The following is a 144179-nucleotide window of genomic DNA, read 5'->3' on the forward strand; positions in this document are numbered from 1 at the left end:
CTAAGGTAATTGAACAATGCACTATCTCATTTTCAATTGGTAAAAATTATAAGGATCAAATATTTTGTGACGTAGTTAACATGAAAGCTTGTCATATGCTACTCGTCGACCCTGACAGTCGGACCATGATACGACCCATCAGGGACGAGATAATGTCTACATATTTGTCAATGATAGTTGAAAAATAATCCTTGCCCCTATGGCATCAGAGAACCACCCTTAAGCCTCTAAAGTGGAGGGGAGTTCCCTCTTGACTATTCAGGATTTCATGGAGGAATCCAAGAAAACCAGCGAGGTATATGTCATAGTAGTGAAAGGTGAGGAAGAGGAACCCTCAAATGTAAGACGCGTATCCTAGTCCGTACTGTTCCGTCGAATCCCGCGATCCTTCCTGTCGAATTTCGGCAACCTGTGACTTATAATCGACGTTGCGATCGACCTTAAGCCTTATGCTGTAGATTTGAGTCGGCTTAAATCAAGACTTGTACCATTGCGACCGCACCGTCGCCGCGTCTCTCACACTGATCCGATACCCTGGCAGGAAGATGTGAGCCGGCGTTTATTTCGAAGAAAATGCCGCGCGTTTGCAATCCCAAGAGAATCTCTACAATATGTTAAATCAATCCCATCCATCACCTCATGTCAAGTACAAGCAACCCATGCTTTCTCTCTCCAAAGTCAACCCTTTCTCACCCTCTCTCTTACACACCCATGCTAGTCAAGTACACATCACCTCACCCATCACTCACATCCATCACTCTCTCCCTTTACATCCCATCTCTCCCTCTCTCTCTCTCTCATTTTCTCAACTCTATCCCAAGCAACAAGAGAGCTCACATCCAAGCTCTCTTCCATGTGAGAGAGTGCATGTGTGTGTCCCACCTTCCCATCCCAAATCCTCCATCCTAGCCTTTCACTTCTCATCTTCCACCATCAAAGTGAAGCTTAAGGAGGCCGGCATTTCAACGAACCGAGAAGATCAATGGTGGGTGCTTTTATAGGCTAGATTTTCATGTTCTTAGGATGGGCCAAGTGAGGCCTACCGATCAATGGTATGGATCTCACTTTGGACCCTTGATGTGGCCAATGGCCCACCTTGATACTTAAGATCATTCCATGACGAGGCCATTCTCCATGGACCCCATCATGATGTTTATTTTCTTGCATGAATAGGGTCATCTAGACCTTCTATTTTGGTGGAGAAAGGATCTCCACCATTGATTTTTAATTTGGTGGGCCCATATGCAATGGGACCCACTTGATGTATGTTTGAATGCAAGGAGGGCCCATAGTGTCGGGGTCCCTCCATCACACGTGTGTCCCACTTTTTCTCTCTCTCCCTCTCTTTTTATTTATTTATCTGTGTGTGATGATATGGCTGTATGGCCCACTTGGATGGACCCCGCCATGAAGCATGTATTGGATCCGAGTCATTTGTAGGTGAGGCCCACTTTCTATGTGTTGCTCCACATCACCTAGCCATGTGGTGGCCCACTGGGGCAGGGCCCACCCTATAACATTCTATACGCCGGAACGTCCAGTGTCCAGGGGACGCTGGACGTGAAACACAAATATCAGCTTGGTTAACAAGCCTTTTTGGTGGCCCACTTGTTTAGGCACCACCTTGATGAATGGATTCAATCCACGCCGTCCATCCTATTAACCATCTCATTTTAGGCGTTGGGCCAGAAGATGAAACTGATCCAAGCTTCTGGCGGGCCATACCTTTCAAAACAGTGATCTCCACCGTTTAAAATTTTTTGAATTTTTCTACACACTGAAACAGGCCCAATATTGGGCTTGATAAACTTATTATGGACTATGAAGTTAGAGTGGATTACCTTGAAGCGGGTCCCACACGTGAAAAACCATAGAAATACAGTTTTTTTTTTTTTAAAAAAAAAGGAAAAGAAGGGGCAGCGTCTGCTGCCACTGACACAGCAGTAGCACGCTGCTACGTTTGACGGACGGCCAGCAGGGATCCACGGCTCCAGCCGTGGGCCCCACCTTGATGCTTATCTGTCATCCAAGCCGTTCATATGGTGGGCCCTTAGGGCAGCGGGCCACCCTCCAAATTTCAGTCTCATCTAAGACTCAGGTGGCCCACATCATGGGAAACAATGGGATTGAACATTTGCCTTTGAAAACTCTTTCTGGGCCACAAAAGTTTCGGATCAATCTGAAATTTATTTTTACCCTTCATCCAGGTCCATGCGACCTTATCAACGGTCTGGATGGAAAATAAATATTATGGTGGGCCCCATGTGAGACCCACACTGATTTATGGGTTTACTTCCACCGTCTAGTGGACGATGGAGCCCAACGTGATGTAAGTGTTTCATTTCCACCGTCCAGCAGATGGTGGGGCGCACCATGACTTATGTGTTTATCCACACTGTCCGCTGTCTGGACAGTGGACCCCGCTATGATGCTTGTGTTGCACCCCAACCGTCGATCCATTTTGCAAGCTCATTTTAAGGCATGAGCTAAAGAATGAGTCAGATATGTGGTTCAAGTGGGTCCTACCACTATTATTTGAAGTGAGGATCAATTGATCCTTTGGCATGATTTATATATATATATATATATGTATGTATTTGTGGCCATTTTTAAGGCCCACCTTGGCATTTATAAGGCCCGTGTTATGAGGCCCATTTGATATACATATGGGGCCCATTTGGTGTGGCCCATTTGAGATACATAAAGCCCATGTGATTAGGCCCATTCTGATATATTCTAAGGCCCATGGGTTATAGCCCATTGCAATGTACATAAGGCCTGTTGGTGAGGCCCATTAATGCGACTCATTTGATGAATGTAAAGCCCATGTGACTAGGCCCATTTTGATGTACCTAAGGCCCACAGGTCGAGGCCCAATGGGTTGTCCTTAAGGTCCATTGCAATGCGTGATTTCTCCATGGTTTGTGGCAGGCCATGCCTTGGGGAGCATTGTTGGTTTGACGTCCACATTGCAAGTATAATGTTGGTTAAATGTCCGCATTACGACTCTCCCTAAGGCCCATTGTTAGGTTGTACTTGTGGTGTGTAGGCCTTCTAGGCCCATCTGCATTGTAGGGATAATTCATCACTTTTTAACATGCTTAGTATAGCTCCATGATACATGTCCATACGCATCATATGTGTGCTTGATATGAGAAATGTTTGATCATAGCATAAGTCATTGGGCTATGACATTTACGGGACTCCTTATGAGACGGAGTGCCCCCACATGAGTGCGTGGTACGCACAGGATTACTGCATGATTTGACGATGTGACTCATGCATTCCGCATATGTGTGACTTGATCACTGCATGCCCTAGCGACATCAGGGCCGTGGCCTCCACAGGCACATCGTGGATGGTCGTATCGGATACCAAAAATATTGGCTCTAGCATTGTGGGCACTTAGGATGTCCTTGGGTGAAAGTCTCAGAACCTTTTTGGTACCAGGAGATGCTCCAATGTCTAGACCGAGTGGATACATGAGCGCCCGAGTACCGAATACCAGTAGGCCGCGTCTCCCACTGTGTCGTGGTTGGTTGGAAGGGGGTGTGACCTTATCCGCCCGAGTGAGGGGGCTATAAGCTAAGCTGAGTTTAACCAGCTCGTAAATGAGTCCGCTATCGACGAGCCGGGTAGGTATTGGCAGACTACTGGTCAGGCGGATAGTGAGGTCTATTCCACTTGCTCGACTGTGCAGCTAGGGAGGAAGCAGTCTATGTGGAGTGTATTAGACCCCGGTGATATCCAGAGAGGAACTGTACTGATATGTGTGCTTGATGAGGACTGACATGCTTGCTTCGCATCTCGCATATGACATTTGGCTACATAGGCCTCGCATTGCATGGCCTTGGTATGGCCGATAGCATTCATGTCTTGCATCATATAGCTTTGGTACAACTGATAGTATTCATGGACTTACCGCATATTTTCGCATTACTCTGATACTGTACACTTGGCGCTGGCCTTGCACACACACTTACACCACCCTTTAAGCTTTTGTAAGCTTATGCACGACCGTTGCGTGCAGGTAGCGTTGGTCAGCAGCAGCGCTGAGGCAGGAATGCGCATCAGTTTATTTTGAAGCTTTTTTATCACCCTGTATTTCCCTTTCTGCATTGTACTTAAAAGTTTTTGATATAGTGGATATGTGGTGATGTTGTTTTGTGACTTGGTTATGCTTATGGTTATGCTCCATTACAAAAAAAAATTCATATTGAAAATCCTCCTTGTAGGATCCCAGGATCGGAATCTGGCATGAGAGTGCCGGAATCCGAGAATGGGGCACTACGGAGGCTGTTGGCACCGGATTCAGCGATCGAAAATTTTGTGTGCCTGTTTTCTGAGTTTGGGGGGTGATAGAAGTTGGTATCAGAGCATAACTTGGGAATACCTGAGGATCACATCACATATCTGCTATGAACTTAGAATGAATAGGTTCCAAGCTCGAATAACTTCACGATTTTTTTTTGACTTAGACCCTTAACGTTTATGCCTTCGAGAATTCTCAAGGCTGATAGGCCCTTGTTCCTTCCTGTAGGACATAATGGCTAGAAGATCGACCCGAGCGAATCCCCCTCCGCCACCTGCGACTCCCGCTCCTCCACCAGCTGCTGCTCCCGCCCTACCACCGGCGACTCCCGTTCCGCCACCAGATATTCCTGATTTTCAGCCCGAGGATGCCACTCCTTTACCTGAGACCGGTGCGGATCCGACCGTACCCGTGAGTGCCACCCAGGTGCAGCAGATGCTTCAGGCGATGACCGCTATTCTTCAGGGGCAGAGTAGGCGTCCCACTGTTACACCAGCGTGCGAGCGCCCTTCTCAAGGACTTCCGACAGCACGATCCTCCGCGTTTCCGAGGCGAGCCTGACCCTACTGCAGCAGAGATATGGTGCTCCGAGGTGGAGAAGATATTTGACACCATGAGATGTACGACCCAGCAGCGTGTCCCATTAGCTGTATTCCTTCTCCAGGGTGAGGCTCAGCATTGGTGGGCATCTGTCGCCCGATCGGTAGCGGCTGATTTTGAGTGGACTTGGGAGGACTTTGTGGATCGGTTTGACCAGAAGTTCTTTCCCGAGCATGTGCGTCAACAGCGTACACTAGAGTTTGAGACTCTGGTCCAGGGGGACATGACTGTGTCCCAGTATGAGGCTCGTTTCGTCGCACTATCGAGATTTGCGACGTATCTTGTTGATGATGAGGGGCGAAAGGCCTGCCGTTTTGAGAACGGTTTGCGTCCTGCCCTAAGGAGTCGTGTGATCGGACACATGCTTTCGACTTTTGAGCAGATTGGGCCAGTTTGCAGAGAGCCCGTGACCAAAGGGGGGATCAGAAAAGGAAGGTGCCCTCTAGTAGTTCCCATAAGTAGCAGCATCGTTCACAGCAGCGACGCACGACCCGCCCAGCGATCTGAGCACCGACAGTACCCCCAGCACCACCATCAGGACCATTTACAGGTACTTGCTTTGGGTGCGGTAGGACGGGACATCGCGTGCAGGACTGTCCCCATCCGCAGCGGCAGCAGCTTAGGACACCGCATCAGCTTCCACGACAGCCACCACAGCAGCAGCAGCGACCACAGCACCAACCTCCAGGGCCTCCCCCACAGCAGCAGAGGCAGCAGATCAGACCGCCACAGCGGCAGCAGCATCAGCAGAGACCTCAGAGGGGACTTGCACCTCCCCAGCAGGCTCAGGGCAGATTTTATGCCACAAAGCAGGACCCTCAGTTATCAGGAAGGGTCTTCGAGGGTACTCTCCCTGTTTCTGCATGCATTGCACGTGTATTATTTGACTCTGGTGCATCTCATTCCTTTGTGGCCGCTGATTTCTGTCGATTGACCGGTTTGCCGATGGAGTCTGCCCGTGAGGGTTTATCAGTATCGACGCCCTTAGGGAAGACTGCAGTATTAGACCGATTTTGCGCATCTTGCCCCGTTCTGATTAGGGATATCTTTTTACCTGCGGACCTATTCGTATTGTCGATGTCCGATTTTGATGTTATCCTGGGCATGGATTGGCTTGCCGAGTATCATGCCATATTGGACTGCTTCCCGAGGACAATCACGTTCTATATACCCGGTGTGCCAGAGTTCCAGTTTGTTGCCGAGCCTAGAGGAGAGCTTCTTTCTTGTCTGTTATCGTGTGACGTTGAGGAACCAGCTGCTTTGAGTATCAAACAACTACCGATTGTTTGTGGTTTTCCCGATGTATTCCAGGAGATTCCAGGGTTACCACCTCGTCGGCACACTGAGTTTTAGATTGATCTTGTGCCTGGTACCGTGCCTATTTTGAAGGCCCCGTATCGTATGGTACCGTTGGAGTTACGGAAACTGCAGAAGTAGTTGGACGAGTTACGCGAGTTAGGCTTTATCCGTCCAAGCAGTTCACCGTGGGGAGCGCCGGTACTCTTCGTGAAGAAGAAGGATGGCTCATTGAGGCTTTCCGTAGATTACCGCGAGCTCAACAAAGTCACAATCAAGAACAAGTACCCGCTCCCGAGGATCGATGATTTGTTTGATCAGCTGCAGGAGGCACAGTTCTTTTCGAAGATAGACTTGCGGTCCAGTTATCATCAGGTTCGGGTTCGAGATGAGGATATCCCGAAGACAGCCTTCAGGACTCGCTATGGTCATTTTGAGTTCCAGGTCATGTCCTTCGGACTGACCAATGCGCCCGCAGTGTTCATGCAGTTGATGAACGAGGTCTTCCGTCCGTATCTCGACCAGTTTGTTGTGGTGTTCATCGACGACATTCTGATCTATTCGAGGACCCGTGAGGAGCATGAGCGGCATCTGGAGATCACATTGCAGACCCTCCGTGCACACCAGCTTTACGCGAAGCTGGAGAAGTGCGAGTTCTGGCAGGAGGAGGTGAAGTTCCTCGGTCATGTGGTGACGAGGCAGGGTGTCGCAGTGGACCCCTCGAAGATTGATGCCGTGCGTCAGTGGGGCCAGCCCACGAACGCATCCGAGATCCGCAGTTTTCTTGGTTTGGCGGGCTACTACCGACGTTTTATTGAGGGATTCTCTCGCATTGCAGCCCCGTTGACCAGGTTGACCCGGAAGGGTGCCGAGTTCGTGTGGAGCGACGCTTGTGAGCAGGCATTTATGGAGCTGAAGGACCATCTCACGTCTGCTCCTATCCTCACTCTTCCCTCTGGGAGTGATGGATTTGTTGTATTTACAGATGTCTCGCGAGTTGGTTTGGATGCTGTCCTGATGCAGCACGGGAAATCGGTGGCTTATGCGTCTCGTCAGCTCAAGGTCCATGAGCTGAACTACCCTACGCATGATTTGGAGCTGGCAGCAGTAGTCTTCGCACTGAAGGTGTGGAGACACTATCTTTATGGGGTGAGGTTCGATCTCTTCTCCGACCACAAGAGCTTGAAGTATTTGTTCTCTCAGTCTGAGCTAAACATGAGGCAGAGGCGTTGGATGGAGCTCCTGAAGGACTATGATTTTGATCTCCAGTACCACCCAGGCAAGGTGAACGTGGTGGCGGATGCCCTCAGCCGTCAGCCACGAGGCCTAGTGGCGCACATGATGATTCAGGAGTGGAGGATGCTCGAGGATATAGCAGAGTACGACTTCGAGTTTGGTCTGCAGTCTTCTATCGTTCAGCTATCGAGCCTGTCGATTCAACCATCTCTTGTCGCAAGGGTGATCGAGGCTCAGCAGACAGATGAGTAGTTATAGGATTACCGAGCAGAGGCAGCATCTGAGAGTCAGACAGATTGGCTGATTGGTTCTGATGGTGGACTTTGTTTCAGAGGCCGATTATGTGTCCCGGATATTCCTGAGTTACGCCGAGATCTTATGACCGAGGCACATCGATCGCGATTTTCTATCCACCTTGGCTCGACGAAGATGTATCGCGATATGAGGCGTCAGTATTTTTGGGCGGGGATGAAGCGCCAGATAGCAAGTTTTGTGGTCGAGTGTGACACATGCCAGCGTATCAAGGCCGATCATCAGAGACCCCCTGGTCTATTGCAGCCGTTGAGCGTCCCGATGTGGAAGTGGGAGCACATATCTACCGATTTTGTCATGGGTTTGCCGAGGACTCAGCGCGGTCATGACGCTATCTGGGTTGTCGTGGACCGTCTGACGAAGTCGGCACACTTTCTTGCGATTCGTGAGACTTGGCATACGGACCGGCTCACCAAGATGTTTGTTGATGAGATCGTGAGACTACACGGTGTTCCTGTCTCGATCGTTTCAGACCGAGACCCGAGGTTCACATCTCAATTTTGGAGGAGCTTTCAGAGAGCAATGGGGACTGATTTGCAGCTCAGCACCGCGTATCATCCACAGACCGATGGCCAGACCGAGAGGGTCAACCAGATCCTTGAGGATATGCTTCGGCCCTGCGCGATTGATTTCTCGGGTAGTTGGGACGATCACCTGCGATTGGCTGAGTTCGCGTACAACAACAGCTATCAAGCGACCATTGGCATGGCTCCTTTTGAGGCATTATATGACAGACCGTGTAGATCTCCGAGTTGTTGGACCGAGGTTGGAGAGCAGTGTCTCTTAGGTCCTGAGCTTGTGTTGCAGACATCAGAGGTTATCGACATCATTAGGCAGAGGATGCGCACAGCTCAGAGCCGGCAGAAGAGATTTGCTGACCGTCGGCGTCGTCCCTTGGAGTTTGCCGTTGGGGACCATGTGTATCTCAAGGTCTCACCCATGAAGGGTGTGGTTCGTTTTGGAGCGAAGGGCAAGCTTGCCCCGAGATTTATAGGAGCTTTCGAGATCACCGGGCGCGTCGGCGCTGTGGCCTATCGGCTTGCCTTGCCATCTCAGTTGTCTGGCGTCCACGACGTTTTCTACGTCTCTATGTCGAGGAAGTGTGGGTCAGACATCGTGCCTGTTATTGATTGGCAGCCGTTGGAGGTTTGTGAGGACGCTTCTTACATTGAGCAGCTAGTTCGTATCCTCGATCGAAAGGAGCAGGTCCTGCCGACCAAGGTCATTCCCTTGGTGAAGGTGTAGTGGGGCCATCATAGTGTGGATGAGGCATCTTGGGAGCGCGAGGCGGAGATTCGAGAGCGTTATCCCCATCTTTTCGATATTTGATTGTATGATGTATGTGTTTGGATTATATATGATATTATATTTCTTATTCCCTTAAGAGTTATGTTGAGTTATGATGGTAGTGCAAATTTCGAGGACGAAATTTCTTATTAAGTGGGGAGAGCTGTAAGACCCGTATCCTAGTCCGTACTGTTCCGTCGAATCTCGCGATCATTCCTGTCGAATTTCGGTAACCTGTGACGTATAATCGACGTTGCGATCGACCCTAAGCCTTATGCTGTATATTTGAGTCGGCTTAAAACAAGACTTGTACCATTGCGACCGCACCGTCGCCGCGGTTCCGACGCCGCGTCTCTTGCATTGATCAATCCCAAGAGTTTATTTTGAAGATGTGAGCCGAGTTTATTTCGAAGAAAACGCCGCGCGTTTGCAATCCCAAGAGAATCTCTACAATATGTCAAATCAATCCCATCAATCAATCCCATCCATCACCTCATGTCAAGTACAAGCAACCCATGCTTTTTCTCTCCAAAGTCAACCCTTTCTCACCCTCTCTTTTACACACCCATGCTAGTCAAGTACACATCACCTCACCCATCACTCACATCCATCACTCTCTCTCTTTACATCCCATCTCTCCCTCTCTCTCTCTCTCTCATTTTCTCAACTCTATCCCAAGCAACAAGAGAGCTCACATCTAAGCTCTCTTCCATGTGAGAGAGTGCATGTGTGTGTCCCACTTTCCCATCCCAAATCCTCCATCCTAGCCTTTCACTTCTCATCTTCCACCATCAAAGTGAAGCTTAAGGAGGCTGGCATTTCAACGGACCGAGAAGATCAACGGTGGGTGCTTCTATAGGACAGATTTCATGTTCATATGATGGGCCAAGTGAGGCCTACCGATCAATTGTATGGATCTCACTTTGGACCCTTGATGTGGCCAATGGCCCACCTTGATACTTAAGATCATTCCATGACGGGGCCATTCTCCATGGACCCCATCATGATGTTTATTTTCTTGCATGAATAGGGTCATCTAGACCTTCTATTTTGGTGGAGAAATGATCTCCACCATTGATTTTTAATTTGGTGGGCCCATATGCAATGGGACCCACTTGATGTATGTTTGAATGCAAGGAGGGCCCATAGTGTCGGGGTCCCTCCATCACACGTGTGTCCCACTTTTTCTCTCTCCCCCTCTCTTTTTATTTATTTATCTTTGTGTGTGATGACATGGCTGTATGGCCCACTTGGATGGACCCCGCCATGAAGCATGTATTGGATCCGAGTCATTTGTAGGTGAGGCCCACTTCTATGTGCTGCTCCACATCACCTAGCCATGTGGTGGCCCACCGGGGTAGGGCCCACCCTATAACATTCTATGCGCCAGAACGTCCAGCGTCTAGGGGATGCTGGACGTGAAACACAAATATCAGCTTGGTTAACAAGCCTTTTTAGTGGCCCACTTGTTTAGGCACCACCTTGATGAATGGATTCAATCCACGCCGTCCATCCTATTAACCATCTCATTTTAGGCGTTGAGCCGAAAAATGAGGTCAATCGAAGATTCTGGCGGGCCATACCTTTCAAAACAGTGATCTCCACCGTTTAAAGTTCTCCGGATTTTTCTACACGCTGAAACTGGTCCAATATTGGGCTTGATGAACTTGTTATGGACTATGAAATCTGATGGTTAGAGTGGATTACCTTGAAGCGGGCCCCACACGTGAAAAACCATAGAAATACGGTTTTTTTTTTAAAAAAAAGGGAAAGAAGGGGCAGCGTCTGCTGCCATTGACACAACAGCAGCACGCTGCTGCGTTTGACGGACGGCCAGCAGGGATCCACGGCTCCAGCCGTGGGCCCCACCTTGATGCTTATCTGTCATCCAAGCCGTTCATATGGTGGGCCCTTAGGGCAGAGGGCCACCCTCCAAATTTCAGCCTCATCCAAGACTCAGGTGGCCCACATCATGGGAAACAATGGGATTGAACGTTTGCCTTTGAAAACTCTTTCTGGGCCATAGAAGTTTCGGATCAATCTGAAATTTGTTTTTACCCTTCATCCAGGTCCATGCGACCTTATCAACGGTCTGGATGGAAAATAAATATTATGGTGGGCCCCATGTGGGACCCACACTGATTTATGGGTTTACTCCCACCGTCCAGTGGACGATGGAGCCCAACGTGATGTGAGTGTTTCATTTCCACCGTCCAGCAGACGGTGGGGCGCACCATGATTTATGTGTTTATCCACACTGTCCGCTGTCTGGACAGTAGACCCCGCCATGATGCTTGTGTTGCACCCCAACCGTCGATCCATTTTGCAAGCTCATTTTAAGGCATGAGCTAAAGAATGAGTCAGATATGTGGTTCAAGTGGGTCCTACCACTATTAGTTGAAGTGAGGATCGGTTGATCCTTTGGCATGATTTATATATATATATATATATATGTATGTATGTATTTGTGGCCATTTATAAGGCCCACCTTGGCATTTATAAGGCCCGTGTTATGAGGCCCATTTGATATACATATGGGGCCCAATTGGTGTGGTCCGTTCGGTTTCGTTGGTTGAGACGGTGGCAAATCTGGACCGTTGGATCAGACACGAGAAGAGCGTGGCGTGGAGGAGAAATGAGCAAAATAGCCTTGGACTCACAGATGGGAGCTCCATCCCGAGTAAGTTGGGCTTGCTATACTGTTTATTTGACATCCAATCTGTTGATTAGGTCATGCAGACCCAGATGAAGGGAATTAACAAAAATCAGCTTGATCCACAACTTTTATGGCCCCCAAAAGGTTTTCAATGGTCGACACTCATTCAACACTGTTTCCTGTAATGTGGTCCACTTAAGATTAGGATATACATCATTTTTAATATCACGTTATAAAATGATCTTGGAAAAATAGATGGACAGGATGAAACACATACGTCATGGTAGGGCCCACAGAGCACCAACCACCAGCCATTGGCTGGTGGCAGGGGGAGTAGCCAATCCGTTCCCCAGTATGCCGTCCCCGTATGAAAATCGATAGCGTGCATGCATTTTTCAACATCTCTGGAACGATGGTGGTTCATCCGTCTGAAGTTGTTGGTGTGCATGAATGCATGCCTATCAATTCAGACCGTCTAAATCACAGCCCCATTTTGGACATACATAGCCCAAAAGTCGCACTGATGGAGTACTTCAAGTATAGAGACCTGAAAGATGTGGGGGTAGACGGGAATAGTTGTTGGTGTGCATGAATGCATGCCTATCAATTCAGACCGTCTAAATCACAGCCCCATTTTAGACATATATAGCCCAAAAGTCGCACTGATGGAGTACTTCAAGTATAGAGACCTGAAAGATGTGGGGGTAGACGTGAATAGTTGTTGGTGTGCATGAATGCATGCCTATCAATTCAGACCGTCCAAATCACAGCCCCATTTTGGACATATATAGCCCAAAAGTCGCACTAATGGAGTACTTCAAGTATAGAGACCTGAAAGATGTGGGGGTAGACGTGAATAGTTGTTGGTGTGAATGAATGCATGCCTATCAATTCAGACAGTCTAAATCACAGCCCCATTTTGGACATATATAGCCCAAAAGTCACACTAATGGAGTACTTCAAGTATAGAGACCTGAAAGATGTGGGGGTAGACGTGACTAGTTGTTGGTGTGCATGAATGCATGCCTATCAATTCAGACTGTCTAAATCACAGCCCCATTTTGGACATATATCCCCAAAAGTCGCACTGATGGAGTACTTCAAATATAGAAACCTGAAAGATGTGGGGGTAGACCTGATATATTCAGGTACAAGCTGGGACTAGATGCTTACCCTTGATTTGAATTGGGAGTACCGTGCAGTGCATATGCAATTCAGTGCATTCAGACCATTCATGGGCCTGGATTAAATCAGGCTATTTCAACTCAGGTGAGCCCTCGTACACATGAAGGGTGGGCATTCTCTCTCCCATCCTGTTCCCCGTGCCGCACTCCACATGAGTGTCTCATCTGGCTATTTTATGCCTAGAGTGTGGCATGATCTCACACATCTCATGGATGGATTGGATGCCCTGAATTCTTCATGTGGGCTCCACATCAGTCCGGTACCATTACAAACTTATGGTGGTACTATTGCCACTGGAGTGCAACTTTTCAAATTAACATTGGCTGTTTATAGGTTTTAGAAGATGGGATTGAACGATAGGGATTGAAGGCCTACCTGTGAAAACTTCTCGGGTTAATAGAAGTTCTAGATAAAGCTGATATTTGTATTTTTTTCCTTCGTCATTATTCCGATTGTTTTGTATGATGGGGTTCACCTTAGCATTGGATATGGTTGGCTTTTTTTATTTATGCCCTAAAATGAGCTGGCAGACTGTATGGATGGCATGGATTGATAAAACACATCACACTGGCCCCACAGAATCGATACATCACCTAGCTACGTGGTGCTGGGTTCACCAGACAATCCAGTCTGCATATGTACAAGACATTCAGAAAAATCAAGTAATAAATTCGGGGCTTTTAAGGAGGGATGGTCCACTATGTGACAGCACATGGAGGGGTCATATTCAGAAAATCAAGCAATTCAGTTGGTAGCATTTAATGAGGATGGCCCACTCAAAGTAAAGCATAGGTGTATCCATTCAACTGCCATAACCCCAAAGAACCCCAAATAAGCAAGTGGTAAGATCCATTAATATAGGGTCCTTAGTCCTTACTCTAGGCCCGGTGGTAGACTCACAAGAATAATGTGAATAAGGTGAAATCCACTCCTGCTTATAAGTGTGGGGGTATATGTATGTGGGGCGTAGTGGGTGTGGGCTGGATTCTGACCGGAATTCTTGGTCCATTTAATAAATGGGTTGTGCTTTGACGAGGTCAGTGCTATGAAAATAGAATAGATCCACATATTGAGCAGGACCCAACATCAAAATCATTGGACAATTAATGTAAAACATGGTACAGATACATTCCTAGTATGGTTGGATTAAAAGGAAGTGGATTGTAAATTAATTATAACTTTTGATCTGGGTATCGATACAAGGCGCATAACTGATCAATCTTTACTAAAATGGGTCATCCGAGGTCAAGTGGGTCGTGTCTATCTGTTTCGTTAGAAAACGCACACTTTCAATTCAAAAATAAAATTTTAAGAAAAATTTACTATTTTTAGTAATTCCAAATTTTTAAAATATTTCCTTACTTTTAGAGTTTTAGATTTTTTTTTTTTTGAAACAACTTGTAATCATACTAATGCTCTAAAAAATATTGACTGATGCTCCAAAAAAGATAAAATAAAAAATGTTCCCTGTCAAACTTGGGATGCGACCACTCCTTGCTTTGAAGGATGTGATTCCGATGCCTGACATTTCTCAGTGACTTGCATTTTGCAAGGACGCTCCTTTTCGTTTAGGATTGAGAACTTTTACTGCACAATCAGACCATTATGAACAAAGCATCCTTTATAAGCAACGACCTTTACAGTCAATGCACTGCTTAACAGAGAGGAAGTGCGTGTAGGCATCTTTTAAAGAAAGAAAATCTTATTAACACAGCAACAAAGATGCGTGTATGCATCTTTTCATTACCGTTTGCCTTTTAAGCTTAAACTACAAACGTTTGTAATGGATCTGGGCTCATGAGAAGACGAACAAAAAACGTACATGAAGTTAACATGCAACACAATATGTTATCAGTTGTTACATAACCAAAAAAAAGGAAAAAAAGAAGAAAAAGAGAAGCGGAAAATTCCATAATACTTGTACATAGATTGCTCCCAGACATGACCCTGGGCCAAGACAATTACCATGAAAGTCACCAATTGCAATGTCCACATCAGTAACAATTACATGCTCGACAAGTGGTTTTCAGCCATCCAATTTTATTGATATATGCAAATTGCCAGTGGACATGAGCTGATGACAGCCACGTTGATGTAAGACGAATGGGCCCACATCAGCGAAGGGTCTTGTTTCTTCCTTCCTTATAGATCCCAGCCCCAAGAAACATGTCTCTCATCACATGCATTTTATTTACTACATCTTTCATCAGCATCCGTTCTCTTGGGGACTCAACAGAACATGCAACTCCAATACCAAGCAAAGAAACCAAGCACCGGAAGACACTACCACTTTCAACTTCCGGACTTCTGATATGACTGAATGCTATTTCTTCCTCTATTTCTTGATCTTGCTCTTGTTCTTCTTTTTGTTCTTCTAAGAGTCGCAGATCCGCTATCTCCAGAACTTGATCTGGCAAAGCCATCTTGACAAATTCATGAAGGTTTAAACCATCCTTAAACGTGTCTTCCGTGGGCCTTTTTCCCGTGAACATCTCCAATAAAAGAATTCCAAAGCTGTACACGTCACCCGCCGTAGAAACATTGCCACCCATACCATACTCTACAATTCAAATATTTTATTTTTTGTAAATATAAAAGGTGGCATTTTATAAAGATCAGGCAATTTTTTGATATTTGGCAGCTAATCTATCTATTTTGATGCGATTTGCACATGCAGTTAGTTGGATGAATCTCTCTCAAATAAATCATACCATTCCACCACCGGGACCATGCATTTTAAACATTCTCTTAAATAAATCAACCATCAAACAAAAGAAAAAAAAAAAAGTTTCATGGAAAATTTGGTTAGTCATTGTAAATTGATGAAGGGAATTATAATAATATTGTGTTACCAAAATTGTAGTATAAGAAGTATTTATCATCAATGGGGTTGTGTGCACATCCTAACACTCATTTGTTAATTTTTCTTTTTTCGTTTTTCACTTTCAAGTTCTTTCTATTGTTAGATCGTTTTTCTTTCTATTGAAAATTATCTAGAATTTTCGAAACAATACAACAAGAAGGAAGAAAAGAAAAGAAAAAGGAAAAAAAAAAAAGAGAGTAGGAATAAAAGAAAAAACGATGGAGTTTTTACCTGCAGCAACATACCCAATGGATCCCTTCACCACAATGGAGTTGGTTTTGTTTGTGGAGTTATCATCAACGGCCCCGGAAAGGAACCTTGCGATGCCAAAATCACTCACATGGGCCACCATGTCATTGTCAAGAAGAACATTACTTGGCTTGAGATCACAGTGAGAAATGGGCGTTTGACAATGGTGATGAAGATAATCCAGAGCATGAGCAACATCAATGGCTATGTTTAACCTCTGAATAAGGTTCAAAGTTCTTGGCTGATGTTCCTCGTTGACTTTTGGATGCAACCACTCCTCTAAACTTCCATTCGGCATGTACTCAAAAACTAGCGCTTTGAAATCATTGCCCTTAAAATCGATGCTTGAGCAGGATGCTAAGATCTTGATGAGATTCCGATGTCTAACATTTCTCAATGCCTCGCATTCTGCAAGGAAGCTCCTAGAAGCTCCTTGTCGTTGAAGATTGAGTACTTTCACTGCAACAATTTGGCCATCTGAAACAAAGTATCCTTTATAAACAGAACCATAACTTCCTACGCCAATCAAATTGTGTGAAGAGAACCCATCAGTTGCTTTGAGAAGCTCCGCATAAGAGACGTTCTTGTACCGGTCTTCCGAGGAAGTTTGCAACTGCTTCTGTCTTGATTTTCTTCTCCAAAGAAGAGGAGCAAAGCACAACAATAATAAAATCAAACACACAGCAACAATGATGACTGGTATGATTACTTTCAGGCTTAAAAACCTTCGCGATTTGGATCTCAGAACAAGGCATTTGGGTAGGCCTAGTTTTGGGATACCTCCACAGAGTTTACCGTTCCCTATGACAGAAATCCCACTTGCATTTTCAAACACCCCTTGGACAGGCACTTGGCCCTCAAAATCATTGAAAGAAAGATTTAGTTTCTGTAAAGAAGTAAAATTCTCTAGATATTTTGGAATTAGACCACTCAAGTTATTTCGCGAGAAATCCAACTCTCTAAGGCCTCTCATGGTGTTCAATGACTGGGGAATGGTCCCTTGAAAGGCATTACCTTCCATGTACAGGCGTTCCAAGCTCTGGCAACCGCCTAGCGTTCCAGGAATTGCGCCGGACAATTTGTTCTCTGAAACATCAAGTTCCCCAATATTTTTCAAGCTACCCACTTTCATGGGTAGGGACCCGATCAAAAAGTTTCTAGCCAAGTTGAGAGAAATTGACAGAGATGACAGGCTAAAGAGCTGTTCGGGGATTGTACCGTTGAGGTTATTTTGAGAAAGGTTCAAAGCTATTAGTTTTTGGCAATTTCCGAGACTCGGAGGTATGTTTCCCGATAGGCTGTTTTCTTGCAAGTAAAGTTCATTCAGTTCTGTGAAGTTGCCTATGGACGACGGAATTTGCCCAGAAAATCTGTTTCCTGACAAGTCTAAAAATTGCAGCTTATGAAGCTTCCCAATACTGAAAGGAATGTCACCTGTGAAATTGTTATGATCCAGATTCAATTGGGTTAAGCTGACGAGATTCCCGATTCCTTCAGGGATCCTTCCATACAGGTGGTTGAATCCCATCGCTAGCCAATGGAGCCGGGTCGACAGATTGGCTATGGAATTAGGCAGCATGCTTTTGAAACTATTGTTATGAAATCCAAATTGTTCCAAGTAGCTGCAATTGGGCAGGGAATTGATGAAATTCAAGTCATCTTCTTTCCCTGTTCCTAGGCGATTACCACCAATGGTGAGTATATAAAGATATCGAAGAGTCCCAAGATTCATAGGCACCCCTCCAGTGAAATCATTGTTGGTGAGATAGAGCTCTTGAAAGAATGTAGCATTGGCTAATGAAACCGGAATGGGTCCGGTAAACCAGTTTCTCGACACATAGAAGTACTGGAGGTTAGGAAGAAAGAGGCCTAAGTCGGGTGGAAGGGTTCCATGAAGTTGATTGGCTGTGACTGACAACAGATACAGAGTCGAGTAATTGTATATGGGAGAAGGGATTGTGCCGGACAGATTGTTTTGAGATATCTGGAGGAGTCCTAACTTTGGAATGCGGCCTAAATCGCCTGGGATGTTTCCCTGTAAGTTATTTCTTGCTAATGAAAGTTGAGTGAGAGACGAAAGGTTTCCCAGGGAAGGTGGGATTCTTCCGACGAGCTGGTTGACATGGAGAAATAACCAACGGAGCTTTGATAAAGAGCTGAGCTCGATGGGAATCTCACCTACTAGCTCATTGAATGAAAAATTGATGACTCGGAGGTTCGAGCAGTAGGTCAGATTGGACGGGATTTCTCCTCCAAATGAATTGGAGCTGAGATCGATACGCTCGAGACGGAAGAGGTGTCCTATTTCTCGTGGAATTTCGCCGTGGAAGCCGTTGTCTCGGAGGTTGATTACCCTGAGGAAGGTGAGATTGCCTACTTGGGGAGGAATAGAACCTTCCAATTCAAGGGACGTTAGATTGAGGACGGTGACCCTCTCATGCCTGAGACTGCACGTGATTCCTCGCCACTTGCAGAAATGAAGAGAATGGTTCCACGAGCTCATGACGTTGAGAGGATCTTTGGTTATTCGGTCCTTGAAGGCGAGCAGAGCCAGTCGATCGGTTTCGTTGGCTGGGACGGTGGCAGATCTAGACCGTTGGGACAAACACCAGAAGAGCGTGGCATGGAGAAGAAATGACCAAAATAACCTTGAACTCACAGATAGCAGCTCCATTCTGGAGGAGGAAATTGGGCTATGCTGTCCAAGCCATTGCCCAGCCGCATATTTGTAGTAATGTCAGGCCCATGTGCAGTCCACTTCGATCTTGTACGTAGGCCCGATGAATTGACCGGACCCTTGTCCTCATATTTTAGACTTAAACTTGAGTTGGGTTGTAGCAGTTTGGTTTGGGTCCCGACCCAGTTGCAACTAAATGCGGGTGGTTGATCCGTTGGAGGTTGTTGGCATGCATGAATGGATGTTCATCAATTCAGAAAACGTTTCTCAGATGCTATTGATTCATCCGTACGAAGTTGTTGGAATGCAGGAATACATGTCCATCAATTTAGACCGTCCAATTGGCGGCCTTGTTTTGGATAAGCATCGCCCAAAATTCACGCTGATGGGACGATCTTAACCTCGGTTATTTGCTGCTGAATTTCCAACATAGGGAGTGCTCTGGACCTGATAGAAGTAGGGTGATGTAATGTATTCAGGACATCCAACCCGCCAATCAGGTGTGTGACATCAAGTTGTTCTCGGTATCCAAAACCCAGCCGTGTGCACAAACTCAGGTGTGTGGTGGTGTCAATGGGCCCGGCTCGGCCCTGCCAAAATCATAATTTTGAAAGAGTCTGATCCGAAAAGTTCAAAATTCGGGCAGTCCTAAGCCTAGCCCGTTGATAGCCCTAGCATGTCACACCACAGGGAACAAGCTAGGAGAGGATGCTTGCCGTCGATTTGAATGGGGGCTATTATGTAGTGTATATGTAATCCACACCATTGATGGGCCTATACGAACGGTTAGAGCAAAAATCAGGTTGTTTTACGATTCAAGTGTGAACACCTGACGTGAGTGCACATAGGCTGAACATGCCAGGTGATGGAAGATTGCATTTCACTAGATGATGTTTTCGTTATGATGTGCGGTTCATCTTTTTTAGGTTACGACACTCTTATGTATATGGTTTTTTTAGCTCATCTTGACTTCCTTGACTGTATAATACCTTTTCAAGGTGGCCACAATAATACATTTGAAATGGTTGAAATCTCCACCAACCGATTTGGTGAGGTAACAATTCCCGGTCAGCTAGAGCAGTAAACTTGCCTGGTAAGGCCAAAGAATTGAGAATATCCTTTGATCTGAATGACTCTTATGGTTAACTTGGGATCCTCGAGATCTGGATAAGGGTGTCGGTTATGAGAGAAGAATGGGTTAGACACCTATTCTCACTCGCACTCGCGTGTGGTCTCTACTTTATGAGACATGTAATTTTTAGGAAAAGTATATATCTGCAAGAAATGTTAGTCATATGACCATGCTACACATAACCCTATACGAGAAGGTTAGATTGGCAACCAGAGTAAGAAATAAACAAGTAGGAAAGATAAAAGATCCTAACCTTGCTTTACATAGCCAAAGCCCTAGGCAGAAGAACAGAATAAAACAAAGAAAATAGAAATTAATGCCATAAAGAAAAGTGAATAGGAAGCAAGGTTAGCTTGGGATGGAATGTGTGGAATAGACAACATAATGAGCTTGATTAAGATATGAGAAAGAGAAAAAGGGAAATTAGATATCATTTTCTTGAATTAAAAAAAAGGGATAATCGGATGTCCCTAATCATGACTCTACTCTTGATGTAACATGATTGACTTTGCTGAGTTAGATTGTTGTTGTTGGCTGAGGCAGAACCTATACGGAGGTATAGTTTATGTAGGGAAACCTAGGCAGCATAATCTCCTCATTGTTGGGGAGGGAAGCCAAAAAAGAAAAATTTAAATTTTTTTAGAGTATTTGTTCGGCCATTTTCGCCTACTAGTGTCTAGGGGGGTGAATGTCGCTTATATAGGCTCGGAAATCGTTGACTTATGAGTGGCTGATAGACACTTGGTAGGATTGTTTCATACATGACACTTGTCAAAACCTAGTCATGCATAGTGCCATGTGACCATCAGTTATTCACCGTCAGCTAATGAACAGCTGACGGTATGCCCTTTTGGTCGTATTTCATAGGTGGGTATCTAAAGCAAGTGGACACCCCACCTCTTAGGATGGTGTGACCGAGCCTTAGCCAGTCATAGTACTTTAATTGAAATTACTGTTTGGTTGAAGATTAACTCGAATATCTCCTAAGGGTTGAGGAAGACGTTGTGATTTGTCCCTATGCTTTTTGTGGCTTTATGGGCTATCAAATTGCAACCCCTTTAAGTCATGATTGATACATATGCATCAAGGTGCTGATGGTTTTTTATTTGAAATGTTTAAAGCTTGGTTGACGAGGATAACCATTTGAATTGAAGTAGATGGTCAGGATGCATACATAGTCCCTTGAGATCACATGGAGGCAGGTATGGGTAACGAAAAGTTGCCTGCGCATTTTGTGGCTTTACAGATCTCTCGCATTACCACATGTTAGTCTTGGCAAGTGTCCCTGACTAAAGCCTTTCTAAATTATTTTTTTGTTACACGAGGCTTCGAGCTTGATACTTTGACTGAGCTAAGGCTCTTTCGTCGTTGCAGTGTAGCTATGACATCTCAATCATTACTCAGTACATGATTCGGGACATCTGGGTTGACACTGAAGGCTCAGGCCGCCCGTCCCATCTTTCTCATATGATTCTAAGGAAAATAAAAAAATTCACAAACCCCCCGAATCAATTATTATTTGTGCACAGGTACTCACTAAGGAGTATGAGGAACTGCCCAATTGTGGGGTGCCATACTTGTATTTTAGTTTTTCAATTGTGGCTTAAGATTGTATGTACCTTTCTTCATTAAGGATGCTCCTATTTATAGGTGGGAGAGGGCGGTGGAGTAGGAGGCATCTCCTTGCTTGGTAAGTGCGTATTGTAATGAGATTCAGATCCCGGGCGTATTGGGAGGATCTTTCGAGATCTTTGGCTAAGATCTCGAGCAGATTCGTGTTGCGGCTGCCTTCCTAGATCCTCGGCTGGAATCTTGGGTACGCATTGTCAGGATGAGGTCGGTACTGGTTGAAGAGGAATCATGCCAACCTAACTTCTTCGGCGAGCACTGGTTGAGTTCCTTTCACCATCGGGCAGATCAATGGATTTTCCTACCTGCTGTCGAGGACTGGTGAAAGGTTGAGACCGATCTCATTTTCTGCTTGATTTGGAGCTGGAAGTTGAGCTTTTAGTCGTATCAGTTGTTGGCCGACCTGGAGAAGTACATGGTGTTTCAACCTGACCTTATCTTATTGGTCGATCCATTTTTTCCCCTAGTAATATGTTTTTATTAATTCAGGTTATGAGCCCATAGATGAGGCTGATCAGACCCTCAAGCAAGCCACACCAAAGGAAATATTAGTGGGAATTGAGTGCCTACCATTGAAAACTTTCATAAGCCCATTGTAATGATTGTTGCCATCAATTAAACTTATCCATGGGTCCTACTGTGGACCCCACCATGGTGCATGTGTTTGTTTAATCCAGCCCAAGTAGGTTTCACCTTGATGTATATATTATATCCTCAATCATCCATTTTACTAAATCATGTTATATGTAAAGGCCTAAGTGTGTGGCCGATTCTAGTCTCAAGAGGGCCACACCATGTAGACCATTATGTTGCTAAAGGGGCCCACTAATCAAGTCTCATTCGCTATATTTTAGGCCATTCAAGGCTGAAGATCACATGATATGTTTGATAATATGCTAGGGTACTTAGCCAAATAGTTTGACATTGATAATATGCTTAGTGTTGGATACCATGCCTATTCATATACCCATATGCATTATCTATATGTCTGTTATGAATGACGATTGATAATAGCATACACCTTTTCGGCTTGAGTTACTTAGGGGATCCATATATAAGAGATAGGGTCGCCTTACATTATCGCATGTTATGCGCAGGATTGATGCACGACTTTGATAGTGTGATTCATGCATTATGCATTATATGTGACACATCGCATCGACTCCCTAGTGATATCATTGAGGTAGTCCCATAGTCTTGTTGTGGCTGGTGGATAAATTTATGGACACCAGAACTATTTAGGTTATAGGGTGTCACAGGCGTCTCTAGGTGAAAGTTCATAAACATTGTGGTACCAGTACAATGCTCCAACATCTAGACATTGTGGATTCATGACCGCACAATGACTGGATACTAGTAGGCTGTGTCTCCCACTATGTCAAAGTTGGTTGGAAGGGGATTTGGACCTTACCCGCCTAGGTGTAGATTGCTATATGCTTAGTTGTGTTTGACCATCTCGTGAAATGGATTTGCTATCGACGAGCTGGGTGGTTAATTTCCATGTACCACTGATGAGGCAGATGGTGAGGTCTTTTATACTCGTTTGGTCTTGCGCATGATGTGCAACAATAAGTGTCAGAAGTATATTGGACCTCGATGATAATCCAATTGAGAATTATTCTGATATGTGGACTAATGGAGGATTGGCATCCAGTATCTTGCTAGTCTCGAGCAAGGTATGTGAAAAATAAATTGAGACTTACAGGACAATTTCTACAAACTCAAGAGATTTATGAAAAACAATTCAGATACTCGAATTCTAAGATTCATGAATGTTGGCATTACTTTCTCCTGGAATCAAGCTCACGGTAACCTTCATAATTAAGCTCAAATATTAATCCATTAATTAGAACGATTCAAACTATTGAGTTTTATGAGTGTTTAGTGTAATCTCAGCTTAACATTATTAAGATTCACTTCTCTATTTCAGGTAATCATTGGTAACCATAAGAGAATTCATGATAACCAATACCTAAACCACAGCTTGATTCATTCTTTCAGCTTTTAATGATTTGCACACTATGTCAACTTTTTTTTAAAAGTGCAGCCAAGGAGGAGAATCAAATCTACACCTATAGGGAGCAAACCTATGGTAAAGACCGGTCGCCAAAAAGTTTATGAATGTCAACCTTGGGGAATCAAACCTTCACCTGTAGGGAGCAAACCTATGGTGAAAACCATTCGCCCAATCTTTTCAATTTCTCAGGTTGGTTCCTTTCAAGCTTAATGATTACCAAATTAATCCTTCAATGTCGAATGAAACCTTAATGTGTAAGCGAGATGTGACATGTAAAATTATGATTCAATCAATGTTTAAAACTTCTAATCATGGATTAATAGTTCAAACTCTAAATCCAAGAGTCATAAATTACCAACATCATGTATTTTGTAATTCCAAGTGTCCCAGATGGCCATCAAAATCACTTTGAATTCATACGAAATTCCAGAAAAATTTAAAATTTTCACAATTTTCGCTCAAGACCAAGAAAATACAGATTAGGAAACCTAATCTCCCACCCCCAACCTAAAATCTACATTGTCCTCAATGTAAAAGAAATAAGCATGCAATGCACATGGGACAATGAAAATATAAGAGGAGTGATGGAAAGATAGTACCTGGATGAAAGAATCAAGAGGCTTTCCAAAGATATCGCAGCATGGGCGTCGGTCAGCACGAGAGAGAAGGCAACACAAAAATAACAAAAATAAAATCCTACCTATACCACTTTCGTAGGTGCTCTCGATTGCAACAAGCCTTTAAACCCCTAAGTTACCCCTAGTGGACGAGTAGTAGTCTCGTGAGGGTTTGCAGTAATGTTACCCACAAATATTGAACTAACTAATGAAAAAAACTAAATGAAATGAAGAGCTGGGTTGCCTCCCAGGAGCGCTAAGTTTACCGTCTTCAGCCAGACAAATAAAGTAACTACCCTAATCCTATGAAAGCGATAAACTTACCTATACCTCCATCAGACTAGGAGATCAATCCTGGTAAACAGGAGCAGTTAGGGGCATGGACATGTCCTCTGAATCAAATTTCTCGACAAATGGTTTTAATCGATGTCCATTGACTTTAAACTCCTTGCTATTATCGGGATCTTTTATCTCAACGGCCCCATGAGGAAAAACAGTAACAACAATGTAAGGGCTGGTCCAACGAGATCGAAGCTTACTCGGAAAGAGATGTAATCGAGAATTGTACAAAAGGACTTTCTGACCAGGCGTGAATGATTTTCGCAAAATGTGTTGGTCATGAAATGCTTTCGTCTTGTCCTTGTAAATTCTCGAATTATCGTACGCATCATTCCGGATTTTCTCAAGTTCATTCAATTGAAGTTTGCGTAGCGAGCCAGCATTGTCCAGATTGAAATTAAGATTTTTGATCGCCTAGTACGCTTTATGTTCCAACTCCACAGGCAAGTGACAAGCTTTCCCATAGACAAGTCTAAAGGAACACATTCCAATAGGGGTTTTAAATGTAATATGGTATGGCCATAAGGCATCGGTCAATCGAATTGACCAATCCTTACGGTCAGGGTTAACCGTTTTCTCCAAAATGTGTTTAATTTCCTTATTAGAAATCTCAGCTTGCCCACTTGTCTGTGGGTGGTACGGGGTGCTTACCTTATGAGAGATACCGTATTTCTTCATTAAGCTCTCAAATGGTTTATTACAAAAGTGTGAGCCCCCATCACTAATGATGGCTCGAGGCGTTCCGAATCGAGAAAGGATGTTTTCTTTTAGGAATTTAATGACCGTGTGATGGTCATTCTTTCGACACGGAATCACTTTGACCCATTTAATGACATAATCCACGGCGAGCAAAATATACAGATTTCCAAACGGTTGGGGGAATGGTCCCATGAAATCGATGCCCCAGCAATCAAATGCTTCAATGATAAGGATGGGATTTAAAGGCATCATATTTCGACGGGACAATGCTCCCAATTTCTGACAACGCTCACAAGCTTTGCAAAACTCATGAGTGTCCCTAAACATAGTGGGCCAATAAAAGCCACACTGCAGAATCTTGGTCGTGGTCTTTTTAGAAAAGTGACCACCACAAGCCTCTGAGTGACAGAAGGAGATGCGCTCTGATGCTCATCGTCCGGTACACATCTCCTTAGGATTTGGTGGGCAATATTTAAATAAATAAGGATCATCCCAAAAGTTGCGCACCTCGGTGAAGAATTTCTTCTTATCTTGCGCTCCACCGTGTCGGTATGGAACGTGACAAGATAATTAGCAATATCATGAACCAAGGAGAATGAGAGACTCTGAATAGTTGTTCATCGGGGAACATATCATTGATATGGGTCGCCTCAAGGGAATCGGAGGTATTAAGGCGAGAAAGGTGATCGGCCACTACGTTCTCTACTCCCTTTTTATCTTTAATTTCAAATCAAATTCTTGGAGTAGAAGGATCCATCGTATCAAATGGGGCTTAGAATCATTCTTAGAGAGAAGATACTTAAGTGCCGCATGATCTGTGTAGATAATAATCTTGGATCCGATCAGGTAGGACCTAAATTTGTCCAAGGCGAACACTACAGCTAAGAGTTCCTTTTCCGTAGTCAAGTAGTTCACCTGGGTAGAATTTAAAGTTCTACTTGCGTAATGAATGATGTAGGGCCTCTTATCTTTTCTCTGGCCTAGGACCGCCCCAAGCGCATAATCAGAAGCGTCGCACATAAGCTCAAAAGGGAGGTTCCAGTCGGGTGGCTGCATGATAGGTGCAGTGGTTAACGTGCCCTTAAGCTTGGTGAAAGCTTCCTGGCATTGCTCAGTCCACTCGTACGGAGCATCCTTTTGAAGAAGATTACATAAAGGACGAGAGAGAAGACTAAAGTCCTTTATGAATCGCCTGTAAAATCCTGCGTGTCCTAAGAAGGATCGCACGTCTCTGATGTTCTTGGGTGGAGGTAGGTTAGAGATAAGATCGATTTTTGCCTTATCTACCTCGATTCCCTTGGACGAGATGATATGCCCAAGGACAATTCCCTTCTGAACCATGAAATGACACTTCTCCCAATTAAGTACCAAGTTCTTTTCAGCACACATTTAAGACTTTCCAAGCACTTGCTGAAAGATGGACCGTAAACAGAGAAATCGTCCATGAAGACCTCTAGATATTGCCCCACTATATCAGAAAAGATACTAAGCATACATCGCTGAAAGGTGGCAGAGGCATTACATAGTCTGAATGGCATCCTTCGGTAGGCAAAGGTGCCATAGGGACATGTAAATGTGGTCTTTTCCTGGTCTTCAGGGGCTATCTCTATCTGGTTGTAGCCCGAATACCCGTCAAGGAAACTGTAATAGGAATGACCAGCTAACCTTTCCAGGATCTGATCAATGAATGGTAAAGGAAAGTGGTCTTTCCTTGTGACGGTATTCAACTTCCTGTAGTCAATGCACATTCTCCAACCAGTAGTGACTCTAGTTGGCACGAGTTCATTATTAGCATTGGCTACAATGGTGATTCCGGACTTCTTAGGGACCACTTGAGTTGGGCTCACCCATTGACTATCAGATATAGGGTATATAATACCCACGTCCAATAGTTTAAGAACCTCGGCCTTAACCACTTCCTTCATGTTTGGATTTAGTTTACGTTGTGGTTGCCGAACGGTTTTTGCATTATCCTCAAGATATATGCGGTGAGTACAGATTGAGAGATCGATTCCCTTGAGGTCCGCTATCATCCATCCCAGGGCTCCTTTATGCTCAATGAGAGTGGATATGAGCATACTCTCCTGTTCTTTCTCCAGGTGGGCAGAGATCACCACCGGGTATGTCTCATCTTGACCTAAATAGGCATATTTCAAATCAGAGGGCAAAGGTTTTAGGTCAAGCTTCGGCGGCTTGAGATTAGACGGTAGAGGCACTACATCGGTTTGTGGCAATTCTTCAAATTGTGGCCTCCACCGGTTAACTTCAAGTACCGGTGCAGTATCAAGCAAGGCGCACGTCTCCCTAATCATGTCATCATCAAAATCATGGGAGTGGGCCAGGCACGTCTCTAGAGAGTCAGAGGATAAGGTCAGAGGTGTCGTATCTTCCACTAAAGAGTCAATAATGTTAATGTCGTGGAAATCGTCATCCTCCTCTAAGTTTCTTCCATTATTGAAAAAGATGTTTGACTCTAATATCATATTCCCAAAAGACATAGTCATGACACCATTCCTGCAATTAATAATTGCATTTAAAGTGGTAAGGAATGGGCGGCCAAGAATGACGGGGATCTGAGTGCTTATGTTATTGATGGGTTCGGTGTCCAGGATGATAAAATCTATAGGGTAGTAAAATCTATCAACTTGGACCAACACATCCTCAATTATCCCTCTTGGTACACGAACAGAGCGATCAGCAAGTTGTAGTGTGGTTAGGGTGGGTTTTAATTCACTCAAACCTAACTGTTTGTATACCGAGTAGGGAATCAGATTGACACTCGCTCCTAAGTCAAGAAGTGCGTGATCAATTCGATGGTTCCTGATTACACATGATATGGTTGGGCTACCGGGATCTTTGAATTTCTATGGCATGTCTTGCTTTAGGATAACACTCACTTTCTCAGTCAAGAAAATTTTCTTTTGAATACTTTGCCGTCTTTTGGTCGTGTATAAGTCTTTCAGAAATTTGGTATATGAAGGAATCTGTTTCACGACATCAAGTAGAGGAATGTTGACTTTCACTTATTTCAACACCTCTAGAATATCCTGAGAGTTAGAGAGAGGTTTTGGTGAAACCAACCGTTGGGGGAACGGAGCAACTGGCTTCTCTAGAAGTTCCGGTTCTAATTTTTGTGGGGCATCACTAGATCCATCATTATTGTCCTCTTCTGGTTCTTGAGGCTTTTCGGGTCTAACCGGAAGAGTTTTATCAATAATCTTTCCACTCCTAAGAATGGTGATGAATTTAGCGTGCCCCATCCGATTTGAAGAGCTGGGATCATTAATCTCGTACTGCGGTTTAGGATTGGGGAGAGGTTGGGCAGGAAGCATCCCCTTTTCTATAACCGTCATACGAGAATCTATCTTTTGCATAAAATCTGTAATTCCCCGCATTGCCTGAGCCAGCTCTTGTATGGAATTTTGAACCGGTTCCTCTTGAGGTTTCACTTGATTTGGATTTTGATTGAAAAAACCTGGAGGAGTAGCCGTTTGTCCATTCCTCCAACTAAAGTTTGGATGATTTTTCCAACCAGGATTGTACGTATTGGAGTTAGGTCCAGTAAAAGGTCTTTGATAGTTGTTTACGGCATTGGCTTGTTCATTCAACACTCCTCGAAAGGCGGGTATTGTAGGACAATTTTCAGTTGTATAAATGTTGCAATCACAGATGCCGCAAACAATTTCATTAACCTTATCCTTCTTTCCTTCCATGGCTTCAACTTTTCTTATGAGCATAGTCACTTTACACTTGAGATCATCCTCTTCTTTCAAGAGATATAATCCACCTTTCTCCTTTAATTGGGTCGGCCTATACGTGGTGTTCGACTTTGGGTAATAGTCCCATGACTGTGTTTTTTCAGCAAGACTATCGAGGTAATCCCATACCTCGTCAACATCTTTATTAATGAACTCTCCATTACACATTGTCTCGACCATTTGGCGCATGGAAGATGTCAGTCCATCATAGAAAAAAATTGTAATGCGCCACGTTTCAAATCCGTGTTGTGGACATGAACTGACCAAATCTTTGAACCTTTCCCAACATTGGAGGCATGTTTCATCTTCCTTTTGGGCAAGTTCATGATTGCTTTTCTGAGGGTAATCGTTTTATGATGTGGGAAGAATTTTTTTATGAATTCCCTCTGCATGTCGTTCCACGTGCTAATGGATCTAGGACGCAGTGAATGTAACCACATCTTAGCTTTCTCTTTTAAGGAAAAAGGAAAGAGTTTCAGCCTAATTGTATCCTCAGATACATTAGGAAAACATAATGTAACTATAATCTCATCGAACTCTTTCAAATGTAAATATGGACTCTCTGATTCAAGTCCATGGAATTTGGGAAGGAGTTGGATAACTCCTGGCTTGATGTCCATTTGTCCTGTATTTTCAGGAAAAATCATGCATGAGGGCATACTCACTCCCGCCGGTTGTAGATAATCACGTAAAGTACGAGGCGGGGGTGCCTGATGCACCTCATTTTCATCTTGGGTATCCTCCACCGTGGGTGGAAGTAGAGGAGGTTGGTCTTTAGCCATAACTTCAGTTAACTCAGGAGATTTCGAGCGGTGTCTAGTCCTGCGATGGATAGTCAACCCCTCAACCAATCCTCCTTCAGTCAAGAGATGTCGAGTGTTGTCACGGGCCCACTTGGGCATGAAACACTCACAACCTCAACTAAATTCAAAGCCTAATCCTAAGAAGGGAAAAGAAAATCTAGGAAGAAAGAGAGAGTTGGAAAGAAATTACCAAATTGGAGTCCTAAGTTAAAAACCTGCAAAATAAAACAAAAATAAGTTAGATTCTAAAAAAGAGAAGAACAATCCTTTAAAAGAAAGATAGAAGTGAACTAGCTTCTAGAAGAAAGAATTCCTAAAAGAAAGTGGAAATTTCTAAAATAAATTAGGAAAGACCTAAACTAGAAAGTAGAATACTAAAAGAGAACTGAAAAAAAATATAAAGTAGGGAAGGAGCTTACCGAATTAGAAATTTCTATCTTAAAGGCCTACAAAATAGGAAGGTTAGTTTCTACACAAAAATTCTATAAGTAGAAAATTTCTAAAAGTGAATTTAGGAAACAAAGTTAGATTCTAAAAGAGTTAAAATTAGAAAGTAAAAAACAAAAGAGGAAAGTTTCTAAAAATAAACTACTTCCTAAAAATAGAAAATTACTAGGATTAAAAATTTTCAAAAATTAAACCCTAATTCTAAGAAGTAGAAAAAGTAGAGAGATTAGGAAGGAATTACCAATTTAGAAACTTATGTCAGGATCCTATAAAACAGAAAAACAAGTTAGTTCTAGAAATCAAATAAAAGTTTACAACTAAAGTTAGTTAAATTCTAATCTTAAATTAATTCTAAACCTAATTAATTTCAGAAAATCGCAACCGTCAGTCCCTGGCAACGGTGCCAAAAAAACTTGTTCACTCCCCAAGTATAGGGTTGTGATGTAGTAATAAACTCGGTAAGACCGAGGTCGAATCCACAGGGACTGAAACTTGTACGTTTCCTGAAACTAGGTAGAAATAGAACTAGCCTAAGATGCAATCTAAATTAATTATAAATTGATGAATAATGGTGAGAGATTAATGTAAAAACTTAAGGAATTCAGAGGAAAGAAACTAGGGATTCAGAGGATCCACTTATAGGGATCAGGGAGATCTTTTGCCTGCATCAAGAATCATGGAAATCAAACTGAACCTACTTGATCTAGTCTTCACAAGATGAGAGGTATATGAATTAGAATGGATTTCATCATCTAACCATGCCCAGGAGACAAAGCAAACAACAGGATTAAACTAATTACCAACCAATCAACAATGTATGAAGATCAGGAAGGGTACTGTCATCCTACCATGCCCATGGGATAATGATGAACAACAGGGCTTCCTGACTTCATAAACGTAAAAAAGGGGAAAGAAATATTCAAAGCCTTGCAAACCCATTGTAATTTCAGTCACAACAGACTATTAAAGACTAAGAAAAATATTCCTTTAATAATCAACTAAATCAAATTCAGTTTATGAATTTTAAAGGCACAAAGTAGACCCTCCCATCTCGCTACAGGCTTCACCTCTTAGCCCTAGCTAAGAGGTTTAGCCACACATGAATGGGCTAAACAAAGCAAATAAAAATAAAAATAAAAGGGAACAGAAAAGAACAAGAAGGAAAGAAGAAAGATCCAGCCTCACATTCCAGCAGCCAAACCAGCTAAACAAAAGACCTCCCAGATGTCCAGCCCAAGCCACCCCTGTCTTCACCTTTTCAGCCTCCACGTTCCCCGCCTGTGTGCTCCACCTTGCTCCCTGTCTTCTCCCTTTTCTCTTTCTCTCTCCCTCTGTTTTATAGCTGCCAAGGGCAGTAGAGAGGTTGGTCTGCAAGCCTCCTTTTCGCAGGTGGAGTCGCTGCGGAAATCCTACACAGCTGCAACATCAGCCGCATCTATAGCAGGAAAAACAGCAACAGATCGTGTCTGGAGAGGCTTTTTGGCTCCAAGTGCAGGATCTGAGCCATTCGGGCTCCTCGGCTCTGGTCAGTCCGACTTTGGGATGATTTTGGACGGTCCGGATCATCGAATCGATCCTCTCTATTGATACAAAACAGCCCGCAGCGTTTGGGTTTCGGCCGCGCTGTAACAGGGCCTGCGCGTTTCGTGCGCTGGACTCTCGGTGGGGCCCACTTACCTTGTCACTTGAGAAATCCAAACCGTCCATTGAATTCCTCTCGGAATTTCAGTCAGGAAGGGTTACTTTTACTTGGGTTTAGTGCGGTCCATCAAATCACATCTCTCCACTGTCTGCCTTTAGTTTTGACGATCAACAGCCGGCCTCTGATGTTTCTTGAAATTCCGCCATCTAGGTGAGGATGATAGGGGGCAAGGGCTTCTGATGGACGGTCCGGATCAGTCCATTGCATCAGGGTGGTGGCCCACAAACGCCAGCCGCGAGCTCTGTTTGCGCGCTGGGGAGAATTTGAATTGGAGAGGGAGAGCTCGGTCAAACGCATTGCCGTGCACGGCTAGTGCACCCATGTTGTACATGTGCAATGCACATGTGGGTCCCACGCTGATGTATATGAGAGATCAGCTCCGTCCATCCACTTCCTCCTTTAAATTAAGATGTTGAGTCCAGGACTGAAGCGTATCCAAAGATCAGGTGGGCCCCATATCACTATTTTATACGCTGATCTGTCCATTGAGACACTTCCAGAGCGATCCAATGGATGAATTTTTACGTGTACGGTTCATTTATGGTCCTCAGGCCACGTATGGAGTTTCGAACTGATCAGATGGTGAGAACCCTATGATCTTGCATTCTGGACACTTTTCAGGCCACTTGAGCTTCAATTCCTCGATTTTCTTGGATCCTTGACATGCAAATCTGTCGATCTTGGTCTCCTAGGGTTCGTCGCTTGCCTTGGTGACTTCAGACTGTTAAATCCACGCTTTTAGTACCCTTTCCCAGTCCAGGCTCGTGAATACTTTCTGCATCACAAACATGATTAAATCAGGCCGATAACAGTACTATGCTTGTAAATCCAAGCAAAAACTGGGGTCTGATATGCAATATTTGACCCTTAACAGCATGTTGCATTGCATCCTTAGCATAGGACATTTGGCCCTGTAAGCCCTTGCATCGTATAGCTTATAACTGATAGTATTTTTGGACTTGCTAGTTTATCACTTAATCACTCCGCTTACTCTGACATTTGTATGCTTGGCACATGCATTAACACACGTGCATGCACTATCTAAATTTTGTAGTAAGCCATACATTGTTTACGTGTAGGTAATGCAAGACCGCAACAACATTGAGGCGCACGTGCCTAATCTTCTGGACTTTTGTTATATTATGTATTTCACTTTGATTAGCACTGTACTTGAACTAATATTATAGTGGAAATGTGATGATATTTTTAGTTTTGGTATACTTGTGGTTATACTCATGTACCAAAAATAAATAAATAAAAATTCACCTAAAAAATCATTCTTCTAGGATCATAGCATCGAAACCTGGCATATGGAAGGTAAGAACCGAGAATGGAGTACCGCGGAGGTTGCCACCATCGGATTTGGAGCTCTGGAATTCTATGAGCTCGTTTATCGAGTTTGGGGTGTGATATATCAGATAATTGCACGGAATGATTTTTGGGGTAAGACTTGGTCCCAGTGATTGACCAGATGAAGGGTCCAGATCTCACACGTGTACATACCTCAATATGCACATTAGCCGCAAATTGACACTTGTATCTCTCACTGCTTGCCCAAGTACATCTCTTCACCAACGAATGAGACATGTAGTGGCATACAAATACCTTGTCATACACCCGTGGCCAACGTGATGAGTGGGAGTGGCCCACATGATTTCGTGCAGTTAACATTGGTGCCACTTGAGGTTTAAAACGGCCTGTTTTGATTGCCTGGACAATTTAGTTTTTGGTCTATTTCAGATTAAATATTCCACCTATAGAATTAGCCGTTCTGATCTTAGCCACCCATACAGCAATGACATGGAGGAAGATGGAATTCTGAATTGGCCTGACTAGATCCAAATGCTAGGAAGATCTTCGACACTACTTCAACATCATGTGACGCATAAAAATATCTAATTCACCAAAAATACAATAAAATGCATTTTGTATCTAGGCCAGGCAATGGACAGCCGGGGCCTGGATTTTGAGCTGGTCAAGCTAGACTTTAAGCTCAGATCTTTTCAAAATTTTGATTTAAGTAAGCCCAAGCCTGGCCCATTGCCTGCCTTCATTATATCCAACCATATTCAATCAAGAGGAAATATGTACTCACACTATATCATGCAAGTAGGTTAGCAGATGCAAAACATGAAGAGAGGAAGTGAATCGCCAGAAGGAGAAAATGAAATGATCAAGACTATCGAATGGATGGTAGTTGTGGTAGGTGTGTGGTTTCATTGATATGTGTAAGTGCCATCAGACCTATTAGATGTGCAACCCCAAAGAGAACAGTGGAGGAAATGGGGTAGGTGACACTTACAATGGAAACTTTCAAACGGGATGTGGGGCCCACCGTGTTAACGTTCATATATATGCCATCCAACCCATTTATCACCACTAGGATGCGGGACAAACAAAAACTCGGGCCATTGAAAAACACAAATAGTCTAAATCATGTGAATGTATAAGTTCAAGACATGATCATATATACATTGCTCCCCATGCTATATCTCATGAAAGTTTTGGATCATGATTATGATTTGGGTCCATAGCAAAAATGAGAGGGCATAACCAACTCTTATTATTATTTTTTTTTTTAAATTTTTTTTAGAAGAAAAAGAAATATAACCACTAAGCGATCTGAACAAATAGAAGCTATGAAGCATACGTTGGATGGGGTGATGGACAGCAGTGAGGCGGTCAGCTACCACATTTCCTTCCCAGGAGTGGTATATGCTCCAATTGTCAAAACCTGATAGAAGCTTGCTGCAACTTTTGTTGAATAAGTCAGCAGTAATTAGTTTGTCATGTGGCTTATTGTTCTAGACAATAGGAGTTTGTTATGTTTACCTATTCTTTAGGAATTAAATCTGCAGATTCTGCAGTATTTAAGTTAATTCCTATTTTCTTGTTTATTAGTTGCTGTAATGCCTATTTAAAGACTGATTGCTTAATGAATACGTAGTGCAGAGATTTTCTCCATTCTTTCCATTTTGTGTTCTGTTGCCTGTTACTATAACAGTGGTATCAAAGCCAAGTTTTCCAAAAATACAGCAGCAGTTTCCTCTTCCCATAACTAACTTTCTTGCAATGGTATCTGAAACCTTTGTACAACTTGCTATACCTCGCTTTGATGGTCATTATGATCATTGGAGCATGTTGATGGAGAATTTTCTTAGGTCAAAGGAGTATTAGCAAGTTGTTTCTGATGGCGTACCAGAACCAGCAATGGGCACAGCAGTGTCAGACGCATAAAAAGCAGAAATAGAAGTAGCAAAGTTGAAAGATCTCAAAGCCAAGAATTATTTGTTCCAAGCCATTGATCGTTCAATTTTGGAGACAATTCTATGTATGGATACGTCCAAGCACATTTGGGACTCCATGAAGAAAAAGTATCAAGGCTTAGCAAGAGCAAAGAGGCGGTAGCTTTAAGCACTTCGTACGGAGTTTGAAATACTTCGAATGAAGTCCGGTAAATCAGTCACAGACAATTTTCACGAGTCATGACAATTGTCAACAAAATACGGATTCACGACGACAAGTCAGATGATGTTACAATTGTGGAGAAAATATTGCGATCCATGACTCCGAAATTTAATTTTGTTGTATGTTCTATAGAGGAATCTAATGATATTGATGAACTTTCACTTGATGAATTGCAGAGTTCTTTGCTGACTCATGAATAAAAACTCAATCAGCAAGACATGGATGAACAAGCATTATAAGCCTCCATCAACAATCAGTCCTTGGCCTCAAATAAGACTGATAGAAAACAGAATCAAGGATCAACCGATTGCAAAAAGCAACAACAATAGCAATTAGACTATCAGTCTTTTGATTCATAAGGAAGAGAAAGAGGAAGGGGAAGAGGACGAGGTAGAGGTGGATATCGTTCAGCTACTCGTAAACCAAGTTCAAGAGACAAGTTTAACATAGAATATTATTGGTGCCACAGGTATGGACATTACAAATCTGAATGTCGTACTAACTTATCTAAAAACCATGGAGAAAAATCATATTTTGCAGAAAATGAAGAGGAAGTCTCTCTTTTGAAGGTTTGTCATGTGAAAGAAGAAACGAGCAAGAATATGTGGTACTTAGACACAGGCTGCAACGATCACATGTGTGGTGATAAGTCGCTCTTCTCCACCTTAGACGAATCTATCCGAGACAATGTGAAATTTGGGGACAACTTCAAAGTCTCTGTCATGGGCAAAGGAGAAGTAATTATCCAGACTAAAGGAGATTCCGCTCAAACCATTTTAATCATGTTTCTGTTGCAAGGTGGAATTACGAGCTGGGACTGGATCGGGATACTAAAAGCATGGATTTAACGATCTGAAGTCACCAAGGCAAGCGACGGACCCCAGGAGACAAAGATCGACGGATGTGCACACCAGGGATTCAAGAAAATTGAGAAACTGAAGCTCAAGTGGCCTGAAAGTCAGCTAGAATGCAAGATCACATGGTTTCTATCATCCGTTCTGTTCGAAACTTCACATATGGCCTAAAGACCATAAATTAACCGTACACGTCAAATTTCGGCCGTTGGATCGTTGTGGATGTGGCTCAACGTTCATATCAGCCCATGAATCATTAACCTAGGGCCCACTGGATCTCTGGATAAGCTTCAAACTTGGGCTCGACCCCTTAAATGCGCTAGCAGATTGGATGGATGGAGCAGATTGCATCTGAAGCACTGCAGTGGACCCCATGGGAAGTAGCAGTGCATAGTGCACAAGTGCACTCTCGTTGCACCGGACCAGCCCGTTCCGTCCAAGTCTGTTTGACCGACCATATCTAGAAACAGGGGGTCGTTGGATCGTTAGTGGGCCTCCATCGTGGCCTAGGAAAAAGATCTGAATCGTCCATCATGTAGAGGCGCTAGTTTTGGTCAGCACCATGCTTACTATTTTCAGCCATACACGCGCACGTGCCGGCCACAGCAATCACAAGAAATTCATTTGTAGCCATTGAAGCAAAATCACTTCAGTGGGCCACATCTATAAACATTCAAAACTGACCATTCCCGACCGAAATTTCGAGGGGAATCTGGTGGACGGAGTGGATTTCCCAACAGCTATCTTGAGTTTACGCAGGCCTTGTTGCGCGCACGACCAAAGTTCCGGGCCGTTTTTTGTAACCGTGGCGAAGATCGGTCTGTCCATATGAACAGCTCAAATTGCTCCTGCGGTGTGGCCGATCAGAGCTATGAAGACTGAACAAAGCAGATCGTTTGTTCAGATCGTTACACAGCGTCAAAACAGGGGAAAGTGTGGACGTGAATCTGCTGCTGCGTAAACTGATTTACACAGGGACAGCGTAAGCTCTTCACGGCTGGAGTTCTACACCAGCCGACTCCTGCTGCTGATATAAAAGGAAAAGAGAGAGAGAGAAGAAAGGGGGTGAAGCATTCAAGGAATGTTGATATTAAAGGAATGTTTTTCTTAGTCTTTAATGGTCTGTTGTGACTGAAATTACAATGGGTCTGCAATGGCTTTGAATATTTCTTTTTCCCTTTTGATGTTTATAACGTCAGGAAGCCCCGTTGTTCACCATCATCTCATGGGCATGGTCGGATGACGGTACCCCTTCCTAACCTTCAGGTATTGTTGATTGGTTGATAATTAGTTTAATTCTATTGTTTGCCTTGTCTCCTGGGCATGGTTTGGTGATAGAATACATTCTAATTCATATACCTTTCATCTCATGAAAACTAGATCAATTAAGTTCAGTTTGATTCCCATGATTCTTGATGCAGGAATAAGATTTCCCTGATCTCTACAAGTGGATCCTCTGAATCCCTAGTTCCCTTCCTCTGAATTCCTTAAAGTTTAGACTAATCTCTCACCATTATTCATCAATTTACATTGGATTTAGATTACATCTTTTGCTAGTTCTATATCTAGTTAGTTTCAGATCACATACAAGTTTCAGTCCCTGTGGATTCAACCTCGGTCTTACCGAGTTTATTACTACATCACAACCCTATACTTGGGGAGTGAACATCTGTCATGGGCAAAGGAGAAGTAATTATCCAGACTAAAGGAGGTGCCGCTCAAATCATTTTCAATGTCCTTTTTTGTTCCAGATCTAAAGACCAACTTATTGAGTATCGGTCAGTTGTAAGAGAAGGGTTATGAAGTTTCCATCAAGGATGGAGTGTGCCGAATTCAAGATGCCAAATTGGGCTTAATTGCTCAAGATATGATGACTGCAAATCGGATGTTTCCTCTCTATCTCGACAATGTTAATCAAACGTGTTTTTCAGCAAAATTAAAAGACATGGCTTGGCTATGACACTTTCGCTATGGTCATCTTAATTTTGCTAGTCTAAAAACACTTCAACAGAAAAACATGGTTACTGGCCTTCCAAAATTCTCAAGCACCTCAAATGCATGTGCAGAATGCATTGTTAGCAAATAACATCGAGAGCCATTTCCAAAAGGAAAAACTCAGAGAGCAAGGCAGTTATTGGAAATTGTCCACTCCGACATTTGTGGACCTAATCCTGTATCTAATGGAGGTAAATGATATGTTATCACTTTCATTGATGATTTAAGCAAAAAAACTTGGGTTTACTTCTTATAGGATAAATCTAAAGCCTTAATAGCTTTCAAAAGCTACAAAGTCATGGTTGAGAAAGAAGCAGGATGTTCAATTCAAGTGTTGCGGACCGATCGCGGAGGTGAATATAATTCATACAAATTTACAAACTTTTGTGAAGAGCATGACATCAAAAGGCAACTCACCACCCCCTTCACTCCACAACAAAATGGAGTGTGTGAAAGAAAGAACCGCACAATCATGAACATGGTGAGGAGCTTATTGACGAAGGGTGAAATTCCAAAGAAGATTTGGCCAGAAGCTGTCAACTGGAGTGTTCACATTTTGAATGAAAGTCCAACTCTTGCAGTCCAAAATATGACACCCGAGGAGGCTTGGAGTGGTAGAAGACCAAATGTTAGCTACTTCAAAATATTTGGGTGCATAGGCTATGCTCATATTCCAGACGAAAAAAAGAAAAAAGTTAGATGACAAGGGAGAAAAGTGTGTCTTTCTTGGTGTTAGTGATTGTTCAAAAGCTTATAAATTATATAATCCTAACACTAAGAAGATTATTATCAGCCGTGAGATAATCTTTGATGAAGACAATTTTTGGCAATGGAATGCAAATAGGGCTGCACATCATATTCCTACAGATTTTGATGGAGAAAAAGATGAAGAAGAACAACATCTTGTGGGGAATCAGCAGCAATCCACCATTATTCAAGCAGATGATTCATCTGAGGTTGCAAGAGAACTAAGGTCACCACGACTCAGAAGGAGACTAGCATGGATGCGTGACTATGAGGTAACAGGGATTGATCAGTCTGAGGATCCACTCATACACTTTGCTCTCTTTGCAGATTGTGATCCTGTAACTTATGAAGAGACTATTTAACAATCACAATGGAGGAAAGCCATGGATGATGAAATTGCAGCTATAGAAAGGAATGACACTTGGGAGTTGACAAAACTTCCAAAAGGACTGAAACCATTGATGTGGAATGGGTGTATAAGACGAAATTGAAGGAGAATGGTGAAGTTGATAAATACAAGGCGCGTTTAGTCGCGAAAGGATACAAGCTAGAATTCGGCATCGATTACAAAGAAGTGTTTGCTCCCTTCGCACGGCACAACACAATCAGATTGATAATTGCATTGGCAGCTCAAAATTCATAGCCTATTTTCCAATTAGATGTCAAGTCGGTTTTCTTGCATGGAGAATTAAAGGAGCATGGATTTGTTAATCAACCTCCTAGTTATGTTAAAATTGGAGAGGAGTCTAAAGTTTATAAGTTAAAAAAGGCTTTATGCGGACTAAAACAAGCCCCACGTGCTTGGTATAGTTGTATTGAAGCATATTTTTTGAAGGGAGGTTTTCACAAATGTCCTTATGAACATTCACTTTTCATCAAATTAGGAAATGTTGGGAAAATTCTCATAGTCAGTTTTTATGTTGATGATTTAATCTATACTGGAAATGATAAGGTCATGTTTGACAAATTTAAGAAGTCCATGATGGCTGCATTTGATATGTCTGATTTGGGAATGATGTATTACTTCCTTAGTATAGAGGTAGTTCAATCTGTTGTAGGTATCTTTATTTCTCAGAAAAAATATGTCTAAGAGATGCTCAACAAGTTTTAGATGAAAGATTGCAATCCCAGTTGTACACCAGCAGAAACGGGGTTGAAGCTTACCAAAGATTCCCAAGGAAAAAGGGTTGATGATACACTTTACAAGCAAATGGTGGGAAGCTTAATGTATTTAAACGCAACGAGACCAGACATAATGCATGCCGTAAGTCTCATCAACAGATTCATGGATTGTTTAAAGGAGATGCATCTCTTAGCTACAAAACGGATATTCAGATATTTGCAGGGAACAACTGATTATGGGATCCTGTATAAGAAAGGAGAAAAATCAGAGTTATTTGGCTTTACGGATAGCGATTGCGCTGGAGATCTAGATGATAAAAAAAGCACATCTGGTTACGTCTTCATGATGGGGTTAGGAGCAATATCATGGTCATTGAAGAAGCAATCAATCATCACTTTATCAACAACTGAAGCCGAATTCGTGTGCTTGTCAAGCTGTTTGGTTGCGGGAGATTCTTGTAGCACTTCACTTCAAACAAAAGGGAACTACAACCATTTTTTGTGACAACAATTCAACAATTAAATTGTCTAAAAACCCAATTCTTCATGGGAGAAGCAAACACATTGATGTTCGGTACCATTTCTTGAGAGATCTTACAAGAAATGAAACAATTGATCTTGTGTACTGCAGAAGTGTGGATCAAGTTGCTGATATATTCACAAAGGCCCTCAAATCAAGCGCATTTCAGAAGCTTAGGGAGCTGCTTGGCGTTTGTCCAAAGAATTCATTTTAATTCAAAGCTTCTTTTTTTTTTTTTAATTTAAACTGATATTTAGTCATTAGTTTAATGGAGGGTTTGTTGAATAAGTCAGCAGTAATTAGTTTATCATGTGGCTTATTGTTCTAGTCAATAGGAGTTTGTTATGTTTACCTATTCTTTAGGAATTAAATTTGTAGATTCTGCAGTATTTAAGTTAGTTCTTATTTTCTTGTTTATTAGTTGGTGTAATGCCTATTTAAAGGCTGATTGCTTAATGAATACGTAGTGCAGAGATTTTCTCTATTCTTCCCATTTTGTGTTCTGTTGCCTGTTACTATAACAGCTTTCAACTAGAATGCTGGCCTCCCAGCTTAGTTCACACTTGCCATTGATTGTTTGTTGACGACTGCCAGGGAATCACCTTCAATCTCTATCAATTTCTTCCCGGTGATCCTAGCTAACTATAATCCACAAAAGAGTTGTAAAATTCTGGCATGTAATTGTAGCACCATTTGTAAGAATGACAAAAGGCAATTATAGATTTTCCATAATCTTCCCTAATTATTGCACCTAATCATTCAAGTTGATCCAGCCCAGCTTGGCAGGGGATCCATTTCACCAGATTCACCATGGGTTCATTAATAATTACACCAATTTGGTTCCTGTACTTAGTTTTTGACAGTTGATCATTAGTTTTGGACAGCCGGCCACAGCCAATTCATATAATTGATTCCTGATGTTCGCAGCATACACTACTAAAACATACAGTAATTACCATACTCTACTAGTGCATCAATATATTTTGTAGAGATTTTACATCATATACATAGCAGAGATGTACGTAAGAAAACACAACAATAAGCATTGTCCCACAAATAAAATACCAGGGAATATTGGAGTTGCAAACTAAAACAGGCATTTTCCAGCAACAGCGGGTGACTATTGAACTCCCCGTGCATACAGCTGCAACTCTAAAGGAGCTTTTTTGGAAGATGAAAAACCTATGTAAGTGTATAATAACATTAAATGATGGAAGAATCTAATAGGGGTATTGTAGTCATTTCATTGTTGGTGCAAATTTTTTATTTTATTTTATTTATTATTATTTTATTTTATTTTAGAGAAGTGGACACTTGCCACAATTTCGTTAATTTTATTTATTTATTTATTATTATTATTATTATTATTAGTATTATTATTATTATTATTATTATTTAGAGAAGTGGACTCTTGCCACAATTTCATTAATAACAAAATTTTTACAGCCCTTCGGGAGGGGCCCAACAAAAAGGAAGGGCCGCTCCTATCATATGTATCTAAGAGGGCTACAGGAGCCTAACTAGTTAGGAAACCAAAAATAAAAAACTCTAAACCGCGATGGTCCTAAGGGTCCCTAGGCCAACCCTATCTAGGAAGAGTAGGCTCTGCACTTGCCTAGGGAGAGAGCCTGTATGAAGATGGAGGAAAGATGCTTGGCTACCACTGCCTTCACAGGCCATGCCGTCTATCGGGCCATTGCCTTCTCTAGGGATGTGATTGAAGGCGAAGGACCCCCTCTGCTTTAGAAGATTTATCCCGGCGAGCCATGGACCCCATCGCCAGGGGATCTTGGTTTTCCTTGGGAGGAGATCCACCACGATTCTAGAATCTGATTCCACAATTACCTTATTCAGCCCTCTTTCCAAGCATATCACTAGCCCATTATGGATCGACCGCAACTCTGCTAGATTATTGGATCCCACACCATAGCCAGTTGGTGCAAATGTCTATATAAAGGAGTTGTGTATCCAATTACAATGAGTGTGCAGCAGTGAAATAGTTTCTATATTTGAATTTCTAAATTTCTATTTGTTTTGCTATATCTCTTCCTTCCTTCTACAAAATTAGATTTTCTAAGTTGTCTTGAGGCTTTGTAAAGCCGATAAATTTGGTTTGTACAACCAACAAATTGGCATCAGAGCTAGACGATCTTGTGGGACTGCGTATAGTTCGAAGGTGCAGATCGTATGATCAAGGTTTTGCCACTCAACGTCAAGAAAAAGGCATTGTTGTTGATCCGTGGTGTGAAGAAGTGATGGCATCCTTGATCCAGCCGCAGATTCCAAATTTATCTAAGGATAACTATGAAAATTGGTGCATCCAGATGAAGGCTTTGTTTGGATATCAAGATCTATGGGAGATCGTCATGTCAGTGATGGGTATGTAGAACCCACAACGGAGCAAGAAGCCTCCTATTTTGCCGAACAAAAGACCGCTCTCAAAGATTAAAGGAAAAAGGACAAGAAGGTTTTTTTTTTTTAAATGTATCAAGGGTTGGATGATTCTATCTTTGAACGAATAGCCGAAGCTACGACATGCAAGCAAGCATAGGAGAGTCTTAGCACCATTTTCAAGGGTGTTGATCGTGTCAGGAGGGTTCGACTCCAAACCCTTAGAGCCGAGTTCGAAGCTACACATATGAAGGAAGGTGAGTCCCATTTCAGATTATTTTTCAAAATTGCTTGTTATAGTTAACAATTTAAAAAGAAATTGAGAAAAGTTTAAAGATATTCGCGGGTAGTAGAAAAAAAATACTCAGATCTCTCACAACTAAATTTGAGCATGTGGTTGTGGCTCTTGAAGAATCGGAAGACTTGAAAACTTGTTCGTTGAAGAGTTGATGGGATCGTTGCAAGTGCATGAACAATGGATGCAGAAAAATAACGCATTGACGTTGAAACATGCCCTAAAGTCTAAGCTGACTCTAAATGACCAAAATAGTGGCCATACAAATTGTGAAGGTCGAGGCACCAACACTAATGCAAGAGGAAGGGCACGTGGATATCATCTGAACCATCCACAAAATCAACAAAAATTTACCAATTTCCGTGGAAGAGGGAATGGTAGAGGCCGATCCATATGCGGTTGCAAAATTATGAAAAATATTTAATGCCGGAATTGCAACAAATTCGGCCATTTATGCCTCGGATTGTTGGAGCAAGCCAGTGGATCATGATAAATGATCCAACTATGCTGAAGCATCGAGTCATGACCAGGAAGACTCCACAGTGCTCCTTGCACAAAATAAAGGTTGCGATTGACCAGATGTATGGTATCTCGACACTGGTGAAAGCAATCACATGTTCGGGAAGAAAAGCCTATTTGAGGAACTCATAGAAGGAGTTCATGGTGAAGTTTCAGTGACTCGTTAAAGACGCTGGTGAAAGGTAAAAGTAAAATCAAAATCTTTCAGAAGAATGGTGTTCCAAACTATAACTCCAATGTGTATTACGTGCCCAACATGAAAAGTAATATACTGAGTCTTAGACAACTCCTCGAAAAAGGGTATGTCATACACATGGAGAATTCTTCTCTTTCCATAAGAGATGCATGGATGTTTGATTGCGAAAGTCCAGATGGCGAAGAATCATATGTTTCCGCTCCATATAAACACAATGCTCGAGAAGTGTTTTTATGGAAAAGCAAAGAATGATTCTTAGATGTGGCATCTTTGCTTTGGCCATTTAAATTTCAGTGGCCTGAAACTTCTATCGTCATCAAGCATGGTGCATGACTTGCCTACCATTAAAGCTCTAGAACAAGTGTGTGCAGCATGCACACTTGGGAAACAACAAAGGAACTCCTTTTCGAGTGGAGTATCCGGAAGAGTAAGAGAACTGTTGTAGTTGGTTCATACTGATATCTGTGGACCATTGGAGCCAATGTCTCTTAGAGGTAATAAATACTTTATTACCTTCATTGACGGTTTCATTAGAAAATTGTGGGTGTACGTAATCAAAGAGAAGTCTGCCGCTTTTACTATTTTAAAATTTTTTAAGGCTCTTATTGAAAAAGAAAGTGGTCTTAAAATCAAAGCCCTTAGATCTGACAGAGGTGGAGAGTATACTTCAAATGTCTTTCAAGGGTATTGCAAGGATCAAGGAATCAAGCAATAACATACTGCAGCTTACATGCCACAACAAAATAGAATTGTGGAACAAAAAAACCATACCATTCTCGACATGACAAGGACCATGTTGAAGGAGAAAATTCTGCCAAAAAATTTTTGGGCAGATATAGTTGCATGTATTGCTTATCTGCTTAATAAGTGTCTGACCAAGAGTGTCAGATTCAAGACACCGCGAGAAGCATGGAGTGGATACAAGCCGAGCGTGGCCCACCTTAAAATCCTTGGGTGTGTTTCATACTCTCAAGTTCCAGAAGCAAGAAGGAAAAAACTTGATGATCGTGACGAAAAGTGTATCTTCATCGGCTACAGTGAAGAATCGAAGGTGTACAAGCTCTATAACCCACTAACTAATAAGGTAGTGGTAAGTAGAGATGTGGAGTTTTGCAAGGAAAAAGACTGGAAGTGGAACCAGGAAGATTTGGCCAAAGAAAATAAGGTTGAGGCCAAAGAATATGAAGAAGAGAGGCTTGTGAATTAGGATCAGACACCCACATTACCCCCTTTTATATCGCAGAAGTGCAGGAGTACGTTCCATCTCCCCTGGAAGTACTTTATCAAATTAAAATTCAGCCAACACGTCTTCGTCTAGTTCTTCTCACCCATGGCTTCGATCAAAATGAGAAGCCTCAATGATATATATGCAGGAACTGAGGAAGTAAATTTATTTTGCCTATATGTTGATCATGAGCATCTTGCATGAGAAAGGCTATGGAAGAAGAAATCTATGCTACCGAGAAGAATCACACATGGGAGTTGATCTCACTCCCTAAAGGATAGAGGACCATTGGTCTCAAATGAGTGTATAAAATTAAGTGGAATGCCGATGGTAAGATTGAACGATATAAGGCAAGGCTTGCAGCAAAGGGCTACAAATAGAAATATGGGGTAGACTATGAAGAAGTTTTCGCCCCAGTTGCTCACCTTGACATTACGAGGATGATTATCTCCCTTGCAGCTCATCACGGTTGGATGATCTACCAACTAGATGTGAAATCTGCATTCCTAAATGGAGTACTCGAAGAAGAAGTTTACGTTGACCAGCTTAAAGGCTTTGTTATGCAAGGGGAGGAACACAAGGTTTATTGACTGAAGAAAGCTCTCCATATATGGGTTGAAACAAGCTCCACGTGCCTGGAATGCATGCATTAACAACTATCTTCAAGAAAATGTCTTCTTCCAATGTACATACGAGCATGCAGTCTACATCAAGAAAAATGCACATGGCGACATCCTCATAGCATGCCTATATGTTGATGATCTGCTGTTCATAGGAAATAACTAGGCAATGTTTGAAGATTTCAAGGATGCTATGTTCAATGAATTCGAGATGACTGACGGTGGATTGATGTCTTTCTTGGGCATCGAAGTGAAACAACAAGTCGGTGACATTTATATATCATAGAAGAAGTACGCAAAATAACTTCTTGAAAAGTTCAAGATGACTGACTGCAATACCGTAAATATGCCTATAGCAACGAGCCTGAAGCTCACGAAGGATGGCGAAGGAAGAAATGCTGACTCGACTCTATTCAAGAGTCTGATTGGAAGTCTCAGATACCTCACAATCACTAGCTAGGACAGATATAGCCTCTAGTGTTGGGCTTCTAAGCCAGTATATGGAGGCACCAAAAGACTCACACTGGCTAGCTACAAAAAGAATTCTAAGGTATATCAAAGGGACTATTGAATTCAGTCTCTTTTATCCATACAATGATGATGCGATTCTGTTTGGATACTCCGATGGTGATTGGGGAGGTGGCCAAGATAAAAGGAAAAGCACCGCTCGCTATGTATTCTATCTCGGGTCAATTGCCTTCACATGGAACTCAAAGAAGTAAAGTGTGGTCACTTTGTCCACATGTGAAGCAGAGTATGTGGCAACATCGTCCACAGTCTATGAAGCAATATGGTTGAAGAACCTGCTAAAGGAGCTGAAATATCCACATGAGGAATCCACCGTTATATATGTGGATAATAAGTCTGTAAGGCCCGTAACTTAGTCCGTACCATTCCTTAGGATCCCACGGTCCTCCCGGTTGAATTCCGGTGACCCGTGACGCGTAGATAGCATTTGCACGCGACCCTAAGTCACACCCTGTCAACTCGAGTCGACTCGACCCGAGACGACCACGCCGTCGTCGCGGTTCCAACACCGCGACTTACGCACCAATGTGATGTCTATGCCAGGAGTCGTGGCCTACGTTTATTTCGAGGAAACGCTACGCATTGCAAATTCCAAAAGAATCTCTACCCAATTTATCACATCAATCAATCAAGTACACATCCCATCTCAACCCATACGTAGCCCATCTCTCTCCCATCTCCAAAGTCAACTATCTCTCTCCACCCATCCCTCTCTTACACCACCCATCCCTCTCATCCCATCCTTCTTACAACGCCATTTCACTCCATCCATCTCTCATTCTCTCTACCATTTCTCAAGCTTCCATGAGAGAAAAACTCTAAGGAGAGAAAAGATCAAGATCCACTTTCTACCCCCACATCTCATCATCCAACCCTTCAATCTTCATCATTCACCCTTAAAGAATAAGCTTAGAAGCTAAGGAGTCCAAGAAGCTAAAGAAAAAGACAATCAGTGGGTGATCTTAGGATTTCCACCATTGATTTTTATTTGAGGGCCCACTTGTGGTGGGACCCATTTGATGTATGTGTTGTAAACGGAAAGGAGCTCATAGTGGCAAAGCTCCTCCCTCGCACACACGTCGTCTCTCTCTCTCTCTATCTCTCCTTCACTGTTGATGGCCCACCTGATGTACGACATATTTTATCCAGGCTGTCCATTTTGTGGACCACATCATAGTCCGTTTGTGGGGCCCACCCTTCTACCTGTCCGGCAGGTAGGCCTGCTGCCTGTTCGTTTGGACATGCCTCGATGACGGAAAAACACAAATATCAGCTTTATTCAAAGCTGTTGGTGGCCACACGTGTGGATCCACCTCGTGCAGGTGTTACATCTGGGTCGTCCATCTGTTGGACGGCCAGCAGCACATGGCTGTTGTTGACGTCAACAAGTTTTGTGGTCCCACCATGAGGTTTGGTTATATCCAGACCGTTTGTCCTTTTAGGACGTGGGACCCACCCACACGTGCCACCCATGGGCCACCATGTCATGATTACTTTCAGGGCCACCATGTCATTATCTAGAAGAATGTTACTTGGCTTGAGATCACAGTGAGAAATGGGCGTTTGGCAATGGTGATGAAGATAATCCAGAGCATAAGCCACATCAATGGCTATGTTTAACCTCTGAATAAGGTTCAAAGTCCTTGGCTTATGTTCCTCATCGACTTTTGGATGCAACCACTCCTCTAAACTTCCATTCGGCATGTACTCAAAAACTAGCGCTTTGAAATCATTGCCCTTAAAATCGATGCTTGAGCAGGATGCTAAGATCTTGACGAGATTCCGATGCCTAACATTTCTCAATGCCTCGCATTCTACAAGGAAGCTCCTAGAAGCTCCTTGTCGTTGAAGATTGAGTACTTTCACTGCAAAAATTTGGCCATCTGAAACAAAGTATCCTTTATAAACAGAACCATAACTTCTTACGCCAATCAAATTGTGTGAAGAGAACCCCTCAGTTGCTTTGAGAAGCTCCCCATAAGAGACGTTCTTGTACCGGTCTTCCGAGGAAGTTTGCAAATGCTTCTGTCTTGATTTTCTTCTCCAAAGAAGAGGAGTGAAGCACAACAATAATAAAATCAAACACACAGCAACAACGATGACTGGTATGATTACTTTCAGGTTTAAAAACCTTTGCGATTTGGATCTCAAAACAAGGCATTTGGGTAGGCCTAATTTTGGGATACCTCACATAGTTTACTGTTCCCTATGACAGAAATCCCACTTGCATTTTCAAACACCTCTTGGACAGGCACTTGGCGCTCCAAATCATTGAAAGAAAGATTTAGTTTACGTAATGAAGTAAAATTCTCTAGATATTTTGGAATTAGCCTACTCAAGTTATTTCGTGAGAAATCCAACTCTTCAATACCTGTCAAGGTGTTCCAAGACTTGGGAATGGTCCCTTGAAAGGCATTACCTTCCATGTACAACCGTTCCAAGCTCTGGCAACCGCTTAGCGTTTCAGGAATTTCCCCCGACAGTTTGTTCTCGGAAACATCTAGTTCTTCAAGATTTTTCAAGCTACCCACTTCCACGGGTAAGGACCCAATCAAATAGTTTCTAGCTAAGTTGAGAGATATTGACAGAGAAGTGAGGCTAACGAGCTGTTTGGGTATTGTACCATTGAGGTTATTTTGGGAAAGGTTCAAAACTCTCAGTTTTTGGCAATTTCCGAGACTAGGAGGTATGTTTCCCAATAGGCTGTTTTCTTGCAGGTAAAACTCATTCAGTTCAGTGAGGTTGCCGAAGGAAGACGGAATTCGCCCAGAAAATCTATTCACCGACAAGTCTAAAAATTGCAGGTTTTGAAGCTTCCCTATACTGATAGGAATGGTACCTGTGAAATTGTTATGATCCAGATTCAATTGGTTCAAGCTGACGAGATTCCCAATCCCCGGAGGAATGCTTCCATACAAATGGTTGAATCCAATCGCCAGCCAATTGAGTCGGGTCGACAGATTGGCTATGGAACTGGGCGGCAAGCCTTGGAAACTGTTGTTATGAAATCCAAATTTTTCCAAGTAGCTACAGTTGGGAAGCGAATAGATGAATTTCAACTCATCTTCTTCCCCTGTTCCAAGTCGGTTACCACCAATAGTGAATATACGAAGATATCGAAGAGTCCCAACATTCATAGGAACTCCGCCAGTAAAATTGTTGTTGGTGAGATAGATCTCTTCAAAGAAAGAAGCATTTGCTAGCGAAACCGGAACGGGTCCGGTAAACCAGTTTCTTGACACATATAAGTACCGGAGGTTAGGAAGAAGGAGGCCTAAGACGGGCGGAAGGGTTCCGAGAAGTTGATTTGCTGGGACTGCCAAAATAAATAGTGCAGAGAGATTGTAAATAGTGGAAGGGTTTGTACCGGACAGATTATTTTCAGCTATGTGGAGGAATTTTAAATTTGGGATGCGACCTAAATCAGTTGGGATGCTTCCATGTAAGTTATTTCTACTTACAGAAAGATGAGTGAGAGACGAAAGGTTTCCTGGCCAAGGTGGGATGCTTCCAACGAGATGGTTTACAGGGAGAAATAACCCACGGAGCTTCGATAAAGAGCTAAGCTCGATGGGAATCTCACCTACTAGCTCATTGAATTGAAAATAGATGACTCGGAGGTTGGAGCAGTACGTGAGATTGGATGGGATTTCTCCTCCAAATGAATTGGAGCTGAGATCGAGAAGCCGGAGACGGAAAAGGCGTCCTATTTCTTGTGGAATTTCACCACGGAGGCTGTTGTCTTGGAGATCGATTAGCGTGAGGAAAGTGAGATTTCCTACTTGGGGAGGAATAGTGTTCACTCCCAAGTATAGGGTTGTGATGTAGTAATAAACTCGGTAAGACCGAGGTCGAATCCACAGTGACTGAAACTTGTATGTTATCTGAAACCAAGTAGAACTAGAACTAGACTAAGATGTGATCTAAACCAAATAGAATTTAAGAAATAATTGTGGAAGAATTATCTAAGACTTTAAGGAATTCAGAGAAAGGGAACTAGGGATTCAGAGGATCCACTTGTAGAGATCAGGGAGATCGTATGCCAGGATCACAAATTACGGAAATTTACTGTACTGCCATTGATATAGGTTTCAAGAGATGAAGAATGGATGAATTAGAATGGATTCCATCACCAAACCATGCCCATGAGACAAAGCAAACAACAGAATTAATCTAATTACCAATCAATCAACATGATTATGAAGGTTAGGAAGGGTACTGTCATCCTACCATGCCCATGGGACAATGATGAACAACAGGGGTCCTGACTTCATAAACATAAAAGGAATATTCAAAGCCATTGCAAGCCCATTGTAATTTCAGTCACAACATGCCATTAAAAAAACTAAAAGTATTCCCATAAAATCAACCCAATACCAAATCCATTCAGTTTAAAATAGAATTAAAGGCATAAAATTCTTCCCATCACGCTACAAGCTTCACCCCTTAGCCCTAGCTAAGGGGTTTAGCCACACATGAATGGGCTAAAATAAACAAATAAACAAAAGAAAAGGAAGAAAATCAATAAAAGGAAAAGAAAAGGAAACAAAAGAATTTTCCTGTTTTCTTCTTCAATCATCCAAGCCTGCTCCTGAGATCACGTGCATCCTCCCCAGTCATTGAAAAACTCCAAGCCGTGCTCACGTCCTCAGCCTTCTCTCTTCTACGCACAGCAGCAGCAGAACCTCACCGTTTCCACGTACAGCAGCAGCAGAACACCCCCTGACATGCAACCCTTTTTCCAACCCAAGGTCAGCCGTGCACTCCACGTCCCTCTCTTTCTCCTTCCCCTCCAAAGACGAGCCCTCCCTCTTTTTATCCTTGAAAGGGCGGTGGAGAGGTTGCAGTAGAGAACCGACGCTCCTGGAGTCCTTCCGGAGAATTTCGCAGCCACTATAACTGCGTCGCAGAAACGGTTTACACAGCTACAGAAATAGCACCGATACTCCACTTCCTTCGCTTTCTTTGCAAAGAAGCAACGTCCCTTGGGGGATAACTTGATGAGCTACACGATGGACGGTTTGGATCGTCCATCCGATCAAAGGTAGTGGCCCACATGATTCCGGAACATCCGGAATTCGCGGACGCGCGGAACAGGGGCCTGCGAACGCTTCTTACGTTGTTTTGTTGGTGGGGACCACTGCGATTTTGTTTTGAGAAATCCACTCCGCCCACCGGATTCCTCTCAGAATTTCGGTTAGAAATGGATGCTTTTGGGTTGCTTTTGATGCGGTCCACCAGACTTTCTGCACTGCCGTTCGTCTTGTGTTCGGATAGGTGAAAGTAGATCCTCGTTGCTTCTTGAAAAGCTTTCACCTAGGTCTCGGTTAGTGGACCTGTAGCGTTCTAATGGACGGTCCAGATCTCCCGTATGATGAATCCAAATGGGCCACAGAGCTTCCCAGCGGACGGTCCTTGCGCGAAGGAAAAACAGAGATTCCGTCTCTGGAGAGGAAGCTGACGGGCGCTCGTTATTTGAAGCTTTGCTCCGGTGTAGTGTACTGCAAGTGCACTTACTGCAGTGCTTGTGCAGCACTCGTGTGGCACCTCAATGATGGTTATGCAAAATCCAATCCGTCCTCCCCCCGTATCATCTCATTTAACAGCTGATACCAAAAATTGAGGCATATCCAGATATCGTGCGGGCCTCAAAATCAATGAATTGTGGGCTGATCTATCCGTTGGGCCACTTCCACAGCAATCCAATGGATGAAATTTTACGTGTACGGTTAATTTATGGTCCTCGGGCGATGTATGAATTTTCGAGCTGAACGGATGGTGGGAACCCTGTGATCTTGCATTCTGGATGACTTTCGGGCCACTTTGAGCTTCAGTTTCTCGATTTTTTCGGATCTCGGCTATGTAAAATCGTCGATCCCAATCCCCAGGAGTCCGTCCCCTGCTTTTATGACATCGGAGTGCCGAATCCACGCTTTTAATACCCAATTTCAGTTTAAGCTCCTGATTGCATCCTGCAACAAAACATAATTAAAACCGGGCATTAAACAGAGTCATGCTCATAAATCCAGATAATAAATGGGGTCTGATATGCAATATTTGACCCTCAACAAATAGAACCTTCCACTTTGAAGGACGTAGGTTGAGGACGGTGACCCTCTCATGCCTGAGACTGCATGTGATTCCTCGCCACTTGCAGAAATAAAGAGAATGGTTCCACGAGCTCATGACGTTGAGAGGATCTTTGGTTATTCGGTCCTTGAAGGCGAGCAGAGCCAGTCGATCGGTTTCGTTGGCAGGGACGGTGGCAGAACAAGAACGTAGGGACAAACACAACAAGAGCCTGGCATGGAGAAGAAATGACCAAAATAAACATGAACTCACAGATAGCAGCTCCATTCCGAAGGAGGAAATTGGGCTATGCAGTCCAAGCCATTGCCCAGCCTCATATTTGTAGTAATGACAGGCCCGCCTTCGATGTTGTACGTAGGCCAGATGAATTGACCGGACCTGACTGGAAACCGAATCAAAATAAATAAAGAAAATAATAATAATAATAATAATAATAATAATAATAATAATAAGAAAAGTATAGATGAGAGCTCATGTATGTATGGTTCTACGGCTTAATTAGCCTACCCTTGGCCTTGTATTTCAGACTTAAACCTGAGTTTGGGTTGTAGCAGATTGGTTTTGAAGGAGCCCGATCCAAAAAGTTCAAAATTCGGCCCGAGACCAACCCTAAGCCTAGCCCGTTGACAGCCCTAGGCCCGTCACACCACAAGGAACAAGTTGGGAGAGGATGCTTGCCGTGGATTTGAATGGGGGCTATCGTGTAGTGTATATGTAATCCACACCATTGATGGGCCTATATGAAGGGTTAGAGCAAAAATCAGGTTGTTTTACAATTCAAGTGTGAACGCTTTCTTCCCTGATGTGCATGCACATAGGCTAAATGTGCAACACGGTGGAAGATTGCCTTTCATTGGATGGCATTTTTGTCATGATGTGCGGTTGATCTTTTTGAGGTGACGATAACTCGTATATGGTTTGTTTAGCTTGTTTTGACTTTCTTGACTGTGCAGTACCTTTCAAAGGTGGCTAGAATAATACGTTTGAAATGGTTGGAATCACCACCATCCATTTTGGTGATGTAACAGTTCACAATAGGCCAGAGCCATAAACTTGCCTAGTAATTAAGGTTGAAGAATTGTGAAAATACCAACCTGAATGAATCTTATGATTAACTTGCGATCCTTACAATCTGGATAATGGTCTCGGTTACAAGAGAAGAATGGGGTTAGGCACATTCTCTCGCTCGCACTAGCGTGCGATCTCTACTTAAGGGACTTGCAATTTTCAAAAAAATCATATCTGCAAGAAATGTTAGTCATAAGCCCATGCTACATATAACCTACAAGAAGGTTGGGCAGGCAAAAAGGAAAAAAGTAACCGGATCCTAGCATTAATTCACAAAGTCTTTTCCTTTTTGTTTTCTACTTGTTATCGTTATTCTTCCTTTCAACGGGCAAGTTTCCCTGCCAATTAATCAAGTGCCTCATTTATGTTTGGATGCAACACTGAATTGAATTCACATCGAGGGGTATTACTCTAAGTTGTAATCAGACTTCAAAGGGATATATGTCCTATTTTGTTTGAATACTAAGATGTAATTTATTTTCATCCCTTTTAAAATGAATATTCATAATTTAAATTGTCCCTTTTAATAAAATTCCTCTTAATTTTGTTTTTCAGTTGTGATGTTTTTCATTTGAAAATTTATAGAAAACCTGTTTGCTATCGACATCAGGTGTAACCAATGTATGCTAGTTAACCGTCATTTTATTACATGCATAAAAATTAGCGACGGCAGTATTAACGACAGTGTTTGGCAGTCGCAAAGTTTAGCGCTAGTAATTCCCTATTTTGTGGTTTATTGTGGCATTTTTGGCTTTAGCGGCAGTTATGGACCATCGACCAATGGGGATGGTCCTATAACCGTTGATTTTTCGCAACGGTTTAGACGTCTTTGGCGACAGCAAAATGCAATTGAAACTGTTAATGTTTATTAGCGATGGTTTTCGACTGTCGTTTTTTCACCGTTTAAGCATTGTAGATCGGACCTGCCCACTTCTGTATACCATTGTGATAGATGATACGCAGCATTTAAAAGTACCTAGCAATTGAACACACGGAATTCAAGTTATTCAAACTAAACTGCCAAAATAATAGATGTGATGCTTAAGATGTATCATGAACCAAAAGTTTAAGCCCATTTTATTATCTGGATGTCTGATTGGAGGACTTGTATTGGATGGTTCAGAATGGAGACCATCCAATGATCTTATTTCAATAAACAAGTTTCCATGTATCAAAGTTTTAGCCACACTGGCTTACATAGTTTTATTTGAGTTAATTTGTGCCACGTGCACAATTTTCAAGCGTAGCTAGCTCATCACGTGAATTCCAATTACGTTGAGACAATTCAAAGGGTCAACGGCCAGAGCGAGCTGAGGCTTAGCCTAAAAATCGGACGCGGATTAGCTCCTTACAGGTTGAGTAGGGAGACTCGCTACTGAAGTGCGGTCACCAAGTTCTGTGGGCCCCACCATGATGTATGTTTTGTATCTACACCATCCAGTCCATCCATTTGGAGAGATCATACTAGGGGATGATTCAAAGAACGAGTCGGATCCAAAGCTCGAGAGGACCCCACCACAGAAAACAGTGGGGAGAGTGACGCCCACCATTAAAAAGTTCTAAGGGCCACGGAAGTTTTCGATCAAGCTAATATTTGTGTTTTCCCTTCTTTCATGTCTGCTTTAACACATGAACAGGTGGGATCTCAAATAAACATCATGATGAACCTTCGGAAGGTTTCAACAGTGGGCTACACTCTCATCACTGTTTTCTGTGGTGGTCCACCCCAGCCTTGGATCTGCCTCGTTCTTTGGATGATCTAAAATGATCTCTCCAAATGTATGGACGGTGTTGATACAACACATACATCATGATGAGGCCCACAGAAGATGGTGACGTCACTTCAGTAGCCAGTCTCGCTACTCAACCTGTCATTATCCAATCCGCGCCCCCAAAAATCACGGTGGTTTGCACATCACGTGGGCCACATGTTTAAACTGAGTACTGTTGGTCATCTCTTTTTTTCTTTTTTCCGTCCATTTGCTTAACAGGCAAGCGGTCTATCTGATAATTGCACCGAATGATTTTCGGGGAAAGACATGGTACCAGTGATCGACCGGATGAATGGTCCAGATCTTACACGTGTGTGTACCTCAATATGCACATTTGCCGCAAATTGACACTAGTATTTCTCACTGCTTACATCTCTTCACCAACGAATGAGACGTAGTGGCATAGAAATACCCTGTCATACACCTGTGGCCAACCCGATGAGTGTACGTAGCCCACATGATTTCGTGCTAACAAACAGTTAACATTGGACCCACTTGAGGTTTAAAATGGCCTGTTTTGATTGTCTGGACAATTTAGTTTTTGGTCTATGCAGGCCCATTAAATATTCCACCTATAGAATTAGCCGTTCCGATCTCAGCCACCTATACAGCAATGACACAAAGGAACGTGGAATTCTGATTTTTTTTCTTTCTTTTTAAGAAAAGGTGGAACAGGTCCACCAAATTTTATAAATGAAAAAGATGCACATCCATTTGGGCGGGCCCCAACAAAAAGATTTGGGCCTCGCCTATTGTATACAAGAACACCCTCAGAACATGAAGCCTAATCATAATTAACAACTACATATCACATAACATAGAGATGAATCCTTATTTTACTGATTTGGCAGCCTGAATTAGGACCAGAACAACACACATGCGGTTCTCACAACGAAATCTTCACAAGAACATCACTGCATTTGCATTTGCCAGCTTTCACCTAGTAAGACCGAGGTCGAATCCACAGGGACTGATACCTGTACGTTATCTGAAACCAAGTAGAACTAGAACTAGACTAAGATGTGATCTACACCAAATAGAATTTAAGAAATAATTGTGGAAGAATTATCTAAGACTTTCAGGAATTCTGAGAAAGGGAACTAGGGATTCAGAGGATCCACTTGTAGAGATCAGGGAGATCGTATGCTCGCATATGGAATTCAAACTGAACTTACTTGATTTGGTTCTCAAGAGATGAAAGGTATATAAATTAGGATGGATTCCATCATCTAACCATGCCCAGGAGACATAGCAAACAACAGGGTTAAACTAATTACCAACCAATCAACAATGTATGAAGATCAGGAAGGGTACTGTCATCCTACCATGCCCATGGGACAATGATGAACAACAGGGCTTCCTGAGAATATAAAACTGGAAAGAAAGTATTCAAGGCCATTGCAGATCCATTGTAATTTCAGTCACAACAGATCATTAAAGACACAAAACATTCCTTTAATTAACTAAAAAAAACCACATCAGTTCAGTTTAAACCAAAAGAAGGCATAAATAAAGACTCCCATCACTTTACAAGCTTCACCTCTTAGCCCTAGCTAAGAGGTTTAGCCGAGCATGATATAGGTTAAATTCCAACTAAAAAGAAGAAGAAGGAAAAAAGAAAAAAAAAACATTAAAGGAAAGGAATAAAGGAAAAAGGAAGTAGAACACCACCGTTTCCACGTAGCAGCAGAACACCCAGAACGTGCTTCTCTCCCCTCACTTTCCTCCAGCCGTCCCCTCTTTTTATAACTTCAAAGAAGACGGTGGCTGGAAGTGCGTAAGAAGCTCTTACGCACTCCCTGTTGCAGCAGGAGACCATTTCTTATGATGAAATTCTCCGGGGCCCATTCTAGAACTCAGACAGGAGATCCACTCCATTCAGCAGCTTCTCTTTGGAATTTTCAGGGAAGAATTCATTCCGTCGTTCATCCTTTTGTTGATCCGATTAACGCATACTCGCACGCATGGAGAGAAAAGGACACCTAGGCTTGAACTGTAGGGCCCTTAGGCTCCTAATGGACGGCCCTGATTAAGCCAATGGGCCCTGATGGTGGCCCACAAGAGAGGACCGCAACCTCTGTTGCGAAACAGAGGTCGCGTACCCGTGCGCTGTGATGGTCGGTGGTGTCCGCAGTGATGTTTTCAATGAAATCCACTCCGTCTATTGAAATGCTGGCGAAAAACAAGTAAGAATTGACTGGTTTTATATTGAATTCCGTGTGGCCCACTGATTCTTTCGTTCCACCGTTCACCATACATTGAACGGTTAGGATTATGCAGAACCTTCCATGGTGGTAAAAAGACACCTAGGCAAGGGTCTACCCCAACCTCTCGTCACAATGGACGGTCCAGATCTTCATAACAAGCGATGATTGGGGCCCACTGCTGGAAAACGGACGGACAGCGTCCGTCCGCTGTTGCTGCGGAAGAAGGAGACGGGTCAGCCCATCTTTGACCGGGCTGACCGTCCGGTGCGGCGCGGGCAGCGGTGCACTATGTACACGCGCTGTGCATATAGAGTCCACTGTGATGATCGTAAGAAATCTGCTCCGTCCATCCGCTTTGACACGTGGTTTAAACCGTGTAGAACAATTTTGAAGCATATCCAGATATCAGGCGGGCCCCACAGAATGATTAAAGGGCTGATCTGTCCATTGGGCCACTTCCACAGTGATCCAGGGGCTGAAATTGTACGTGTACGGTTTATTTATGGTCCTCAAGCCACGTGTGAAGTTTCGAACTGATCAGATGGTGGGAACCCTATGATCTTGCATTTTGGACACTTTTCAGGCCACTTGAGCTTCGATTCCTCGATTTCCGCGGACCCCTGGTGTATAATTTCGTCGCTCTTGGTCTTCTGGAGTCCGTCCCCTGCTTTAGTGTCATCAGCTCGGTAAATCCATGCTTTTTAGTGTCCATTCCCAGTCCAAGCTCATGAAGACGCCCTGCATCACAAATTCATTTAAATTAGGCTATTAAACGGTGTCATGCTTGTAAATTCATGCAATAAGTGGGTCTGATATGCAATATTTGACCCTCAACACAACCCCCAACCAGCATTTTGCTAGTCCCGAGCAAAGTATGCGAAAAATAAGTTGAGAATTACAGGAGAAATTCTATGAACTCAAGTGATTTTGGAACACAATCTAGATAAAATTCAATCAATTCATGAATGTTGGGCCTTACTCTCTCCTAGACTCAAACACACGATAAACTTCATAACCAAATTCACAGTATTAGTCCCTTAATTAGAATAATCCTAAACATTGAGTTCCACAAGTGTAAAGTGTAATCCCAACTTTCAACATTAATATTCAAAATTTTTTTATTTCAGGATATCGTTGGTAACCAACAAGAGAATTCCTAATAACCAAAGCTTGCCTCAAAGATCATCTTTTCATTCTTTCAGCTCTATTTTTTTTATTTTTTTTTTTACACTAAAAACAACAAGAAGGGGATTAAGTCCTCACCTATAGGGAGCAAACCTATAGTGAAGATTCTTTGCCTAACCTTTTCAACGGTATCTTTCCTTTTAATTTATCATGACGGGTGATTGTTCAAGTTGGTTCCTTCTATGCTTACTGATCACCAAATTAACCCTTCAGTTTCAAACTGAAATCTTAATGTGTAAGCGAGATGTGACATGTGAAATCATGACTCAATCAATGTTTACAACTTCTAATCATGGATTAATAACTAAACTTAACTGTGAAATCTAAGGAGCAACTGAATCCAAGAGCAGTAAATCACCAACATTCCATATCCTGTAATTCTAAATCAAAGATGGTCGTCCAATCACTTTGAATTCATCAGAAAGTCCAGAAAAATTTAAAAATTTTCACAATTTTTGCTCAAGAAAATACTGATTAGGTAAACTAATCTCCCACCCCCAACCTAAAAGCTACATTGTCCTCAATGTAAAAGATATGAGTATGGAATGCACATAGAACAACAAAAGTAAAGAAAAAGTGAAGGGAAGATAGTACCTGAATGATGAATCATGAGAGACTTTCAAAGAGATCGCAGCATGGAATCCAGTCAGCACGAGAGAGAAAATAACACTAAAAAAAAATCCTACCTATACCACTTTCGCAGGTGCTCTCGATTGCATTTAGCGCATGCAACAAGCCTTTAAACCCCTAGGTTACCCCTAGTGGACGAGTTGCAGTCTCGTGAGGGTTTGCAGTAATGTTACCCACAAACATTGAACTAGCTAGGACGATGAAATAAGTTGAAAAGCTGGGTTGCCTCCCAGGAGCGCTTAAGTTTACGTCTTCAGCCAGACCCAAGCAACTACCATAATCCTATGAAAGCGATAAACCTACCTATATCTCCATCAGACTAGGAGATCAGTCCTGGTAAACAGGATCAGTCAGAGGCATGGACATGTCCTCTGAATCAAATTTCTCGACAAATGGTTTCAATCGATGGCCATTGACTTTAAATTCCTTGCCATTGTCGGGATCTCTTATCTCAACAGCCCCATGAGGAAAAACAGTAACAACAATGTAAGGGCCGGTCCAACGAGATCGAAGCTTACCCGGAAAGAGATGTAATCGAGAATTATACAGAAGGACTTTCTGGCCTGGTGTGAATGATTTTCGTAGAATATGTTGATCATGAAACGCCTTCATCCTGTCCTTGTAAATTCTCGAATTCTCGTATGCGTCGTTCCGGATTTCTTCAAGTTCATTTAATTGAAGTTTGCGTAGCGAGCCAGCGTTGTCTAGATTGAAATTAAGATTTTTGATCGCCCAGTACGCTTTATGTTCCAACTCCACAGGCAAGTGACAAGCTTTCCCATAGACAAGTCTAAAGGGAGACATTCCAATAGGGGTTTTAAAGGCAGTACGGTATGCCCATAAGGCATCGGTCAATCGGATTGACCAATCCTTACGATCTGGGTTACCCGTTTTCTCCAAAATGTGTTTAATCTCCCTATTGGAAATCTCAGCTTGTCCACTTGTCTGTGGATGGTATGGGGTGCTTACCTTATGAGAGATACCGTATTTCTTCATTAAGCTCTCGAAGGGTCTATTACAAAAGTGTGAGCCCCCATCACTAATGATGGCTCGAGGCGTTCCGAATCGAGAAAGGATGTTCTCTTTCAGGAATTTAATGACCGTGCGATGGTCATTCTTTCGACACTAATCGCTTCAACCCATTTAGTGACATAATCCACGAGCAAAATATACAGATTTCCAAACGATTGGGGAATGGTCCCATGAAATCGATGCCCCAAAGAATCAAATGCTTCAATGATAAGGATGGGATTTAAGGGCATCATATTTCGACGGACAATGCTCCCAATTTCGACAACGCTCACAAGCTTTGCAAAACTCATGAGTGTCCCTAAACATGGTGGGCCAAGAAAAGCCACACTGCAGAATCTTGGTCGTGGTCTTTTTAGCGTAAAAGTGACCACCACAGCCTCGAGTGATGTAAGGAGATGACGCCCGATGTTCATCGTCTGGTACACATCTCCTTAGAATTTGGTCCGGCAATATTTAAATAAGTAAGGATCATCCGAAAAAGTTGCGCACCTCGGTGAAAAATATCTTCTTATCTTGCATCGTCTAGTAATAGCACCTGTAGCAAGATAATTAGCAATATCGACGAACCAAGGTGAATGGGAGACTCTGAACAGCTGTTCATCAGGGAACATGTCATTGATATGGGTCGCCTCAAGGGAATCAGAGGTATTAAGGCGAGAAAGGTGATCAGCCACTACGTTCTCTACTCCCTTTTTATCTTTAATTTCCAAATCAAATTCTTGGAGTAGAAGGATCCATCTTATCAAGCGGGGCTTAGAATCATTCTTAGAAAGAAGATACTTCAGTGCCGCATGATCTGTATATATAATGATCTTGGATCCGATCAGGTAGGACCTAAATTTGTCCAAGGCGAACACTACGGCTAAGAGTTCCTTTTCCGTAGTCGAGTAGTTCACTTGGGCAGAATTTAGAGTCCTACTTGCGTAGTGAATGACGTAGGGCTTCTTGTCTTTTCTCCGGCCTAGACCGCCCAAGAGCATAATCAAGCGTCGCACATAAGCTCAAAAGGAAGGTTCCAATTGGGTGGCCGCATAATAGGTGCAAGTGGTTAACGTGCCCTTAAGCTTGGTGAAAGCTTCCGGGCATTGCTCAGTACTTAAATGGAACATCCTTTTCAAGAAGATTACATAAAGGACGAGAGAAGACTAAAGTCCTTTATGAATCGCCCGTAAAATCTGCGTGTCCTAAGAAGGATCGCACGTCTCGCATGTTCTTGGGTGGAGGTAGGTTAGAGATAAGATCGATTTTTGCCTTATCTATCTCGATTCGCTTGGACGAGATGATATGCCCAAGGACAATTCCCTTCCGAACCATGAAATGGCACTTCTCCCAATTAAGTACCTTGTTCTTTTCTTCTCATCTTTTCAGCACACATTTAAGACTTTCCAAGCACTTGCTGAAAGATGGACCGTAAACAGAGAAGTCGTCCATGAAGACCTCTAGATATTGCCCTACCATATCGTAAAAGATACTAAGCATACATCGAAAGGTGGCAGGGCATTACATAGTCCGAATGGCATCCTTCGATAGCAAAGGTGCCGTAGGGACATGTAAATGTGGTCTTTCCTGGTCTTCGGGGCTATCTCTATTTGGTTGTAGCCCGAATACCCGTCAAGAAAATAGTAATAGGAATGACCAACTAACCTTTCCAGGATCTCGATCAATGAATGGTAAAGGAAAGTGGTCTTTCCTCGTGACGGTATTCAACTTCCGTAGTCAATGCACATTCTCCAACCAAGAGTGACTCTAGTTGGCACGAGTTCATTATTAGCATTGGCCACGATGGTGATTCCAGGACTTCTTAGGGACCACTTGAGTTGGACTCACCCATTGACTATCAGATATAGGGTATATAATACCCACATCCAATAGTTTAAGAACCTCGGCCTTAACCACTTCCTTCATGTTGGGATTTAGTCTACGTTGTGGTTGCCGAGCGGTTTTTGCATTATCCTCAAGGTATATGTGATGAGTACAAATCGAGGGATCGATTCCCTTGAGGTCCGCTATCGTCCATCCCAGGGCTCCTTTATGCTCAATGAGAGTAGATATAAGCATACTCTCCTGTTCTTTCTCCAGGTGGGCAGAGATCACCACCGGGTATGTCTCATCTTGACCTAAATAGGCATATTTCAAATCAGAGGGCAAAGGTTTTAGGTCAAGCTTCGGCGGCTTGAGGTTAGACGGTAGAGGCACTACATCGGTTTGTGGTAATTCTTCAAATTGTGGCCTCCATCGGTTAACTTCAAGTACCGGTGCAGTATCAAGCAAGGCGCACGTCTCCCTAATCATGTCATCATCAAAATCATGGGAGTGGGCCAGGCACGTCTCTAGATGGTCGGAGGATAAGGTCAGAGGTGTTGTATCTTCCACGAAAGAGTCAATCATGTTAATGTCGTGGAAATCGTCATCATCCTCTGAGTTGCTGCCGTTATTGAAAAAAATGTTTGACTCCAATGTCAAATTTCCAAAAGACATAGTCATGATACCATTCCTACAATTGATAATTGCATTTGACGTGGCAAGGAATGGGCGACCAAGAATGACGGGAATCTGAGTGCTCATGTTATTGATGGGTTCGGTGTCCAGGATGATAAAATCTACAGGGTAGTAAAATCTATCAACTTGGACCAACACATCCTCAATTATCCCTCTTGGTACACGAACAGAGCGATCAGCAAGTTGTAGTGTGGTTAGGGTGGGTTTTAATTCACCCAAACCTAACTGTTTGTATACCGAGTAGGGAATCAGATTGACGCTCGCTCCTAAGTCAAGAAGTGCGTGATCAATTCGATGGTTCCCGATTACACATGATATGGTTGGGCTACCGGGATCCTTGAATTTCTGCGGCACGTCTTGCTTCAGGATGGCACTCACTTTCTCAGTCAAGAAGATTTTCTTTTGAATAATTTTTCGTCGCTTGGTCGTGCATAAGTCTTTTAGGAATTTGGCATATGAAGGTATTTGTTTAACGACATCAAGTAGAGGAATGTTGACTTTCACCTGTTTCAACACCTCTAAGATATCCTGAGAGTTAGAGAGAGGTTTTGGTGAAACCAACCGTTGGGGGAATGGAGCAACTGGCTTCTCTAGAAGTTCCGGTTCTACTTTTTGTGGGGCATCACTGGATCCATCATTGTTGTCCTCTTTTGGTTCTTGAGGCTTTTCGGGCCTAACCGGAAGAGTTTTATCAATGATCTTCCCACTCCTAAGAGTGGTGATGGATTTAGCATGTCCCATCTGATTTGAAGAGCTGGGATCATTATTCTCGTACTGCGGTTTAGGATTGGGGAGAGGTTGTGCAGGAAGCATCCCCTTTTCTATAACCGTCATACGAGAATCTATCTTTTGCATAAAATCTGTAATTCCCCGCATTGCTTGAGCCAGCTCTTGTATGGGATTTTGAACCGGTTCCTCTTGAGGTTTCACTTGATTTGGATTTTGATTGAAGAAACCTGGAGGAGTCGCCGTTTGTCCATTCCTCCAACTAAAGTTTGGATGATTTTTCCAGCCAGGATTGTATGTGTTGGAGTTAGGTCCAAGAAAGGTCTTTGATAATTATTTACGGCATTGGCTTGTTCATTCAACACTCCTCGAAAGGCAGGTATTGTAGGACAATTTTCAGTTGTGTGAATGTTGCAATCACAGATGCCGCAAACAATTTCATTGACCTTATCCTTCTTTCCTTCCATGGCCTCAACTTTCCTTATGAGCGTAGTCACTTTACACTTGAGATCATCCTCTTCTTTCAAGAGATATAATCCACCTTTCTCCTTTAATTGAGTCGGCCTAGACGTGGTGTTCGACTTTGGGTAATAGTCCCAAGATTGTGTTTTTTCAGCCAAACTATCGAGGTAGTCCCATACCTCGTCGATATCTTTATTAATGAACTCTCCATTACACATTGTCTCGACCATTTGGCGCATGGAAGATGTCAGTCCATCATAGAAAAAATTTGTAATGCGCCACGTTTCAAATCCGTGTTGTGGGCATGAACTGACCAAATCTTTGAACCTTTCCCAACATTGAAAGAATGTTTCATCTTCCTTTTGGGCAAAGTTCATGATTGCTTTTCTGAGGGTAATCGTTTTATAATGTGGGAAGAATTTTTTTATGAATTCCCTCTGCATATCGTTCCATGTGCCAATGGATCTAGGACGCAGTGAATGTAACCACGTCTTAGCTTTCTCTTTTAAGGAAAAAGGAAAGAGTTTCAGCCTAATTGTATCCTCAGATACATTAGGAAAACATAATGTAGCTATAATCTCATCGAACTCTTTCAAATGTAAATATGGACTCTCTGATTCAAGTCCATGGAATTTGGGAAGGAGTTGGATAACTCCTGGCTTGATGTCCATTTGTCCTGTGTTTTCAGGAAAAATCATGCATGAGGGCGTACTCACTCCCGCCGGTTGTAGAAAATCTCGTAAAGTACGAGGCGGGGGTGCCTGTTGCACCTCATTTTCATCTTGGGTATCCTCCACCCTGGGTGGAAGTAGAGGAGGTTGGTCTTCAGCCATAACTTCACTTAACTCAGGGGATTTCGAGTGGTGTCTAATCCTGCGATGGATAGTCAACCCCTCAACCAATCCTCCTTCAGTCAAGAGATGTCGAGTGTTGTCACGGGCCCACTTGGGCATGAAAACACTCGCAGCCCTCAATTAAAAACCTAATCCTAAGAAAGGAAAAGAAAATCTAGAAGGAAAGAGAGAGTTGGAAAGAAATTACCAAATTGAAGTCCTAAGTTAAAAACCTGCAAAATAAAATAAAAATAAGTTAGATTCTAAAAAGAAAAATAGCAGTAAATTAATTTCTAAAAGAATGAATTCTTAAAAGAAAGTGGAGATTTCTAAACTAAATTAGGAAAGATCTAAACTAGAAAGTAGATTATTAAAAGAGAACTGAAAGATAGGAAGTAGGGAAAGAGCTTACCAAATTAGAGATTTCTATCTTAAAGGCCTACAAAATAAGAAGGTTAGTTTCTAAACAAAAATCCTAAAAATAAATGAGGAAACAAATTAGATTTTAAAAAGAGTTAAAAATAGAAAGTGAAAAACAAAAGAGAAAAGTTTCGAAAATTAGAGGATTTTTCTAGAAAGGGAAATAACTACCCTAGTTTCTAAAAATAAATTGCTTCCTAAAAATAGAAAAAAGAAGACTAGAATTAAAAATTTCAAAATTTAAACCCTAATTCTAAAAGGTAGAAAGCGAGAGAGATTAGGAAGGAATTACCAATTTAGAAACTTATGTCAGGATCCTACAAAACAGGAAAACAGGTTAAGTTCTAAAAATAGAATAAAATAAAATAAAAACTTCTATCCTAAAGTAAGTAAAATCCTAATCCTAACCTAATTCTAAAACTAATTAATTTCAAAGAAATCCCTGACAACGGCGCCAAAAACTTGTTCACACCCCAAGTGCAGGGTTGTGATGTAGTAATAAACTCGGTAAGACCGAGGTCGAATCCACAGGGACTGATACCTGTACGTTATCTGAAACCAAGTAGAACTAGAACTAGACTAAGATGTGATCTACACCAAATAGAATTTAAGAAATAATTGTGGAAGAATTATCTAAGACTTTCAGGAATTCTGAGAAAGGGAACTAGGGATTCAGAGGATCCACTTGTAGAGATCAGGGAGATCGTATGCTCGCATATGGAATTCAAACTGAACTTACTTGATTTGGTTCTCAAGAGATGAAAGGTATATAAATTAGGATGGATTCCATCATCTAACCATGCCCAGGAGACATAGCAAACAACAGGGTTAAACTAATTACCAACCAATCAACAATGTATGAAGATCAGGAAGGGTACTGTCATCCTACCATGCCCATGGGACAATGATGAACAACAGGGCTTCCTGAGAATATAAAACTGGAAAGAAAGTATTCAAGGCCATTGCAGATCCATTGTAATTTCAGTCACAACAGATCATTAAAGACACAAAACATTCCTTTAATTAACTAAAAAGCCACATCAGTTCAGTTTAAACCAAAAGAAGGCATAAATAAAGACTCCCATCACTTTACAAGCTTCACCTCTTAGCCCTAGCTAAGAGGTTTAGCCGAGCATGATATAGGTTAAATTCCAACTAAAAAGAAGAAGAAGGAAAAAAGAAAAAAAAAACATTAAAGGAAAGGAATAAAGGAAAAAGGAAGTAGAACACCACCGTTTCCACGTAGCAGCAGCCGAACCCCACTGTTTCCACGTAGCAGCAGAACACCCAGAACGTGCTTCTCTCCCCTTTTTCCTCCAGCCGTCCCCTCTTTTTATAACTTCAAAGAAGACGGTGGCTGGAAGTGCGTAAGAAGCTCTTACGCACTCCCTGTTGCAGCAGGAGACCATTTCTTATGATGAAATTCTCCGGGGCCCATTCTAGAACTCAGACAGGAGATCCACTCCATTCAGCAGCTTCTCTTTGGAATTTTCGGGTAGACAACCGGTTTTTTTTTTTTTTGCTGTCTGTCGATGCAGCTCAGGGAAGAATTCATTCCGTCGTTCATCCTTTTGTTGATCCGATTAACGCATACTCGCACGCATGGAGAGAAAAGGACACCTAGGCTTGAACTGTAGGGCCCTTAGGCTCCTAATGGACGGCCCTGATTAAGCCAATGGGCCCTGATGGTGGCCCACAAGAGAGGACCGCAACCTCTGTTGCGAAACAGAGGTCGCGTACCCGTGCGCTGTGATGGTCGGTGGTGTCCGCAGTGATGTTTTCAATGAAATCCACTCCGTCTATTGAAATGCTGGCGAAAAACAAGTAAGAATTGACTGGTTTTATATTGAATTCCGTGTGGCCCACTGATTCTTTCGTTCCACCGTTCACCATACATTGAACGGTTAGGATTATGCAGAACCTTCCATGGTGGTAAAAAGACGCCTAGGCGAGGGTCTACCCCAACCTCTCGTCACAATGGACGGTCCAGATCTTCGTAATAAGCGCTGATTGGGGCCCACTGCTGAAAAACGGACGGACAGCGTCCGTCCGCTGTTGCTGCGGAAGAAGAAGACGGGTCAGCCCGTCTTTGACCGGGCTGACCGTCCGGTGCGGCGCGGGCAGCGGTGCACTCTGTACACGCGCTGTGTATATAGAGTCCACTGTGATGATCGTGAGAAATCTGCTCCGTCCATCCGCTTTGACACGTGGTTTAAACCGTGTAGAACAATTTTGAAGCATATCCAGATATCAGGCGGGCCCCACAGAATGATTAAAGGGCTGATCTGTCCATTGGGCCACTTCCACAGTGATCCAGGGGCTGAAATTTTACGTGTACGGTTTATTTATGGTCCTCAAGCCACGTGTGAAGTTTCGAACTGATCAGATGGTGGGAACCCTATGATCTTGCATTTTGGACACTTTTCAGGCCACTTGAGCTTCGATTCCTCGATTTCCGCGGACCCCTGGTGTATAATTTCGTCGCTCTTGGTCTTCTGGAGTCCGTCCCCTGCTTTAGTGTCATCAGCTCGGTAAATCCATGCTTTTTAGTGTCCATAATTAACAACTACATATCACATAACATAGAGATGAATCCTTATTTTACTGATCTGGCAGCCTGAATTAGGAACAACACACATGCAGTTCTCACAACGAAATCTTCACAAGAACATCACTGCATTTGCATTTGCCAGCTTTCACCTGGTCTATCTGGACATGCATTTAGGTCGATCGGCAAGACATTACAATGTTTGGATGATTCTAATACTTTTGTCGGTGGTATATCAATGGACATTTGCAAAAAGAAATTATTCACATTCATCAGGCAAAAGATCTTAATCCATAATGGGACTTTGCTACATTATAATAGCATTTTGAAAGGGGTTTCTAAGGTGTTTAAATGTTCAGCGATTAAACACCTTAGAAACCCAATGGTTTTCTTATTATAAGTAGATAATATCTGTATCCTATTACATTCATGATACAATCTTCCTTTGCCTAACACGGGACAAAATAAAGGAAATGAAACAAATCTTCCCACGTATAAAGCATCAGTACAAGTTCACTCATAAGCCAAGATTATATATATCTAAAGCTTGTTCAACAAACTTATTGTATTTCGAAATCTTTCTTAACAAACTTGCAGTAATATCTTAGTAATGAGTGAGGTAAGACGTACCTTCACCCCACAGTGGTGATTTAACTTCTATCTCTGTGAATTCTGACCTTAGATATAAGTCCTTGATTGCTTGCCTTTCCATGACAACATTTTTCATCTCCATTCATTCTCTCGGAGATTCCAAAGAACACAACACACCAATTCTGACCATTGAAATCAAGCAATCATGCATTTTATTCCTTGCATTGATATGATTTCCACTGCCTTGAGTAACTTCCGCTTCTTCAAAGAGATATGGATCTACAATCTCCATTACTCGTCCAGGCAACGCCAACTTGGCAAAATGATGAAGGTATAGATTGTCTTTAAACATGTCATCAGTTGGCCCCTTTCCAATTATCATCTCTAAGAGAAGGATTCCATAGCTATAAACATCTCCTTGTGTGGAAGCTTTACCGCCCATCCCATACTCTGTAATTTGTACATCTCATATTTAAATGTAAGCAAATATTCCATTTAAACAAGTAATTATCATTTCTGTTTATCCTAAGTTGGGAATTTCTAACATCAGCATAGAAAGAAAGCACCAAATGTGAAAGTTCGGCCTGATCCAATGGTGGTATATGAAAATTTCTCCTTTGGATATATATTGATGAGTACGTTCATTGATATTTATGCTAATTGAAACTTTATGAGTTTGCTAAGTGTTTAGCTGCCCGTGGAAGTTCTTGTAGACCCAAGTTATGTGGGTCAACATGAGAAATCTAATCCATCCGTCCATCAATTTCAAAAGCTCATAATAGTACAGCAACTTGATAAATATTAAGATCCAAAAGTCGAGTAGGTCACACAACACCTAATAATGAGAATGGAAATGCCAAATGTCGAGGCCTTCTTGGAGCCCACCATGATGTTTATACGCCATCCAAACCATTCGTCTGGTTATTCCCACTGGCATGAACTGAAACCATAAATATTAGCCTAATGCGAAACTTTTACGGCCCAATGAAAGTTTCAATATGAGCCTTTAACACCCAATTTTTCCTGCCTTTGCGGTCCACTTGGAGTCTTGGATCTAAATAATTATTAGGTTGATGTGCTATTGTGAGCTTCCAAAATTGATGGATGGATTGGATTTCTCCAAGACATCACCTTGGGCACCATATAGCCTCTGCCCACAGAAGATTTCCAACGAGTGGAGCAAAAGTAATTCATGTTGCATAGATACACTTGAATAAAATTAAAGAAAATATATGAATCTTACCTGGAGCGATGTACCCAATAGATCCCTTCACCCCAAGCAATATGGTTTGAGAAAACTCCGATAAGAACCTTGATAACCCGAAGTCACCCACATGGGCAATCATGTCATCATCAAGAAGAATGTTGCTCGGTTTTAAATTGTGATGCACAATTGGTGTTTGGCAATGGTGGTGTAGATAATCCAGTGCAGAAGTCACATCATGCGCTATATTTAACCTTTGAATAAAGGTTAAATTCCCCCTTTGCTGGTCATACCCATCTTTGGGTAACCACCTGTCTAGACTTCCATTGTTCATGTACTCAAAAACTAAAGCCTTGAACTCGTTGCCTTTATAATCAATGCTTGAGCAACAGGTTAAGATTTTAATAAGATTCCGATGGCTAATGTTTCTCAAAGCTTCACATTCGGCCATGAAGCTCCTCAGAGCTCCTTGCTGTTGAAGGTTGAGGACTTTCACTGCAAAAACAGTTCATCTCGATCTTGTGTTCCTTTATATACAGAACCAAAGCTTCCGCTGCCAATCAAATTTGCAGAAGAGAAGCCATCTGTCGCTTTAAAGAGGTCTGCATATGATATGATCATGAAAGGATCCTCCGCGGATGGCGGAACAGAAGGTTTCTTTCTTGACTTTCTTACCCAATACAGAGTGGTAAGGAAACATGATGATGAAATAAGACACAGGACAACACCAATTATTGAGAATTTTATTTTTGAAGCAAAAGACATCCCCAATTTCTTGGAAGCTTGGCTAGAGCACGCTGGCAATTTCAATTCTTCGATACCTCCACAAAGCTTACTATTTCCGAGTACCCAAACTTCACTGGCATTTCTAAAGACCCCTTGTTTTGGTAATTCACCCTCGAAATCATTGAAAGATAGATTGAGGTATTGTAAAGCAGAAAGGTTCTCCAGGTATTTTGGAATCTTTCCAGACAAGTTGTTGCCTGAAAGATCCAGGGATCGAAGGCCTCTTAGAGTACTAAATGTAGAAGGAATTGACCCGTGAAAGAAGTTCCCATCCAACCCAAGATACTCTAGGCTTAGACAGTTACCTAGTGTGCTTGGAATTTCGCCTGACAATTTGTTATTAGCAACATTCAAATTCTGGAGAGCTTTCAGGTATCCGGCTTCCAATGGCAGATCACCGCTAAACGAGTTGTTTCCAAGAAAGATTTCAATTAAAGAGGGAAAGCTGAAAAGTTGTTTGGGTAACCTACCACTAAGATTATTATCAAAGAGGTGCAAGAACTGCATGTATGTACAATTTCCAAGACGTGAAGGTACGCTCCCTGTTAGACTGTTTTGGTATAAAGAAAGTATATACAACCGGGACATGTTTTGCAAGGAAGATGGAATATTTCCCGATAATTCATTTCTACCGAAGGTAAGTACCTCCATTTTGTTAAGCTTCCCAACACCAATGGGAATGGCACCCGTTAAAAAGTTATATTGCATAGACAACTTTGTTAAGCTGAAAAGGTTTTGAATCCCAGATGGGATGCTTCCGAATATCCTGTTCTCACCAAGTCCTAGCAATGTCAGTTGGGTAGAAAGATTAGCTATGGAGTCAGGCAACCCACCGCTGAGACGGTTATGGCTCATGTCCAGCATTTGTAAGCTAGTACAATTGGTCAATGAAACGAGAAAACTCAAGTCATGAGATTTCCCAGTTCCAAGTCGATTTTGGCCGAAAAATACCTTAGTGAGATTCTTGAGGCTTCCAAGATTCATAGGCACGGATCCACTAAAACTATTGAACGCAAATGAAACAAGTGCAAGTCCCGAAGCGTTGGGTAATGAAACCGGTATGGGTCCTGTGAATTGGTTTCTTCCAACAAAGAGTTGTTGGAGATTAGCGAGAGTGAGGCCTAAGTTGGATGGAAGATTTCCATTCAATCTGTTATCTCCCACGTCCAAACTGTTAATGGATGAAAGATTGTATAGCGAGGGAGGAATCCTACCTGACAGGTTATTAGAATAAATTGCAAGCACCTCTAAGCTTACCAGCTGGCTGAGCTCACTTGGGATGCTGCCCTCGAGACTGTTAATCGAAATATAAAGGTAAGTGAGAGACGAAAGGTTTCCAAGTGAAGGTGGGATGCTTCCAGTAAGACTGTTAAGACCAAGGTCTAATTCGGTGAGCTTGGACAGAGAACCTAGCCCAGTTGGAATCCTCCCTACAAGCTGGTTCATGTCAAGATCGAGGACTTTGAGTTCTGAACAGTGGGTCAGATTTACTGGAATTTCTCCGGTGAATGTGTTATTGGCCAGACTGAGATACTGCAAGCGGAACAAATGGCCAATCTCTTCGGGAACCGCGCCGTAGAAGCTGTTGTTTACGAAATTGATGATCCTGAGGAAGGTGAGGTTTGCTATGTAAGGAGATATGGGGCCCACCAAGTTTTGGCCAGCAAGGTTCAAGGCCGTGACCCTTTGAGGATGCCGGCGACCACCGCAAGTCACTCCTTGCCAGTGGCAGAAGTGGAGAGAATGGTTCCAGGAGCTCAAGGAATGGAGAGGATCGTCAGTTATCAGATGTTTGAAGTGGACCAAAGCAAGATGATCTATTTCGTTGGAGAAGTTAGCAGCAGATCCCAACAACCATGGAACGTTCATGGAGGAGAAAATGATGGCATGGAGGAGAAATGACCAAATTACCCATAGGCTCATTGGCGGGGGCTCCATTATTGAGTTCGTGAATGCAGGAAAGCCAAGGTGTGGAGACAAATAGGGAGTGGATTCCCCTCTATATCTACGGAGAAGGGCCCACTTCTCCTCCGCTCATGACTTGACCAGGCTACTAAATAACAAATAGCTGGTTGATTTCATGGATCTCTTTTTCAGTGCGGATCCTCTGTTTCGTGGAAACAGTGAGCAGCGAGTGCCGATCCTCTGTTTCCTGGAGTCAGGAACTCCCTGACTCCAGCGTTTTCATTGGTCAACGTCACTGTAAGTACCACGTCATCAATTTTTTAAAATATATTAAAAAAAAGGAAAAGGATTGGCTACTCCCCTGCCACCAGTCGGTGCTCTGTGAGCCCCACCTTGATGTATGTATTCCATCCATTCCATTCATCCATTTTTAAAGATCATTTTAGGCCTAATCCCAAAATTCAGAGGGAAATAAATGTCAGGTGGACCACACCACAGGAAAACAATAGTGATTGGATATCCACCATTAAAGTCCTCCAAGGCCCATTGTACTGTTTATTTGGTCATACAGAACCAGATGAAGGGTAAAAACAAATATCAGCTTGATCCAATACTTTTATGGCCACCAAAAGGTTTTTAATGGTCACGCTCATTCAACACTGTTTCCTGTAATGTGGCCCACTTGTGATTGATATATATCTCATTTTTGGTCTCATACCATAAAATAATATAGAAAAATAGATGGACGGCATGGATTTTAATTATGGATAATCCTCTTGGCCTCATATTTCAGACTTAAACCTGAGTTGGATTGTATCAGATTGGTTTGAGTCCCGACCCAATTGCGACTAAATGCGGGTGATTGATCCGTTGGAAGTTGTTGGCATGCATGAATGGATGTTCATCAATTCGATCAGAAAAATTTCTCCGATGCGGTGGTTCATCCGTACGAAGTTGTTGGAATGCAGGAATGCATGTCCATCAATTTGGACTGTCCAATTGAAGGCCCTGTTTTGGATATGCATTGCCCAAAATTCACTCTGATGGGACCATCTTAACCTCGGTTATTAGCTAGCTGCTGAATTTCCAACATAGTGATGTAGAGTGGGTCGCGGACAGTTTCATGGCCAAGATGGATCAGAAAGGGCCCGGTTGACGACAGAAGTGATCCGGACCGTCGGACCTTAGATCGGGCGTATCTCACAATCCGGAATCAATTATCGGGCATAAAATATGTGATTTTGGGGTTGAACGAGCTACTTTAGCCAACCAACCTTGCGCAGCCCAAAATTACGAAAAACCTCTGGATCGACGGTCGTTTCCCTGTTTTAATTTCATTTTTACTATAAATAGTAAGTTTTAGTTTGATTATAACTCTTCATCCGTCGGGCTTTAGGAGTTACGCCTAACGTGAAAAGAGCTTAGAATAATTAGGAGAACGGGTTGGTGAAGCCAAATAAGACATTTACTTTTTTGGCTGAAAACCTTGCGCACTAGTAGACATCATGACTGTCTATAAATAGTAAGTTTACTATTTATAGTAAGTCGCGGATTCTAGGAGTTTTAGTTGTAGTTTGATTCTGATTTCTTTACCATTGCTTGGTACCCCTATTTAAAGGGTTGTGAACTCGTTTTTATTCATGAATTAATCAATTTCAAATTTATCTCTATTTTCTGCTTTCTTTCCTCGTGGATTCGAGAAGTCTCTGTGAGGAGTCCAGAGAAGCTCCGTGAATTCGGAGTAGTTATCCTCATCACGTTCATCCCTGCGTCAATTGGTATCAAAGCGAGGATTTCCCTCGGGCCGATGACAAACAATGAAGGTATGAATCAAAATCCTATGGACGGTGATCCAGGGATTCGTTATCTTTCGGAAAGAATGGAAGCTTTCCACCGGGAGAGTCAGTTGACCATGCAAGGGCTGCAGGCAACCCTCGACCGTCTGACGGATGCGCTACTTCTGCCCTGAGCCCTAGGCGGTGCTCCACCACCTATGGTTGCTCCACCACCCATGGTGGCTCCACCACCCATGGTTGCTGTATGACGCAACCCCAATTTTCGTAGAGCACTACCAGTGGCAAACCGTAGGGCTACACCAGATGATTCAAGTTCTAGCGACGAGGACCTTAATGAGGGTTTTGCCCGACGACTAATCCATAGAGGTGATCATCTAGATCATGCTGAAAGAGACTATCGAGGTAAGGCTGAACTTCCTAGTTTTAATGGTTTATTACGTATAGAAGATTTTCTCGATTGGATATTTTGATTATATGGACGTGTCAGATCATAAAAGGATAAAATTGGCAGCTTTTAAATTAAAATCTAGTACTTTTGCATAGTGGGAGCAATTATAACTCTCACGAGTCTGTCAAAACAAGGCGCTCATCTCATCATGGCCACGGATAAGACGTCTCCTTCGATCACGATTTCTCTCCAGTGATTATGAGCAGATTTTATTCTAGCAATATCAAAATTGCCGACAAGGAAATCGAACCGTCACAAATTACACAGAAGAATTCTAGCAGTTAGCTACACGAAACGATATGTCAGAATCTGAGTCACAGAAGGTTGCACGATTTTATAAGTGGGTTGTGACTGACAATTCAGGATCAATTTCAGATGTACCCAGTCGGGACTGTGGATGAAGCAGTTTAATTGGCGGGTAGGGCAGAAACACAACTTGTAAGAGCTCTTGCTCGTCTATATCCTTCAACTCGAACCCCCATGACAGGTCCCACGCAAGATCCAATGCTGCCACGAGGAAAAGACCCAGTACCTCAACTTCCTATAACAGCAAACCGTGATACGGGGAGCGGCTCATCCAGACCTCAACGTGCAGCACCCACAATAGCGAGTCCGATTAGGATTTCAAATCCTTATGCTCGGCCAAGGTCGAACAATTGTTACCGCTGTGGCCAATCAAACCACTTATCAAACACTTGTCCTCAACATCCCGCAGCACACTTGACTATAAACAAAGTGGGCACTGAAGATGAGGTCGCAGAAGAAGACCATGGCTTTGATGGAATGAACAAACCACTAAAGAAATAGTAGGTGGTGATGAAGTGACAGGCGAGGATCGTGGCGAATTTCTAGTTGTGAGGCGATTACTTTATGCCCCACAAAAGGAATTACATCCACAGCAACGCAATATATTTTGTACTCGGTGCATTGTTAAGGAAAAGGTCTGTGATGTGATCATAGACAGTGGTAGTAGCAAGAACATCGTCTCAAGAGTGATGGTGGACAAATTACAGCTACCAACGATGAAACATCCTTCTCCGTATTCAATTGGCTGGATAAAAAAAGGTGAATGAGACCAAGGTAATTGAACAATGCACTATCTCATTTTCAATTGGTAAAAATTATAAGGATCAAATACTTTGTGACGTGGTTGACATGAAAGCTTGTCATATGCTACTCAGTCGACCCTGACAGTCGGATCATGATACGATCCATTGGGGACGAGATAATGTCAACATATTTGTCAATGATAGTCGAAAAATAATCCTTACCTCTAAAGTACCAGAGAACCACCCTGAAGCCTCTAAAGTGGAGGGGAGTTCCCTCTTGACTATTCGGGATTTCATAGAGGAATCCAAGAAAACCAGCGAGGTATATGTCATAGTAGTGAAAGGTGAGGAAGAGGAACCCTCAAATGTAAGACGCGTATCCTAGTCCGTACTGTTCCGTCGAATCCCGCGATCCTTCCTGTCGAATTTCGGCAACCTGTGACTTATAATCGACGTTGCGATCGACCTTAAGCCTTATGCTGTAGATTTGAGTCGGCTTAAATCAAGACTTGTACCATTGCGACCGCACCGTCGCCGCGTCTCTCACACTGATCCGATACCCTGGCAGGAAGATGTGAGCCGGCGTTTATTTCGAAGAAAATGCCGCGCGTTTGCAATCCCAAGAGAATCTCTACAATATGTTAAATCAATCCCATCCATCACCTCATGTCAAGTACAAGCAACCCATGCTTTCTCTCTCCAAAGTCAACCCTTTCTCACCCTCTCTCTTACACACCCATGCTAGTCAAGTACACATCACCTCACCCATCACTCACATCCATCACTCTCTCCCTTTACATCCCATCTCTCCCTCTCTCTCTCTCTCATTTTCTCAACTCTATCCCAAGCAACAAGAGAGCTCACATCCAAGCTCTCTTCCATGTGAGAGAGTGCATGTGTGTGTCCCACCTTCCCATCCCAAATCCTCCATCCTAGCCTTTCACTTCTCATCTTCCACCATCAAAGTGAAGCTTAAGGAGGCCGGCATTTCAACGAACCGAGAAGATCAATGGTGGGTGCTTTTATAGGCTAGATTTTCATGTTCTTAGGATGGGCCAAGTGAGGCCTACCGATCAATGGTATGGATCTCACTTTGGACCCTTGATGTGGCCAATGGCCCACCTTGATACTTAAGATCATTCCATGACGAGGCCATTCTCCATGGACCCCATCATGATGTTTATTTTCTTGCATGAATAGGGTCATCTAGACCTTCTATTTTGGTGGAGAAAGGATCTCCACCATTGATTTTTAATTTGGTGGGCCCATATGCAATGGGACCCACTTGATGTATGTTTGAATGCAAGGAGGGCCCATAGTGTCGGGGTCCCTCCATCACACGTGTGTCCCACTTTTTCTCTCTCTCCCTCTCTTTTTATTTATTTATCTGTGTGTGATGATATGGCTGTATGGCCCACTTGGATGGACCCCGCCATGAAGCATGTATTGGATCCGAGTCATTTGTAGGTGAGGCCCACTTTCTATGTGTTGCTCCACATCACCTAGCCATGTGGTGGCCCACTGGGGCAGGGCCCACCCTATAACATTCTATACGCCGGAACGTCCAGTGTCCAGGGGACGCTGGACGTGAAACACAAATATCAGCTTGGTTAACAAGCCTTTTTGGTGGCCCACTTGTTTAGGCACCACCTTGATGAATGGATTCAATCCACGCCGTCCATCCTATTAACCATCTCATTTTAGGCGTTGAGCCGAAAAATGAGGTCAATCTGAGATTCTGGTGGGCCATTGCTTAGCAAACAGTGATCTCCACCGTTTAAAATTTTTTGAATTTTTCTACACACTGAAACAGGCCCAATATTGGGCTTGATAAACTTGTTATGGACTATGAAATCTAATGGTTAGAGTGGATTACCTTGAAGCGGGCCCCACACGTGAAAAACCATAGAAATACGGTTTTTTTTTTAAAAAAAAAAGGGAAAGAAGGGGCAGCGTCTGCTGCCACTGACACAGCAGCAGCACGCTGCTGCGTTTGACGGACGGCCAGCAGGGATCCACGGCTCCAGCCGTGGGCCCCACCTTGATGCTTATCTGTCATCCAAGCCGTTCATATGGTGGGCCCTTAGGGCAGCGGGCCACCCTCCAAATTTCAGCCTCATCCAAGACTCAGGTGGCCCACATCATGGGAAACAATGGGATTGAACGTTTGCCTTTGAAAACTCTTTCTGGGCCACAGAAGTTTCGGATCAATCTGAAATTTGTTTTTACCCTTCATCCAGGTCCATGCAACCTTATCAACGGTCTGGATGGAAAATAAATATTATGGTGGGCCCCATGTGGGACTCACACTGATTTATGGGTTTACTCCCACTGTCTAGTAGACGATGGAGCCCAACGTGATGTAAGTGTTTCATTTCCACCGTCCAGCAGATGGTGGGGCGCACCATGACTTATGTGTTTATCCACACTGTCCGCTGTCTGGACAGTGGACCCCGCTATGATGCTTGTGTTGCACCCCAACCGTCGATCCATTTTGCAAGCTCATTTTAAGGCATGAGCTAAAGAATGAGTCAGATATGTGGTTCAAGTGGGTCCTACCACTATTATTTGAAGTGAGGATCAATTGATCCTTTGGCATGATTTATATATATATATATATATGTATGTATTTGTGGCCATTTTTAAGGCCCACCTTGGCATTTATAAGGCCCGTGTTATGAGGCCCATTTGATATACATATGGGGCCCATTTGGTGTGGCCCATTTGAGATACATAAAGCCCATGTGATTAGGCCCATTCTGATATATTCTAAGGCCCATGGGTTATAGCCCATTGCAATGTACATAAGGCCTGTTGGTGAGGCCCATTAATGCGACTCATTTGATGAATGTAAAGCCCATGTGACTAGGCCCATTTTGATGTACCTAAGGCCCACAGGTCGAGGCCCAATGGGTTGTCCTTAAGGTCCATTGCAATGCGTGATTTCTCCATGGTTTGTGGCAGGCCATGCCTTGGGGAGCATTGTTGGTTTGACGTCCACATTGCAAGTATAATGTTGGTTAAATGTCCGCATTACGACTCTCCCTAAGGCCCATTGTTAGGTTGTACTTGTGGTGTGTAGGCCTTCTAGGCCCATCTGCATTGTAGGGATAATTCATCACTTTTTAACATGCTTAGTATAGCTCCATGATACATGTCCATACGCATCATATGTGTGCTTGATATGAGAAATGTTTGATCATAGCATAAGTCATTGGGCTATGACATTTACGGGACTCCTTATGAGACGGAGTGCCCCCACATGAGTGCGTGGTACGCACAGGATTACTGCATGATTTGACGATGTGACTCATGCATTCCGCATATGTGTGACTTGATCACTGCACGCCCTAGCGACATCAGGGCCGTGGCCTCCACAGGCACATCGTGGATGGTCGTATCGGATACCAAAAATATTGGCTCTAGCATTGTGGGCACTTAGGATGTCCTTGGGTGAAAGTCTCAGAACCTTTTTGGTACCAGGAGATGCTCCAATGTCTAGACCGAGTGGATACATGAGCGCCCGAGTGCCGAATACCAGTAGGCCGCGTCTCCCACTGTGTCGTGGTCGGTTGGAAGGGGGTGTGGCCTTATCCGCCCGAGTGAGGGGGCTATAAGCTAGGCTGAGTTTAACCAGCTCGTAAATGAGTCCGCTATCGACGAGCCGGGTAGGTATTGGCAGACTACTGGTCAGGCGGATAGTGAGGTCTATTCCACTTGCTCGACTGTGCAGCTAGGGAGGAGGCAGTCTGTGTGGAGTGTATTAGACCCCGGTGATATCCAGAGAGGAACTGTACTGATATGTGTACTTGATGAGGACTGACATGCTTGCTTCGCATCTCGCATATGACATTTGGCTACATAGGCCTCGCATTGCATGGCCTTGGTATGGCCGATAGCATTCATGTCTTGCATCATATAGCTTTGGTACAACTGATAGTATTCATGGACTTACCGCATATTTTCGCATTACTCTGATACTGTACACTTGGCGCTGGCCTTGCACACACACTTACACCACCCTTTAAGCTTTTGTAAGCTTATGCACGACCGTTACGTGCAGGTATCGTTGGACAGCAGCAGCGCTGAGGCAGGAGTGCGCATCAGTTTATTTTGAAGTTTTTTGATCACCCTGTATTTCCCTTTCTGCATTGTACTTAAAAGTTTTTGATATAGTGGATATGTGGTGATGTTGTTTTGTGACTTGGTTATGCTTATGGTTATGCTCTATTACAAAAAAAATTCCTACTGAAAATCCTCCTTGTAGGATCGCAGGATCGGAATCTGGCATGAGAGTGCCAGAATCCGAGAATGGGGTACTACGGAGGCTGTCGGCACCGGATTCGGCGATCGGAAATTTTGTGAGCCTGTTTTCTGAGTTTGGGACGTGACAAAAGTTGGTATCAGAGTATAACTTGGGAATACCTAAGGATCATATCACATATCTACTATGAACTTAGAATGAATAGGTTCCAAGCCCGAATAACTTCACGATTTTTTTTGACTTAGACCCTTAACGTTTATGCCTTCGAGAATTCTCAAGGCTAATAGGCCATTGTTCCTTCCTGTAGGACATAATAGCTAGAAGATCGACCCGAGCGAATCCTCCTCCGCCACCTGTGACTCTCGCTCCTCCACCAGCTACTGCTCCCGCCCTACCACCGGCTACTCCCGTTCCGCCACCGGATATTCCTGATTTTCAGCCTGAGGATGCCACTCCTTTACCTGAGACCGGTGCGGATCCGACCGTACCCGTGAGTGTCACCCAGGTGCAGCAGATGCTTCAGGCGATGACCGCTATTCTTCAGGGGCAGAGTAGGCATCCCACTGTTACACCGGCCGAGGCCGAGCAGGAGCGTGCGAGCGCCCTTCTCAAGGACTTCCGAAAGCACGATCCTCCGCGTTTTCGGGGTGAGCCTGACCTTACTGCAGCAGAGATATGGTGCTCCGAGGTGGAGAAGATATTTGACACCATGAGACGTACGACCCAGCAGCGTGTCCCATTAGCTGTATTCCTTCTCCAGGGTGAGGCTCAGCATTGGTGGGCATCTGTCGCCCGATCGGTAGCAGCTGATTTTGAGTGGACCTGGAGGACTTTGTAAACCGGTTTGACTAGAAGTTCTTTCCCCAGCATGTGCGACAGCAACGCGCATTAGAGTTTGAGACTCTGGTCCAGGGGGACATGACTGTATCCCAGTATGAGGTTCGTTTCGTCGCACTATCAAGATTCACGACATATCTTTTTGATGATGAGGGGCGAAAGGCCCGCCGTTTTGAGAACGGTTTGCGTCCTGCCCTTAGGAGTCGTGTGATCGGACACATGCTTTCGACTTTTGAGCAAATTGTGGAGAGGGCCCAGATTTATGGGTCAGATTGGGCCAATTTGCAGAGAGCCCGTGACCAGAGGGGAGGTCAGAAATGGAAGGCGCCCTCTGGTAGTTCCCAGCAGCAGCAGCATCGTTCACAGCAGCGACGCACGACCCGTCTGGCGTTCCGAGCATCGATAGTACCCCAGCACCACCATCGGGACCATTTACCGGTACTTGCTTTGGGCGCGATAGGACAGGACATCGCGTGCAGGAGTGTCCCCATTCGCAGCGGCAGCAGCCTAGGACACCGTATCAGCCTCCACGACAGCCACCACAGCAGCAGCAGCGACCGCAACACCAACTTCCAGGGCCTCCCCCAAAGCAGCAGAGGTAGCAGATCAGGCCGCCACAGCGGCAGCAGCATCAGCATCAGCAGAGACCTCAGAGGGGACCTGCACCTCCTCAGCAGGCCCAGGGTAGATTTTATGCCACAAAGCAGACCCTCGTTATCGGGAAGGGTCTTCGAGGTACTCTCCTGTTTCGCATGCATTGCACGTGTATTATTTGACTCTGGTGCATCGCATTCCTTTGTGGCCGCTGATTTCTGTCGATCGACCGGTTTGCCGATGGAGTCTGCCCGTGAGGGTTTGTCAGTATCGACGCCCTTAGGAAAGACTGCAGTATTAGACCGATTTTACTCGTCTTGCCCCGTTCTGATTGGGAATATCTTTTTACCTGCGGACCTATTCGTATTGCTGATGTACGAGTTTGAGGTCATCCTGGGCATGGATTGGCTTGCCGAGTACCACACTATATTGGACTGCTTCCCGAGGACAATCACGTTCTATATACCCGGTGTGCCAGAGTTCCAGTTTGTTGCCGAGCCTAGAGGAGAGCTTCTTTCTTGCCTATTATCATGTACCGTTGAGGAGTCATCTACCTTGAGTATCGACCAGCTGCCAGTCGTTTATGGTTTTCCCAATGTGTTCCAGGAGATTCCGTGGTTACCACCTCGTTGGTACATTGAGTTCCAGATTGATCATGTGCCTAGTACCGCACCTATTTCGAAGGACCCATATCGTATGGTACCGTTGGAGTTACAGGAACTATAGAAGCAATTGGACGAGTTGCGCGAGTTAGGCTTTATCTGTCTAAGCAGTTCACCATGGGGAGCGCCGGTACTCTTCGTGAAGAAGAAGGATGGCTCATTGAGGCTTTGCGTAGATTACCGCGAGCTCAACAAGGTCACAATCAAGAACAAGTACCCGCTTCCGAGGATCGATGATTTGTTTGATCAGCTGCAGGAGGCGCAGTTCTTTTCGAAGATAGACTTGCGGTCCGGTTATCATCAGGTTCGGGTTCGAGATGAGGATATCCCGAAGACAGCCTTCAGGACTCGCTACGGTCATTTTGAGTTCCAAGTCATGTCCTTCGGACTGACCAATGCGCCCGCAGTGTTCATGCAGTTGATGAACGAGGTCTTCCGTCCGTATCTCGACCAGTTTGTTGTGGTGTTCATCGACGACATTCTGATCTATTCGAGGACCCGTGAGGAGCATGAGCGGCATCTGGAGATTACATTGCAGACCCTCCGTGCACACCAGCTTTACGCGAAGCTGGAGAAGTGCGAGTTCTGGCAGGAGGAGGTGAAGTTCCTCGGTCATGTGGTGACGAGGCAGGGTGTCGCAGTGGACCCCTCAAAGATTGATGCCGTGCGTCAGTGGGGCTAGTCTATAAACGCATCCGAGATCCACAGTTTTCTTGGTTTGGCGGGTTACTACCGACGTTTTATTGAGGGATTCTCTCGCATTGCAGCCCCGTTGACCAGGTTGACCCGGAAGGGTGCCGAGTTCGTGTGGAGCGACGCTTGTGAGCAGGCATTTATGGAGCTGAAGGACCGCCTCACGTCTGCTCCTGTCCTCACTCTTCCCTCTGGGAGTGATGGATTTGTTGTATTTACCGATGCCTCGCGAGTTAGCTTGGGTGCTGTCCTGATGCAGCACGGGAAGCCGGTGGCTTATGCGTCTCGCCAGCTCAAGGTCCATGAGCTGAACTACCCCACGCATGATTTGGAGCTGGCAGCAGTTGTCTTCGCACTGAAGGTGTGGAGGCACTATCTTTATAGGGTTAGGTTCAAGCTCTTCTCCGACCACAAGAGCTTGAAGTATCTGTTCTCTTAGTCCGAACTAAACATGAGGCAGAGGCGTTGGATGGAGCTCCTGAAGGACTATGATTTTGACCTCCAGTACCACCCAGGTAAGGCGAACGTGGTGGCAGATGCCCTCAGCCATCAACCACGAGGCCTGGTGGCACACATGATGATTCAGGAGTGGAGGATGCTCGAGGATATAGCAGTATACGACTTCGAGTTTAGTCTATAGTCTTCTATCGTCCAGCTATCGAGTCTGTCGATTCAACCCTCTCTTGTCGCAAGGGTGATTGAGGCTCAGCAGACAGACGAGTCATTACATGATTACCAAGCAGAGGCAACATCTAAGAGTCAGACAGATTGACAGATTGGTTCTGATGGTGGACTTCGCTTCAGAGGCCGATTATGTGTTCTGGATATACCTGAGTTACAACGAGATCTTGTGACCGAGGCACATCGATCACGATTTTCTATCCACCCCGGCTCGATGAAGATGTATCGCGATATGAGGCATCGGTATTTTTGGTCGGGAAGCGCCAGATAGCCAGTGGCCGAGTGTGACACATGCCAGCGTATCAAGGCCGATCATCAGAGACCCCCTGGTCTATTGCAGCCATTGAGCGTCCTGACGTGGAAGTGGGAGCACATATCTACCGATTTTGGCATACGGACCGTCTGACGAAGTCGGCACACTTTCTTGCGATTCGTGAGACTTGGCATACGGACCGGCTCACCAAGATGTTTGTTGATGAGATCGTGAGACTACACGGTGTTCCTGTCTCGATCGTTTCAGACCGAGACCCAAGGTTCACGTCTCAGTTTTTTAGGAGCTTTCAGATGGTGATGGGGTCTGTTTTACAGTTCAGCACCTCGTATTATCCACAAATCGATGGGCGGACCAAGAGGGTCAACCAGATCCTTGAAGATATTCTTCAGGCTTGCGTGATTGATTTCTCAGGTAGCTGGGACGAGCACATGTGATTAGTTGAGTTCGTGTACAACAACAGCTATCACGTGACCATTGGCATGGCTCCTTTTGAGGCATTATATGACAGATTGTGTAGATCTCCGAGTTGTTGGACCGAGGTTGGAGAGCGGCATCTCCTAGGTCCCGAGCTTGTGTAGCAGACATCAGAGGTCATCGACATCAACAGGCAGAGGATGCACACAGCTCAGAGCCGGCAGAAGAATTTTACTGATTGTCGGCATCATCCCTTGGATTTTGTCGTTGGGACCATGTGTATCTTAAGGTCTCACCCATGAAGGGTGTGGTTTATTTTGGAGCGAAGGGCAAGCTCGCCCCGAGATTTATAGGACCTTTCGAGATCACCGGGCGCGTCGGCGCCGTGGCCTATCAGCTTACCTTGCCATCTCAGTTGTCTGGCGTCCACGACGTTTTCCACGTCTCTATGTTGAGGAAGTGTGGGTCAGACATCGTGCCTGTTATTGATTGGCAGTCGTTGGAGGTTCGTGAGGACGCTTCTTACATTAAGCAGCCAGTTTGTATCCTCGATCGAAAGTCATTCCCTTAGTGAAGGTGCAGTGGGGCCATCATAACATGGATGAGGCATCTTGGGAGCGCGAGGAGGAGATTCATGAGCGCTATCCCCATCTTTTCGATGTTTGATTGTATGATGATATGTCGTGTTTTGATTATATATGATGTTATATTTCCTATTCCCTTAAGAGTTATGTTGAGTTATGATGGTAGTGCAAATTTCGAGGACGAAATTTCTTATTAGGTGGGGAGAGCTGTAAGACCCGTATCCTAGTCCGTGCTGTTCCGTCGAATCCCGCGATCCTTCCTGTCGAATTTCGGCAACCTGTGACGTATAATCGACGTTGCGATCGACCCTAAGCCTTATGCTGTAGATTTGAGTCGGCTTAAATCAAGACTTGTACCATTGCGACCGCACCGTCGCCGCGGTTCCGACGCCGCGTCTCTTGCATTGATCCGATACCCTGGCAAGAAGATGTGAGCCGGAGTTTATTTTGAAGAAAACGCCACGCGTTTGCAATCCCAAGAGAATCTCTACAATATGTCAAATCAATCCCATCAATCAATCCCATCCATCACCTCATGTCAAGTACAAGCAACCCATGCTTTCTCTCTCCAAAGTCAACCCTTTCTCACCCTCTCTCTTACACACCCATGCTAGTCAAGTACACATCACCTCACCCATCACTCACATCCATCACTCTCTCCCTTTACATCCCATCTCTCCCTCTCTCTCTCTCTCGCTCATTTTCTCAACTCTATCCCAAGCAACAAGAGAGCTCACATCCAAGCTCTCTTCCATGTGAGAGAGTGCATGTGTGTGTCCCACCTTCCCATCCCAAATCCTCCATCCTAGCCTTTCACTTCTCATCTTCCACCATCAAAGTGAAGCTTAAGGAGGCCGGCATTTCAACGGACCGAGAAGATCAACGGTGGGTGCTTCTATAGGCTAGATTTTCATGTTCTTAGGATGGGCCAAGTGAGGCCTACCGATCAATGGTATGGATCTCACTTTGGACCCTTGATGTGGCCAATGGCCCACCTTGATACTTAAGATCATTCCATGACGGGGCCATTCTCCATGGACCCCATCATGATGTTTATTTTCTTGCATGAATAGGGTCATCTAGACCTTCTATTTTGGTGGAGAAAGGATCTCCACCATTGATTTTTAATTTGGTGGGCCCATATGCAATGGGACCCACTTGATGTATGTTTGAATGCAAGGAGGGCCCATAGTGTCGGGGTCCCTCCATCACACGTGTGTCCCACTTTTTCTCTCTCTCCCTCTCTTTTTATTTATTTATCTTTGTGTGTGATGATATGGCTGTATGACCCACTTAGATGGACCCCGCCATGAAGCATGTATTGGATCCGAGTCATTTGTAAGTGAGGCCCACTTTCTATGTGTTGCTCCACATCACCTAGTCATGTGGTGGCCCACTGGGGCAGGGCCCACCCTATAACATTCTATGCGCCTGAACGTCCAGCGTCCAGGGGACGCTGGACGTGAAACACAAATATCAGCTTGGTTAACAAGCCTTTTTGGTGGCCCACTTGTTTAGGCACCACCTTGATGAATGGATTCAATCCACGCCGTCCATCCTATTAACCATCTCATTTTAGGCGTTGAGCCGAAAAATGAGGTCAATCTGAGATTCTGGCGGGCCATTGCTTAGCAAACAGTGATCTCCACCGTTTAAAATTTCCTAGATTTTTCTACACGCTGAAACAGGCCCAATATTGGGCTTGATAAACTTGTTATGGACTATGAAATCTAATGGTTAGAGTGGATTACCTTGAAGTGGGTCCCACACGTGAAAAACCATAGAAATACGATTTTTTTTTAAAAAAGGAAAAGAAGGGGCGGCGTCTGCTGCCACTGACACAGCAGCAGCACGCTGCTGCATTTGACGGACGGTCAGCAGGGATCCATGGCTCCAGCCGTGGGCCCCACCTTGATGCTTATCTGTCATCCAAGTCGTTCATATCGTGGGCCCTTAGGGCAGCGGGCCACCCTCTAAATTTCAGCCTCATCCAAGACTCAGGTGGCCCACATCATGGGAAACAATGGGATTGAACGTTTGCCTTTGAAAACTCTTTCTGGGCCACAGAAGTTTCGGATCAATCTGAAATTTGTTTTTACCCTTCATCCAGGTCCATGCAACCTTATCAACGGTCTGGATGGAAAATAAATATTATGGTGGGCCCCATGTGGGACTCACACTGATTTATGGGTTTACTCCCACTGTCTAGTAGACGATGGAGCCCAACGTGATGTAAGTGTTTCATTTCCACCGTCCAGCAGACAGTGGGGTGCACCATGACTTATGTGTTTATCCACACTGTCCGCTGTCTGGACAGTGGACCCCGCCATGATGCTTGTGTTACACCCCAACCGTCGATCCATTTTGCAAGCTCATTTTAAGGCATGAGCTAAAGAATGAGTCAGATATGTGGTTCAAGTGGGTCCTACCACTATTATTTGAAGTGAGGATCGGTTGATCCTTTGGCATGATTTATATATATATATATATATATATATATATATATATATATATATGTATGTATGTATTTGTGGCCATTTTTAAGGCCCACCTTGGCATTTATAAGGCCCGTGTTATGAGGCCCATTTGATATACATATGGGGCCCAATTGGTGTGGCCCATTTGAGATACATAAAGCCCATGTGATTAAGCCCATTCTGATATATTCTAAGGCCCATGGGTTATAGCCCATTGCAATGTACATAAGGCCTGTTGGTGAGGCCCATTAATGCGGCTTATTTGATGAATGTAAAGCCCATGTGACTAGGCCCATTTTGATGTACCTAAGGCCCACGGGTCGAGGCCCAATGGGTTGTCCTTAAGGTCCATTGCAATGCGTGATTTCTCCATAGTTTGTGGCAGGCCATGCCTTGGGGAGCATTGTTGGTTTGACGTCCACATTGCAAGTATAATGTTGGTTAAATGTTCGCATTACGACTCTCCCTAAGGCCCATTGATAGGTCGTACTTGTGGTGTGTAGGCCTTCTAGGCCCATCTGCATTGTAGGGATAATTCATCACTTTTTAACATGCTTAGTATAGCTCCATGGTACATGCCCATATGCATCATATGTGTGCTTGATATGAGGAATGTTTGATCATAGCATAAGCCGTTGGGCTATGACATTTACGGGACTCCTTATGAGACGGAGTGCCCCCACATGAGTGCGTGGTACGCACAGGATTACTGCATGATTTGACGATGTGACTCATGCATTCCGCATATGTGTGACTTGATCACTGCATGCCTTAGCGACATCAGGGCCGTGGCCTCCACAGGCACATCGTGGATGGTCATATCGGATACCGAAAATATTGGCTCTAGCATTGTGGGCACTTAGGATGTCCTTGGGTGAAAATTTCAGAACCTTTTTGGTACCAGGAGATGCTCCAACGTCTAGACCGAGTGGATACATGAGCGCCCGAGTGCCGAATACCAGTAGGCCGCGTCTCCCACTGTGTCGTGGTCGGTTGGAAGGGGGTGTGGCCTTATCCGCCCGAGTGAGGGGGCTATAAGCTAGGCTGAGTTTGACCAGCTCACAAATGAGTCCGCTATCGACGAGCCGGGTAGGTATTGGCAGACTACTGGTCAGGCGGATAGTGAGGTCTATTCTACTTGCTCGACTGTGCAGCTAGGGAGGAGGCAGTCTGTGTGGAGTGTATTAGACCTCGGTGATATCCAGAGAGGAACTGTACTGATATGTGTACTTGATGAGGACTGACATGCTTACTTCGCATCTCGCATATGACATTTGGCTACATAGGCCTCGCATTGCATGGCCTTGGTATGGCCGATAGCATTCATGTCTTGCATCACATAGCCTTGGTACAGCTGATAGCATTCATGGACTTACCGCATATTTTTGCATTACTCTGACATTGTACACTTGGCGCTGGCCTTGCACACACACTTACACCACCCTCTAAGCCTTTATAAGCTTATGCACGACCGTTGCGTGCAGGTAGTGTTAGATAGCAGCAGCGCTGAGTTTATTTTGGAGCTTTTTTATCACATTGTATTTCCTTTTTCATATTGTAGTTAAAAGTTTTTGATATAGTGGATATGTGGTAATATTGTTTTGTGACTTGGTTATGCTTATGGGTATGCTCCATTAAAAAAAATTCTTATTGAAAATCCTCCTTGTAGGATCCCAGGATCGGAATCTGGCATGAGAGTGCCGGAATCCGAGAATGGGGCACTACGGAGGCTATCGGCACCGGATTCGGCGATCGGAAATTTTGTAAGCCCGTTTTCCGAGTTTGGGAAGTGACATCAAACATCCATCCAAGTCTAAGACTGTTGCTAAACGAATTCAAAGAAGTCTGGCCTGATGATTTACCTGATGGATTGCCCACATGAGGGACATCCAACATCACATAGACCTCGTCCCTGGGGCTAGCCTACCCAACCGCCCTTATTATCGGATGAGTCTAAAGGAGTATGAGATACTTCAGGGGTAAGTAGAGGAATTGATCCATAAGGGTCTCTTGAGAGAGAGAGAGAGAGATAGAGCATGAGCCCATGTGTCGTACTAGCATTATTAATGCCCAAAAAAGATGGAAGTTGGCGCATGTGTGTCGATAATCGGGCAATCAACAAAATTACCATCAAGTATCGGTTCCCAATACCACGGTTGGACAACATGCTTAATATGCTAGAAGGGGCCAAGGTGTTCTCTAAAGTAGATCTAAGGAGCGGGTACCATCAGATTCGTATCCGACCCGGTGATTAGTGGAAAACAACATTTAAGACTAGGAATGGTTGTATAAGTGGCTGGTCATGCCCTTCAGCATATCGAATGCACCAAGTACTTTTATGTGTTTAATGAATTAAGTTTTAAAACCGTTTACTGATCGATTTGTGGTAGTATATTTTGATGACATATTGATATATAACCAAGATGAGGCGGAGCACAGGAAACATCTCAGGCAAGTGTTATAGGTCCTATAAATTAACAAGTTGTACCTCAACTTGAAGGAGTGTAGTTTTTTAATTGATAGCCTGTTGTTTCTAGGATTTGTTGTAACGTCTATAAGCATTCGTGTGGACGATGAAAAGGTACAAGTTATTAGGGAATGACCAATCCCGACAAACATTTATGAGGTGAGGAGTTTTCACGAGTTGACGACTTTCTATCGTCAATTTGTGCGAGATTTTAGTACTATAGTCGCGCCTAACAGATTGCATGAAAAAAGGACTGTTCCAGTGAACCGATAAAGCTGATAAGAGCTTTCATGAGATCAAGCATCGTTTGTCTACAATACCGGTCTTGGTATTTCCTAATTTCGACAAATTATTTGAGGATGAGTGTGACGCTTCATACATCGGAATTGGAGGAGTATTATCACAGGAAGGCAGACCGATAGCCTTCTAAAGTGAGAAGCTCAGCGAAGCCCGAAAGAAGTGGTCGACTTATGAGCTTGAGTTGTACACAGTTGTTCAGGCACTGCGATATTGGCGGCATTATCTAATTCAAAGAGAGTTTGTTCTGTACACTGACCATCAAGCATTAAAGTTTATTAATAGTCAGATTAACATAAATCGTGTGCATGCTAGACAGGTTACGTTTTTACAGGAATTCATGTTCGTTCTGAAGCACAAGTCAGGGCAGCAGAACAAGGTAACTGATGCACTTAGCTGTCGTGCATCACTACTTGTTACGATGAGCAACGAGGTGGTCGGCTTCGACTGTCTCAAGGAGCTGTATGCCGAGGATGAGGACTTCAAAGATTCTTGGATGAAGTGCCAAGAAGGTCACCCCAGTGATCTTCATATACAGGACGATTTTCTTTTCAAAGGGAATTGATTGTGCATCCCTAAAGTTCTCTGAGAGAGTAGATTATTCAGGAGCTACATGAAGGTGGCCTCGGTGGACACATGGGGCGAGAAAAGACACACGCTCTTGTAGAAGAGCGGTATTACTGGCTGCAATTAGTACGTCATGTGGGAAAAGCCGTATAACATTATCATATTTGTCAGATCTCCAAGGGGCAATCTCAGAATATGGGCCTCTACACCCCGTTACTTATGCCTGACGGTCCTTGGGAGGATTTATCAATGGACTTTATGCTTGGTCTCCCACGAACACAATGCGGCATGGATTCGGTGTTCGTGGTGGTAGATCATTTCTCCAAGATGGCGCAATTTATCCCATGCAAGAAGACCCTCGATGCAACACACGTGGCGAATCTATTTTTTAGAGAGGTTGTACGGCTACACGGGGTCCTCAAAACCATTACTTCCGATCGTGACACGAAGTTCATTAGCCACTTTTGACAGACTTTATGGAATTGATTCGATACACGACTTCAATTTAGTAGTGCTTACCACCCACAAACCGATGGGCAGACCGAAGTTGTGAATCGCACGTTGGGAAACATCCTTCGCTGTATTTAAGGAGAAAAACCGAAGCAGTGAGATTTGGCCTTGTCTCAAGCAGAGTTTGCATTCAATAACATGGTGAACCGCTCGACAGGGAGATCATTGTTCCAAATTATCTACAAACGAGTGCCTCGCCACACACTTGACTTGGTTCCCTTACCCAAGCACCCAGGCACGAGCATTGTAGCAGAACATATGACAGACAAGATCATGAGCATCCATACAGAAGTGCAGACCAAGCTACATGCCTCTAATGAGAAGTACAAGGAATAAGCGGACAAGTATCGGCGACAAAAAGTGTTTGAGGTGGGTGGCCGCGTTATGGTCCATCTGCGCAAAGAGAGATTTCCGACCGGAATGTACAAGAAGTTGAAAAATAAGAAGATTGGACCCGTCCCAATTATTCGAAAGATCAATGACAACGCTTATGTTGTTGATCTTCTATATGACATGACGATCTCACGGACTTTCAACGTCGCGGACCTGACCGAGTATCATGAACTAGAGCAGGATGAGAACTTGAGGACGAGTTCTTTTGAAGTGGAGGGGACTGATGTAGAGCCAGTCGCCGACAGTTTCATAGCCAAGATGGATCAGAAAAGGCCCGGTCGACAACAAAAGTGATCCGGACTATCAGACCTCAGATCGGGCGTATCTCACAATCTAGAATGAGTTATCGGGCGTAAAATATATTATTTTGGGGTAGAATGAGCTACTTTAGCCAACCAACCTTGCGCAGCCCGGAATTGCGAAAAACCCCTAGATCGACGGTCGTTTCCCTGTTTTAATTTCGTTTTTACTATAAATAGTAAGTTTTAGTTTGATTATAACTCTTCATCCGTCTGGCTTTAGGAGTTGTGCCCAACGTGAAAAGAGCTTGGAATAATTAGGAGAACAGGTTGGTGAAGCTAAATAGGACACTTACTATTTTTGGCTGAAAACCTTGTGCACTAGTAGACATCACGGCCATCTATAAATAGTAAGTTTACTATTTATAGTCGGATTCTAGGAGTTTTAGTTGTAGTTTGATTCTGATTTCTTTCCCATTGCTTGGTACCCCTATTTAAAGGGTTGTGAACTCGTTTTTATTCATAAATTAATTAATTTCGAATTTATTTCTATTTTCTGCTTTCTTTCCTCGTGGATTTGAGAAGTCTCTGTGAGGAGTCCAGAGAAGCTCCGTGGATTTGGAGTAGTTATCCTCATCACGTTCATCCCTGCGTAAGTGTGTGTATTGACGTGGGTGTATACTAACAAGCTAACCCAAAAAAGAAAGAAAGAAAAAAAAAAAAGGTGGGCCACATTTTTAAACTGAGTACTGATTGGTCTTCTTCTTCTTCTTCTTCTTCTTTTTTTCTCGTCCATTTGCTTAACAGGCAAGCGGTCTATCTGATAATTGCACCCAATGATTTTTGGGGAAAGACATGGTACCACTGATCGACCGGATGAATGGTCCAGATCTCACACGTGTACGTACTTCTATATGCACATTTGCCCCAAATTGACACTAGTATTTCTCACTGCTTACATCTCTTCACCAACGAATGAGACGTAGTGGCATAGAAATACCCTGTCAAACACCTGTGGCCAACCTGATGAGTGTACGTAGCCCACATGATTTCGTGCTAACAAACAGTTAACATTGGTCCCACTTGAGGTTTAAAATGGCCTGTTTTGACTGTCTGGACAATTTAATTTTTGGTCTATCCAGGCCCATTAAATATTCCACCTATAGAATTAGCCGTTCTGAGCTCAGCCACCTGTACAGCAATGACATGGAGGAACATGGAATTCTGAATTGGCCTGACTAATCCAAATGCTAGGAAAATCTTCCAACACTCCAACATCACGTGACGCACAAAATATCTAATTCACCAAAATTACAATCGAATCATTTTGTATCTAGGCCAGGCAATGGACAGCCGGGGCCTGGATTTTGAGCTGGTCAGGCTGGACTTAATTTAAGCTCAAATCTGTTCAAAATTTTGATTTAAGTAGGCCCATTGCCTGCCTTCATTATATCCAAATCCAACCATATCCAATCGAGAGGAAATATGTATTCACACTATTAGCATGCAAGTAGGTATAGCAGATGCAAAACATAAAGAGAGGAAGTGAATTGCCAGAAGGAGAAAATGAAATGATCAGAAGTTTCGAAATGGATGGTAGTTGTGGTAGGTGTGTGGCTTCATTGTGATGTGTAAGTACCATCCAACCTATTGGATGTGCATCACCATATTAGTCCTAGATCCCAGAACATAGGTAACACCAAAGAGAATAATGGAGGAAATGGGGAAGGTAACACCTACAATGGAAACTTTCTAATGGAATATGGGGCCCACCGTGTTGTTCATATGCCATCCAACCCATTTATCACCACTATTTATCACCACTAGGATGAAGAGACAAACAAAAACTCAGGCCATTGAGAAACACAAGCATTCTAAACCATGTGAATGTATTATAAGTTCTAGACATGATCATACATTAATTGCTCCCTATGGTGTATCTCATGAAATTTTGGATCATGATTATGATTTGGGTCCATAGTGAAAATGAGAGGGCATAACCAACTCTTTTCTTTTCTTTTCTTTTTTTTCTTTTTTTAAAAGAGAAAAAATATATATAACCACTAAGCGATCTGAACAAATGGAAGCTATGAAGCATACGTTGGATGGGGTGATGGACAGCACTGAGGCGGTCAGCTACCACATTTCCTTCCCAGGACCGGTATATGGTCCAATTGTCAAAACCTGCTAGAAGTTTCCTGCAGCTTGCAACTAGAATGCTGGCCTCCCGGCTTAGGTCCCACTCGCCATTGATTGTGCTGATCACTGCGAGGGAGTGACCTTAATCTCTATCAATTTCTTCCTGGTGATCCTAGCTAACTATAATCCACGAAAGAGAGTGTAAAATTCTGCCATGTAATTGGAGCACCATTTGTAAGAATCACAAAAGGCAACTATAGATTTTCCATAACCTTCCCTAATTATTGCACTTAATCATTCAACATAATCCAGCCCAACTTGGCAGGGGACCCATTTCACCAGATTTACCATGGGTTCATTAATAATTACACCAATTTGGTTCCTGTCCTTTGTTTTTGACAGTGGATCATTAGTTTTGGACAGCTGCGCACAGCCAATTCATATAATGGATTCCTGATGTTCTCAGCCTACACTACTAAAACGTACAGTAATTATCATACTTTACTAGTGCATCAATATATTTTGTAGAGATTTTACATCATATATATAGCAGAGATGTACGTAAGAAAACACACAACAATAAGCCTTGTCCCAGAAATAAAATACTAGGGAAACGGCATGAGAGATTGAAGAGGTGATCAGCAGCACACATGAAAAGATCCTGTTCGCTCATCAGGTGGGACACATAGTGAAAATGCCCTCTCTTGGAAGCTTGTTAGGTCCGGAAAAAAAGGCTCAGATTAAATCCATAAAGGAAAGAAAAGAGCAGTGAGGTTGCCGTCCTGCTTAAAAACAATCTCCTGTGTTCACACTCCGTACTTGCCACTTATATATACTCTTTTAGCAAAAGACTACCTAACATAAGTTTTCTATTTTCAATGGAGAAGCCGTTAATATTTTAACAAGTCTTGAATCTTTGATACTGCCTGCCCATCATCTTTTCTCTGACCATCCGTTGATTAGCCTGACTCCTGGTTCGGGGCATCTTCAAGGAGAACCACATGACAAATGGCTCAGATCTCTTACAATTGTGCCATATATATGGGCATGTGTGGGCCACTTCGTTCTCTCCTTTGTGAATCGAACTCGGCAATTCTCAGTATAAGCTCAAAGAGAGCACATGGAGATGCAGGGATCATTGACTTTGTAGAATTGCTCCCCAAAGAAAACCCGAAGCAGCCAATGCGATGTACATGTAACTGCTGTGCTAAGGATCCTTGACTTAAAAAACAAAAAAAAAAAAAAAAAAAAAAAAAAGAAGATCATTGAATTTTACATGGATTGAAAATTTCTAGTACCTGCCCGAAAAATTTAGTAATGTACATTTGCCGTATCAATGAAAAAACATGTTTGTTGAAAAAAAAAAAAAGCCTTTCCCTTCCACGGCCGTCGCCAACAGTAGGAACTCTTTCGTTGTTACCCTCTTCTGTACACATGCTATAATATTATGGAAATCCAGACCGTCAAGTCATCGTTCGAAGATATTGCGAAAAAAGGTACAATAGGAATAGAATGGTTACCATCTGGTTTTGACCTTTCAATTTGGGCCAGTCACTATTTTAATTTCAACAATCCATTTGATAGTCATCAATTTGCGTGGTTGTGGATGAGTGCCACACTCACGAGAACGAGTCACTACCATTTTCAAAATGAATGTTAAATAGCCCTTCTTTGGTTTGGCAGGTGAAAAGCTAGCCTGTTGGGTCGGGCGCAACTCACACCGGTTGGGTCGGGCTGAAGATCAACCCAAGCCCACCCACCCCGAGTTCCCCTGTCCTTGACCTAACCTAACCCAATGCAATGAACTTGGGATGGGTTAGTGGTCTAGTGGTAGAATAGCACACTGCCACAGTACAAACTCCGGTTCGATTCCCCGGCTGGTGCAGTTCTTTTCTATTGGGTCCTTATCCTTGCCGTCGTAACATATCCTATACAGAGGAATTTCCCTTAATCTCTCTAATAGAGCCCAACCCCGTTTTATCCAAAAGAAAACGACCCTTGACTAGTCTGGGGAGATTAGACACCTTCCGGAAGAATTGGTTAGCTTGCGATGATCTACCCTGTTTAGCCATACCATCTGTCGGGCCATTAGCCTCTATTGGGATTTGGGAGATTCGAAATGTACCTCTATTACCTAAGACTCCTAATTCTGGACAGCCAGTATTTTTATTTCCAGGTGCTTGAGGACTTCCCAATAATGCACTCTACCATAATCAGATTCAATATTGAGCACTCTGTTTAACCCAAGAGTGACGCAAAATACCATGCCATCGAAAACGGCCAGTAGCTCAGCCCTACTGTTAGAAGCGTTCCCGTAACCGCTGACGAAAGCGAAAATCAAATGGCCATGACTATCACCCCCTGCTGGCCCTAGGTTCGAAAGCGCAGACCCATCAACATTTAGCTTAAACCAGCCCACTTTGGGCTTGATCCATTTGACAATATCGAATTTCGGAGTAGGGCGAGGTGGATGAGCCTGATGAAAGGCCGAAGGATCTGAAGGGGACTACTCTGATTACGAAGGAACAAGGACATCATCCACCATTTAGCTCTACTAAAAACACCTGGGACTGAGATGACTCACTCGTCGAATCTTGCCTCGTTCCTGGCCCTTCAAATTTTCCATAGAATGAAAGCAGGGGCTAAACAGATGAGAATAGAAGCATTACTGTGAGGAAGAGGCCTCTACCACCACCAGTTGAGCCGGTCCTGGACTGTTAGATGGTGGAACAGGGAAATCCCAAAAAGATCTATGAGTTGAATCCAAATTCTGTCTGCTAGACTCTCGTCCTTGAAGAGATGCGATTGCGATTCTGGTTGAGGTCCGACACCCAGATTGTCCCCACAACATACACATTTCGAAGCTAAGAGAACCCTTTCCTTTGAATGCTCACATCGACTGGCATGGTCCCCTGCAGTAACCTCCACATGAAAGTGGAGATCTTTGGAGGGATCTTCTGATGCCACAACCACTTGACCCAGATTTTCTGAGGGGCTGCTGCCTTAAGCTTCGCCAAGCCAAGCCCACAAAGAGCTCTCCATCAACTGAATCTAACCAAACGCATCTGTCTTCAGTTGGGGAGGTACATATACCTGCTGAACATGGGCCTGGATCCAATCAGGAAGAACTGCAGGAGCCGCCAACTTTAGACCGTCTTCACTAAGGAAACCAGCAACCTGCAGGTCCCTGAGATCAGGCGGGATATCAATAGAGGGGATCGTGTCCAAGAGACCCAGTCTGGTCCAGTTGCACTGCCACATATTGCAGTTCTCATGGCCCACTTCCCATTAGACGTTCCCACCAGAATTTTCCAGATTGGAGAGGCGGAAGTGGTGAGTCTTCTGCTGCCGATAGAAACTCCAGAATTCGTGTACTTTGAATGCATGAAATTTGCCCACAGGCTGCCAATATCCTTCCCAAATCTAGCCCCCCATGCCATCTTCAAGTGAAGAGCTTTCATTACCTTTTTCAACTTCTCGATACCTAACCCACCCTCATCCTTTGGCATGGAAATAGAGCTCCAATTTTTCCAATGCAGCTTCTTTTTACCATCTCGCCAACCCCATAAGAAGTTTGCAAATGATTTTTCCATAGTTTTCAGCACTTTCGCTAGAATCACCATAGCGGACATGGTGTGGATCGGGATGGCGCTAAGAACGGAAGATATCAAGGCCAATCTCCCATCCTGAGAAAGGATCCTAGCGTTCCAACCTTGGACCTTGGCCACCATCTTTTCAATTTACGGGCTAAATACACTGCTCTTAACTCTCCCTTTCAAAATAGGGACCCCCAGGTATGAGAAGCCACCAACAAATTTGGTGAAGCCTAGTGTTCTTTCAATGTTTCTAATCCTGCCGACGGGCAGCTTTGCAGAACAGTGGAACGAACTCTTCCTTATGTTCACTTTCTGCCCAGAGACCGACTGATAATTTGTGATGAACGCACGCACCACATCCAACGATTTGTAGGAGCCGTTGAGGAATAGAACCATGTCATTTGCATAAAGCAGGTGGGAGATTTGAATATAGCCTTGCTTGAGTTTAAACGGCTTACACAACCTGCTAACTACTAGCCTAGAGAACCCCCCTGCTAAAAACTTCGGCTGTGAGAATGAAGAAACTGGGAGAAAGGGGATTGTCGTGCCTCAAACCCCTTGAGGATTTAAAGAAACCTCAACTCTCTCTATTAATTAGGACCGAGAACCAGTTGTTGTTCTAACAAGATTCCACCATCTTCACCCGGCTGGCACTAAACCCAAAATTAACTAGAACTTGCTTCAGGAAACACCATTCAACTCTATTATAGGGCTTCTCCATGTCAAGCTTCAAAACTAGGTTCACCCCCACGAACCTTTCTATCTATATCTCCGAATATTTCTTGACTGAGGACGATGTTTTCGATAATAAAGGCCCCTTGCTCCAGAGAAATCAACTTCGGGAGAAGAGGGCCAAGCCTGTTGACAATAATCTTGGTGAATATTTTGTATAAGTAGTTGCAGAGACTAATTGGTCGAAAATCAGCAAAGGATCGATTTGGGACCCGCCGCTTTAGGCACTCAACAGACGAGTGTGGATGTGAAGGCCCTGAGAATACTGCCCCTTTGAAGAACTCCACAACGACTTTGTGGATATCATTCCCTCCTATGTTCCAACAACCAGCAAAAAATGCACCAGAGATACCATCTGGATGGGGAGCGCCATCCTTAGGAAGGGCGAAAACCGATCTTCTGACCTCCTCCGTCCAAGTAAAAGAAAATGGACCCCTTCTCTTCATCATATCCGTCGAGCGGTGGTGGGTCCTCGTCATCCCCTCCATCCACCGAAGCTCTAATAGATAGGTCAAGAACCAGCTTGCTCAAGCTTATGCTGAGGAATTCCTCGAGACAGTAAGGAAGAAATGCTTTGCAAAGTGCATCACAAAGCCAGGGACAAGCTTGAGTGGGAACAAGAGTAGTTGCATCTCAATATGCGTGGAACGCTGCATGGAAGCCACTGGTATCATCAGCCGAGCACTTTTCAGTTCCCCGCCATAGTTTCCATGCGATCAATCATTCAGATCTGCTAAAGGTTTTGAGAAACTGCAGGTGATGGTTTCACCACTAACGACATTTTCCGTTCATCCTTTACGATGCAGTGACTCTGATCTGCTTTGACATCCCAGAGTAAATCGTAGACTACATTGAGTTAGTTTAGTACATTTGGATGGATCAGTCATATGCATTTACCTTGTTGCATGGTGCATACTTCTTGATTTTAATAAAAAAGAAGCAACAATATTTTCTCATTCTAAGACAAGCAATGTATGTTTATTTCGACAACATTCATTGGCTACTATTTTCCGCTGTTTTCTTTTACATTCTAGTGGAAATATTTTTTGCATGCCAAAAAAAAAAAAAACAGAAGAGAAGTCACTGCCACCTTTAAAATGATGCTGAAATAGCATAGGAATGTACAGTCTCACCTCCCCACCTAACGCCGACCAAAAAAAAAAAAAAAAAAAACAGGAGATCACCTCAGTTAGCATACAACGTTTACGCTTTAGACTTTTTTATTTTATTTTATTTTACTTTGGGCTACGTGTCACTTTAGTAGAACTTATGCTCAATGAAAAAGGTGGGCCATCCAATGGACCCGTGTGCCATAGAAATAATTTTGAGTCAGACCATAGGCTGTACATTGATTTCCAATGGACGTCCTGGTTTTTCTAAGTGTATCCGATCTTTCCATTAAAAAAAAAAAACCGTCTTGGTTTTCATCCCATGTGATCTTTATGATAAACAACATGGGAATTGCTCAGATATCATACACGAGATAAGCCAGCAGAAAAAAATAAAATAAAATTTGTTGTATGTTAAGTTAACATGCAACATTGTATAAGATACCATTTATTAAACACACACACACACACAACAACAAGATAAAGGAATTGCGTTGGCCTCAAAATGCAGGAAACATGCATATCCCTTACCACATGATTTTATTGACTACATCTTTCATCTGCATCTTTCATGCAGCTTTTGGGAAGAGGACTGGTCCGGTCTTGGGCCCCTTAAGGAATGGAACCTCCAAACTCCAGATCCTTAGGCCCTGTTTGTGTCTGATCTGATTGGACCCTCAGGTTGGCGCGCTCCCCCAGAGATTCAGCATCTTCTCCCCCAAGTTGTGCTGGACCACGTCATCACTGATGGGGGGATTTGTACTTCCTCCTCCAATGACAAACAAATCTGGTTGGATTCGCTGTCCGGGGAGTTCACGGTTAGCTCAGCTTGGCGCATTTCTGGTCCTGCTGGGGTGAAGAAAACTTGGGCTAAGTGGGTGTGGCACCCAAAACTCCCACCGAAAATCGTTCTTCACGTGGAAAATCCTCCACGGAGCCATCTCGGTGGACGTCAGAACTCAAGATAAAGGAATTGCGTTGGCCTCAAAATGTAGTTGTTGTCCCTGGCCCTCTTTTCTTGACGTCGAATCTACCACCTCTTCTCCTCTGAGCTCCTCGCCAAGAAGGTTTGAGATTTTTTCGAGATGATTTTCAACATTCACTCCACGACGCCCGTCACTGCTGCTGGCAGAGCGAGTAGATGGTGGTCATCCGCTGCATTCTTGGACTGTATCCAAATCCTCAAGGGGCTCACTCCATGCTTCATTTTCTGAGAGATCTAGCTGGCTAGAAATGTGGCACACTTTCACGACTCCCCGATGTGTCTAGCTAAGGTGATTGGCAGGGTCAAATTTTTGGTGAACATTGTTGGTCCCTCCCCCCCTAAATAAAATAAAATAAAATAAAATAAAAAATTGCTAAACAGAGCTAACGCCATTACCCTTGCTGCATTAGGGATTAGTGGGACCACCGCGGATGCGAGAAAAGTCCACGTTGTTAAATGGGCCAGACCATCGAGAGGCTGGATCAAAATTAATGTTGATGGCTCGTCCCTGGGTAATCCAGGCCCCTCGGGTGGTGGAGGAGTGAGGAGAGACAGCTCGAGAAACCTCCTCTTTGCATTCTCGTCCGAATATGGCTTCAGATCTAATTCGCTGGCTGAAATCAGGGTGATTTGGGAGAGTCTTTCCCATTGCGCCAACTGGAGTCTTTCCAAGGTGGAGGTGGCAAGCGACTCTAACTCTTCAGTTACATCCCTGCTCCATGCTTCATCTCCTCTGGGGGCCTTATGGTACTGGTGGACAAAAATCAGATCGCTCATGCAAATCATAGAGATTGTTCTTTCCCATACGCCTAGGGAGGCAAACAGTGTTGCTGATGCACTTGCCCGTAGGGGCAGCGCTGGCCAACCGAATAGTGTCTCTTCAACTCTACAGCCGACCTTCCCTCTCCCATCTCTGGTCTCCTCTTCCTTGATAGAGTTGGCCTGGGCAATTTAAGGGAAGACTAATCATTATCTTTATGTCCCTTTTCTTCTCCATTCACTTATGATAGGCGGGCCTATTCCCTTTTTGTTTATGGCCCCGCCCGAAATCTGCTATATGTACATCCTTCTCCAATCAATGGAATAGCTTTTTGAAAGAAAAAAAAAAACTCCAACCAAACAAAGAAACCAAGCACCCCAAGATGCTACCTCTTTTGACTTCGCAACTTCTGATACAATCGAATGCTATTTCTTCCTCTATTTGTTAATCTTGCTCTTGTTCTTCTTTTTGTTCCTCTAAGAGTCGTGGGTCAGCTATATCCAGCACTTGATCCGACAAAGCCATCTTGACAAATTCATGAAGGCTTAAACCGTCCTTAAACATGTCTTCCATGCGCCTTTTTCTTGTGAACATCTCCAATAAAAGGATTCCATAACTATCTCCCAACATAGAAACATTGCCACCCATACCATACTCTACAATTCAAATATTTTACATTTGTAAATATATAAAAGGTACCATTTATGTTATTTAAGGTTGAGAGATCATGCAATTTTATGATATTTCATGAGTAGTCAATCTATTTTGATGCAAATATCATGAAAATCATGCTACTTGGTGCAACCAATCACAGCTTAAGACCCAAAAAAGAAAAAAAGGAAAAGACTCTTTTTTTTCTTTTTTTTTTTCAAGTGAGTATTGTCAAATTAGGGAAATCAGTGCATTTCAACATTGAAGTTATTGTTCGAGCCCATATACTGCCTAATAGAAAATTGGAAAATGATACAGTGCAACATGCTATTCCGTAATAGGATAAGCCACCAATCAGCATGAATTATTTTCAGATTTTTTTTTTTTTTTTTTTTCGTTTTCTGTATTTTAAGATTTCATGTGGCACACACCGTGATTAGTGGCTTACCTTATTAACTCCTGAAGCGTACAACTTGTATTATTAATGTAAGTCCATGTCACAACAAACCTAAAATGCATCAGTTAAACGTAGGAAAAGAGTAAACAAAGCTTATTAAATAGAGGGAACGTTTCACACGCAATTGATTTTGTCATGAAGTTTTCCTACAACAAGTTGTGTATGGGGCTGACGTAGGTTTCTTTATGCCATCCGATGCAGCTAAGAAAGATGCTGCAAAAATCAAACCTATCCAATGGGCCCATGTGAATTTGGAGGTTTCTGTGCAGTTGGTCCCAGTAGGTGGGGCTGGGGAATATCTAGAAATTAGTGTCTTACCTTTTTAACTCCAACTTGCATGTATTATTAATGTAAGTCCTTGTCACAACAAACCTAAAATGCATCAGTTAAACGTAGGAAAAGAGTAAACAAAGCTTATTAAATAGAGGGAACATTTCACATGCAATTGATTTTGTAATGAAATTTTCCTACAACAAGTTGCGTTTAGGGCTGACGTAGGTTTCTTTATGCCATCAGACCCAGCTAAGAAAGATGCTGCAAAAATCAAACCTATCCAATGGGCCCATGTGAATTTGGAGGTTTCTGTGCAGTTGGTCCCAGTAGGTGGGGCTGGGGAATATCTGGAAAGTCTGCTAATGTAGGCCCCAGGAGGTGCTCTGTCTTCCCCGGCAGATTTTATTTTGCGTCTTCATTTCTTAGTTTACAGGGCGCTTTCATTATAACAGGATTATATGATAGGCGAGGGTTCTATCCCCGCCTGAAAATTATTGTATGGCGTTGATGCCTGCTAATAGAAATCAAAATGTTTACTCTATATATATATATATATATATATATATATATATATATATATATATAGAGAGAGAGAGAGAGAGAGAGAGAGAGAGAGAGAGAGAGAGAGAGAGAGATGCTCTCCAGGGTTGATGTTCTCCAGGGTTGATGTTCCTTGTCGAACCTGGGATGCAACCACTCTAAACTTCCATTGTTGGGGGACCGTGGAAGCACACAAAGACGGATTAAGGATAGCAATTCAAACGCACCAAGAAATAAGAAGAAACACAGAGATTTTAATGTGGAAAAACCTTTTCAGGAAAAAATCACATCACAAAGCGACAGATGAACACTATGAAAGCAAAAATTACAAAGAGAAAGAGCTTACCTGATTCAAACAACCTCGAATGTCACTCTTGCTTAGGGGTGTAGACGAACCGGACTAGCCGGGTTAGCTCGCTCGACTCAGCCCGACCCGGAACTGAGTTCGGGTTGGGACGGGCCATTTTTCTCAGCCCGAAACTGAGTGTAGGTCGAGTTCGGATAGGGCCCAGTTCGGCCCGACCCGGTTGTAAAGGAATGTTGTAAAGGAATTTTTTATTTTTTTTCATGATTGCATTCAGCTTCACGAATCAATGATCAAGATCATAGTTTGATTGCATTGATAGATAGTCTTATTTACAGTGACACTAATAAGATGGACAGTTCCAACTATCCACAAATCTTTGCATGTGGCCCCATTAAGTGATGCATGCTGGTGACCTGAGTTGCTATTCTTACAAAATGGTCTTCTAGAAAAGATATATGATGGATACATGCTTTTGGGTGGAACCTATTACATCTTCATAGATTGATTTACCTTAACTGTGAAGCTTACCATTGAACTGCTTAACCTTAAATGTGAGTTTTCTTTGATTTGTTGTATCCATTTTAGCACATGTTCCATTCAATCTTATTTTGGATGCAAATGAATTTAATTTTTACTAGTGGGATACTACATGGTAAATTGGCATATAGTGTCAGAAGCTGGCCCGAACTCAGGTTCGAAATTGACCCGTACTTGAAGGTTCAAAATTGGCTTGAACTCGGCCCGAACTTGTCCGATTGCTGCCGGGCTGGGTTCAGGCTAGGTGTGGCTAGTGACCCGGCCGGGTTGAGCCCAGTTCGACCCATGTACAACCCTACTCTTGCTATACCCTTTGAAACCTTTGGACAATTTAGAAACTCTTAGAATTCCCTCCTAATCCTATTTACATCCATATTTATAAGCCAAGACAGAATTCCAAATGAAATCGGAAACAAATCCCGCAAAATCACAACTTTGCGTATTTTGCATAGAATTTGTCGATGGCATCAAATACTCATCGAAGGCATCAAAACTAATCCTTCGATGACATCGAACTAATCCTTCGATGGCATCAAAGCCATTTCGATAGCATCGAACTAACACATCAACTATCCAAAGACAAAACATGATTTTTTTAAAAAATTGTCGATGGCATCAAACACTCATTGATAGCATCGAAAAGGTGCCCAGTTAGTCCAGTGACTAACTGAAGAAAATCTAAAAAATATCGATGGAATTAAGAACTATTTGATGCTATTGAAGGTGACATCGAACAGTCTATCAATGGCATTGACAAGCCCTGAATCTGACTTGATTTAAGACATCAAATACAACATTCATTCAGTCATTGAAGCTGATTTTCCCCCAGGCAAGACTAACCAAGTAATATTCACAGAAAAGGACGGTACATACAAGACCACATTCGGGCAGCCTGGAGACAGTAAAAATTTATCCTGGCCGCTTATCATATCATTCTAGCTAAAACTGCTTAGGGCCTGGTTGGGTCATTGATCTCTCTATGTTGAGGATTGAAAACTTTTACTCCTGGAATTAGATTATACTGAACAAACCATCCTTTACATGCGCTGCTTAGAGGCAGTGCGTGTAGGCTTCTTCTTCTTCTTTTTTTTTTTTTTTTGCATTTTTTAAAAGAAAGAAAATATTATTCACACAGCTATAAAGATGCATGTAGGCATCTTTACATAGCCCTTTGTCTTTTAAGCTTAAAATACAAACGTTTGTAATGGATATGGGCTCATGAGAAGAGGAAAAAAAGTTACAGGTTAGGTTAACTTGGCATCACAATATATATGTGATCAGTTGTTACATAACAAACAAACAAACAAAAAAAAAAAATTTTAAGAAGAAGAAGTGGAAACTTCCATAATACTTGTACATGGATTGCTCCTAGACATGACCATGGTCCAAAACATTACCATGAAAGTCCCCAGTTGCAATGTCCACATCAGTAACAATTACATGCTCGACAAGTGGTTTTCAGCCATCCAATTTTATCGAGATATGCAAATTGCTAGTGGACATGAGTTGATGACAGCCACATTGATGTAAGACGAATGGGCCCCAGATCAGCGAAGGCTCTTGTTCCATCCATCCCTATAGAGCCCGGCCCCAAGAAACATGTCCCTTATCACTTGCATTTTATTGACTACATCTTTCATCTGCATCCGTTCTCTTGGGGACTCAACGGAACATGCAACTCTTGCCAAACAAAGAAACCAAGAACCCGAAGACACTACCTCTCTTGACTTCGCGACTTCTGATATGATTGAAAGCTATTTCTTCCTCTATTTCTTGATCTTGCTCTTGTTCTTCCTTTTGTTCCTCTAAGAGCTGCGGGTCCCCAATTTCCAGCACTTGATCTGGCAAAGCCATCTTGACAAATTCATGAAGGCTTAAACCATCCTTAAACATGTCTTCTGTGGGCCTTTTTCCCGTGAACAGCTCCAATAAAAGGATTCCATAGCTGTACACATCACCCGATGTAGAAACATTACCACCCATACCATACTCTACAATTCAAATATTTTGCAATTAATCTATCTATTTTGATGCAATTTGCACATGCAGCTAGTTGGACGAAAATCTCTCAAATAAATCATACCATTCCACAATTAGGTGCATTTGAAACATTCTCTCAAATAAATCAACCATCAAACAAACTAAAAAAAAAAAAGTTTCATTGAAAACTTGGTTAGTCATCAATGGGGTTGTGTGCACATCCTAGCCCTCATTTGGTATTTTTTATTTTTTATCTTTTCACTTTCAAGTTCTTTTTAATGTTAGATTTTTTTTCTTTTTGATGTTCGATACACATCACGGTGGGGCCCACACAGCTCCACCTCATGGGAACTCAATATATATATATATATATATATATATATATATATCTGTGTGTGTCTGTGGGTGGGTGGGAAATGGTACTATACGGTTGAGCGAATGCAAGCTTAATATAAGGTCAAGACCTATCTTGTATTCCAACCGATGGCAAATTTGGAAACTACATCATGGAAATGCTATTGCTTTAAGAATAGTCAAAACCGATAAAACCAGCGCTAAGTAATTGTCATGCATATTGGGATGCCTGTTGTGAACAGGTGCGTCATCAAGTTTTGTGGGCCCAGCATGATATATATGCTATATCAACAATGTTTATTCTTTTAGAGAGATCATTTTAAGTCATGAGCCCAATAATAAAAAAAGTATATCCAAGCTAAAATGAACTATATCACAGATAATGATGCCCACCGTTGAAACCTTCCTAAGGCCCACTATGATATTTATTTGTTGTCCAACTATTCATAATGTCACACAGACTAGGACGAAAGGTCAAAGCAAGTATAAGCTTGATCCAAAACTTTAGGGGCCCAAGAAGTTCTCCATGCTAGGCATTCAATCCCGGTGATTTTTATATTATGGTCCACTTGAACTTTAGATTTGCCTCATTTTTGGGCTAATGCCCCAAAATAATCTCTCCAAATGGATCGACAGTGTGGATATAACACTAACATCATGGTATGGCCCACAGAACTTGGTGACTGCAACACAACGGAGGAGATTTCCTTCTAGCTTGAAGTTTTTTTTTGCGTTGGGAGCCTAGGTGGGGTTCAACGTGATGTTATGATAAATCCGTCATGTTCATCCATTTTATGATATCATTTTAGGATATAAGACCAAAATGGAACCGAATTCAAGACTCAAATGGGCCACACTTGGAAAAACAATGGGGATTGAACAACCACCCCTAAACATTCCTATGGTCACAAAAATTTTGTATCAGGCCAAGTTTTTAGTGTTTTTAGTTCATCCAAGTGGTTACCTTGCAAACAGTTTGGATATCATATAAACATCAAAATTTTATATGGAGCCCATGAAGGTCTCAACGGTAGGCATTTCTTTCCAGCGCATTGTTGTCAAAACCTTTGGCAGGAAATCCGCTTCAGCACGTGTCTATAGCGGGTTATGTGCAACCCCACCTAAGTCAATGTAGCTTTACCATGGGCCCACCTTAATGTACATATCTATATCCACACTGTCCATCCGTTTTTAAATATCATTTTAGGATATGAATCCGAAACTGAAGCACATCCAATTCTTAGGTGGACCATATCATAAGAAACTGTAGTAATTGACAAATAATGGGGCACATAAGTTTTGATCAAGCTGATAATTTTTTTCACTTTATCTAAGTTTATATGACCTTATCAACAGGTTTGATGAAAAATATGCATTATGTAAACATTATTGTGTGCTTAGGAAGTTTTTAATGGTAAAGCATTTAATCACCACTGTTTCTGATAGTATAGTCCACCCGAGCTTTAGATCTTCTTCATTTGGGTTCATGTCCTAAAATGATCTTCCAAAATGGATGAACGGCGTCGATATAGAATACAAAAATCAAGTTGAGCCTTACTTATAATGACCATACTATCTTGGGTGAGGTAATCCGATGGAAGCGGAATGGTTGGTGTGTGACAATCCACCAGCCTTGGTAGTATGTTACCCTTAACAAGTTCAGTGGGCCATACCATGATGTAAGTGTCAAATCCATACCGTCCATTCATTTGGCGAGATCATTTTAGGGCACTAGCCGTAAAATAAGTTAGATTCAAATTTAAAGTTAACCACAACATAAGAAGCAGTGGGGATTGAATGCTTATCATTGAGAACTTTTTGGGGCCCACAAAAGTTTTGGATCAGGCTAATATTTGTTTTGACCCTTCGTACAGATTTGTGTGACATTATGAACAGGTTGGATGGAAAATTAACATCATGATGGGCCCTAGAAATGTTTCAATGATGGCATAATTGTCCCCACTACCTTCTCTGGTGTGGTTCATTTAAGCAGTGGATCTGCCTAAGGTTTTGGGCTCATGTTCTAAAATGAACTTTCCAAACGGATAGATGGTATAGATACAAAAAATACATCTTTGGTGGGGCTCACAGAACTTGGAAACGTCATCATCCATTTTGCCTTTTTCTAAAGTGCTCAAATGGTTGGTATACAAGACACATCTCGACCTTATATTAAGATTGCATGCGCTCGACCGTATAGTACCATTTCCCTATATATGTGTGTGTGTGTGTGTGTGTGTGTGTGGGAAAAGGTACTATGCGCTCGACCTCATGATAAGCTCCCATGAGGTCGAGCTGTGTAGGCCCCACTGTGATGCATGTCGACCATCAACACCATGCATTTGATGGGTCCCCTCTAAATTATGGGATATCCCAAAAATCAGCCGTATACGGAACTCAGGTGGGCCATACCATCTAAAATCATGTGAAGACATGCCAAAAACATATAAAAGCACTTAGTGGGGCCCACTTGAGTTTTGAATGTTGCTGAAACTTGGTATGAACCCTCATCCAAGTGGGACACACATAATGGATGGGCTGGATTTGCAAACCACATCTCGGTGGGCCCAAAAAATGATTATGAATGTTTTAATGGTGCACGGCCCCTCCCCACTTCTATGTAGTGTGGCCCAAAAAAGTCACGGATTGACTTGATTATTGAAAGGTAGGCCCACGATGGAATGGTGCATCTAACTGATGGGGTAGATGTTCGAAACACATCACGATGGGGCCCACACAGCTCGACCTCATGGAACGTTCCCATTAGCTCAAGCGCATAGTACCTTTTCCCTATATATATATGAAAAATGATGATTTTAGCTTCATCTTGGCATCTAGCTATATGAAATTATCAAGAATTTTTAAAACAAGAAACTAAAAAAGAAAAAAGAAAAGAGAATAGGAATAAAAGAAAAAAGGATGGATTTTTTACCTGGAGCAACATACCCAATGGATCCCTTCACCGCAATGGAGTTAGTTTTATTTGTGGAGTACTGATCATCGATTGCCATAGAAAGGAACCTTGCGATGCCAAAATCACTCACATGGGCCACCATGTCATTGTCAAGAAGAACGTTACTTGGCTTGAGATCGCAGTGAGAAATGGGAGTTTGGAAATGGTGATGAAGATAATCCAGAGCATAAGCCACATCAATGGCTATGTTTAACCTCTGAATAAGGTTCAAAGTCCTTGGTTGATGTTTTTCGTCGACTTTTGGATGCAACCACTCCTCTAAACTTCCATTCAGCATGTACTCGAAAACTAGAGCTTTGAAATCATTGCCCTTAAAATCGATGCTTGAGCATGATGCTAAGATCTTGACGAGATTCCGATGCCTGACATTTCTCAATGCCTCGCATTCTGCAAGGAAGCTCCTTGAAGCTCCTTGTCGTTGAAGATTGAGTACTTTCACTGCAACAATTTGGCAATCTGAAACAAAGTATCCTTTATAAACAGAACCATAACTTCCTACGCCAATCAAATTGTATGAAGAGAACCCATCAGTTGCTTTGAGAAGCTCCGCATATGAGACGTTCTTGTACTGGTCTTCTGAGGAAGTTTGCAAATGCTTCTGTCTTGATTTTCTTCTCCAAAGAAGAGGAGCGGAACACAACAATAATGAAATCAAACACACAACAACAACAATGACTGGTATGATTACTTTCAGGCTTAAAGACCTTCGCGATTTGGATCTCAGAACAAGGCATTTGGGTAGGCCTAGTTTTGGTATACCTCCACAGAGTTTACTGTTTCCAATGACAGAAATCCCACTAGCATTTTCAAACACCCCTTGTATAGGCACTTGACCCTCCAAATCATTAAAAGAAAGATTTAGTTTCTGTAATGAAGTAAAACTCTCTAAATATTCTGGAATTCGCCCACTCAAGTTATTTCGTGAGAAATCCAACTCTTGAATGCCTCTCAAGGTGCTCAAAGACTGGGGAATGGTTCCCTGAAAGGCGTTACCTTCCATGTACAAAAATTCCAAGCTCTGGCAACTGCTTAGCGTTCCAGGAATTTCGCCAGACAATTTGTTCTCAGAAACATCAAGTTCCTCAATATTTATCAAGCCACCCACTTCCATGGGTAGGGGCCCGATCAAAAAGTTTCTAGCTAAGTTGAGAGAAATTGACAGAGACGACAGGCTAAGGAGCTGTTTGGGGATTGTACCATTAAGGTTATTTTGAGAAAGGTTCAAAGCTATTAGTTTTTGGCAATTTCCAAGACTCGGAGGTATGTTTCCCAATAGGCTGTTTTCTTGCAAGTAAAGTTCATTCAGTTCAGTGAAATTGCCGATGGATGTCGGAATTTGCCCAGAAAATCTGTTACTTGACAAGTCTAACATTTGCAGTCTATGAAGTCTTCCCATACTAACAGGAATGGTACCTGTGAAATTGTTATGATCCATAGTCAATTGGGTCAAGTTGACGAGATTCCCGATTCCTTCAGGGATGCTTCCATACAAGTGGTTGAATCCTATCACCAGCCGATTGAGTCGGGTCGATAGATTGGCTATGGAATTGGGAAGCATACCATTGAAACTGTTGTTACCAAGTTCAAAATTTTCCAAGTAGCTGCAGTTGGAGAGGGAATTGATGAAATTCAAGTCATCTTCTTTCCCTGTTCCGAGCTGATTACCGCCGATGACAAATATATTAAGATATTGAAGAGTGCCAAGATTCATAGGCACACCTCCAGTGAAATCGTTGTCAGGGAGATAGAGCTCTTGAAAGAATGAAGCATTGGCTAGTGAAACAGGAATGGGTCCGGTAAACCAGTTTCTCGACACATAAAAACCCTCGAGATTAGGAAGACGTAAGCCTAAGTCTGGTGGAAGGATTCCATGAAGTTGATTTTCAGTGACCGACAACATAAATAGAGCAGAGAGATTGTAAATAGCTGAAGGGATTGTGCCGGACAGATGGTTTTGAGATATCTGGAGGAGTCCTAACTTTGGAATGCGGCCTAAATCGCCTGGGATGTTTCCCTGTAAGTTATTTCTTGATAATGAAAGTTGAGTGAGAGACGAAAGGTTTCCCAGGGAAGGTGGGATTCTTCCGACGAGCTGGTTGACATAGAGAAATAACCAACGGAGCTTTGATAAAGAGCTGAGCTCAATGGGAATCTCACCTATGATCTCATTGAAAGAAAAATCGATGACTTGAAGGTTCGAGCAGTAGGTCAGATTAGATGGGATTTCTCCTCCAAATGAATTGTAACTGAGATTGAGAAGCTGGAGGCGGAAGAGGTTTCCTATTTCTTGTGGGATTTCTCCGCGGAAGCTGTTGTCTCCGAGGTGGATTGCGTTGAGGAAGGTGAGATTTCCTACTTGGGGATGAATGGAACCTTCCAATTTGAGAGACGTTAGGTTGAGGACGGTGACCCTCTCATGCCTGAGACTGCACGTGATTCCGCGCCACTCGCAGAAATGGAGAGAATCGTTCCACGAGCTCATGGCGTTGAGAGGATCTTCCGTTATTCGGTCCTTGAAGGCGAGCAGAGCAAGTCGATCGGTTTCGTTGCTAGAGACGGTGGCAGATCTGGACAGTAGGATCAGACACAAGATGAGCGTGGCATGGAGCAGAAATGACCAATATAGTTTTGGACTCGCGTATGGCAGTTCCATAACGGAGGAAATTTAGCTGTGCTCTCGAAGTTATTGCCTCGCCTCATACTTGTAGCGAAGAAGGGGTGAAAATATGTGGGGTCCACCAGCAGTCGGCTCGGATCTTGTACGTGAGAGGAATTACATTATCCTTGACCGCACGATGTGCACAATACACTGGGATCGATGGTTCAGTGATCCGATCAATGGTCAGATGTGCTACACCATGGACGGATCATGCCCCTTTGCCCCTAATCATCGGCATTTTATCAGCTGAACGTGGACTATTGCGATATTTTTGTTTTTAACCGTCTATCTGTTGCAGGCTATAACAAAAGGTTATGATCGTCCCAACTAGACAATTTTAGGGCCCCACCATCTATGATCACTGAATTCACTTCTACGAACTGAAAATCAAGAGTGTACACTCTGCGTATGTCAGGTGTAGGATTCTCTAATCTCTCAAGATTTTATTTTATTTTATTTTAAGAAAAGTCTCTAATCTCTTATGACTGGTACATGCATTTTTCAAGTTCATCCATGTGAACCAATTCAGGATGATCTGTTACCCGGGTAACACCTAAGCGGGTGTACTTACCCCAACCGTGTGGGGCCACCTTAAAGTATTTGCTGTATATCTACTCTATCGACTCTGTCCGTCTGTTTTTTCATTTCATTTTAGGAGTAGCAAACAAGATCCAAATCTCAAGTACACCATATCATTAGAAACTGTGACGAATGACAATTAAAAATGATTTGTGGGCCACGAAAGTTTTGGATCCAGCTGATCTTCGTAATTTCCCTTCATACAGTTCTTCTTGACATTGTCAAGAGGTTGGATGGAAAATAAATATTTTTAAACCTGAGATGGTAAGGCACTCTTTGGAATTTTTAATGGTAAGGCACTCAAACCCCTCTATTTCCTGTGGTGTGGACCACCTGAGATGAGACCTGGATCTGCCGAAATTTTCGGAACACATATAAAAATGGGCTGGAGAAACAGATGAGCGGCATGGATATACAACACATCATCAAAGGTATACCCCATGGGTGTTACCCGTGTAATACCTAATCCACTGGGTGGCTGGGATCCTGACCGTGGGTCCACCTTAATGTATCTTCGTATATCCACGCTACCCATCCATTTTGAAAACGCAGTGGTAATCAGACCATAATACATGAAACAGTGGAAATTGACCGTTAGAAACTTCCAATGGGTCTCTTCATTCACGTCTTTGTAAACTTATCAGCAGAGGTTGGATGGTAAATAAACATTCTGGTAGCGACATGAAGTTTTAAACGGTGGGGATTCAATCTCGACTGTTTCAAGCGTAGGGAATGCTCTGGACCTGATAGAAGCGGGGCATGCGATGTATTCAGGACATCCAACCCATCAATCACATGGGGTGATCATTAATTTCTTAAAAGGAGCTGGAAAAACAGATAGATGCGGACAAAACACGTAAATTATGGTGGGCCCCACATGGTCCTGACGTCTCGTAGCCACCTTAGGGAAGGTAAGCTATCACAAGACCAAGGTCTTCATGGGGTTTGAGTAGCGCGTGCTTGACTAATGGCGGAATAAACAAAAATAATCAACGACTTAATTAAATGGCTTCATGGGGTTCACGCGCAGAGACTGCCGGCTGGTATGGATCGACCATCTTGGAACAGTAATTTGGATGGGCCACAGTCCAAAAGGTCAACTTGAACGTGCGGATAAATCTAAGGATTGATAACTATAGTTGAAAGAGGACGTGTTGGTGCTATGCAAGATGTTAAGTATGCTTTCTCAGTCGAAGCCCATGGTAGCCCGGTAATTTTGGACCATTAAAAAAAAAACAAAAAAACAGAAAGCATTTCCATTTCACCATAATAAAAACTATATAATCAGTATGGACATTTGGGTTTTCTCAGGGAGAAAAGGACCATAAGGAGCCTATCATAAGGACCTGCAATGGGCCCCATTACAGGATCACAAGGGTCCAGAAAAAGGAAAGTAAAAGGAAAAAAGAAAAACGCAGAAAAGGACTGCAAAAGGCAGCCACTATCAGCCTTTTCCCAGGCTACCTAGACCCGTTCTCTCTAAGAAGAGGATCGGAGTCCACGAATATCTGGAGGAAGGTCTTCCGGGGCAGAGAAGTAGCGATCAACTTGACCCGCACTCCCCAAACGGCCCAGTTCATCAGTAGGGAAGTTTGCCTCTCTGGGGGTATGGGCAAAGCGCACGTCAATGTTAAGAATGATAGCCTTGATCCTAGACATCCAATACCACATGGACAAGGAAAGCGACTCTTCATTTGAGAGGTCTAAAACCCAGCTTCCAGCTGACGTGTGGCTGCAGCCACCATGAAACAAAAACTGAAAACTTCTGAAAGAAGAAGAAGAAGAGAGAACTGCTGTCTTTATTGGAATGAATTGAAAATCGTATTACACTGCTGCCTATTTATAGGCTTTCTTATTGTGTGAAATTACTAAACTATCCCTGTCTAGATTCATCCTAGGGGTAGCTAAATAAAGAAAAATAATCCAGAAAAATCTAGAAAGAAATCTAGATAGCTAGTAATCTGATCTTAGAAAAAAAAAAAATCTAATCTAACAGCATGCTCATAAGATATGCACAAGGTTTTGGATTTGCCGAAATCACCGTATCCAACAAAATCAGGATGGATAATCATAGCCATAAAAATGATCTAACCACCGATATTGTAAGCCCTTATTTGAATTCGTGATCATCTGACAAGGGAGATGTCCCACATGCAATCCACATCTGATGGTCCAGATGATCGCATCAATTCAACGATCCACAATACGATTGATGGTCTCCACATGATGGTTGAAGAAAAGTGGCCAACAATCTGATTTTGACATAAAAAACCGATGGTTAAGATTATACAATCAGTATGATTTGGGGAGAAGCTACTACGTACTCGGCTTCACATGTGGACAGTGCTACCATACTTCGCTTCTTTGAATTCCATGTAAATGTTGTCGACCCAAGGAAAGCATAACCTGTGGTACTTTTTCTTATCTTGGTCACCTCCCCAATCACTGTCTAAATATCCATATAGCATTGCTTCATCATCGTATGGATAAAAGAGACCGAATTCAATAGTCCCTTTGATATACCATAGTACTCGTTTTGCAGCTAGCCAGTGTGACTCTTTTGGGGCTTCCATATACCGGCTTAAAAGCCCAACACTGTAGACTATATCTGGCCTAGTGATTGTGAGGTACCTTAAGCTTCCGATTAGGCTCTTAAATAGGGTTGAGTCGACATTTCTTCCTTCTCCATCTATTGTGAGCTTTAGGCCTGTTGTTACAAGTGTATTTACGACTTTACAGTCGACCATCTGAAACTTCTCAAGAAGTTCCTTTGTGTACTTCTTCTGAGATATGTAAATGCCGCCGACTTGTTGCTTCACTTCAATGCCCAAGAAGAAAGACATCAATCCACCATCAGTCATTTCGAACTCTTTGAACATAGCCTGCTTGAATTCTTCAAACATCGCCTGGCTGTTCCCAGTGAACAGCAGATCATCAACATATAAACAAGCGATAAGAATATCACCATGGGCATTCTTCTTTGTGTAGACTGTATGCTCATACGGACATTTGACGAAACCATTCTCTTGAAGATAACCGTCAATCCATGCATTCCAAGCACGGGGAGCTTGCTTCAACCCATACAGAGCTTTCTTCAGCCGATACACCTTATGTTCCTCCCCTTGCATGACAAAGCCTTCGGGCTGGTCAACGTATACTTCTTCTTCAAGTACCCTATTTAGGAATGCAGATTTCACATCCAGTTGGTAGATCATCCAATTGTGATGAGCTGTAAGGGAGATAATCATTCTTACAGTGTCAAGGCGAGCAACTGGGGTGAAAACTTCTTCATAGTCTACCCCATATTTCTGTTTGTAGCCTTTTGCTATGAGCCTTGCCTTATATCGTTCGATCTTACCATCAGCATTCCGCGTGATTTTGTACACCCATTTGAGACCAATGGTCTTCTAGCTTTTGGGGAGTGAGGTCAACTCCCATGTTCGATTCTTCTCGATGGCATGAATCTCTTCTTCCATAGCCTTTCTCCAACATTCTTCATTTACAGCCTCCTCGAATGTGAGAGGCTCGTGGTCCGCATACAGGCAGAGTAAATTCACTTCCTCAGTTTCTGCATAGATGTCGTTGAGGCTTTTCATTTTAATGGGAGCCAAGGGTGAAGGAGAATCGGATGAAGATGTGCTGGATGAATTCTGATTTGATGAAGTACTTCCAGGAGAGATGGAGCGTACTCCTGGACTTCTGTGATCCGAAGGGGGTGATGTGGGTGTCTGCTCTTGCTTCTCATGTCTCTCTTCTTCATATTCTTCGACCTCGACTTGCTTTTCTTTGGCTGAGTTTCCCTCGTTCCATTTCCATGCTTCTTCCTCACAAAATACCACATCTCTACTCACCACCAGCTTATTGGTTAGTGGGTTGTAGAGTTTGTATGCCTTTGACTCTTCACTATAGCCGATGAAGATGCACTTTTCACCATGATCATCAAGCTTTTTTCTTCTCGCTTCTGGAACTTAAGCGTAGGCAACACACTCATAGATCTTAAGGTGTGCCACGCTTGGCTTGTATCCACTCCATGCTTCTTGCGGTGTCTGGAATCTGACACTCTTAGTCGGACACCTATTGAGCAGATAGGCAGTACATGCAACTGCCTCTGCCCAGAAATTCTTTGGCAGACTTTTCTCCTTCAGCATGGTCCTCGTCATATTGAGGATAGTGCGGTTCTTCCGTTCCGCAATTCCATTTTGTTGTGGCGTGTACGCTGCAGTATGTTGTTGCTTAATGCCATGTTCCCTGCAATATTCTCGAAAAACATTTGAGGTGTACTCCCCACCTCTGTCAGATCGAAGAGTTTTGATTTTAAGACCACTTTCTTTTTCAACAAGGGCCTTAAAATTTTTAAAAATAGTAAAAGCAGCAGACTTCTCTTTGATTACATACACCCATAATTTTCTACTGAAATCGTCAATGAAGGTAATAAAGTATTTATTACCTCCAAGAGAGATTGGATCTAATGGTCCACAGATGTCAGTGTGAACCAACTGCAACGGTTCTCTTGCTCTTCGGGATACTCCACTCGGAAAGGAGTTCCTTTGTTGTTTCCTAAGTGTGCACGCCTCACACACATGTTCTGGAGCTTCAATAGTAGGCAAACCATGCACCATGCTTGATGAGGACAGAAGTTTCAGGCCACTGAAATTTAGATGACCAAAGCGAAGATGCCACATCCAGGAATCATTCTTTGCTTTTCCATAAAAACACTTCTCAAGCATTGTGTTTATATGGAGAGGAAACATACGATTCTTCGCCATCTGGACTTTTACAATCAAACGTCCATGCATATCTCTAATGGAAAGAGAAGAGTTCTCCATGTGTATGACATACCTTTTTTCGAGGAGTTGTCCGAGACTCAGTATGTTACTTTTCATGTTAGGCACATAGTACACATTGGAGATATAGTTTGGAACACCATTCTTCTGAAAGATTTGGATTTTACCTTTACCTTTCACAGGTGTTTTTGATGAGTCTCCAAACGTTACATCGCCATGAACTCCTTCTGTGAGTTCCACAAAGAGTTTCTTGTCGCCGCACATGTGATTACTTGCACCCGTGTCGAGATACCATACATCATGCTGATCACTACCTTTCTCTTGTGCAAGGAGAAGTGTGGAGCTTTCTTGTTCATGGCTTGATGCTTCGGCATAGTTGGATAGCTCGTCTTGAGTCACCGGCTTGCTCCAGCAATCAGATGCATAGTGGCCAAGCTTGTTGCAATTGTAGCATTGGATGTTCTTTGTACTTCCTCGTCCACGTATAGATCTACCTCTACCATTTCCTCTTCCACGAAAATTGATATTTTTTTTTTGGTTTTGGCCATGGCTTTGTTGGTATCCGCACCCTCTGCCTCTTGCGTGATTGTTAGCAAAACGTCTACCACATTGTGAACTTCCACGTCCACCATTGTTATTATTCAGAGTCAATCTTGACTCCAAAGCTTGTTCCATCGGCATGAAACTGACATTCTTCTGCATTCGTTGCTCATAAACTTGCAACGATCCCATCAACTCCTCAATGGAGAGTTTCTCAATATCTTTTGATTCTTCAATCGCCACAACCACATGCTCAAACTTGGTTGTGAGGGATCGAAGTATCTTTTCAATAACTCGGACATCTTCAATCTTTTCACCATTTCTTTTCAAATTATTGACAATTACAAGCAAACGTGAAAAATAATCAGTAATATTCTCACCTTCCTTCATGTGAGTCGCTTCAAACTCGGCTCTTAATGTTTGAAGGCGAACCCGCTTCACTCGATCTACACCCTTGAAGATGGTGCTAAGGGTATCCCATGCTTGCTTGCTTGATATTGCTTCGGCAATCTTTTCGAAGGTGGATTCATCCAACCCTTGATAGAGGAGAAACAAAGCCTTATTGTCTCTCTTCCTTTGATTTTTTTAGAGTGATCTTTTCTTCATTGGTGAAGGTGGCTTCTTCTTCCATAGTGGGTTCTTCATACCCATCGGTGACGATCTCCCATAGTTCTTGCGACCCGAACAATGCCTTCATTTGAATGCACCATTTTTCATAGTTGTCCTTTGACAACTTAGGAACCTGCGGCTGGATTGTGCTAGCCATCTTTTCTATTTTTAAAGGAATGACTGTTTCTTTTTTGAAAAATGAAGGGAGATAGAAAAATAGATTTTTTTGGCTAAAATCTGATTTTTTTTTAAAACAGATTTTTTTTTTGCTGCAATTAGATTTTTTGAAAAAACAGATTTTTTTCAATCTGATTTTTTTTTTTTTTTAAAACAGATATTTTTGCTGCAATCTGATTTTTTGAAAAAACAGATTTTTTTCAATCTGATTTTAAAAAAAAATAGATTTTTTTTTCTCTACTGCAATCTGATTTTTTTTTTAAACAGTTTTTTTTTTTTGAAAACAGATTTTTTTCTGCAATCTGATTTTTGAAAACAGATTGTTTTTGAAAAAAAATTCTGTTGTGGCCGAAGAATTGCTAGAAAACTTTTTGCTGAAAATTTTTTGCTGGTTTTGTTGTTGGGTATTTGCAGACACCCAAAATAGGTAGAGGTGCAGGACCTCCTTCTCACGGATCAGTAGCTCCTTCTCACGTTTGATGAGGCTCTCATGGCTGATGAGCCCCAAGGATTAGCAGCTCCTTCTCACGCTTGATGAGGCCCAAGGATCAAGGGCTCTGATACCACTTTGTTGGATTTATAACCCAGCTTCCTGCTGACGTGTGGCTGCAGCCACCATGAAACAAAAACTGAAAACTTCTGAAAGAAGAAGAAGAAGAAGAGAGAACTGATGTCTTTATTGGAATCAATTGAAAATCGTATTACACTGCTGCCTATTTATAGGCTTTCTTATTGTGTGAAATTACTAAACTATCCCTGTCTAGATTCATCCTAGGGGTAGCTAAATAAAGAAAAAATAATCCAGAAAAATCTAGAAAGAAATCTACACAGCTAGCAATTTGATCTTAGAAAAAAAATCTAATCTAACAACTTGCTCATAAGATATGCACACGGTTTTGGATTTGCAGAAATCACCGTATCCAACATTTTCTTATGTGTGCTGCATGCCACCACTGACTTGGAGTCACTCACCACTTCCATTCTTGTAAAACCGAGCCTTTCGCATAGGGTGAGCCCATCTAGGATCGCCTTAATATCAGCCCTCTTGTTGGAGCCAGGGCCATAACCATGGGCAAAAGAAAATAGGATCTCCCCTGGTCTGATTCTAGCTATCCCATCCCACCTGATGGGCTTGGGTTGGCAAGCGCCGAACTGTCAACGTTTAGCTTTGTCCAGCCATCTCCTCATAAGAAGAAAACAGAAGGCAGACGGTTGTAATCAAATCATGCTCTCTACTAGTAGCTCCAAGGGGCAAGACATGCTGGTGAACCTCATGGAGAACAAACTTCTAAAGTTTGCAACGGTTGATCATTACTCTAGGCCACCTGTCACCTTAGTAGAACATCTGTTCCGTGAAAAGGGAGGACAATCGAATGAAGATCATGTGGAGGAAATATTGAAATGCACTCATCAGGTGCGCCACAAACATCCTGCGCTGAATGGACCATCATGGTTTCTCCTAGTTTATGCAATATCTTTCCATTAAAGAAATAAAAAATTAAAAAATTTAAAAAAAAGACCATCTTGGTTTTCATCCCATGTGATCTCTATGACGTACATGCACCATTTGAATGGCTGGATGTTATACAAGAGTGATAAGTCAGCAGGCAAAAAATAAAATAAAATTGTTGTTGGATGGCGTGGATGTAACAATATATATATATATATATATATATATATATCTATATATATATATATATATATATATATATATATATGATCCTTTGTTAAATACTGATCATATTCTCAAAGACCCATAAGTCTAGAAATGCCGCTCGCTTCGACAACTCCTTGATTAACACAGTCAAGGTGATTGCTTTGGTCCACCATTGGATCTCTAGGCTCAGCCCATCCCTTCCACTTCCTAAGGTAGTAAAACGTGCCTCAGCTTCAACCCTCACATACTGATGTAGAGCGGGTCGCGGACAGTTACATGGCCAAGATGGATCAGAAAAGGCTTGGTCGACGGCAGAAGTGATCCAGACCATCAGACCTTAAATCGGGTGTATCTTGCAATTCGAAATGAGTTATATGACGTAAAATATATGATTTTGAGGTAGAACGAGCTACTTTAGCCAACCAACCCTGCTATGTCGGGTTGCCCAAGCCAGATTTGCAAAATACCGCTAGATCGATGGTCGTTTTCCTATTTTAATTTCGTTTTTACTATAAATAGTAAATTTTAGTTTGATTGTAACTCTTCATCCATTGGGCTTTAGGAGTTGCATCCTAAAAAGAGCTTAGAAAAATTAGGAAAACAGCTTGGTAAAACCAAATAGGACACTTACTATTTTTGGCCAAAAACCTTGCGCACTAGTAGATATCACGATTGTCTATAAATAGTAAGTTTACTATTTATAGTAAGTCATGAATTCTAGGAGTTTTAGTTGTAGTTTGATTCTGATTTCTTTCCCATTGCTTGTTATCCCTCTTTAAAGGGTTGTGAACTCATTTTTATTCATTCATTAATCAATTTCGAATTTATTAGAATTTATTTTTATTTTCTGCTTTCTTTCCTCACGGATTCAAAAAGTCTCTGTGAGGAGCCCAGAGAAGTTCTATGGATTCGAAATACTCATCCTCTTGAGAAAGACGGTACTCGACCTCACGTCCTTCCTTGCGTCACATACTTAGGAATTGATGGGGCGACATTGCATCCGAAGAGAATTCAAGTTGTCAAATGTATTAGACCTAAGAGGGGCCGGGTTAAAATTAATGTCAATGGCTCGTCGCTTGGGAACCCGGGCCCCTCAGGGGGTGGAGGCATCAATAGAGGTAGTATGGGCGACTTCTTGTTCGCCTTCTCTTTAGACTATGGTATCGGTTCCAATTCTCGAGTCGAGATCAGGGTGAACTGGGAGGGCCTCTCTCATTGCGCCGAGTTAAGCTTCTCCAAGGTGGAAGTCGAGAGCGTCTCCAAATCTGTTTTAAGGACAATCTCCACAAATTTGGCTCTGGTGTGGTCCATGTGCTATTGGCAAGCCAGTATGGGTGTTATGGAGGTTTCTATTGCCCATATCCCCATGGAGGGAAATGGGGTAGCTGACAACCCTGCTTGGAGGGGTAGTGACGGTTAGTCTAGTACAATTTTCACTTCAGGAGGCTCTTCCCTGTATCACCAGAGGCCTCTTATTTCTGAATAGGGTAGGATTGGATAATTTGAGAGAGGGATAATTTCTTTGGTGCTTGTCTTTCTTTTCTCATGATCGCCCGAAAGCTCTCTTGTAAAATCTTTGGTTATGAATGAAATGTTGGTTTTGAAAAAAAAAAGTTGTTGAATAAAGAAAAAATAATAATAAATAGATACTTCGAGAACCTAATCATTCCTGTGTAACCAAGAGTGATACTAGCACATAAATTGATAAAATATATGACCATGAACCCAGAGAAGTACCGGAAAAGGCTACAATTGTAATGTCCAAATAAATAACAATTACATGTTCAACAAGCAGTTTTCAGCCATCCAATTTAAACGAGATTTGCAAATTGCCAGTGGACATGATCTGATGACCCCCACATTGATGTAAGATGAATGGACCCAGTGAAGGCTCTTGTTTCATCCATTCCTTTAGATCCCCGCCGCAAGAAACATGTCCCTTATCCCTTGCATTTTTTTGACTACATCTTTCATCTGCATCCGATCTCTTCGCGATTCAAGAGAACATGCGACTCCAATACCAAACATGGAAACCAAGCACTCCAAGACACTACCTCTTTTGATTTCGCCATTGTTGATATGATTGAATGCTATTTCTTCTTCTATTTCTTGATCTTGGACTTGTTCTTCTTTTTGTCCTTTTAAGAGTAGCGGGTCCACTATCTCCAGCACTTGATTAGGCAAAGCCATTTTGACAAATTCATGAATGCTTAAACCGTCCATAAACATGTCTTCAATGGGCCTTACCATACCCTACAATTCAAAAAAAGGATTCCATAACTGTATACATCACCTGACGCAGAAACATCACCACACATACCATACCCTACAATTCAAAAAAATTATTTTTGTAAATATAGAGGTACCATTTATATTATTTAAGGTTGAGTTCGTTTTACATAAAAGATCATCAAATTTTATAACATTAGTGATTAAGTAATCTATTTTGATGCAAAATACATGAATTTTATGATATTTTGTGCAAATAGTCACACCTAATTAAGACCCAAAAAAATAAAATTAAAAATGTTGATTTAAGGGTTTTTTTTTTCTTTGCTTTGCTTTTCTTTTCTTTTTGATTTGTCACATGATCATTGTCAAATTACGGAAATATACTTTTCAACATTGAAGTTTTTAAGGTTCTAGCCCATAAACTGCCCATAGAAACAAAGAATGGAAAATGATACAGTGACATGCTGTTCTGTAGTAGGATAAGCCACCAATCAGCCAGGGGTAGGTGCCATGTAAAGTTATTTTTCGAACTTATTTTTCAGATTTTTTTTATTCCCTTTCTATGTTTTAAGACATCACATGGCACACTGATTGGTGGCTTAAATTGCAGTATGTTACCTTCAAATTAATTAAAGAAGGGATGTCGATTTTGTACGGAGGCTTTCACCACCCTTTACTGTGGTGTGAAGGCTCTGTTGGACCCATCCTAATGTATGTGTTTTATCCATGCCATCCATTCATTTTTCCAGCTCATTTTAGGGCATGAGACCAAAATTGAAGTATATACAATGCTCAAGTGGACCACACTACATGAAACAGTAGGAAGTGAACACTTATTGTTAAAATCTTCTTGGGGCCACAGAAGTTTTGGATCAAGATTATATTTGTGTTTTCCTTCATCCGGGTAAGTGTGACCTTATGAACAGGTTGGATGACAAATAAACATCACTTTGGGCCCTAGGAAGGTTTCAATGGTGGAGGTCATTGTTTCCACTGTTCTTTGTGTGTGGTCCGCTTGAGTTTTTGATATGCTTCAATTTTGGGCCATGCCCTAAAATGAGCTGGAAAAAACAGATAGACAGCTTGTATAAAATACATACATCATGGTGGGCCCCACAAAGTCCTCACACCAGCGCAAAAGGGTGGTGAGAATCTCACTACACAATCCGCCTCCTTAAATAACCACTGCAGCGTATAGCATGTCATACTAATATAATTCGTTATCAGAGTGAACACAAAATGTCTCACGCACATGTAAATGAAAGACTAAATAAGCATGCATAGATTTTCCACGCGCAGCTGCTTTTAAACGACATTTTCCTACAACAAGTTGCATGTGGGGCTGACTCTGCAGGTTAATGTATGTCATCAGGCCAGAAAGTTTCTACGCAAATCATACCAATCAAACGACCAGATGGACCCGCGTGAGTTTCTGTATGTCATCAGACCAGAAAGTCTCTGCCCAAAAGGGTCCTTACTCTTGCTCGGGTGGTAGACTCTTAGGAGTTTCAACTCCCGGTCAAGGGTACCCATAGGTGGTGAAATTCCACCAGCGTGAGTGTTTGGGGTGTGTGTGCGTGTAAAAAAAAAAAAAAAACTACCACATTGGATTGGTATGAATTTTAAGGTCTTTGTGCGGTACTTGTTACATTTTGTGGTCTATTAGATGATTGGATCGGCCTAACTCTTGGGGCATCTCATTTATATGATGGGTCAACCCTGATGGACGGGTTCAATACCACGGCACACCATGAGAGGCGTCACATACAAGAACTTCTTGCGTTTGAAACATTCTCTGATATATGTCAACCATCAAATGCAACTAAGACAATTGGAAAAAAAAAAAATCTTGAAAACTTGCTTAGTCATTACAATTTGATGCAGGGAATCACAGTATTGCTTGGCTAGAAAAGTAGAAACGATAGCTTTTGCCATTGAAAGAGTTGGGCGTATGTCTCAGAGACAAGGACATGGTAAGGTCAATTACTGTCTTCCTCAAGGAATAACTATTCTGAATGAATGGAGCTCTTTGAACTCTTCATGGAGCTTCCTCGAATTCACGAGGGATAAAAATAGAAATAATTTCTAATAAATTTGAAATAAATCGACTGATGATTTTTTATTTTTTTTTAATGAAATTAATTACAATCCAATGACATGAAACCTAGGACAAAGTTTTAGGCTCAAACTCTTTGAAAACATAGCTTACTATAAATAGTAAACTTATTATCTATAGTTGATCAATTCTACTACACTTTATGGTTTTTGGTGAAAAATATTAAGTGTCCAACTTGCTTAACCACATTGTTCTTTTAATTTTTCTAAGTTCTTTTCATGTTGGGCACGACTCCTAAAACTCAAAGGATCAAAATTTATAGTGGAACTAAAACTTACTATTTATAATAAAAGTGAAAATAAAATGGACTTTCGGCCATCTATCTGATAGAATCTCACAAATCCAATGTGGGCAACCCAACATAGCAGAGTTGGTTGGATAAAGTAGCTTCTACACCAAAATCCTATATGATAGGTTAAAAAACTCAACGCAATTTGTGAGATACCATTGTTTAAAGGTTCTGATTATCCAAATCATTTCTACCTTGGGCCTTCTCTGGTCCATCTTTTCTATGAAATTTCAGTGACCTGCTCTACATCAGTGTACATTGTAACTTTCATTTAATAAATAAAATTTTTTCTTATATATATATATATATATATATATAAGGGCAGGCGGACTTTCCTTCCCACACCAGTCGTCTTGTGGGAGTCATGCCTGACGTACACCGGTCTGCAAACGTGGCAGAGTAATACAGCTGCAGAAATTCAGAGCAAGTGCCAACATGGAGCCTCCAACGCGACAGATCTGGGCTGCACAACCTATTCTCTCTAAATTATCTGAACCTAACCGGAATTTTCTCTAGTCGTGCTGGGAAAAATCATTTTAAGATTAAAATTATACCGACATGATGATTGGACGGGCATGATTTTGATGGGGTACCGTGTTAGACCTTCCGTATTCCATACCTACAGCACCGTGGACCCCACACCAACTAGTTTTGGGGTGAGAGATTTCAGTATTTATATGCACACTTACATGGATGGATGGATAGATGGATGGATGGATGGGCTGACCTCCAAGAAAAAGTAGACCACGTGAAAGGAATGAAAATTTTGTCAATATTTTCTGGAAGATATCATGTTTCAAAGAACGTGGAATGATTATACGACTTCAACCACATGTGACTGGACATCTGATCCACCAACCATTGATTTGTGTAGGGCCCACCGTGATCTGGATATGCCATCCAAGCTGTCCATTAGATGCTGGTCTCAAAACCCAAAAATTAACCTAATCCAAATCTCAGGTGGGCCAGACCACAGGGAGAAATGAGGAGAGAAAAGTAGGCATGGAGTTTCAAGTACTTTCCAAGAAAATGAAAATTTGAAAATTGTTGAGCTTTAGGAGATGAATGAATCTAGGCCACCCAAGTAGTGCATAAATGTCATTTTAAAATAAAATGTATAGCTAACTCATATATATTGTGTAATAGACAAAATGCTGATTTTAGCTTCATCTTAGCATCTAGCGATATGAAATTATTGAGAATTTTTAAAATAACACTAAGAAAAGGAATAAAAGAAAGATGGAAGGAGTTGTTACCTGGGGGAACATAGCTGCTGGATCCCTTTACTGCAATGGAGTTAGTTCTATTTGTGGAGCGATCATCAACAGCCTCAGAAAGGAACCTTGCAATGCCAAAATCACTCACATGGGCCACCATGTCATTATCAAGTAGAACATTACTTGGTTTGAGATCGCAGTGAGCAATAGGTGTTTGGCAATGGTGATGAAGATAATCCAGAGCATAAGCTGCATCAATGGCTATGTTTAACCTCTGAATAAGGTTCAAAGTCCTTGGTCGATGTTCCTCGTCGATTTTTGGATGCAACCACTCCTCTAAACTTCCATTCGGCATGTACTTGAAAACTAGTGCTTTGAAGTCATTGCCCTTAAAATCAATGCTTGAGCAGGATGCTAAGATATTGACGAGATTTCGATGCCGGACATTTCTCAATGCCTCGCATTCTGCGAGGAAGCTTCTCGAAGCTCCTTGTCTTTGAAGATTGAGTACTTTCACTACAACAATTTGGCCATCTGAAACAAAGTATCCTTTATAAACAGAACCATAACTTCCTACGCCGATCAAATTGTGTGAAGAGAACCCATCTTCTACTTTGAGAAGCTCCCCATAAGAGACGTTCTTGTACCGGTCTTCTGAGCAGGAAGTGTGCAAATGCTTCTGTCTTGATTTTCTTCTCCGAAGAAGAGCGAAGCACAACAATAATGAAATCAAACACACAGCAACGAAAATGACTGGCATGATTACTTTCAGGCTTTAAGACCTCTGCGATTTGGATCTCAGAACAAGGCATTTGGGTAAGCCTAGTTTTGGGATACCTCCATAGAGTTTACTGTTTCCAATCACAGAAATCCCACTTGCATTTTCAAACACCCCTTGGATAGGCACTTGTCCCTCAAAATCATTGAAAGAAAGATTTAGTTTCTGTAAAGAAGTAAAATTCTCTAGATATTTTGGAATTAGCCCACTCAAGTTATTTCGCGAGAAATCCAAATCTCCAAGGCCTCTCAGGGTGTTCAATGACAAGGGAATGGTCCCTTGAAAGGCATTGCCTTCCATGTACAGGCGTTCCAAGCTCTGGCAACTGCCTAGCGTTCCAGGAATTTCGCCGGACAATTTGTTCTCTGAAACATCAAGTTCCCCAATATTTTTCAAGCCACCCACTTCCATGGGTAGGGACCCAATCAAAAAGTTTCCAGCTAAGTTGAGAGAAATTGACAGAGACGACAGGCTAAGGAGCTGTTTGGGGATTGTACCGTTAAGGTTATTTTGAGAAAGGTCCAAAGCTATTAGTTTTTGGCAATTTCCAAGACTAGGAGGTATGTATCCCAATAGGCTGTTTTCTTGCAAGTAAAGTTCATTCAGTTCGGTGAAGTTGCCGATGGTTGGCGGAATTTGCCCAGAAAATCTGTTTCTTGACAAGTCTAAAATTTGCAGCTTATGAAGCTTTCCAATACTAAGAGGAATGGTACCTGCGAAATTGTTATGATCCAGATTCAATTGGGTCAAGCTGACGAGATTCCCGATTCCTTCAGGGATGCTTCCATACAAGTGGTTGAATCCTATCACCAGCTGATTGAGTCGCGTCGTTAGATTGGCTATGGAATTGGGCAACATGCCTTTGAAACTGTTGTTTTCAAATCCAAAATTTTTCAAGTTGCTGCAGTTGGGCAGGGAATTGATGAAATTCAAGTCATCTTCTTTCCCCATTCCGAGCCGATTACCGCCGATGAAGAATATATTAAGATATTGAAGACTGCCAAGATTCATAGGCACACCTCCAGTGAAATCGTTGTTGGAGAGATAGAGCTCTTGAAAGAATGAAGCATTGGCTAGTGAAACAGGAATGGGTCCGGTAAACCAGTTTCTCGACACATAAAAACCCTCGAGATTAGGAAGCCGTAAGCCTAAGTCGGGCGGAAGGATTCCGTGAAGTCGATTTGCTGCGACCGACAACAAAAATAGTGAAGAGAGATTGTAAATAGTGGTAGGGATTGTGCTGGAGAGATTATTTTCAGCTATCTGGAGGAATTTTAAATTTGGGATGTGACCTAAATCGCTTGGGATGCTTCCATATAAGTTATTTCTTCTTAAAGAAAGATGAGTGAGAGACGAAATGTTTGCTAGCCAAGGTGGGATGCTTCCGACGAGATGGTTTACAGGGAGAAATAACCCACGGAGCTTCGATAAAGAGCTAAGCTCGATGGGAATCTCACCTACTAGCTCATTGAATTGAAAATAGATGACTCGGAGGTTGGAGCAGTAGGTGAGATTGGATGGGATTTCTCCTCTAAATGAATTGGAGCTGAGATCGAGAAGCCGAAGACGGAAAAGGCGTCCTATTTCTTGTGGAATTTCGCCGCGGAAGCTGTTGTCTCTGAGGTTAACTACCCTGAGGAAGGTGAGATTGCCTACTTGGGGAGGAATAGAACCTTCTAATTTGAGGGAACTTAGGTTGAGGATGGTGACCCTCTCATGCCTGAGACTGCACGTGATTCCTCGCCACTTGCAGAAATGAAGAGAATGGTTCCACGAGCTCATGATGGAGAGAGGATCTTTGGTTATTTGGTCCTTGAAGGCGAGCAGAGCCAGTCGATCGGTTTCATTTGTTGGGACGGGGGCAAATCTGGACCGTTGGATCAGACACAAGAAGAGAGTTGTATGAAGCAGAAATGACCAAATTAACTTTGGACTGACAGAAGGCACCTCCATTCCAAAGGAGGAAATTGGGCTGTGCTCTTCAAGCATTACCAAGCCCCATATTTGTAGTGAAGCATCGGTGGTGATATGTGGGGCCCACCTGGCCCCACATATCTTGTTCGTATGAGGAATTTTTTTTAATCCTTGACACCACGATATTTCAAAATAATATTTTCGAGTTTTCAACTTTGTGGACTGGGGGTCGATGGTTCAATGATCACATCAATGGTCTGATGGGCTCCACCATGGACGCATCATGGCCCTAGCCACTGATTATTGGCGTTTTTACCAGCTGAACGTGGACCATTTCCATATTTCTCTTTGTAACCGCCTATTTGTTATAGACTTCAATGAAAGGTTATGATCGTCCCAACTAGAGAAGACTCGGATTTAACGACTACATTGAAAGCTTTTTGTGGTCTACAAGAGTTTTTGGATGAAGCTGAAATTTGCTTTTTTACAACCATCTATGTCAGTGTGACCTCATGATCAAGTCTGGTGATAAATAAAAATCACCATGGCCCCTATAGAAGGTTTCAACAGTAGACATCTTTATCCCATTATTTTTTGTCTTGGGGTGATCTAATTCAGCTTTATATATGCTTCAATTTTAGCATCGTGCCCTAAAATGAACCGGAAAAAAGGATGGATGACATAGATAAAAAACATACATCACAACGAGCCTCATGGAAGGTGTTGGATACCAGGCAATCGACATCCAAGAAGACAAGATATGACAAGACCAAGGTCTTGTTTTTTATTAGAGATAAAAGGACTTTGGTACTCGCTCGTAATTCTCTCCATATGCGGTTAGATAAGCTATGAGAAGACCAAGGCTGTTTTTTAAATTAAAAAAAAAAAATAGAAATGAAAGGGGCTATGGTACTCAGTTCACATCTCCCCAGGAAGATAAGCCACAAGTATGGCTGTACACGAGCAGAGTTAGCTAAAGCTCGGTTCAACTCAGTTCGAAACTGAGTTTGAGCTGATTTTTTGAGCTCGGAATATTTTCAAACTGAGTTTGAGCTTGCTCGAGCTCGACTCGACTCGGATCGGACCAGTTCAGTGACTCGGTTGCTTTGATATTGTTGTTGCTCACGAAGTGTTTGATGAAATGACTCAATGAAGTGTGGCCGGTGGCAATGAAGGTAAGTATATGAAACAAATATCCTTTTTTTTTTAATGTTCCTTACAAGGTGTTTGATGAAATACCTGTAAAACCACTGCTTGTGTTTTACATGCATGAGATTTTGAAGTTGCAGCCCATGTGTCTGTGAAAATGCTGCATAGGCAAACTTGGCTCGATCTTTGCTCGAACTGGCTCGAGCTAGTGACTGAACTGAGCCGAGCTAGCCAGTCAAGCTCGAGGACCGAGCCAAGCCGAGTTTGAGCTGAGGTCAGCAAGTGGCTGAGCCTAGTCGAGCTGTGCCAAGCTAGACTCGGTTCGACTCGTGTACACCTCTAGCCATAAGAAGATCATTTGTTTATTTGAAATGACAGGACTGGCATGCAGGGCAGAGCATAATAATTTGAATTCATGCACACGGGCAGTGCATTTTAAACCTGCCTAACCAGTGGAGCCACCTTAGATAGGGGCATAGATCAAATCAGATTAATTGGAGGATACCTAACTTTGATTGCTGTGCATTTGTTTGTTGAATGTTAGTTATTGCATTCATATGATTTTTGAATTAGGACCTACCAATAGTATGTCTAGCAATTTGAACCGTTAGATTGAGATACCTCAAAGATGTGCACGTACAAGATCGTGTGAGTTGGGCCTATCACATTACTGTAATGTCAATATGGCCTGCTTTTGTTCAAGCATTTCAGACCATTTTTCAATGTACAAGAAGAATTCTGCCTCAAACAAACTAATGGGCTAGGTCAGGTACTTAGTGAACACCTTACAAACTAATAGCCCTGATCTTTTCTTGTCATGGAAATCATGGGCCAGCGTCAAAATTCCTCAAATGCTACAATCCCAGATTGGATTTTGTTCTCATCGCGGTCTTTGTCATTGTCATGGATTTAAGTAGCGGTTTGATCAGATTGGGCATTCTATAGATGGCTCTGGAGGGATCTCTAGTGGGCCAACTTAAATGTGATTGGACATTAGACTTTTGTCCCTGCTAAGTTGGCTGCCTATAAGTGGTTCCCCTTCTTGTGGCTGGATTTTAGTTAGTTTCGAAGCAAGGACTTGATAGAGAAGATCCGAGTCATTGTGTGCTTTGGTGATGGTCCCAGGCCAAGGAATATGGAAAATCTGAATTGGCCTGATTAGATCGAAATCTAGGATTAGAGAGAACCAGGAACGAGCCTTCTATTGCCTTTTCCATTGCATTCCAAATGCTAAGAAAATCTTCCACAAACCAACGTCACGTGGTCTACAAATTCTCTGTTCACCAGAAACGAAGTAAAAATCACATTGCATATTGATCTGGCAATGGTTTAGGCTGCAGGAATTTTGGGTCAGATCTATTAAAAATTTTGATTTTACTAGGCCTAAGTCCAGCCAATTACTGACCTTCATTGTATCTAATTGAGAAGAAATACAATGTATTAAGGCTACATCGAGCTCATGGTTTAGCAGGTGCAATCCATGAACAGAGGAAGTGAATTGCTAGAAGGGGAAAATGAATAATAATGTACACTTGAATATATGGTGGCTGTGATAGCTGTGTGGGTTCACCATAATGTGGGAGTGCCATCGACTTGACAAAGCTACCACTTTTTGTTTCTTGCTTCTCCAGGTTACAAGATTTCCCCCAACAAATGTAAAATATCCTGAGGTGGACTTTCTGTCAGTGATATTACCTGCCTAATCTGCATCCGTGTATCCATAAACCATCGACTGACTGTTATGTTTTGAGAACATAAGCCCCTTGCCCGGGGATGACTTCAAGTATCGAAGTATTCGAATCACTGCTTCCATATGACTCTTACTTGGATTATGCATAAATTGACTTACAACACTTACAGCGTATGCAATATCTGGACGAGTATGGGAGAGATAAATGAGTTTACCAACTAACCTTTGATATCTTCCTTTATCTGTTGGTACTTGGTCTGGGTATTCTCCAAGCTTGTGATTCTGAACCATGGGGGTGTCTGCAGGTTTACATTCTAACATCCCTACTTCGGTTAGCAAGTCTAATATGTATTTCTATTGGGAGAGAAATATACCTTGCTTAGACCTGGCAACTTCAATTCCCAAGAAATACTTGAGTCCTCCCAGATTTTTCATCTCGAATTCAGTTGCTAATTGCTTTTGAAGCAGAGAGATTTCTTCTTCATCATCTCCTGTAATAATCATGTCATCTACATAGACTATCAAAGCAGTTACCTTGCCCAACTGATGCTTTAAGAACAAAGTATGGTCAGAGTTACTTTGTTGGAAGCCATATTTCTTCATTGCCAAGCTAAACCTTCCAAACCATGCTCGTGGTGATTGCTTCAGTCCATACAATGCTCGCTGCAATTTACACACCACTCCATTCTTTGAAGATGCTGTATAACCTGGAGGAACATCCATATAAACCTCTTCTTGGAGATCACCGTTGAGAAAAGCATTCTTTACATCAAATTGATGCAAAGGCCAATCAAGATTTGCTGCAAGAGACAATAACACCCTAACTGTATTCAACTTGGCTACAGGTGAGAAAGTCTCCTGATAATCAACACTATACGTCTACATATATCCCTTCGCTACCAGTCTTGCTTTGTACCGTTTAATAGATCCATCTATTTCATGTTTAATGAAGAACACCCATTTGCACCCCATGGTTTGTTTTCCTTCAGGTAATGGAACAAGAGTCCATGTATCATTTTTAAGTAGTGCCTCCATTTCTTCCTATATAGCTTGGGTCCATCTTAGATTTGTCAATGCCTCATGAACACTGGTAGGAATTTGGCATATGGAGAGTTCTTGTGTAAATTTCTCGAGAGGTTCAGAGAGTTCCTTGGTGGATACATAATTAGCAATTGGATACCTCAACCTTCGTTCTTCAATATCTGGAGAGTATCTATTAGGTGGCTTGCCACGATTGTACCTGTGAGGTAAGACATATCCCGCAGATGCATCTATATCATCAGTATGTAAGGGTGTAATAACAGTACTTACTTCAGGAGTATTCTCAGGAAATGATTCGGCTAGCACTTCAGAGGGAGGGGATATAGGTTCGGTCTCAGATGTTACATGCCCTACATTAGGATATATCTCGGCTTCACAGTTCACAACGCCTGAGTTATCATTCAGCCCACCATGCTCCTGCGGCTTGGCTTCACAGTTCACAATGCCTGAGTTATCATTCGGCCCACCATGCTCCTGCGGCTCGGCTTCACAGTTCACAACGCCTGAGTTATCATTCGACTTCTCATGTTGGAACCAATTCAACTCTTTATTATGTATCTCCCCCTGAAGAGTAGAAGTATGTGCCGGAGAGGAAAAAAACATATCAGTCTCCAAGAATTGGACATCCATAGTCACATAGAATCTGCGAGTGGTAGGATCATAGCACCAGTACCCTTTTTTATGGACGTCATAGCCCAAAAACAAACACCGACGTGTACACGGATCAAGTTTAGTGCGCTGGTTATTGTGGAGATATACATAGATGACACACCCAAAGACGCGAGGAGGAAGCATCAGTGCGGTAGGTAGTGACACATAAGTAGAAAGACATTGGAGTGGTATCTTAAAGGATAAAACCTTGGAAGGCATTCGGTTGAAAAGATGGACAACAGTTGAGACGGCATCGGTCCAAAACTGTTTGGGCATATGAACACCGAGAAGCAAAGCATGAGCAGTCTCAAGAACATGCCTATTCTTCCTCTCGGCGACACCGTTCTGTTGAGGTGTTTGTGAGTATGACATTTCATGAATTAAACCATGTTGAATAAAGTATGGTTTAAGGTGCTGATTGACATAGTCTCCACCATTATCAGAGCGGAAAACCTTCATGGTGGTACTGTACTGAGTACTAACTATAGCATGGAATGTTTCAAAGGCACTGATAACCTCATCTTTGTGTTTCATCAAGTAGAGCCATGTCATATAAGTACAATCATCCACAAAAATAACAAACCAACGAAAGCTAGACATATTAGTAACAGGTGAGGGCCCCCATATATCAGAGTGAATTAACACAAATGGAGTGTCACTTTTAGTCATGCTTAATGGATAAGTAGCGCGATGGCTCTTAGCCAAAATACAAGTGTCACATTTTAAATCAGATGCCTGTAAATGCTTAAACAGATCATGAAAAACATGCTTTAAATAAGGAAAAGATGGGTGTCCCAAGCGTCGATGTCACAACCAAAGTAGTGTCTCTTTATCAGCATGTGGATAGTTCATGTTATTGGCCTGGCCGATACTGATGTCTTCCACATAATATAATCCCCCCTCTTAGTACCACGTCCAATTATCTCCTTGGTGAGAATATCCTGGATAAGACAGAAATTTGGATAAATAAGTACAACACACCCAAGGTCTGCAGTAAGCTGACTTACAGACAACAATTTATGGGATAGAGACGGAACAAGTAAAGTATTAGATAAATGCAAGGATGGAGATAAGGTCACAGAGCCAGCTCCAGTGACTAGTGAGATAACACCATTTGCATTGGTTATACTGGTGCGTCGCGGAAGAGAGGTCTGAGAGAAGTCTAAGATAGCAAATGTCATATGGTTAGTGGCCCCCGAGTCGAGAAGTCATGCACTATAGTCAGCATCTCTGTGGGAGGTAAGAAGAGCAAGACCAGGGATACCTGAGTTCAAGTTGGGAGGAGTATCTGTGGACGTTGCAGCTGGTTGTATAAGAGAAAGATGGGGCTCTGTAGCAGCAACATCAATTGTGCCTGAACTTCCATTGGTTCCGGTTCCATCAAGACGTTTACGGGCTTGAAGATCATGCCACCAATTAGGGTAACCATGCAACTTAAAACAGTTTTCACGTGTGTGTTTCTGGTTTCCACAATGAGAACATTTTTTCGTATCAATAGAATTCCAGGTTTGAAAGATTTACCAGGGGCAGAGGTGCTTAATGTAAGGGCTTTAGAGGCCAAAACAGCTCCCTGGATCCCATCGGTGTCATGGGAAGTCATAACCTACTGTCGAATAGTTTCCCCTCTAACATGCACATACACTTGTTCGATAGTAGGAAACAGTTTCATCTGTAGAACATCAGTCCATATTTTGTCTAGCCGATCGTCAAGACCATCCAGGAACACATAAACACGGTCTTCTTGGATGATCCGATTATAGTGTTGAATATCAACAGAGCATTCCATAGGATTTGGCCGGTGGAAATCAATTTCATGCCATAAACCCTGCAACTCAGTATAATATTTTTCCAGCGAGCCTGCAGCTTGCTTCAGTTGTGTCACACGCCGTCGAAGATCATACACTTGTGAGGTATCACTACCATCAAAGAAGGTAGTTGCAATGGAATCTCAAACTTCTTTTGCCGTAGAAAACCGAATAAAATTGCCAATTAAGGACGAATCCATGGAAGAAATTAACCAACCTTTAACAATGGCGTTATCGGTGCGCTATTTGCGAAAGGAGGGATCAGTTGGTAGCGGCTAGGGAAAGTCGCCATTAATGTACCCCAGTTTGTCCTTGCTAGAGATATACATCTCGACAACCTGGGACCACAGTGCATAGTTGGAACGATCCAACTTAATGCCGATCGGAGCAGCGGATGTTTCAGTGGTGATGGTCGGGGTTTGAGCGCTGTTCAAAACCTTGGTCATCCTTGTAGTCAATTCAAGGATAGAGTCAGAGAGATTGGACATGCCGCCAGAGGAGTTCGGATCATTAGAGTCCGCCATGAACGAATGTATAGTTAGGGTGTAATACAGGAAGTTAGAACTCGTTTAGCTCTGATACCATGTCAGAAATTCTGTTTTTCATATCTTCTTTTTTTTATATTCAATTGTAGGTTATATACATTTTAAAAAAGAAAAAAAATAAAACCTCTTTACCATACAATTCCGTCTCCTACATTCATGTTAACCTCCCTTATTTACGGTATGTTACAAATTTCAAATGCCTAAAATCTCTCTTGGTTGTTTAGCTCACGCCAACAACTCTCTTGGTTGTTTACAATGCTAAAATCTCTCTTGGTTGTTTAGCTCACGCCAACAACTCTATTGGTTGTTTACAGCTCACGCCAACACTTTGGACCTGCCTAATTTTTGGCATAAAACCTTAAAATGATCTGATAAAAGTGTTGAACGGCATGGATAAATCACTTACATCACGGTGGACCCCCAATAGAGCCCTGCCCGGACGGATTACCGACCGGGCGGGAGTAGGACGCAATCTGCGTCGTAGTTTTAGGCCGCACTTAAAAACAATCTCCTGTCTTGGACGCGGATTTTCTGCCATAACCTTTGCAGGAAGTTGCTACGCAAGGATGATGAGTGGGGCCAACTGCGATGTTTGTGAGAAATCCACTTTATCCATCTGTCTTTTGATCTCATTTTAGGACCAGAGACAAAAAAAAATGAGGTGGACACAAAGCTTAAGTGAGCTACACGTGGGATTGACCTTAAGTGAGCTAGACATGGGAAACAGTAGAGATTCAGTGAGCACCATTGAAATAAGCTTATGGCCATAAAAGTTTTGTATCAGGCTTTGTTATTTTTTGTTTTGTTTTTCACTTCATCCCAGTGGGATTGACCTCATAAAAGGTTTGGATGGCATAACGTCAAGGTTGAGCCCAGGAAGGTTTGAATGGCAGGAATTTCTTTCCCTAATTTCCCTCCCGTCTGACCCACTTGAATTTTGGATCCACCTCATTTTTAGGTGCTGGTACTAAAAATAAGCTCATAAAACGGATGAACAGAGTGGATTTCTCACAAACACTATTCGAGATCATTTTAAGAGGTACTATTAAAAATTAGGTACATCTAAGAGACTAAGACTCAAGGGAGCCAAAAGAGAGGGAATTGGAAAATTGGAAAATCAGAAAAAGAATTGGGTACTATTGGAGCCTTCCTCAGCTCCACCTTTATGTTTAAATGCCATCGAAACCCTTTAAAAGGTTATTCCCATGAATGAAGCGAAGAAATAAAAAGCTTTACTTAATACAAAAGTTTCATGGCCATGCCAATGTTTCAATGGTGGTCCTTGAATCCACACTCTTCCTGTTATGTGATTCACTTGAGTTTTGAATCACCTTTATATTTTTATTCGCATGTCTTAAAATTGTACGCAGAAAATAATAATAATAATAATAATAAAAGATCAGGTGGATTTCTACCAAGCATTGAACCCCCACCTAACATCCCAAAGTGCACGAATGTTTTGGATCATGATTAATTTGGGTGTAGGGGCACAATCAACTCATTTTTTGTTTTTTGTTTAAGGGAAAATATATATAAAACCACCAAGCCAGCTGAACTAATGTAAGCACTGAAGCGTCAACAGCTACTGCACTTCCTTCTTAGGAGAGCGATATATGCTTCCGCTTGTCAAAACTTGCTAGAAGCTCCCAGCAATTTGCAACATGGATGCTGGCCTCCCAGCGTAGGTCCCATTCGCCATTGATTGTGTTGATGTCTGCGAGCTAGTTATCTTCAATCTTGATCTGTTTTGCCCCTAGCTAACTATCTGTAATCTACAAAATAAAGCATAAATTTCTGTAATGTAATTGGAGAACCATTCGTAGGAATCACAAAAGGCAGCTATGGATTTTCCATTGTATGCCTTTATTATTGCACTTGATTCCCCCTAGTGGGGTTGTCCACAGATGAGCCATATAAATTCAACCCGACTTGGGGGGACCCGTTTCACCGGATTTACGTTGGGATCATTAATGCTTACTACTCTTTGGTTCCTGCCCTTAGTTTTGGACAGGGTAAAACCAATCCATGGAATATGTTGTTGTTTATAATAAAATTTTACAAATTATATCAATGGTGCAGATTGTGAAACGTGGCACATTGGATATTTCTAAAGCATGCGCCAAATATTAGGAAATATACTGTATCTTTGTGGAGCCGGCTCAGCATTAAAGCAATCTCCAGATAAGTGTGAATGACAGTTAAAGCATTTTTGGATTACATTCAACAACAAAGGTATACTACAACGATTAAAAAAAAAAACAAAAAAATTAAAAGGTGTAACCACTCTTTCTCAACTGGTTACACCTGAGGATACCACATGGACGTTTTCTCTCTCTCTCTCTCTCTCTCTCTCCCGCCCCCCCCCCCCCCTTTTCAGAAGACTATAAAAAGAGGAAGAAGATATGAAGAAGAGATTTCATATCCTCAATCCCTCAAATCCAGAAATCAAACCTGAAATCCTGCGAAGGAAGCAAAATCAATCCAATGCAATGTTGTTTATCTTAGTCTATGATCAACCCATCCACCGCTCATCATTCGTGGACCCTTAGGTTAGAAGTAGTCCAAACCCGTCCATCCGATCATGCCGGACCAACTTGTAGTTGTAGCTAATAGTTGTAATTTCTTCCATCTTTATTTGCGCACTATATCTGAAAGAAGATCTTAGTCCTGCTATATGTCCGGTTACACTCATACGCTTGGTTGGCTATAGTTGTAACCCTTGGAATTGCTTGTGACCTGCTCGTCAAAACACTACTCCACGAAGCATTCTACTACTCTCAGCCGAATTGGTGATCCCATTTCAATAGTAAGTTACACATATCTGCATTCATCTCTTTATCTCTTTTTGTTTCGACCACACAATTGTTGCACCATCTAAAAGTCCTTGATTGTCAAGGTAAAAAAGATTTTATTGGAGGAAAGGCCCTAACCTCCGCAAGTCACCTGAGTTGAATAGATGGCTGACATGTTGATCATGCAACTAAGTACCGCTTTATCTGAACGCTAGAGGTCAACAGTCGTCACGGTTTAAATCGGACCCAATCAGATCTAGCATGCCCACATAGCAACACATGTATTTTGCATGGCCGAAAATTGCACCAACAATTATCGTAAGCATATTGGACCCCACCCAACTCGAATATACAGTAATTACTACTTTCCATCAATGTATCAAACTTTGATCTCATCGCTCAAGGGAAAAAAACTTCTAAATACCTATACTTTTTATCTTAAACCCCTCTCGTGTCCCTCTATAACCGACGACTTTAGTCATTTCTAACATTAATTGCTAGTACATTTTGCCCTTCACAGCTGGCATATGGTAGAGATTTCACATTATATATGGTAGTATGTAAGAAAAAGACATGGTAAAAAAAAACATTGTCCCAAAAATAAAATACCAAGGTAATTGACATGAGAGATTGAAGAGGTGATCTGCAGCAGACTTCAAAAAAGACCTAGCCACTTCAATTGGTGGGACGCATGATGAAAATGCACCCTCCTGGAAGTTTGTTAGGTCCAGGGAAAGAAAAAGTCAGTGCCCCCGTTGCAGACCACGCATGAAAGAATCTCTTAATTCACACGTGTGTACTTGCTACTTATGGTCTATTAAGAAAGACTACCTAACGCCTTTTTTTATTTATTGAAGAACGATTATTTTTTAATAGGTCTATCTTGGTGATCTTTATATCATAGATAGCCAATCTAGATGGCCCACAAATATACTGAAATATTGGACTGCCGACCATCTTATGTCTGACCATCGGTTCTCACTAATGAGCCTGATTCCTGATAGGGGGACCACTTCGCTCTCTCCTTTGTGAATGGAACATCGGCATTTCTCAGTCTAGCTCTAAAGAGAGCGCAGGGAACATGTTTATCTGTAGAATTGCTCCCCAGAGAGAACTCAAGCAGCCAACGAACACATGATCGCTGCTAAGGATGTGATCTTCAATGGTTTTTACGTGTACAAGATCTAAGCCATTTGTTAGGTCAGATCCGCCCTGAACATGCGCGTACCCAAAAATCAGACCAATCTTTTCGCCTGATGAGCTAGGCAGAGCTTTACGGTGGTTTGATTTTGATCTAAACCGTCTGTCCGGTGTTTTCTACAATGGGTGGCCCATTGAGCAAATTATCATGATAAATGTAAGGTTTGGAGAAATGGTTAGCGTCGTGGGCTTGCTCTCAGTAAAGCCGAGTTTGATTCTTCTCTCTGAGTTTTATCCGCTACATGTGGCTTATAAGTGACTGTGTATATAGGCAGGAATTAGTCTTACCTTAAGAAGAGCGGGGTAACTATGTCATCATCAAAAAATTCTATTTATATTTTAACTATCTAATAGGTGGGCTTCAAACAGACAAAAAAAAAAAAAAAGAGGTCCAAGTCCAGATTTAACTGGTGCAAAAATTCATACTAGTCCAATAGTTAAATGGCACCAGGCTAATGTGTCTTTGGAGCAGGATGCAAGATGAATCGTGTTTGCTTGACTGCAAACACACTCTCTTCTTGGTAACATGATCTTAAAAATAATAATAAATAAATAAATAATATATTCTTCTCACTCACAGGCCATCAACCAGTATGCTTGTAGAAGAGGGGAAGTTTGTACTATCCTTCGTTTAAAACACACACGAAAAAAAAAAAAAAAAACCTCCACCAACTCACATGAGCCGACTCAACTTGACCAGGCTCTTGAAAAATGTGATCTACTCATAATTGGGTTAAAACTCGAGAAAACCCCAACTCAACTTGGCACAATTTAACATTATTTATATATACTTTCACAAATATTTAATAATGTTGAAAGAACTTTAAAAAATAGTAATAATAAATTATTATTCAAAAAAAAAAAAAGAAGGCTCCATAAAATTTTTTTTTTTCAAAGGGCTCCATATCAGTTCTGGAGATGCCCGAACTTCCATTCAACTGAGTTTCAAGTCAAGCTTTTGTGCTTTACAAAAATGGTACTACCCACCCCTGAAGTGGGTGTGTAAATAGTAGATTCCTTTCTAAAAACTCAGCATATCGGATTCTCATCATCATCGTCATGGTCTCAGCCTTCTCCCACTAATTTGTGTTTGTCTTTTAGATAATTGATCGGCAAAAGGCTTTGACAGGTGGCCCATCAATGGCTGACCAGATATAGATAAACTTTCTCTTTACATGGGCTCTAAAAAAGTTTAAAGGCTCCAATTGACACCACTTGTATGCCAGCATAATCACACCGTTTTTTGTCTCTAAACCAACTATTACATGCACCGTCCGAAAGATGATGTATGATCCTAGAATTGGGAGCACATGCAAACTGGTCATCCCCACTATTCCTGTTGTGTGGCCCACTTGAGTTGATCTACCTCATTTTTGGGGTCATGTTTTAACATGAGCTGGAGAAAACGGATGGACGGAGTGGATGGCACACGAATATTGCAGTGGACCCCACATAGCTTCCACCAATTTACATTCATCTGCGAACATCCACATTCACGAAAGGTCAGTTTCTAGTTGTTGGCTGCTCATAATAAGAGAGAAATCACCTATAGGCTATACATGAGCAACATGGCCAGGCCCCACATCACAATTCTGAAACTCAAACGGTGATTTGACTCAAAACTCGGTTGAGTCAACGTAACTTGGATAGATTTCGAGCTGAGTCACTGTGAAATCACTCATTAGAATAGTTAAATATCGAGTTGAGAGAAAAATAAAAGATAAGACTCTGTCCGATCTCCAAGTCGACCCGGCCGGGCTAGACATCGATTTTGAGTCAAGTTCAAGATATGACATACATCACACCTTTGGAAACCGATAGCGTACTATCCACGAACAAGCATTTATTAATATCATTTAAATAAAATAAGTACACATGTTTGGTTGCGTGTGTGATCCAATCTCTGCATAATAGAGATTCATCCATTTGAAAATACTTAAAATAACTCAATTTCTATTGCTTTTCACATTAGGAAAGAAATAAGGATACAGATCAACCGTTGAAATTCCATTACAAATAAGATAAAGCATCAAATGACAAACACTAATCTCTTAGCCGGTTATCTTAATGAGCAGTTATGATACTGACATTTTCTTTCCGCAAATACTTTTCATATGTAGAACATCCTATCCGTAGAAAAGCTGGGTCACACCATGATGATCACCTGGTATAGAAAAGCCAGACCAATCCACTCATTAGGTGGGCCACACCAGTACTAAAGTCACACCATCGGCTGTCCATTGATATTGAAATTATGTCTCGCTCAGTGTGGGGATCCACTTAATTTTCGTGCTAACTGATCGTCTTAATGATGTGGACCACCTTTTTCACGGATAGGATATTCTTATATGGCTGTATCTGATCTTTTCTCTAGATTAAATATATCTAGGTAGGTAGTGCACATTGATGAGATCTGGACCGTTCATCTATTAAACCGTGCTACAGATATCACACCTGCCGGACAATACTAGTACTAGTTATCTACTGAAGTATCTTTGCCCATTGAACGGTGACGGCTAGATGGATCTTTTGGCCAATGCCCTTTTTTTTTAATAATTCTCATGAGTCATCCAATCAGTGGTTAGGATCATCTGAACACTGATTTTTGGGATATGTCCCATCCTGAGTGGGCCCAGTAGACGTAAGGTCCAGATCTTTTACACGTGTGCAGCGCGAATTGATAATGTACTTTTTATAACAAGGTCAAGAATAACAAGGTCAGAGAAATCTTTGGTAGGATCTTTCTTCCTCCATACGGGAATGTCATTGATGTAAAATAACACGTGGCACTCGTAGAAATAATCCGAAGCGATCATCAAGTGAGCCCAACCATGGATGGTTCATAGCACAGAAAGTCACACCGATTAGACAATCCTAACCGTCCGATCAAAGGATTTTGGCGCATTCAATCTTGGTAGTGGCAGTTTGCAAATGGGCCCTATTTTTGAATTATGGAACACCCATCACGCTACGACACACCAAATGGACGGTCTAGATGTGGTCCAAATATGCCACGTGTACTACTTTAACCAAGGACACTACGTTGTTTGTCGACGGTCTAGATGAATTTTGCTAGCATGGCTCGCCATTTGTGCTCTCACAGTGCTGCTGGTCGATTGTAACTCACGGAGTGCTGATCCAGACCATTTCTATAGTAGGCCCCATGTTAGATGGGCCATATAAAAATCCCATCGATTAGAGAACTTCATTATCCACACAAAGGTGTTGCAACCGTTGTTTCCAACCCATCCTATATATGGATGATGAAGATCTGTGTTTGGTGGGACTTTTGCCGCATGCCATCGTTAGTGGGTCGACGTACTAGATGAACGGTGGAGATCGCTACATCCCATTGCACAGGAGGAGATCAATGCCAATCAACCTCTAATTTTAATGTTGTCATGATCAAAAGTTTACTTGTGGCACAATCCTACCCTTTCGATTTCCGGCCTACAAATATTGACCGTTGAAACGACAAAATACAAATACAGCAAACTTCCAGATGTCCACGTTCAACTGAAAAGGGCCCGAGATCTGCTGAAAGGATCGTCCAATCAGGAAGAGTTTTGGGTCCACAGTGATCACATCAACCGTTGGATGGGTGCACTTGTCAGAACCGAAAACAACAGTGTAGATTCCAAAACCGGAATGATCACATTCGTTCGTACCTATGGTAATTACGGTGCGTTCCATCTGTGTGCGGCCTACACGTGATGTGTGCGTGGAATCCACACCGTAAATCTGGTGAGCCACGTATGTAAACCGTACAACTCAATAGTCATCCTAAACTAAAACTCTGTGGGAACAGTGAGAAATATACAACCACGCCTAAAACTTATATATCCATTTCATGGGATTCTGCATCTCATGGACCGTTCGGATTCAAAACCCATGACACGTGTGCAAAGGTGCGCAAGTGCGTAGGTGAGCATGCCTCTCTCTCTCTCTCTCTCTCTCTATATACAACATTGTGGACCCCACATTCCCCCCTGCAGGTTTCTCTTGTGGGCATCCCCTCCCCCCACGCTTTACTATGTTTCCTCTGGAATACGGATTGCCTACTCATGCTACCAGTAGCGTAGATGCCCTGTGGGGCCCATCATGATGTATATATTTAATCCATTCCATTCATCTATTTTTCCAGATCATTTTATTGCATGAGCCCAAAAATGAGGATGATCAAAATCTCACGTGGACCATACCACAGTAAACAGCGGTGATTGACCGGCCACCATTAAAAATTTCATAGGGTCATGATAGTTTTGGATCACGCTAATATTTGTGTTTTCCCTTCGTCCAAGTTCTTATTATGACATAATCAAGACAAATAAACATGACAGTGGGCCCTAGGAAGTTTTTAACGGTGGGTGCTCAATCACCACTGTTTTTGTGTGGTGTTGTTCACATGAGACTTTGGATAAAATCATTTTTACGGGCCTATTCCCTGAAATAATCTGGAAAAAGATGGACGGCTTGGATATAACACATACACCGTGGTAGAACCAACTTAGCACAGACCAGTGGCCCCCTCGCTACTGGCAGCGTGGCATTTACCGGTTACGTTGGAGCCACGCATCTTTGACTCATGCTAATTACGAAAAACGTGTGATTCTTCGTCAAAATTTTCTTTATCCTGCAACCCCTTTGAAAAAAAATAAATAAATTATGCTACTTGAGCTTTTCAAAGCCCACACGCGAGCAACACACCGTTACATAAATACATGGCAAGTGGATAGAGTCAGGTGGATCCGTTGTAAAAATGAAATGGCTCAAAAATCTGTCTGATCAGCTCGTTAAATCAGTCATACGTTTTTTGGACAATGGGCAATTTAAAAAGAACTGTTAATGGTCCACATTCTAT

General features: G+C 42.6%; 9 protein-coding genes and 1 non-coding gene across 10 annotated transcripts; 3 read left to right on the forward strand and 7 right to left on the reverse strand.

Annotated features, from left to right (window-relative positions):
- Positions 1-14767: 14767 nt before the first annotated feature.
- On the reverse strand, positions 14768-18670 carry LOC131253764 (probable LRR receptor-like serine/threonine-protein kinase At3g47570). Its single transcript, XM_058254903.1, has 2 exons — positions 15979-18670; positions 14768-15444 (listed from the first exon to the last, which is right to left on the reverse strand). Exons 1-2 carry the CDS (start codon positions 18668-18670, stop codon positions 14999-15001), a joined length of 3138 nt encoding a protein of 1045 aa, XP_058110886.1. The 3' UTR covers positions 14768-14998.
- A 12668-nt stretch (positions 18671-31338) lies between these two features.
- On the forward strand, positions 31339-39523 carry LOC131253765 (uncharacterized). Its single transcript, XM_058254904.1, has 6 exons — positions 31339-31639; positions 35825-36021; positions 38205-38324; positions 38390-38784; positions 38978-39218; positions 39362-39523. The coding sequence occupies exons 1-6, from the start codon at positions 31339-31341 to the stop codon at positions 39521-39523; spliced, it is 1416 nt and encodes a 471-aa protein (XP_058110887.1).
- Positions 39524-39991: 468 nt separating this feature from the next.
- LOC131253766 (secreted RxLR effector protein 161-like) lies at positions 39992-40507 on the forward strand. The gene has a single exon (XM_058254905.1). It carries the CDS (start codon positions 39992-39994, stop codon positions 40505-40507), a length of 516 nt encoding a protein of 171 aa, XP_058110888.1.
- A 5670-nt stretch (positions 40508-46177) lies between these two features.
- On the reverse strand, positions 46178-68501 carry LOC131253767 (probable LRR receptor-like serine/threonine-protein kinase At3g47570). The gene is made up of 7 exons (XM_058254906.1): positions 68399-68501; positions 52639-52768; positions 52421-52597; positions 50987-51195; positions 48497-50074; positions 47829-48398; positions 46178-46299 (listed from the first exon to the last, which is right to left on the reverse strand). The coding sequence occupies exons 1-7, from the start codon at positions 68499-68501 to the stop codon at positions 46178-46180; spliced, it is 2889 nt and encodes a 962-aa protein (XP_058110889.1).
- Positions 64256-64362, forward strand: LOC131254591 (small nucleolar RNA R71). The gene has a single exon (XR_009175712.1). It is a non-coding gene; the product is annotated as a small nucleolar RNA R71 (small nucleolar RNA).
- Positions 68480-70065, reverse strand: LOC131252578 (probable LRR receptor-like serine/threonine-protein kinase At3g47570). Its single transcript, XM_058253194.1, has 2 exons — positions 69603-70065; positions 68480-68809 (listed from the first exon to the last, which is right to left on the reverse strand). The coding sequence occupies exons 1-2, from the start codon at positions 70012-70014 to the stop codon at positions 68502-68504; spliced, it is 720 nt and encodes a 239-aa protein (XP_058109177.1). The 5' UTR covers positions 70015-70065; the 3' UTR covers positions 68480-68501.
- A 27-nt stretch (positions 70066-70092) lies between these two features.
- On the reverse strand, positions 70093-72287 carry LOC131253768 (LRR receptor-like serine/threonine-protein kinase EFR). Its single transcript, XM_058254907.1, has 2 exons — positions 70239-72287; positions 70093-70116 (listed from the first exon to the last, which is right to left on the reverse strand). Exons 1-2 carry the CDS (start codon positions 72285-72287, stop codon positions 70093-70095), a joined length of 2073 nt encoding a protein of 690 aa, XP_058110890.1.
- Positions 72288-97379: 25092 nt separating this feature from the next.
- LOC131253769 (putative receptor-like protein kinase At3g47110) lies at positions 97380-111547 on the reverse strand. The gene is made up of 7 exons (XM_058254908.1): positions 108853-111547; positions 105305-105577; positions 101329-101477; positions 100529-101003; positions 98372-98572; positions 97991-98280; positions 97380-97742 (listed from the first exon to the last, which is right to left on the reverse strand). Exons 1-7 carry the CDS (start codon positions 111545-111547, stop codon positions 97380-97382), a joined length of 4446 nt encoding a protein of 1481 aa, XP_058110891.1.
- Positions 111548-125217: 13670 nt separating this feature from the next.
- Positions 125218-126521, reverse strand: LOC131252579 (probable LRR receptor-like serine/threonine-protein kinase At3g47570). The gene has a single exon (XM_058253196.1). The coding sequence runs from the start codon at positions 126511-126513 to the stop codon at positions 125635-125637; it is 879 nt and encodes a 292-aa protein (XP_058109179.1). The 5' UTR covers positions 126514-126521; the 3' UTR covers positions 125218-125634.
- Positions 126522-126528: 7 nt separating this feature from the next.
- LOC131253770 (probable LRR receptor-like serine/threonine-protein kinase At3g47570) lies at positions 126529-128520 on the reverse strand. Its single transcript, XM_058254909.1, has one exon. It carries the CDS (start codon positions 128518-128520, stop codon positions 126529-126531), a length of 1992 nt encoding a protein of 663 aa, XP_058110892.1.
- Between the last annotated feature and the right edge of the window lie 15659 nt (positions 128521-144179).

This window comes from Magnolia sinica, chromosome 8, assembly GCF_029962835.1.
Source record: "Magnolia sinica isolate HGM2019 chromosome 8, MsV1, whole genome shotgun sequence".
NCBI lineage: Eukaryota > Viridiplantae > Streptophyta > Magnoliopsida > Magnoliales > Magnoliaceae > Magnolia > Magnolia sinica.

Bases quoted from the DNA above. Each gene is read 5' to 3' on its own strand.
- LOC131253768 (XM_058254907.1), bottom strand. From the start codon at position 72,287: ATGGAGCCCCCGCCAATGAGCCTATGGGTAATTTGGTCATTTCTCCTC. The intron at 70,117-70,238 runs GTAAGAAAGTCA...TTTGATTGGCAG, and splicing joins TCCTTACCACTCTGTATTGG to CGGAAGCTTTGGTTCTGTAT.
- LOC131252579 (XM_058253196.1), bottom strand. From the start codon at position 126,513: ATGCCAGTCATTTTCGTTGCTGTGTGTTTGATTTCATTATTGTTGTGC.
- LOC131252578 (XM_058253194.1), bottom strand. From the start codon at position 70,014: ATGGCCGAATGTGAAGCTTTGAGAAACATTAGCCATCGGAATCTTATT. The intron at 68,810-69,602 runs GTAAGATTCATA...TACAAATTACAG, and splicing joins TATTGGGTACATCGCTCCAG to AGTATGGGATGGGCGGTAAA.
- LOC131253770 (XM_058254909.1), bottom strand. From the start codon at position 128,520: ATGCTTGAAGAGCACAGCCCAATTTCCTCCTTTGGAATGGAGGTGCCT.
- LOC131253767 (XM_058254906.1), bottom strand. From the start codon at position 68,501: ATGGAGATGAAAAATGTTGTCATGGAAAGGCAAGCAATCAAGGACTTA. The intron at 52,598-52,638 runs GTGAGTTCATGT...TCTCCATGCCAG, and splicing joins TCGGAATGGAGCTGCTATCT to GCTCTTGTTGTGTTTGTCCC. The intron at 50,075-50,986 runs GTGAGGTTCTGC...CTCCCCAAGTAG, and splicing joins TGCTGCTGTACGTGGAAACG to GAAATCTCACTTTCCTCACG.
- LOC131253769 (XM_058254908.1), bottom strand. From the start codon at position 111,547: ATGGAACTGCCATACGCGAGTCCAAAACTATATTGGTCATTTCTGCTC. The intron at 105,578-108,852 runs GTAAAAAATCCA...TTTGAATTGTAG, and splicing joins CATTGGGTATGTTGCTCCAG to AGTATGGTATGGGTGGTAAT. The intron at 98,573-100,528 runs GTCTGGCCCATT...TTCCCACTCAAG, and splicing joins TTTGATCCAGCCTCTCGATG to CTTGTCCCTGGCTTTGTGAT.
- LOC131253765 (XM_058254904.1), top strand. From the start codon at position 31,339: ATGTCCAGCCCAAGCCACCCCTGTCTTCACCTTTTCAGCCTCCACGTT. The intron at 36,022-38,204 runs GTAATTATCCAG...ATGCATGTGCAG, and splicing joins CTGTCATGGGCAAAGGAGAA to AATGCATTGTTAGCAAATAA. The intron at 38,785-38,977 runs GTGCATAGGCTA...GAATGCAAATAG, and splicing joins AGCTACTTCAAAATATTTGG to GGCTGCACATCATATTCCTA.
- LOC131253766 (XM_058254905.1), top strand. From the start codon at position 39,992: ATGAAAGATTGCAATCCCAGTTGTACACCAGCAGAAACGGGGTTGAAG.
- LOC131253764 (XM_058254903.1), bottom strand. From the start codon at position 18,670: ATGGAGCTGCTATCTGTGAGTTCAAGGTTATTTTGGTCATTTCTTCTC. The intron at 15,445-15,978 runs GTAAAAACTCCA...TTTGAATTGTAG, and splicing joins CATTGGGTATGTTGCTGCAG to AGTATGGTATGGGTGGCAAT.